The sequence below is a fragment of the Peromyscus eremicus genome, chromosome 4 (assembly GCF_949786415.1).
Source record: "Peromyscus eremicus chromosome 4, PerEre_H2_v1, whole genome shotgun sequence".
Classification (NCBI taxonomy): domain Eukaryota; kingdom Metazoa; phylum Chordata; class Mammalia; order Rodentia; family Cricetidae; genus Peromyscus; species Peromyscus eremicus.
The window spans coordinates 40,280,170-40,424,348 of NC_081419.1; the positions used below are offsets into that span (position 1 = coordinate 40,280,170).

Consider the following 144,179-nt stretch of genomic DNA (forward strand, 5'->3'; position numbering starts at 1 on the left):
ATCATAGAGCCTCAGAGGGCATCTGGAAGTGATAGAGAGACACACTGGAAGTAGTAGGTAGAGATTGTGGGTGGCGCAGCTTTTTTTGTTTGTTTTGGTGGAGCAAAAGGATATGTTTTTCTGGGTGATGCCAGCAAGGAGAGAAGGTTAGCTAATTATTACTCAACTTCTCTGAGCTCACAGGTTTTCACCCCAGCCTTTGAATCTTGAGTCTTGTTTATAAATAGAATGATAGAGATTTAGTTAAAGCTACCTTTAGCAGCAGTGACACCAGAGTTGATACCCTTGGGAACAGAACTCCCAACAGCCTGTGGCCTGAGCAGCCGGGCCATTTCAAGAGAATCAGGCCAGTAACTGTGGAGTCCCAGCTCCTGGCTGAAATAGCAGTAGATTAAGGTGCAGCCACTGTGCCAAAGATAAACAAGCAAGGAACAGTAGGACTCTGGCAATTGGTTTTCCACTTTCCGGGACCTTTGTTGTTTGATTGTTGTCCAGTGTCTTGACTTCTTATTTTATTTATTTCTATTAGAGATGCCCATTTCTTTTGCAATTAGCCGCTAAAATGCAAATGGAAATGATGTGTGTAATCCCTAGATTATGTTTTAATACATCATCTGTGTCCCCTTTTCACATTCTATAGCGTTAGAAGATGAAAGAATTATGTCACCTTGATCCTCACCACCTTGAACTATTTCAGACTTTCATATGTGAAAGATGGAAATGTTAGCCTTTGTTTAAGCCATTACCATTTTGGTCTTTGCTAACACAAAGTGTACTAAAGCAACTCAGGTACAAATCAGTTCAGCCAAGAAAGTAACTTGCTGAAATTCACATGAATTGGCAGTGAAGGAGTCAGTTTATGAAATCTGATCTGTCCACACTCAAAATCATTGTTCAGTATTTCCTAAATTTTGGTTATGTATAGACCATTACCACATTTTCTTTTTAACATTTTTAACTCCCTGTATCATTGCTTACTTTAAAATTAGATGCTTTTAAAACTGAAAAAGCACTGCCTTTGATAATGGCCATGAAATCATGGGTCTGATATGTTATTTACATATTTTTCTAATATATACATAAATAAATATATATACTCAGTATAAATGTGATATTTCTACTAAAATACATATTATTATGTATTAGTAATATATAATAGTATATTAATATTATCTTAGTTAGGGTTTCTATTGTTGTGAAGAGACACCATGACCATGGCAGGTCTTATAAAGGACAACATTTAATGGGGGCCGGCTTATAGTTTCAGAAGTTTAGCTCATTATCATCATGATGGGAAGCATGGAAGTGTGAAGGCAGACATGGTGCTGGAGAAGAAGCTGAGAGTTCTACCTCTTGATCCACAGGCAGCAGGAAGAGAAATTAAGCCACTAGGCCTTGTTTGCGCTTATGAGACCTCAAAACCCGCCTTCCAATGACATACTTCCTCCAATAAGGCCACACCTACCCCAACAATATCACACCTCCTACTAGTGCCACTGCCAATGGGCCTATGGGGGCCATTTTTATTCAAACCACCACAAATATATATAATACTGTAATATATATTACAATCTATCAGTAGGTATATTCATGAGATCTTTTGGTGAGATACAACAAAGGATGCTTAGAATATTCAGAAAAGCTCGTAGTAGCAAGTAATAGAAAGTTACTCAAATATCCATCAACTGAAAAATATGATTGAGCCATAAAGCAATGAAAATTCCTGACAACAGAAACTTGCATGTGTATGATAACTAAGACCCTGCTCCCCAGAGAAACTTTCCATAGAGCCCTGTAGGATGAGAAGAGACAGGGAGAGAGGATGGTAGGGGAAGAAGACCCGTCAACCTCCTTTTTGGAAAAGGCAGAGGAAATAAAGGCCCAGAGAATGTTTGCTTTAATAATTACCTCATGCCAGGTGCCTAATACTGCTTCATATACGTTAAGTGCTATTTTCTGTGTCACTCATAACGTCTTTTTCATTAAAAACTTTTTTATAAACTGGAAAATTGTTTTGTAATATAATCACTACTTTAAAAAAATAATCTTTAGATTATCCTGGGTTCCTCCATGTAAGGCAAGTGAATATAAATCATTTTAGTTACTCTGTCCATTCTGCTTGTTTTCTAGAACACAAGAAATAAAGTTCTAGAGGCTCTTGCAAGCAGAGATATTCTCACCCACTAGTAACTTGAATATATACTGTAGATTCAGAATTGTCCTCTATAGAATGTCTTTTTTTCTTAGAAGATGTTAAGACAATTCTTCATTGAATTATTTGCTCAAACAGTTGAAGGGAACTAAAAAAATTACTTTGAAAGATTAGCTTTAATTGACATCAAGAATACTTATACCACATCATCAAAAAATTATGGCAATATCAGTAAGTGCCTTTTAAATTAAATGACAAATTGGAAGTGTTTAACAACATATGGTCGCTTTTCCTTGACATATATGATTAAGAATATATCTTTTTATCAAAATGTAAAATACCATCTGGCAAAAGTAACAATTATTCTATTGGCTTTATACATTAAATTAATTCACTGTACTTTAAAATGTAAATATTTTCCTATTTTTTTCTTTTCCTTGTGCTGGATCTATATTTATTTATAATACAAACTGCATAACTCAAAAAACTATAATTAGGTATAACAATTAAAACCAATTTTGAATTTTGAACAGAAAGTATTCCTTAAATTATTCCTAAGGATTTCTTAAAAATTAAATGGCAACAGTCCCTTTTTAAACATTCATAATTGTAAAGCTGGGTTAATGAAAAGTTTACTATTATAACTTATTAGGCACACCATCAGACCTTGTATTTGATGGCAGGTTCCTGTCAAGCTCTTTAGAAATAGGAAGGGCTTTTATTATAAAGGCAATGTGTGGGTGCATTTTAAGGCTTTGAATGTGCATGTAGTGATGGTAATAGCTCAGCCTTGCATTCATCCAATAGACAGGCCGAGTTCAGAGAACAGCAAACGGGCAGAAAAGTTCCTCTCCGACAAAACACAGAGTGCATCACACACTTAGTGATGTGAAATTTCGGCAACTTACAAGTTTTAGGAAGCATATTAAATATAATTCTTTATGTGACAGTGTTCTTAAAACCACATTGGGCCTAACCTAAAAGATGTATGTGTTGACCTTAGTGTGTAATATTCCTATCAGATATGTAGCAATATAGGTTTTGTTGTTTACTTTTAAAGAATTTATTATCTCTAGAGGAATTTTTCTTGGTCTTAAGTGTTCTCAGTCTTTTCAAGTCTTCTTTGCAGTAGGATATGCTGTGGATATCTGTGTTCTATGAATGTGTTGCTCTGATTGGTTAATAAATAAAGTGCTGATTGGCCAGTAGCCAGGCAGGAAATATAGGTGGGACAAAGAAAGAGAATTCAGGGAAGAAGAAGGCTGGGTCAGGAGATGCTGCCAGCCGCCGCCGCCGCCACGTGGCAACTTATAGATTAATAGAAATGGGTTAATTTAAGATATAAGAACTAGATAGCAAGAAGCCTGCCACAGCCATACGGTTTATAAGTAATATAAGTCTCTGTGTGTTTACTTGGGGGACGCTAGTGGGAGAGATTTGTCCCGAATGCCAGCAGGTCAGGACACAGGAATACTTCAGCTACATGGATAGAGTAGTCGGATAAATATATTTAGCATTTGATGTTAATTTTAGTAGCTACTGTGTTCAGGGCATCTTTTCTGCTTTTAAAAAACTTTAGATGCAATGTAGATAAGTAAATCAAGGCTTATCAATAGTGTTATGTGTTAGGATTATTCAAGTTGGTATTGACTGATCACTCCCCACTCTTGATATGCAGGATGCAGTGTGAGGGTAGAAATGCAGTGTGAGGGTAGAAATGCAGTGTGAGGGTAGAAATGCAGTGTGAGGGTAGAAATGAGAGGAAGAACAAGAGATAAGAGTTATAAGTTTGAAGATCCTAAAGGCATAAAAAAAAGGATTTAAATTTCAATGTACAGTCCGGTGAATCTTGACAAACCACTACCACAATAAATACATAGAACACTAGTAACAACTCAAAAACAATTCTATTATTTCTACCTAAATTCACTGTGTACCACCAAGGCAACTAATTTTCTGTCAATACAAGTGCACATGTATGTGTGCATGGTTTTTTTTTTTTATGGTTTTTCGAGACAGGGTTTCTCTGTGTAGCTTTGGAACCCCTCTCTTTGTAAACCAGGCTGGCCTCGAACTCACAGAGATTGGCTTGCCTCTGCTGCCTTCCAAGTGCTGGGATTAAAGGCATGCTCTACCATGTCTGGCGTGTATGTGTGGTTTGTTTTAGAGTTTAAAGTGATGTTTTATAGTATGTACTCCTCACTACAATGTTTTAGAAATTTATCCATCTTGTTGCATGTAATTTTCTTTTCACTAGCCTTGAACTCATGATTCTTTTGTCTCTGCCTCCTGAGTACTAGGATTATAGGTATGCTTGCCATCCTGGCAAAGTAATTGTCTTTTAAGTTTATTTTTTTTAATGCTAACACAAGCCAAATGTGATCAATATACTTGCAATCTCAGTGCTCAGGAGCTGAAGCAGGAAGATTCTGAGCTTGAGGCCAGTCTGAACTATACAGCAAGCCTAGACTACATGGTGAGACCCTCTCTAAATAAGAAAAAGAAAGAAATAAAAGAAGGGCTAAAAAAATTATTGTGCCTTTTTTTTTTTTTTTTTTTTTTTTTTTTTTGGTTTTTTTCGAGACAGGGTTTCTCTGTGTAGCTTTGCGCCTTTCCTGGAACTCGCTTTGGAGACCAGGCTGGCCTCGAACTCACAGAGATCCGCCTGGCTCTGCCTCCCGAGTGCTGGGATTAAAGGCGTGCGCCACCACCGCCCGGCTATTGTGCCTTTTAAATTACTGTTTGCTTGACACATTTTCCATCCTTTTTGTCTTTCAATATAAAATTTATCTCTTATGGATGGAATATATTTGGAAATTTTTTTGTTTTTTGTGTTTTATTTATTTATTTATTTTTTCAAGATAGGGTTTCTCCGTGTAGCTTTAGAGCCTGTCCTGGAACTCGCTCTGTAGACCAGGCTGGCCTTGAACTCACAGAAATCCACCTGTCTCTGCCTCCCAAGTGCAGGGATTAAAGGTGCTCACCACTGCTACAGGGCTTCCTTCCTAATTTTTAATAAGCCCTTAATACACACATTTTTGCCAACAGACAAGAAGCTTTAAAGAGAGTTATTAATATTTTTAAAGTTTTAAGTTTTTTTTAATGTGTATACGTGTTTTGACTACATACATGTCTGTGCCCCACATGTATGCTTAGTGCCCAAGGAGGCTAGAAGAGAACATCAGATGATTAGTGACAATCATATGGGTGCTGGGTCCTTTGAAAAGGCAGCCAGTGCTCTTAATCACTGAGCCATTAAAGAGAACATTCTTTAAATATCCCATTATGATTTTTTTGTTGTTGTTTTTCGAGACAAGGTTTCTCTGTGTAGCTTTGTGCCTTTCCTGAATCTCCTCTGTAGCCCAGGCTGGCCTGGAACTCACAGAGATCCGCCTGGCTCTGTCTCCTGAGTGCTGGGATTAAAGGCGTGTGCCAGCACTGCCCGGCTCCCATTATGATTTATGCAACAAATCCAGTGACTAGCTATTGAAAAGTTCTCCCGGCTTGGGTGCTACTTAAAAAGATGATAATGAAGAAGACAGACATGGACTTATTTGTAGTGGGTAGCTGTTTGAGCCACGCCCTGAAGAACCGCCCCTAGTGAGGTAGCAGGTAGCTGTTATACCTGCCTATGACCTTGAGGTACATGCCCCTGGGGCGTGGCCACTGTGGGACCCTTAAGACCTGGGATGCATGGTCCCCCTCCCCTTTGATAAATTCCTTTGATCGTTAAGCAGGCTCCGTGAAGCTTCCCAGTACAAAGAAGACAAGCATCCATCAAACAGCAGAAACCATGGGTGTGGGACTTGGAAAGAGCACAGTAATAAGAGCCATCCTGCTGAACTTTTCAGACTTGAGATTAGCTAAGTGAAAAGTTAGTGGGGCGGGGAGCGGGCGGGGAGGAAACAGCAGAGTGCTCTAGTTAGAGGGAAGAGAATATACCAAAGCTCTAAAGCTGTCATGGGAGTGAGCAAAGGAAGAGCAGTAGCGAAGAGAAGGCAATGACGTAACCAGGGAGAGGGCAGATCCAAAGGGACTTGGAAGCCTAAATAGTATAGACTCCATCCCCAGCCTCCCAAGGGCAGCTGCTTGTTTCATTACGGTCTTTGTTTGTTTCTGTATTCCTTCATTGCTGTTAGCTTTAGTATTATTCCCCTGCCTCTGCTTCTCCCTCTCTACTTTTGAAAAAATATCTTATGCTATAGCCCTGGCTGGTCTAGAACTTGGTATGTAGACTAGGTTGACCACAAAATCATGGCAGTCCTCCAGTCTCCTCTCCACAGTGCTGGGATACACATACCTGTGTATGTGCCTCAGTGATGGTTAATCTTTATTGTGAGCTTGGCATATTTAAAAATCACCATGGAAACACACCTCTGGAAACATACGTGTGTGTGCGCGCGCGCGTGCGCGCGCACGTGTGTGTGTGTGTATATATGGATGACTCCAGAGAAGTTTAACTGGGCAGGGAAGGCCCGTCCTAAATGTGGATGGCATCATTCTATGAGCTGTGATCTGAGACTAAATAAAAAGGAGAAAATGAGGTGAACACCTACATTTCTCTCTCTCTCTCTCTCTCTCTCTCTCTCTCTCTCTCTCTCTCTCTCTCTCTTCTTCCTCATTGTTAATGGAATTGTGGGAAAGTTATGACAGTGGGTGTCTTAGTTAGGGTTTCTATTGCTGTGAAGGAACACCATGACCACAGCAACTCTTATAAAGGAAAACACTTAATTGGGGCTGGCTTACAGTTTCAGTTTAGTCCATTATCATCATAGGGAAACATGGCAGCATGCAGACAGACATGGTGCTAGAGAAGGAGCTGAGAGTTCTACATCTTGATCTGCAGGCAACAGGAAGTGAAATGTGACACTGGACATAGCTTGAGTATAGGAGACCTCAAAGCCCACCCTTACAGTGACACACTTCCTCCAACAAGGCCACACTTCCTCCAACAAGGCCACACCTCCTAATAGTGTCACTCCCTATGAACTTATGGGGGTCAATTACATTCAAACTACCACAGTGGGCGTGGCCAAAACAAACCCTTTCTCCCATATGTTGATTCTTGTCAGGTATTTATTTACAGCAATGATAAAAGCAATAATACATCCACCACACCTTGCCTTAAGTATACATTAATTTAACAATCTTGTCCTTTGATTATAAATACACACACACATATATTTGAGAATTTTCTTTTTTAAAATTTTTATTTATTCATTTAATTAACATATGTGTATACTCGTGTGTGTGTGTGTGTGTGTGTGTGTGTGTGTGTGTGTGTGTGCACTTGCATGTGTGTGCACAGGAGCCAGAAGAGGGTGTCAGGTGTCACTCTCCACCTGTTCCTCTAAGGTAGGGTCTCTTCTTGAACCTGGGGCTTTCCTTTTAGCTAGGCAGAAAGCCTGTAAGCCTTAGCAATCTTCTTATACTCACCCTGCTTGGAGCAGCAGTTGCAGGGGGGTGTAAGGAATGTCTGGTGGGTTGGTAGGCAAATGCTGAGGTCTCCAGTTCTCATGGTCACTGAGCACGCGCTCTTCTCTACTGAGCCATCTTTCTAGCTCCCGATATTTGAGCATTTTCTAAGTGCTTGCTTTGGAAACTGTAATTTAATTTACCTAGTTTGGATAAATCTACTTAAGTTCAATACTGTATGAAAGCCTTGTGTTATATAACTTCATGTCCTTCCTCTTCCTTTGGTTGTGTTGACAAATTTCATCTTTTTATAAAATATTCCTATCCACTATGATTTATAATTGTTTTACTCAGTCCTTTAGATCAAATACAGAAATGAGTTACACACATACACACATATATATATTCTTCTACATTTACTTATGTAATCATCTTTACAGATGTTCATTCCTTCATGTAGTTTTGAGTATCTAGTGCCTTCTTACCTGAAGCTGAAGGACTCTTTTTAGTATTTCTTGTCGAGAAGATTTTCTATTGACAAATCCTGTTTATTTTCTTTAGTACACTCATTTTTGGAATGTATTAACATCTCCTCTGGTTTTGAAGTATGATAATCCTGGATGTAGAATTCTTTTGGTCTTTTTCTGTCAATGATTTCTTTCATTGTCTTCTGTCTTTATGGATTATCAAAAATCTTATTAAGATTATATGAAGATAAATTCTCTTGTTACTTTTGGGGCTGTTTTCCTTTGACTTTTAATATATTGGTTAATATATCAAGGTATGGGCTCCTTTATTCTGGCTCATATTGTTGGGGTTCTTTAATGTGTATATTAATGGGCTTTCTTTAAAATCACATTTAGAGTTTGGGGGTCATTATTTCTTCAAGTAATATGACAGCTCCATTTTCTTTTCTCTCTCCTTCTGAGGCTCCCCTTGTACATATGTTAGAATGCTTGCTTGTGTTCCACAGGTCCTTGAAGATCTGTTCATATTTCTTCATTGTTTTTTCCATCTGTTTGTCAAATCTCAGTGACCCATGCTGAAATTGCTAATTCTTTATTCCACTGCTTAAACCTGATGTTAAGACCCACTATATAGTTTTCACTTTAGTTTTTCTATTTTTAATTCCAGAATTTATGTTTTTAAAATAATTGTTATTTAATATTATTTTTAGGCAGAGTATCATCATGTAGCCCTGGAACTCACTATGTTAACCAGGCTGGCTTGGAACTAATTGAGATCTGCCTGCATCTTCTTCTCAAGTTCTTGGATTAAAGATGTGTGCCATCTTGCTAGTCTCCCTTCCTTCCTTCCTTCCTTCCTTCCTTCCTTCCTTCCTTCCTTCCTTCCTTCCTCCCTCCCTCCCTCCCCCCTCTCTCTCTTTCTTTCTTTCTTTCTTTCTTTCTTTCTTTCTTTCTTTCTTTCTTTCTTCATTCCTTTCTTTCTTTCTTTCTTTTTTATTACCAAGATAGGGTTTCTCTGTGTTAAAGTTCTAGCTGTCCTGGAACTTGCTCTGTAGACCAGCCTGGCCTCAAACTCACAGGGATCCACCTGCCTCTGCCTCCTGAATGCTGGGTTTAAAGGCGTGTGCCACCAAGCCTGGCTAGTTATTTCTTACTAATTTTTGGTGTAACATTTTTCTCTTACTTTCTCCCAGTTATTCAGACACGGTTTCCATTAGCTTTTGAACAAATTTGAAATGCTGTTTTAGGGACTTGAAAAGTGGCTTGGTGGTTAAGAGCACTTGCTGCTCTTCCAAAAGATGCGTTCTGTTCCCAGCACCCATATCAGATGGCTCACAACTGTCTGTAACTCTGGCTGCATGGGATCTGAGGCCTTTTTTGTTCTCTGAGGAACTTGAACAGAGGTGGTATCAATTCACACATACATACTTACATTCACATAAACAAAAATAATAAAAATAAACCTTTAAGATTTTATTCTGCTACTATAGAAGCTTGCTAAAATATTTATAAACATATTTATATTTATAAATATACATATTAATTAAATTTATAAACATACATATATGACGAGAGGTTTAATGACATTACCCTACAATGGAGGGGGGCAGTACCACAACTCGACACTACAGTCGAGTAAATAAAAACCCCAGTACCGGCAATTTGTTACCTCTTTTTGAGTTGTTGGCCAATGGAGTCATGTAGACCAACCCCAAAGCTTACAAGCTATTGTCAATACCCTTGGCTATGCCCCAGAGCTTGACGGTCTGACCCTATTGCTGACTGAAAGAACACAGAAAAACCAAGCTGGTGCTCACCTAGAAGCTCCATCCCTATTGGCTAACTTTCATGGTGCTGGAAGGTGCAGTGCATGCTACCAAAGGAGGAAAATAATCATCAGTGTCACCCAGCTCTGAACCTTGCAAACTCCAAACACAGCTGTCCCAACAACGTATGCCCACTGATGCAATAGCGGCACAGATGTTCGAAGAGTAACCAACACTTGCTGGTTCTATCTAAGGTCTGCTCTATGAGATGGAACCAATACCTAGCACTGTTAATGGGGCCGAGAACTGTGGCTAGACGGGTCATAGGCCTTAAGAAAGAACCCAGCACTGTTATTCTGATAAATGGATACAGTATTAAAATGACTCCTAGTAACATTTCTATACCAAGACATTACAGCGTATCTCAACTCTAATCAGAGAAGCTTCTTATAGCAGATGCCAATTAACACAAAGCCTCTCAGTGGGTCAATGTACAGAGACTACGTGACTGTTGAGTGCTCAGTCCTAAATCATACATTCATATCCCATCCCTTCCTCCAAAGCTCAGGGATCTTTTCAGAAGAGGGAGTGGAGAGATTGTAAGAACCAGAGTGGGTGGATAACATCAAGGAAACAGTGTTTTTTAGACACACAGGACAGTTGTACACACGAACTTATAGTGATGGGACAGCATGAGCAAGATCTAAGCAAGCTCAAGCCACACAAAATCCAGCACAGAGGTGATCGAGAAGGTAGGTACCAAATCCCACTATTAGCTAATGAGCTATTAATAGTTGGGCAACACAAAGTGGGCTAGATTGGGAGGAGAGGTTCCAAGTTGGGTTGGAAGACTGGGAAGGTTTGAGAGGGGGATGAGCTTTATGATTAAATAATATCGTTTAAAATTTTATATGTATGTGCGTCTGTGCATGCCATGTGCACAGTGCTCTTGGGAGGACAGAGAGGTCATTGGATCCTCTGGAGGTGGAGTTACAAGCAGTTGTGTGTGAGAGGCTCTTTGCGGATGCTGGAAAATAAACTAGAGAAGAGCCTCAAGAGCGCTTAGCTGCTGAGCCAGTTCTCCAGCCCCTGAAATATCTTTGTCATTTTTAGACAGGGTCTTTCTATGTGGTTCAGGCAGAACTCATATTCATGCCAATACTCCCTACTCAGCTTCCCGAGTGCAGGACCAGGTCTTAATTTTTTGTTTTTAGATGTATTTTAAATTACGTGTATGTGTGTGTGTGCATGTGGATACGTACCCATGTGTGGTGCACTCAAATGCCAGAGAGGTCAAATCCTTTGGAGCTGGAGTTTCAAGCTGGTATAAGCCGCCTGTCCTGGGTGCTGGAAAACGAACTTGGTTCATCTCCAGCTGTAGTGTGAACTCTTAACCGCTGAGCTTTCTCTCCAGGCCCAGGAACTCTTAACCATATTTTCAGTCTTTCTTCCTTGTGAGTTTCACTGAAGAAGGAGCATGATTCTGTAATCTGTTCTCTTCGTTCATCCAATAGTTCCATTGTGGGTTTTTTTTTTTTTTTTTTTTTTGATTTAGGAATGCCTAGTCTTTTAAGTTTAGAAACGTTTTAAAGATGAATTTTAGCACAGTTGAGAAAGTGGGAGTAATCTGTAAACATGGTGAGTGACTCTATCTAGCCTGGAAACTCTATCTAGCCTCATGGTGTGATAGAAACTTGACAATATTAATTCTTGGGTAACTTTGACTCTTGAAGATCTGACGTAGAGCAAAGATTAAAAAAAAAAAGGTAAAAAGTCGTTTATTGATAATTATGTAGAGAAATAAGTAATTTTGTCAATACTGTGAATAGCTGAACCTAAGAGGCAGGAACACTGGGAAAACGTCACTTTTCCTTGAGATCTATAATCCTTTTTAGGCAGTGAAGGCAAGAAGGGGTAAACGGGGATCCGGAAAATGCTGGTTTATCGCTACCCCCGCCCCCGTTTTTTTTTTTTTTTTTTTTTTGGCCCCGATTTTGCTTCTCGAGTGACCAAGGTAAGTTTAATTCAAGTTTTTATTTTCTGAGGAGGGCCACAATGGCAAAGAACAGAACCAAGGAGATTCTGGGCTCCACAAAGCTAACACTAACTCCAAAATATCCAAAGTTAACTCCAAAATTTCCAAACGGGGGAGAGCTCGGTGAGGTCGGCTGGGCGCCGCGAGTAAAACAGGGGGCGGAGCTGCCCGCCCGACTTCCGCCTCCCGGGGACTGGGGCGAGCGCGGCCTGCGCGTGCGCCGTGCGCTCCTCCCCCAAGCCCGCTCCACTCCCCAGCGGTCTCCAATTGGCGGTGCGGGAAAGGAAGCCGGGGAGAGCCGGGAACCCGGAAGTACTTCTCGGCAGAGGCCTGGGCGACTCTTTTGAATGGAATCGGGCTGATTCATCGCCGGTTCTCGGAGCCAGGTCCTTGTTGAGTGTGAGGCGCTGCTCTCGCCGCCGGGTTGCCACAAGGCCAGGTAAGGTGCAGACCGCGACCTCCCTCCCGACGGCCTCAGCCGAACCCCGAGGCGGGCCCGGGGAGGTCCGGGAGCCGGCCGCGCTAGGCCGCCGCAAGCCCCGGGCTTTCCTGAGTCACGTTGCCCAGCCAGGATGCCCGTGGAGTCCCGGGCCTGATGGGGAGCACCGGGCCCCCTTGGTCCTCTCTTCCTTTATCTCTGCGTCTCTGGCAGAGTCAGGTTGGGATGTCATCTCCTTGCAAACGTTTCTGCTTCACCCTAGCTTGGGAAGCTTTTCCCCATCAACTAGCAGACCCCTGTTTGTGGCCTGTTTGTGTTCGTCTTCAGTTCCCCCTGTGCTGAAAAACTTTCATACAGTCTGAGGAAGCAAAGGAGGGAGGGTGGACTGAATTTCAAGAGGGCGCATGTTTTCTTCATCGTTTGTCCTTTAGGCTTAAAAACCTTCAGAGGGGCATTGCTTTGAATCCTGACTGTTTTCAAAATAAAGTTTAGTCATTCCTGCCGTGCCATTAGTTGCAGTATCGCTCCTGAGTGCTGGTCTGTGGATTGGTTACATTTCCTTTTTTGAGTAGAGACCAACTACTGCGGCTGTGGGTTATTGGAACTCAGTTTCCCTGTAAATTGAACTCAGTGTCTGTCCGAAGAATAACGTCAGCATTTCAAAGGAGTCTTAAGAATTTTGTGACCGTTTGTTTACTTATTACTTTATTTGAAGACTAGGTCTCTGTACGTCTGGTTGGTCTAGAACTAATTATATACACCAGGCTGGCCTTAAACTTCCGCAGTCCTGCCTCAGTTTCCCAAATGTTTACAGGCTTGTAATCCCACTTCAGCACAGAGTGAAAAAAAAATGGAATTAAAAGAAGGATTGTAACTTGTTGGTGAAAACTTTTAATCCCAGCACTCGGGAGGCAGAGGCAAGCTTACCTTTGTGAGTTAAAGGCCAGCCTGGTCTACAACATGAGTTCCAGGTCAGCAGGGCTACACAGTGAGTCCCTGTCTCACAGCAAAATACAAAAACCCAAACACTAATAAAGATTTACCATAAAAGGCTTTAAAATTAGCAGAGACATACAGTTCTAGTGTGAACCCGCCCAGCACTGGGGAGGAAAAGGCGGCGCAATTTCCGGAAGTTTGGAGCAGCCTAGTCTGTGCAAACTGGTTATAGGCCAGCTAAGGACAGACAGAAAGACATTGTTTTCTAACTTCATATATAAGTATATGTGGAATTTTTTTTTTGTAGTGGTGTTTTGTTGTTTGTTTGTTTGTTTTTGAGATAGTGTCTCCCTACACAACCCAGGTGAACCTCTAACTGGTGTGATCCCCCTACCTCAGCCTCCCCAGTGCTAACATGATAGGAATGTGCCTCAACACTCAGCCCAAAAGTTGATTGTACTGCTGCAGACATAATGTAAGTAAAGCAACAAGACAAGCGCTTGCTTAACTATGTTGAAATTGGAAACTATGACAGAGTGTCAGTGACGAGAATTAATGGAATGGAGGTTTTCTTGCCATGTTAGCTCACTAAATGGTTCATTTTTAATGTTTGAATTGTATCTAGACAGACGGCTCAGTGGTTAAGAGTGTGCACAGTAGCGCACATCTTTAATCCCAGCACTCAGGAGGCAGAGGCAGGCAGGTCTCTGTGAGTTAGAGGCCAGTCTGGTCTACAGAGCAAGTTCCAGGACAGCTAGGGTTACACAGAGAAACTGTCTCAAAAAACCAAAAAGAGAGCATGTACTGCTGTTGTAGAGGCCCCAGGTTCTGTTCCCAGCACCCATAGCCTGTGACTCACAATGGATTGTAACCCTGTCTCTGCAGGTGTCTTCAGGTACCTGTACAAATGTGCAGATACCCACCCACCCACACAGACAAATTAAAAATAATACAAATAAATTATTTGACTTAAACAAATTGTATAGGTTATATATGTATAGATATTAAGATATACAGTGGCTCATAATTAACTATAGTTAAGGTATGCTTGGTGAAGAACTGAAAGTTGTCTTGGATTTGCCTTAAACAGAATTATATCTTGCCAAAAGAAGAAAAATTTGATGGCATGATCTTTTATTTAATCTCACCTATTGGGTTTGTGACATCCATCCCAGCCTCCCCCCTTGAGATCTTTGGTAATAATGCATTGCTAGTCCAGTTAAAAAGCTGGAATTTAACTTCAAGACTGGATTCATCATCTTTTTATGCTTGCCATATAAACCTTAGTATAGCACATAGATTTAGAATCATTTGAAAATCAGTAACAAGTAATTGAACCTTTTTGGTTTTCAGTATTACAGCAGTGTTTTGATATTCAGGGTCTACCTGGGAAAGCCTTACTTGAGTAGTGAGTATTCACACCATGTCTGCTTGTGATGAACTTTTCGTAGTCTTGCTGCACTTAGTGGAGAATTCATACTTTGCTTTGTGATAGTCTGTTATCCTCATCTGCCAAATAATGCATTAAGTTGAATGGTCTTTATTAGTTTTGGGAGAACTGTAACAGTGACAGCATTTATTGAGTACCTAGGATATTCCTTCCAGGCTCTATTATAGACACTTTCGATCTATTGTGACAACAGACTTGGCAAGGTTACATATTTTTGTAGAGGAACTTTAGGGTCTAGCGCTAGGAGAAAGTAGCTTGTTCTACATAATGTAGTGGGTACATGGTGAAGTCTAGATTCAAGTCTGAGTTGATTGGTTTTGGAGCCATTCTTAACTCTGTATTACTAATCTTTTCCTGTTGCATACTTAAATTTTGAGTGCACAAGGTAGTACCTTGCAAATATTTTGCTTAAATGTTATAATTAGTGACAGTGCAGTAGATAGCTGTATTTCTTCTAAGACTAAATTCTTAGTCTTCTAAGTGGGAATTGGAGTGGAATCTTGTTTTCTAATTTTTAAAGTATTGGTTCACTGAAACAGAGAGAGAGGGGGAGATAGAGAGACAGACAGACAGATGGGGTTGGAGGAGGGGAGAAAGAGTGGACAGCCTGAAGCAGTCAGTTCACTGTTTCTACCACGTGGTTCTGGGGCTCAGACTAATCATTAGGCTAGGCAGCATGCTCTTTCCTGCTAAGCCACCTTGCTGCTGGCTCCCAATCTTGTTTTTTTTTTTTTTTTTTTTGGTTTTTCGAGACAGGGTTTCTCTGTGTAGCTTTGCGCCTTTCCTGGGACTCACTTGGTAGCCCAGGCTGGCCTCGAACTCACAGAGATCCGCCTGGCTCTGCCTCCCGAGTGCTGGGATTAAAGGCGTGCGCCACCACCGCCCGGCCCCAATCTTGTTTTTAAATGTTTGTAATTCCAGTACTCAAGAAACAGAGGTGGTAGAATTGCTCCAAGTGTGAGACCAGCTTTGCCTATAGCAAGGTCCAGGCCATCCAGGGCCATGTGGTGAGACCCTGTCTTAAAAAAACCTAAAGGTGGAAGAAATTCTATTTAAAGAATTAAATTTTCACTTTTTCTGGTTATGATTCTACTGGAAAAAGGTAAGGAAGAAGTTTTTACCTTCCACAAATCAGAGAATAGAGAATTGAAGAAGTAGAGATGTAGTGAGATCACAAATACGGAGTAGTTTAAAAGGATTTACTATTAGTTTGAGAATATTAATATTTACACAGAAGAATGGGAAGTAAACCAGTGAATTAGGAGATACAATGTTAAACCTGAATGACTAAATACTTTATGATTTTATATGAAGTTTATGCATTTTTGGTATGTTAAGATCACTCGGAAAAGTTTGAAAGGTTGAAAAATCCAAATAATACAACTTTGAAGGATCTGCTTTTTATTGTTTCATATAGTGCCTATAAATATTTGAGAACTGATTTAAAGCTAACATGTACATGTTTTAAAATTATTGCATTGTCAAGATACTGCCCTAAGAGGTTAAGTAGATTCTTGTTTTCTAGTCTTTGCTGTAAGGGTTCTAAATGTTGCTGTGTATGTGATTTTATATTGGGTATGTAAAACACATCGTATTGTGGTAATAAATGTGTTAAGCAAAGTTATCATATCAAGGTGGAGAGAGGGCTCAGTGCTTAACAGCACTTGTTCTTGCAGAGGACTCAGATTCACCACCCACATGGCGGCTAACAACTATTTGTAACTCTAATTCCAGGGGATCTGACACCCTCTTCTGATCTCAGGGGGTACCAGGCATTCATGTGGTGCACATACATGTATGCAGGCAAAACACCCATACACATAAAAATAAATTAAAGAAAATATCAAAGTGAATCTATTATGACTGGGCTCTTATATCCTCAGTTTTTTGATAGGTGTAAGCTTAGTTTTGATCTATGAACCTTTTACATTGCTTCTATTTCTGAGAATTGAAGGTGTTTTCTTTTAGCCAGGTGGTGGTGGCAGTTCACACCTTTAACCCCGACACTCGGGAGGCAGAGACAGTCGGATCTCTGTCTGAGACCAGCCTGGTCTACAGTGTGAGTTCGTGGACAGCCAGGGATACACAGAGAAACCCTGTAAAAGTGTTCTCTTTTATATTATGGTGCACAGTTTAACTTGTGACCCTCTTTGCTGAATTCTGAAAGTGGGTGTCCCTGTCTCCAATGTGATGAGTTTATTTCTGAGACATAGCTGTGTTCTGAGGCCCACTAAGTGGCTCCAAAGTGAGAAGGAAGGGTAGCTCTTGTAGGATGGTGAGTGCTGATGAGGAACCAGCAGGTAGCAGTCCTGTTTGCTTATCATATGCCCGTGATTGTGTTGAATGGCTTTCTGTGTGCATTGACTTCTTTATTCTTCTAAACAGCGATATGAAACAGATGTTCTCTTTTTTTTTTTTTTTTTGGTTTTTCCGAGACAGGGTTTCTCTGTGTAGCTTTGCGCCTTTCCTGGAACTCACTTTGGAGACCAGGCTGGCCTCGAACTCGCAGAGATCCGCCTGGCTCTGCCTCCCGAGTGCTGGGATTAAAGGCGTGCGCCACCACCGCCCGGCTAGATGTTCTCTTTTTTTTCATTTTGTGGATGAGGAGATTGAGGAGGAAAGGTAATTGGTTGAGGAATACACTGCTAGTGAGTATTAGAGCCAGTTTGCATTTCTGGCACTATAGCTGCAGGATGATAGCACTTAACCCTTATATACTAAGAAAAGTGGTTATCATCATTTATCTCATCCCAGTGGACTGTTTTTATTTTTTGCACTTTTAGATTATCTTGCTAATAACTTAAAGATAAGAAAATAAAGGGATGCTGAAAATTATATTTGAGATGTTAATAAGGTGTGATGTAGCAAATTAAGTACTTATTCTGTATTTTTCTGATTTTGAAAGTATAGGTAGCTCAGATTGGCAACATCCTTTGAATGTAACTGGCTGCTCACTATTGTCCGTGCATGAACCTGGCATATATGTTTCTTGTGAAAACGAGTTCAGTAGGAACTGGAGGTATAGTTCAGTGATAGAATGCTTGTTTACCTAGCGTGGAGGAAGCTCTAGGGCTGCCCAAAAATCCTGAAAGTGTAAGCACACTTTAGTAGGACTGTGAGTGTGTGCGTACAAAGTAGACACAGTAAGATTTATCATTTTAACTATTTTTGATGTGTAGTTCTGCGGTGTTTAGTATATTTTCTTTGTTGAATCACTGTATTACTACCAACCACTTCCAGAGCTTTTCATTTTCTCACTTGTAATACTTTTAAAAACATTGACAGCTCATGATTTTGTTGAATGGAGGAGAGCCATCATATTTTCCTCAATTGTAAAACATTTTATTTTTAGATTTATAAATACCAATTAGAATTGACAAATGGAATTACATGAAATTAAAAAGCTTCTGTACAGGAAAAAAAAAGACTTATCAACAGAGTGAACAGACAGCCTGCAGAATGGGAAAAAATCTTTGCCAGTTATACTTCTGACAGGGGTTAATATCTAGAATATATAAAGAACTTCTAAAATTAAACACCAAAACAGTGACTCATACACACAGTGTACACACACCTAGACACATGCATAAATAAAATAAAATAAAATAAATGTTTGTTAAGAAAAAAGTAGCCAGTCGGCCGGGCGGTGGTGGCGCACGCCTTTAATCCCAGCACTCGGGAGGCAGAGCCAGGAGGATCTCTGTGAGTTCGAGGCCAGCCTGGGCTACCAAGTGAGTTCCAGGAAAGGCGCAAAGCTACACAGAGAAACCCTGTCTTGAAAAACCAAAAAAAAAAGAAAAAGAAAAAAGTAGCCAGTCAATAAATGGGCTAATGAGTTGAACAGAGTTCCCAAAAGAAGAAACACAAATGGTCAGTGGCTATTTTAAAAGGTTTTCAGCATTTTAGCCACCAGGGAAACAACAAAGTAAAATTACTCTAAAATTCCATCTTATCTCAAGCTGAATGACTATTAGAACGACAACAAACACTGATGAGAATATTGGGAGAAGGAAACTTATTCGCTCTGGTGACAATAGCAAAGAAATGAAACTGGTCTCACTGTCCACCAACAAATGAATGGACAATGGAAATATGGCCCATACAGTGGAATTTTAGGAAATTGTGAAGTTTGCAAGATGGATGAAACTGGAAAATAGTACATTAAGTGAGGTCACCCAGGCTCATAAAGACAAATATCATGTGTTCCATCTCATATGCTTATCTTCTAATTTTTATAAATATGTATTTATGTGAGATGGAATGGGTAAAGATAAGGAAAGTAGATGGGGACCTATTAGATGGGGAAATAGAGCTTTCAGAAGGGAATGGGGAGGGTAATGGAACAAACATAACATGAAAGTGGGAAGGGAATACTGGAAATGGAATGGTGTACATTGGAAAAGGAGTGATGGGATGGGGTGGGGGAACCAACCAAAGTCAAGTGTGTATGGAAATGCTGTATGTTTCAATTGTCTTCATTTCATCTAATAGACTTATTATATATTTCATATAAGTGGGATCACATGATGTCCCCATTGCTGTGATAAAAACACCCTGATAATAGTACATGAACTGGCTTTTTAGAACCTATTCCCAATGGTGGGACGCCTTGCTCAGCCTTCATCCAGTGGGGGGCGGGGGGCTTGGTCCTGCCCCAGCTTGGTGTGCCAGCCTGTGTTGACTACCCAAGAAAGGCCTTACCCCCATGAGGATTGGATGGGGGATAAGTAGGGAGGAGCGGAGGAAGGTGAGGGAGGGGTTACTATGGTTGGTATATAAAATGAAAAAGGATTTTTTAATAAAATAAAATGTAAAAACAAAACAGAAACAAAAACACTCTGACCAAAAAAAAAAAAAAAACAATTTAGGCGGAACTATTTTTATTTTACAAATTCAGATTGCAGTCCATCATCATTTCCGAGAAATCAGGGTAGGAATTTGGAGCAGGTAGACCCCTCACATCAACAGTTAGTAACAGAAATGAGTGTATGTCTCGTGCTCAGCTAGCTTTCTCTGCTCTTACACAGTCTGGGGCCAAAACCAGGGAATGGTATTGCTCAATTTCTGGCTGTGTCTTTCCATGTAAATTAAAGCAATCAAGACAGTCCCCCACAGACATGCAGTAGGCCAACCTGATCTAATTAATCTTATTGAGACTCTTCTCAACTCAGTGTGATTGTAGGTCATGTCATCCTGGAAGTTAAAACCATCACACATGACATACCACATTTTAAGCCTGGTCGTCCCCCCCCCCCCCCCCTTCCCATTCCTTTCTTGTGCTAGGGATTGAACTCAGAGTTTTTTACACACCAAGACAAGCACTCAGTGGCTGGGCTACATTTCCAGCCCTTCCATGTTTTCAGGTTCAGCCAAGTTGTAAGACATATCGTTACTTTGTTCCTTTTTAGAGCCAAGTAATATATATGTCTTGTATCCTATTGTATGTATGTATGATAGAATTTGTTTATTCATTGTGTGATGGGCATTTGGACTGTTGTCACATTTTGACTATCTTGAATAGTAATGCTGTTCACATGCATGTACATGTCTTATTTTAAAGACCTGTTTTAAATTTTTGTGGCATATATCTAGGAATAGAATTGGTGGGCTGTGTGGTAATTCTGTGTTTAAATTTTTGAACAACTGCCAAGTTGTTTTCAGAACTCCTTGGTTTTGAAAAAAATTACTTAGGATATTGTCATCTCAAGATATATAGCCTCAGATTTTGTTTATAGCAGTGTTTCTCGATTGAGAGTGATTTTTGCCCTTCCAAGGGACATCTAGCAATGTTTGGAGACATTTTTTTATTGTCACATGTTAGTCATTTCTGTTAACATTTAGTGTGTGGAGGTCAAAGCTACTGCTAAACACATTGTAATACATTGGACAGCCCCCCACAGCAAAATTACAGGTTCTGGATGTCAGTAGCACCAAACTTGATATTCTGACTTTTGACCTAGATTTTACTGTCATAGAGACAGGAGTGTCTGCTGATTTGCATTCATCTGGGATTCTGCAATAAGAATGAAACTTTTGCCAGGCGGTTGCGGGGGTGGGGGAGGGTGGGGGTGGCGCACACCTTTTATCCCAGCACTCGGGAGGCAGAGGCAGGTGGATCTCTGAGTTAGAGGCCAGCCTGGTCTACAGAGTGAGTTCATGGACAGCCAGGACTGTTAGATGGAGAAACCTTGTCTCGGAAAAGCAAAAAAAAAAAAAAAAAAAAAAAAAAAAAAAAATTCTCAGTGTTTATCCCTTTTCGATTATGGGTGGAAAATGTAAACTTCTAAGTTCCGAAGTGTGTTCAGAGAGGAAAGGAGGGAAGTAAAGACATAATAGTGTTTCTAGTACATTGTTTTCTTGTGCTTTTTTGTTCGTTTTTTGTTTTTTTTTTTTGAGACAGGGTTTCTCTGTGTAGCTTTGCGCCTTTCCTGGAACTTACTCTGTAGCCCAGGCTGGCCTCGAACTCACAGAGATCCGCCTGCCTCTGCCTCCCAAGTGCTGGGATTAAAGGCGTGCGCCACCACCACCACCACCACCGCCGCCGCCGCCGCCGCCGCCGCCGCCGCCTAAAGGTGTGGTCTCAAGGCAAAGTACTGGGATACTATGCCTGAGCTTCTTGTGGTTTTTGACAGGGTCTTACTGCGGAGCTTGGACTGCTTTCAAACTTGGTCTCCTGCATATTTTTGAAAGATAAGCCAGTGCTTTGGGCAACACAGTAGGAATTAAAGGATGATAGTGTTGTTACAATTTATTTCCCTCTTGCTTTTATACAGTTCTTAGCACTTTGCATTTTCTTATTATTTTCATCATAGTTGTGAATAATTAAAGGATGAACTAATTGCAAGGATCATGGAGGTGAAGTTTTCAAGATAAAAGACAAATAACACTAGTAGGGTCCTCTATGTACAAGTGTCGAAATTTGTATTGAACCTGTATACTGATTATATAATAAAGTGATTCTTATTCTTTTTAAAACCATAAGCAAATATTATTCTTAGAGAGACCCCAAGGGGTACTGAAAGCTATAAAATATCGGCCCTCAAAGTCAGGGGCAAAGGTGAAATACATAAACACAGTGTAACAGAGTAATCTCTATGCCCAATAACCACGTAGGTGCCAAATAAGTCCATGCTCTCAAGAAATCATTATTAAAAATCGGTTTTAGAGCTGGTAATATAAGAGTGTTTGCCTAGCATGGATGAGGCCCCCGGTCCAGTGTCCAGCATTGGGAGAATGTTGACTTTTAGTTCATTTGCAGGACTTTGCTTCTTTTAAAGATTCTTTTGGGGGAAGATATAAAATGTTCTCAATTCTCAATTAAGTACCTTTCTTTTTTAGGAGAGAAAGAGGAAAAAAAAAAAAAGACTACTTGTGAAAAATTATACCTGCCAGAATTAGCAAGAATTGGAGTTAATAAGAAATTTGTCAAATTCAACAAATTGAATCCCAACACCATAAGAGTTATAGTTGCTGACCAGGTAAGGTTTAAGAGTATTTTACCTTTAACTGATGTTTTAAGATCTGATAGATGCTATGTAAATGTATTATTTTATAACAGGCATCAAATTATGAATATGTGTGATAACCAGATTTTAAGAAGTTGTGTGATTTAGAATATTTATCAATATATTTCATTTCCAAATGTTAGTATTTTTATAAAACGTGTTCATCTTAAGAGTTTTAATTTGTTAAATATCTTTTCTTGTTTGCTGAAACATCTAATTTTGTGAAAAACACAAGTTTGACCTGCCAGATTTTCTTCCCCTCTGCTCCCACATCGCTCATGTATATTCACAGCATCTGGAGTCTGTAATATCAGAAGCAGCACAGAGGAAGTAGATAAACCAACACAGCTGGGGTTGACTCTGCCTAGGATGAGGCTGTGTATGTGTTCTGAAGGGGATGTTGCCACCCCCCCCCCCCATGCTTCTTTAGTTTGTGAGCCTGAAGTGGTCCAGAAGAATTTTTCTTTAGAAATACATTTTAGAGAAAATATCTTTAATATTTTAAAATTACAAGATTGCTTAAAAGGGATTGTACTGAATGACTATTTGAGGAACTTGATGGAGGTGTTATTTGTAATTATAATTAGACAGATAAGTATGGTTGTGAAGATTAGATTTTGTCTGAAATATCAAATTTTCTTGCCTTTTCATTTGTACAGACGAATTTATCTGTTGTGAATCTCATAGACCTGTTGTGTGAAAGAAAAAGTCAGACAAAAAAAAAATCTGTGATTCTGTTTTTATACAATTTGAAAATAGCAGAACTATTCTGTACCGTGAGAAGCCAGAATCCCACCTGTCTGGAATGGTAGGGACTGGAAAGGGCTTCCGAGGTATTTCCTGTGGCTTTTTAATGTAGCTGATGGCTTCATCAACCACTGTTCTCACTTTGTGACGTGTCCTCGGCCTCATCATTTGTGTGCCTTTCTGTGTGCAGACTTGAATAAAGTTTGTGGTGTTACGATTATTAAATATTACCGGATTAAGTTGTTACCAACTGGTTCAGCAAACATAATTAGGCAGAATTGTAATGATTTAATTGAGGTTTAGTTTGTAACAGTTCTAATTGGTAAAGTGTGAACAAAAATTCCTAATCTCTTAACGCTTGGTTTATATTATAATTTGTGATGATCTAAGTATACACTTAATAAGAAGATGAACTTTAAGGCACAGTAGTAGTTTTTAAGTAAAAAAAGTTGCTTTGTTTTCATCTTTATATACTTAGTTATACTGCTATTCTTGAATAATTTGATTCCTTATTCTGTATCCAAGGCCATGCAAGTACAACTGCCATTTCTTTTCTGTTTCTTTTGTGAGCTTCTTGTGCTTATGAATATCTTCTTTAGTTATTCCAGATGCTGAAGATAAACTGATATCTCCAAGTTGTAATAATTAACTCTGAAATTGTGATTGAGAATAGCAGCTGTGAAGGGAAGTGTATCTCTACAGCATCTGAAATAAGTGTATCTACGTAGGTTCTAGAACACTATCTTAATGCATTTAATGTGTACTCTATAGTATTTTCTTTTAATATAATGAGTTCATTTTTAAAAAGCCTTTGATGCTAATTCAGAGATCCGTAATCCACTCACAATGTCTTTCACATGTAGTTTTGATGATAACTGACAAGCTGTAAGTTAATTAGCACAGCACTTACTAATGAGGATGTTAAAATTTAATTTAAAAGTGTAGATTTTTATTTGTACACTCTGAGCAAATTGAAGGAAATTCAATCATACATATGATAAGCATTTGGGCACTTCCCCCCAATCCAGGTGCTTTATTAGATAACAATAAGAAAATATAATTAACTTAAGGATAGCAAAGTTTTGAAAGTATGCTAAGATTGCTTGTCTTTAAAACTGGGGATAACCCAAAACCAAAGCAGTGAAATAAGGTCTGTTAATTAGCATGGAAGACAGCTTCTTGAATTAATATGTGGTGTTAATTAACAGGAAGTCTGATGTTGTGTTGTAATTACCACCAATATTTTTGACATACTGAGTGACTGAAGGTGAATTATATAGATAGCAATTGAGTAAACACTTTTGTGCTTAGGAACGTTTTCCTTTGTTTCTGTTTTCTAGAAATATGGACAGACTTCTTAGACTTGGAGGAGGTATGCCTGGACTGGGCCAGGTTAGTATACAGACTGTTTCTTAGTGTGTAAGCAACAAGCTTTTTATGTAGTTATCCCAAGAGAAAGAACCAACAGACCACCTTCTGGTAAGGGGCACACCTTACTGGTAGTGGCTGAATCGCAACATGAGGTAATACTGGAAACATTTTTATCTTTTTCTCCTGGTAATAAGAATTTTTTGTTGTTCAGTTGTTTGGTTTAAAATGTTGGAATATGTGAACTTATAAAGTTGCCTTTTCAAATAAAACAGCAACAGCAGCCGGGCGGTGGTGGTGCACGCCTTTAATCCCAGCACTTGGGAGGCAGAGCCAGGCGGATCTCTGTGAGTTCGAGGCCAGCCTGGGCTACCAAGTGAGTTCAGGAAAGGCGCAAAGCTACACAGAGAAACCCTGTCTCGAAAAACCAAAAAAAAAACAACAGAAAAAAACCCTGAAACTTAAAACATATTATTTTTGAGTTTATCATATTAACTTTTTAACATTACACATGAAAAATATAACATGGCATACTTTTTATGGATCAGAAAATGAATCAGTCTTAACTCTAAACTTCTGCTAGTAATTAGAATACTATCTTTGGTGAATTGATAATAGCTAATTTTTCCTTTAAGTTTGATATTTTTGTGCTTTCTTTTTATACTGTTAATTAAAATGAAGTGCTTTTTCTGTTGTTTTAATATCTGTTTAATATTTATTTTAATAACAAAAATATTTATTTTGTTCAGTGCTACTGGGTAGGTGATTTCTGGATAAGTTTCTGTTAGAAGGTCTGTTTGCCTCTAGCTGAAGAGGTATTTCTCTTTTGTTGTGTTGAGACTCAAGTCCAGGCTCACACGTGCTCTGTCACTGCTCACCACACCCAGGCTTTGCCTCTAAGTTCTGACTATAGTTCTGGTTATCCATTTCCTTAATTAATGAAAGGTTATTAGGTGTCATTCTCTTCCTATAACTCTAGTCTCTTAGTTCCCAGCTTTCCCTCATTTCTATATTACTATTAGTATTTTGTCTTTTTTTGTTCAAATTAAGCTGTATTTAGAGGGAGAAACACAGTTTTGAGACTTAATAAATGTTTTTTTGTGTTTTAAAAGCACCCTATATGATCTCTTAGTCCTGTCATGGTTTGAAACTGATAAAGACTTTTAGAAGATGCCAGCTTTTTGTTATTCTTGATTGTGTGTTGAAGCAGACTTAGTTTTCATTTATTTTTGTTCGTTGGGAGTATTTCTCATGCTTTATCGTGAGCCAGATTCATCATGAGACTTCATTTTCTTTTTTTCTTTTTTTTTGTTTTTTTTTTGTTTTTTTTGAGACAAGGTTTCTCTGTGTAGCTTTGCGCCTTTTCCTGAATCTAGCTCTGTAGACCAGGCTGGCCTCGAACTCACAAAGATCCACCTGCCTCTGCCTTCCGAGTGCTGGGATTAAAGGCATGCGCCACCACCGCCCGGCGGACTTCATTTTCTTTATCTGTGTAATTCACTCTCTGTCATGGAGGTACTATAAATTCATGTGCAAATTATGAGACATTGCCTTAGCGAAATTCTTAACTGAAGGTTGAGTCATATCTCAATACCAAAATAACTTTCCTTAATTATTAGATATGTTATTTATTCATATTATAAATCTTCTCTGAAAAATTGTACATGAAATAGTGGCCACATACTGAGTTACATTGTTTTACAGCCATCTCTGCACACCTTTCTAGACTGGAAAACTCAGTGTTTGCTAAGTGAGCTCTCTTTTGTTTGTGATTTTTATTAGTTAGCCTCAGGCTCCTAGGTTTGTGTGTTTGTTGGAACTTCAGTATGTGTTACTAGAGAACCTCCTATTTCATGTATTTCCTTTCTCCGGTTAGATGGCAAGCTCTCAGAATAATGTGGAGGAGTCCTTTTTGTGCTATCTCTTTTTTCAAATACTAGGTGATCAGTTCTTTCGTTTCTCTCTTAAATTTTACTCTTGCTCACTTCCTGTTGGGAATGTTGCAGAGCAGTTCAAAGTATAACCAGGAGTTAACATCAGACTACAAATTATGGGCTTCGTCCTCAACAAAATCGCTTGACGTTAGAGGCTAGCTATAGTGCAGGTGTTTCCAAGTCACCCATAGTTTGGCCCACTAGTCCTCAGGACCACTCAGCTTTGATAATTTACTAGAAAAACTTACAGACCTGAAGGTACTGTTCTTAGAGTTTTGTTGTCATGGGTAAAGATCAAGAGAATCATCTAAAAGCAGGGCTTCTGTGTCTTACGTAATCAAAATGTGTCACTGTTTTGCAAGTCTGTGAGTACACCAGCTAGGAAGCTCCATATGCTTCAGTGGGCCCTAAGTGAAGGCATTCATTGAAATCTCAGTACCTGTGCTGGTTGATTAAGCCATTGACCAAAACTGAGCCTAATATTCAGCTCCTATCTCTTCCTCAAAATGGGTCACCCTCAAAGATCCCATATTTACATCATATAGTTGATCTTGTTTGGTCTTTGAGGCCATGTAAGAGTCATTAAACAATCAGTTACTACCATAGCAAACACTGTCTTTAGGAAATCCCAAAGACTTTTAGGCTTTGTGCTGAGAACTCAAAGAGCCAATTATATAGCCAAGATTTGTTTTCAATCTTAACCTGATTATTTATATGGGAATAATTCAGTATTTTGTCAGAATGTTTTTTGTGCTCTTATTTAGTGCTAGTTGTTTTTTTTTTTTTTTTTTAAATTGTGGTGTTGGGGATTGAACCCAGGGCCTTTGGTATGACAGGCGTGCTACCACTAAGTTACAGCCCCAGTGCTGATGCTGATTGTTTTCTTTTCTTTTAAGATTTATTTATTTATTACACATACAGTGTTCTGTCTATATGCCAGAAGAAGGAACCAGATCTCATTGTAGATGGTTTTGAGCCACCATGTGGTTGCTGGGGATTGAACTAGGGACCTCTGGAAGAACAGCCAGTGCTCTTAACCTCTGAGCCACCTCTCCAGCCCGCTGATCGTTTTCTTATTCCCTACCAATCCAATATTAGGCTTGGAATCATTCATCACCTCTGGCTCTGTATTAGTTAGGGATTCCATTGCTGTGAAGAGACACCATGACCACGCAGCTCTTATAAAGGAAAACATTTACTTGTGGTGGCTTGCTTACAGTTCAGAGGTTTAGTCCATTATTGTCATGGCAGGAAGTAAGGCAGTGTGTAGGCAGACATGGTGCTAGAGAAGGAACTAAGAGTTCTTACATCTTGATCCCACAGGCAACAGGAAGTGGTCTGTCTCACTAGATGTGGCTTGAACATATATATGAGACCTCAAAGCCTGCCTCCATAGTGACACACTTTCTCCAACAATACCACAGCTATTTTATAAGGCCACACCTCCTAAGAGTGCCACTCCTTTTGGGGGGCCATTTTCTTTCAGACCACCATCGGCTCATTCAGTCTTTCTGAACTCCCCTTCCACATAGCTCCCTGATCCTTGAAGGGAGGGGTGTGATGAAAACATCCTGTTTAGGACTGAATGCTCCCAAACCTCTCATTCTTTGTACATTGTCTAGTTGTAGGTTTCTATGTTAATTCCCATCTTCTGCAAGAAGCTTCTCTGATGTGGCTTGAGTAGTTCATTGATTTATGCGTGTAGCAACATGTCATTAGGAGTCATTTTATTGCTATGTTCCTTTAGCAAAGTAATATTAGGTTTTCCCCTAGGCTCATGACCTATATCTAGTCTCAGGTTCTTGACCACTTTAGCATTGTTAGATATGAATTCTGTCTCATAAGCTGATCCTTAAGTCCAAGCAATAAGTGGTTGGTTACTCCTGTGAGATTTGTGCCAGTATTGCACCAGTATATTTTGCAGGATGGCCATTATTTTAGTCAGCAGGGTTGGTACTTGGGTGATATTGATAATTACCTTTCTCATTCAGTAGCATGCAGACTACCTTCTAGTACCCACTGAATGCTAGTCCGTGGGGGTGAAGCTTTTAGTTAGGCACCAAGTTCTCTGTCTTTAGTGATGTAAGTAAGTATTGTCTTCAGTAGTAGACCTTACCTTCAGGTTGTAGAGAGCAACCAATAGCCTTGACAATAGCTTGTGGTGTTTAGGGGTTTCGGTGACCCCTTTGGCCAGTGACTCAAAATCCAATCCTGGCATTGGAGGTTTTACTTTATTGCATAAGATGTTTATGTGGGACATTATTTATTGCCCCTATTATTTGGTGGCTCCATCCAGATTATCCTCGTATATGTATGTATTAGGAAGCTTCTACAGGTGTTTCAAATGGCCTTTGGTGTTAGTCATCCCTCCCCAAGATCCCCTTTTCTCATATTCCTCTCCCTATGTAATCCTTCTGTTCTAGTTTCCTCTTTGTCTCATCATAACAATATATTATTCTATTTCCCCTTCCTTGGGAGATGCTGTCCTATCCCCTAGTCCTTTACTCTATATCTAACCTCTGTGGTTATCAGGATTGTAATACAAATATTGAAAGCTAACATCCACATATAAGAGAAAAATCCATTTATTAGTTACTGAACGTTGAGGCTGTTTCCAATTTTTGGCTATTATGAACAGAGCAGCAGTGAACATGGATGAGCAAGTGTCTCTTTGATAGGACGTAGAGCCTTTTGGGTGGATGCCCAAGAGTAGTGTAGCTGGATCTTGAAGAAGATGGATCCCTAGCTTCCTGAGGAGCCACCACACTGATTTCCGTATTAGCAGTACAAGTTTGCGCTCCCACCAGCAATGAATAAGTGTTCCCCTTTCCCTGCATTCTCACCACCTTGTGCTGTCATTTATTTTATTGATCTTGGTCATTCTGACTAGGGTTAGATGAAATCTCAAAGTAGTTTTAATTTGCATTTTCCTGATGGCTAAGGATGTTGAACATTTTAAGTGTTTCTCAGCCATTTGTGTTTCATCAGTTGAGAATTTTCTGTTCTGGACTCCATTTTTAATTAAGTTATTTGTTCTCTTGGTGTTCATTTTTCTTTATATATTCTAGATGCTAACCCTCTTTCAGGTATAGAATTGATTAAGATCTTTTTCCATTCTGTAGGCTGCTGCTTTACCTGCATGTTGGTGTCCTTTGCTGTAAAGAAGCTTTTCAGCTTCATGAGGTCCCAGTTATTAATTACTGTTCTTAGTGCCTGTGCTGTTGGTTTCCTCTTTTCCTGTGGCAGTGAGTTCAATACTGTTCCTCACTTTCTGTTCTAAACATAATCAGCTTCAGGGAAACTTGTCTTATATTGAGGACCTTGATCTATTTGGAGTTGAGTTTTGTGCAGGGTGAGAGAGATGTATTATTTTCATTCTTCTGCATAAAGCCATCCAGTTTGACCACCATTTGTTGAAGATGCTGTCCAGAATAGATTTATGTATGTATGAGCACTTGGTTTATAATATAGGTGGTATTACTGGCGAAACAGAGGGCCTAGTCAGTAAAGGCTGTTGAATTAAGTGGCTTTCAGTTTTTGGGGAAATGAAAATTGGATCCTATCCTTAGGTGTGCACAAAGTATTTACTAGGTAGATTGAACCATCTACATAGGAAATCAGACTTTATAGTTGTAGACAGTGTACCTATTGGGTGGCTGTTATTCCAAACCAAACTAAGCATTGTTAAGAATAGGGAATTAGAACATTTGTACCTTGACAGAGAGCATGAAATGGTGTAGCTGTTACAGAAAACAATGTGTAGATCCTCCAGAGATTAAAGATAGAATTTCATTATGATACAGCAGTCCTGTTTCTGAGTATAGGACCAAAGAATTGCTGGCAAGACTACAACGTACTTGAATATCAGTGTTTAAAGCAAATTTATATAGCAGCCAAAAGATGGAAACAACTCAGTGTCCTCCAGCAGTGAGTGAGTAAATGGGATTGGCATATATTTATTTGCACCATGGAATATTATTCAGCCTAAAAGGAATGTACCTCTGGCATATGCTTTAAGATGGGCATACTTAGAACTGGCCTGGAACTTGCTATGTAGACCAGGTGGGCCTCTGATTTACATAAATCCACTTGCCTCTGCCTTCTGAGCACTGGGATTGAAGATTTGTGCCACTATGACTGCTAAACACATTTTTAAATGAAACAAGGCCAGACCTAAAAGGCCATTTTGTTTCTAAAGAAACTTCGATATCCTTACACCCTTAGTATAGGATACAACAACTTAAAGGATTACACATTGACTGTCTCAGGATAGAATTACAGATTTATTTATTTATTTATTTGTTTGTTTGTTTTGAGGCAGGGTTTCTCTTTGTAGCCCTGGCTGCCCTGGAACTCTCTATATAGACCAGGCTGGCCTCAAACTTATAGAGAGCTGCCTGCTTCTGCCTCCTGTGTGCTGGGATTAAAGGCATGCGCCACTAGTACTACAGCCAGCCTTATTACTTAGTAATTCTTGTTGGGAAAGACAGACTTAACATTTAAAAACTAGCAGTAGAGGAAAAAGAAAAAAATTACTGCACATTTAGCAGAATGACAAATCATTAAGACAAAAAAAAAAGAGAAAAAGAACACATTTTGTATTTGTAAGGTTAAGAATGGCCAACAACAATATGGAAAGATACTTAGCATCACTAAGAGAGAGAAATGACAGCCATTAGTTTTGAGGTTTTCTTAAATGCAATAGGTGGCTCAGGTTGGTCTGGAACTCACTATCCTCCTGCTTCTGTGTCTTTGTCCTGGGATTTCAATTGTATATCTTCATCTGTGGTGGTTTGAATGAGAATGGCCTCTATAGGCTCAAAAGTTTGAATGCTTGGTCCCCAGTTCGTGGAACTGCTTGGAGAAATTAGGAGGTGTGGCCTTGTTGGAGGAGGTGTGTCACTGAGGATGGGCTTTGAGGTTTCAAGAGCCCATGCCATTCCCAGTTAGCTCTCTCTCTCGCGCGCGCTCGCTCTCTCTCTCTCTCTCTCTCTCTCTCTCTCTCTCTCTCTCTCTCTCTCTGCCTCCTAGTGGTTGCCTTAATGTATAAGCTCTCAGTTACTGCTCCGTCATTGCCCATGCCTGCTGGCCTGCTTCTATGCATCCAGTCATGATGGTCATGGATTCTAACCCTCTGGAGTCATGAGCCTCCAAATTAAATGTTTTCTTTCATAAATTTTTTGGTCCCAGTGTTTTGTCACAGCTAACTATGATATCCCTAGCAGTTTTGATTTTTTAAAAAAGCCTGTGTGCTAGTGAAAATTTGAGGGAAAAGAATTGTCATAAAAGCTGTTTCCCCTTATTGGGGAAGTGGTGGTTTATGGGTAGGAGTAGTTAGTTAAGGGTTGTAGCTCAGTGCTTAGAACATTAACTAGTAAATATCTGTTAAATGAACACATTGTATATGGACTAAAAATGGTTAAAGTCACTTTGGAGAGCATTTGACAGTATCTAGTAAAGCTGAAAACACCCAAACTTACGTGATTCAGCAATTACAGTTTTTTTACTTTATAGATTCTTACACATGTATATCAAGAAACACTTGGAATATTGATAGACTATCTGGGGCAAACATATGAGGCAATATTATGCAGCAGTGAAAATGAGCGAGAATCTGTATGTATGCCCAGTAGACTGTACAAACATAAAAGCAATAATCCTTTTCAAGGGCGTAGACCCAAGTATGGGAATAGTTGGCTTTACAGTATCCTGCGTGTTAGAAATGTTTGCTCTGTCTGCACTGTCAGTTAAGCACTTAAATGTGATGGGAGGAGCCTAGGAATGACTACATATTCACTTAAAATCTTACATGCCTTTTGAGACCATGATATATCTCGTATTACTGACTTAAAAACTGTGTTTAAATTTATTTTATTTAATTTTAGTGGCTATAGTATTGTATAGTACAACTTAGGTACCCTACGTGAATCATGAGAAGGAAGACAAAAGGTACTTCAGTTTTATATATTAAGTTATTTTAAAATATATATATAAACAATGCTAGGCATGGTGTACACACCTTCAATCCCAGCGCTCCGGGAGGCAGAGGTAGGCAGATTTCTGAGTTCGATGCTAGCCTGGTCTGTAGAGTGAGTTCCAGGACAGCCAAGGACAGCTCAGGTTATACAGAGAACCCCTGTCTCGAGGAAAAAATTGAAAAAACAAAACAAAGCAAAACAAAAAACCCACCCAAAAAAACCTCAGGCAAAATAAATATAACAATACTAAAACATTAAATCACATTAAATGACTTTTTTTTTTTTTTTTTTTTTTTGGTTTTTCGAGACAGGTTTTCTCTGTGTAGTTTTTGCGCCTTTCCTGGAACTCTCTTTGTAGACCAGGCTGGCCTCGAACTCACAGAGATCCGCCTGCCTCTGCCTCCCAAATGCTGGGATTAAAGGCATGCACCACCACCGCCCACCATAAATGACTTCTTTTATTATTACTTTTTTTTTTTTAAACCTTTTGAGGCAGGATCTCATCATGTGACTCTGACTGGCCTGTACTTATTATGTAGACCAGAGTGGCCTCCAATTCAGAGATCCACTTGCCCTTGCCCCTGCCTCCCCATGTAATTATGATGCCTGGCTAGAGTTAGTGTTTTGAAAGAACTCTGAAGATAGAATATAGGTAAGTAAGATTGAAAGCAGAGACAAGCAGATCCTGCAGTGATGCTTTATAGTAATTATAGATAATTATCTTTTGTTTTAACCTTTACCTGCTAGAAAAATTATGCTGTGGCATAATGGCATGAGCCAACATAGTTTCATGTGTAAGGTTAATGTTTGTAGCTGTCACATTTGAAATAAAAGTTTGAATTTTGCTATCAGCACTAGTGTATAGCATCATGAAATGAACAGACTTTTCAAAAGGCTTTTTATGTGTTTCCTTTGTTTATACTGTTTCTACCAATTTATAGTTTTTCATCCAGGTAAGTGCCTCTTATCTGTTTACTTTTTTTGAAAACTTTTCTTTTAGTGTCTGATGTGTTGCCCCATACACTTACAAAGAACTTTATCAGATTAGGTGCATTCAGGATTTTATGGCCAGAGACTAAAAAGAACCTTACTAAACACTATTAGATTAACTTGGCTTTTTTCTTCCTGATAAGTAGAGAAAAGTCGGGCTATTTTAATAGTTTTATTTCTTTGCTTAACTATAAATAATAGTAATTTACTACAGAAACAAAGCAAAACTACATGATATCTTTGCTATTTTCTAAACTAGTTCTTCTAGTTTCTAATCATTTTGTTAATGTGCTTGATCTGATGTAGTATTGAGGGAGAAGAAAGGTCAAGTCAAAGGTAAACTAATGAGAGCATAGTCATTATAGTGTGATTCTGAAAAGACAGCAAACTATGAAAATGTGGTGCTCTTGAGGGTACTCAAAAATAAGTAGAAACAATTCCTGTTGGAGGCATTGTAGTTAATCTGTGCTATTTTATATGAACATTTTAGAAGGGAAACTTGTGGATATTAAATTTCAGTTTTGATATGAAATTATAACAGTCGATTTGTTTGAGTTCTTTGAAATGTAAGAGAAGTGATATATTTTTATTTATACTGAGACTTCTCAAGAATATCAGATTCTGATGAGATAGAATCATAATTATGAGGAACAGTGAAATGATGGATCTGTATATCTGGTTTTCTTTTTATGAGATAGAAGGAAGACCAAGAAGATACTTACGTTTAATACAAAAATCTCAGATAGTGTGGTATAATCTTAATAGTCCACATTGGGGGGTCTTATGATCTTAAACATCCAAGTTGTGTTTTCTTCTTTGTCTTCCACATTGTTTTATGTATGTTTGTTTTTTGTTTGAGGTAGGATCTCGTATAGTCTAGGCTGGTTCAAGATTCTCCACCTAAGCCTTCAAAGTGTTGTGATTACAGGCACCTGCTACCATGTTTTTCTATGTGTTTTTCTGTTGAACCATTTACTGGCACACTTTGGGCTTTCTATCTTAAATTTGCATATTGAATTTATAAGTTTTCATTTCATGTTCTCATTCAGACAGTTCTGTGTCTGAATCATACCCACCTAGAACTTGGGCATGCAGGACTGGAGTTATCCTTCACCTCACACTTTCATGGTTTTGTGGGATGCTGTCCAGGTTGAGTGCTCCAGAAGCATGCCATTGAACAGAGCAGTGCTTTCCATAAGACTGCCTTTCACTATTACATTTTTTATTGCTACCAGTGATTTCACAAGCTTTCCTTTTACAAGGGAGAAGGCTTATGGAAAGAGTGAGCTGAGCAGTTAAGGACAGTAAAGAGTAAATGAATGGTTATGAGAACCTTACTTTTCTCTTATTCTTGTCTTTATATTATAACCAAGAACATTCTTGCGCAGGGTGGTTCCCAGTTAATTAGCTCTTTTTTTTATTTTTTATTTTTTTTTTTTTTTTCGAGACAGGGTTTGTCTGTGTAGCTTTGCGCCTTTCCTGGGACTCACTTGGTAGTCCAGGCTGGCCTCGAACTCACAGAGATCCGCCTGGCTCTGCCTCCCGAGTGCTGGGATTAAAGGCGTGCACCACCACCGCCCGGCAGTTAATTAGCTCTTTATCTCTTTATATTGTGAACATTAGGGCTTGAATAGTTGAAAGAAAAATGCTTATTAAAAAAAATTGGGCAGGGAGGTTGGAGAGAATGTTTGGTGGTAAGAGTTCTTCCTGCTTCCGGAGGACCCCAGTTTTACTAGCATTCATACCAGGTATGAGTCACACGCACACACACATACATACACTCACACACACACACACACACACACACTCAGATAAGGAAAGAAACATAGATGGTAGGGTTGGGGTGTAGCTCAGTGATAGAGCACTTCCCAGATAGAACAGTTCTCTGAGATTGATCACTAGCACTGCCAAAAAGACTAGATAGTGAAGCAACAAAATCCAGCTGTAGATAAGTGCCTCTTTCTATGTGTAGAAGAGCAAGTTCTTGCTTCTGCTCCCTTTATATTATAACTGTCACTCTCCGGAGTTGGTTTTACTGTAGTATGAGCCTCTTCCCTGTTCCTGATCTCTTTCCTGCTTGCAGATTCTGCTCACTATACACATACATGTCCTATTTCCTACTAAAGGGGCCTTTGAATATTTTATTGCTGTTTTGCTGCAGTGCTCTATTTGGAGGCTCTCAGTTTATCTACTGTAACAATTGTAGTTGCATAGGAAGTCTATCAGGTACTCGGAGTATGGAATTTAGAGCAAGTGTGTGGGTCCTGAAAGAGAATCTAATTAAATGTTGAACATTGTGTCAAGATTCCTATCTAGTACTCAATAGAGATGGATCAGGTGAGTACAGGACTGGTAGAACATTACGTGTGCTGATGTGAGATTTTTATGTGTTCAGTCTTCTTACTCATTCGTCATAACAATCTTGCAAAGGTAGGGATAATTATTTCCATACTAAGGTTTAATTCACATACTAATAGGAAGTGTAGCTAGAGGTCTTTCAAATGCCAGAGCCTTTGCTATATCCATAAGTAATGTTTCCTTAGGTAAATAAACTATATTGTTATTACTGCCTATATGTTTCAAAAGTTAACAAAATCAAAGCACTCATAATTTATACTGCAAAATGTAGATGAGTAATATACTCTTTTTTTTAAAACTTTTAGAAAATGTAGAGTTTGAAAGGATTATTCTTGGACTCGGTGGTTAAGAGCACTTACTGCTCTTGTAGATAGCTGAGTTTAGTTCCCCATATCCACATCAGATTGCTCGAAACCACCTATAATTCCAGTTTCGGGGGTTTCTGTTGCCTCTGGCCTTCGTGGGCACCTGGATTTACATGCACATAGCCTCATACATACACATAACTAAAATAATGAACCTAAGTCCTCAGAATGGAAAAGAGAGGGCTGTTTGCCGTTCTGCTATGAAATACTTGATCCATGTGTTAGGGATATTTAAACAATGAGAATATTTTTTATTTTCTGTGATAATGTGTATCTAGGCTTGTTGATAAAGGTTGAAGTTACAAATAGTACAACTTCTAAAAGAAGATTTAGATTTCTGACTTCTAAAAAACCATTTTTCTCACTACTCACAAATGGACTATTGCTCTGAACTAATTGCCAAAATATGTTGTTTTACTAAAAAAATTCTTCTGGGAAAGAAGCCTCTCATGTTAATGCAGTGACCGTTAGGTTATACCTTGACTCGTACAGTGAAAAAGAGGCACAGGGAGCTGCTTTATTTGAATAATAGACTTGCCAATTAGCCATCAAGTGCTTCCATCTGTGAAATTGTTGATCAGATGGGTTAGCTGGGCTGTTTCCAGACTAGGGCATCATAAATGGCACTTGAAAACTGTCACTTTGATGACGAGGTTTCAAGTATTCCACTGCTTGGTGCTGTGGAACCTTTTTTCCTCCTGCAGCACCATGTTTTTTTAGAACACACTGATCCCACTTATGAATTCTGTGGCATCCAGAGAACTTGGGAGACCTGCCACTGATGTAAAGTACTGCTTAATCCGTTGCTCTGGCCTGTGCTGCTTTTAAAGCACAGTGGTAACAGCTTCTCTCATGGCCTTCACAGTCATGTTGGTTGGTGATCTGACTGGCACAGTCAAGCAGTGCTCACTGCCTGTTGGCCATGGAGCTGGCACAATGGCAAGTTTCTTTGTACTTTCCTACCAATAAAAGCTCATTTTCAAATGTCTCCTTTATAGAAGTGTGTAGTAGCCTAAGGCCACATAAGTGTTGAGATTTCTCATGTAGCACTTGTGTGAAGTGACTTTGGCATCTGTTCTTTACATTTTGTAAGGATTTAAATCACTTATTGGTAACTTACATTTTAAAATTTATTCAATAACTTAGAAATATAAATTCTATAAATAAAAAGTCCTTTCTCACTGTTGTATATATTTATGGCTTGGCCTTCTATATTATAGGAAGCTTTCCTTAGGTGTATTCTTTAAATGCCTGTGGAATGTGTTTAGACACTAGAATCTGAGTGACAGTCCTGTGCAAGGCTTGTGCTAGGCTTTTCTTCTTTCCTCATAAGGCCAGATCCCTGTTGAATAAGCTTCCTGGTCTCTAGTTTTTGTAGGAAAGAAATCTGTGACCAACCTCTCTGCTCATACTGGCACAGATGGCCAGAGTCGCTGGTAGAGAGAGTGTATTTATTTGGGGAGTAGTTGATAGGGCTCTGAAGCTAGACAAGATCTAAATAAGGACTGAAATCCATGGTTGAGGCATAGGAAGGGGAATGCAGTGTAAGCTTCTAGGTGATTTGGGTTTAATTTTTTTTTCTCCCAAAGTAGATTTTTTATATATTGGCTCCATCTCCATGCCTTTAACTCCCACATTTAGACAGTTTCAATGAGAGAAAATTATGAACTCTTGTAATTTGGAGCCCTGGGTTGTATTTTCTTTTTGGTTTTGGAAAGTTTGGGTGGTAGTACTTCTCTGTTAAAAAAAAAAAAAAAGCCCAGTACTAAATAGATAAATAACATTAACTAACTAGTAGGTTTCCCTTAGTAGGTGAGGAAATTGAAGCATTGTAACAAGTAACTTTAGTATAACTTTGAAAAAATAGTACATTTGGAAAAAATGGCTTTATAACATAACTGAAAGACTGTTGCTTTTATGTGTACCTCTGTAGTGAATAAATAGAAGTATAAAAACGGGGAAGAGAAATAGATGCAATAGTGTGACCTGTAATTTTCTTTGCCAGATAGGACATTTCCTTGTTCCTTTGAACACTCTAATGCTTTCTAAGCATTTTTCTTCTGATACGGTTTTCTGTTTCTTTCCCTTGAATTCCTCAGAAGTAGGAACTGTGTGGTAGTTTTCATCACATCCCAAGCAATATTTAGAATAAGTGAATGTTTAATGATATGCAGGTAATATTTGACAGTATTTCTAGGAAGTACCAATAAGGTGGTTTTTGTTCCTTAATTTCTGTTATGCCTGAGAACTTCTAATTAGCATAAATCAGGAAGTTTTTGTTGTTGTATGTTTTTATATAAGCAAATAATTACTTTTAAATATACCTATATCAAATATATATAATATATTGCAGAATGCAAAAGTTATTTTGTTGAATTCTGCATGTCCCTACTATCTCTGCTCTTTTTAGAAACAACTGTTACCTGTTTCTTTTAACCTTTCAGAGATACTGCCTAAAAGTTGTGTCTGATGGAATTTTCATTAAGTGTATGAAATGGAAAGGAAGGTAGAAATATATAGGAATAATGTGTTGCAGCTTTTAGCTACATATGGCTATCGTCTTTGAGGTGTAACTGATAATGACTGAAAACTAAATGTTTATTGAACTTTAATTGTTTAAATAGCTTCTTGAGATAATGGTTACTGTATTGGATAGTGTATTATTTATAGTCTGTCCTCAGGATTATTTCATTCCATGTCTGTCTGTCTGTCTGTCTGTCTATCTATCTATCTATCTATCTATCTATCTATCTATCTATCTATCTATTGTTCCCTTACCTGAGTACTGGTGATCAGACTCAGGGCTTTGTGAATGCTAGGCAAGTGCTCTACCATGGAGCTAGATCTTTAGCTCTAAAGCTTGTTTTTTTGTTTTGTTTTGTTTTTGTTTTTTTTTTGTTTTTTTTTTTTTTGGTTTTTCGAGACAGGGTATCTCTGTGTAGCTTTGCGCCTGTCCTGGAACTCACTTGGTAGACCAGGTTGACTTGAACTCACAGAGATCCGCCTGGCTCTGCCTCCCGAGTGCTGGGATTAAAGGCGTGCGCCACCACTGCCCGGCAAGCTTGTTTTTAAGTCATACCTTGCTCTTTTTTTTCTTTTCTTTTCTTTTTTTTTTACTTTTTTATTTTTGAAGTATGATGTGTTTAGCCAGTCTTCTATTGGCAGTCACTTGTTTCCTATCACATTTCAAGTGTTTCCTATGCTTTGATTTACAGACAAATTTGTAATAAGCCCCTCTTTGAGGTACACATATACATCTCCAGAAGCTAAAATTTCTAGAATGGATGGCTGTGTTTAAATCACAGTAGGTTTAGTGTGGTGTGATAGAAACAGCACAGGCTTTGGCTCTGAGTTTAGGCTTTCCGTGAACTTGAACACTCTGAGTCTGAGCGTCTTCATTTATAACAGGTACTGTTGGTTGCTTTTCTGTTGCTGTGATAAAACACTATGACCAAGGCAATTTATAAAAGGAAAGTTTTGTTTGTGCCTATGAGTCTAGAGGGATAAGAAGCTTGATAGCAAGCAGTGCAGCAGACTTGGTAACTGGAGAAGAACATCTCAAACAGGAAGCAGAAAGAGCAAACTGGGGATGGCACCAGGCTTTGCAGCCTCAAAGCCCACCCCTAGTGACCTACCTTCTCCAACATGGCCACACCTCCCAAGCTCCCAAAATACCACCACCAACTGGGTACTAAACATTCAATTGCCCACGGCTGTGGGGGACATCTCATTAAAATCACCACAGATACAGTAGCATCTGCTTTGCAGGTATTAATGTATGTAATGGATCTGTCAAATGGCGCTAGATGTTCAAGTGAGAGGTGGTAATGACAGCATTGCTGTGACTTACTTTATTGATAACAGAAACATAAAACAAGCCCGGGGACTGTGACAATGTTGAATGTGAAACCTTTGGATGGCTTTAGCTAACTCATCAGATTGCAAATATGGCCGGTCACTCCACCCTTTACTTACTTGACCTCCCTGAATTGCATGTGGCCGTGTGTAAACTATGTTCATGTTGCAGAGTTTTTGTATCAACTGGCAAAACTACACCTCATGTTGTTAGTGGTGCTTTGTTTGTCAGCCAGTAGTTAAATTAGGCAGAGTCTGATACAGAATTGAATGTAGTTGAATAGTGTTTGGCTTATCAGTGGAACTCAAGAAAGTAAAAAAGCTACTGGGTGGTGCTGGCTCATACCTTTAATCCCAGCACTCCAGGAGACAGAGGCAGGCCAGTCTATGAGATCAAGGACAGCCAGGACTACATAGTGAGCTCTGTTTTGGGGGGCAGGAAAGGGGAGGAAAGGAAAGTCTCAGGATATTTAGACTAAGCAGTTTTAGGTCCTAAAATTTCTATGAGTTTGGATATAGTTTGTCTCTTTAGTATTTACAGTGATTTTTGCTTATTTGAAACAAATCTCTTAGAATTATATTCAAAAATTTAAAATTTATAACTTGATTCCTTGGTCACAGTGAGCTTATATTAAAAGCTCCTTGTCAACATTTAGCACTGTCATTTGAATGTTTAACATTAGAAACAACTTATTTAGTTTGGCGAGGTGACTCATCAGATAAAGGCATTTGCTGCCGAGTCTGTTGACCCAAGTTTGGTCACTGAGATTCATATGATAGGACCTATTCCCACATGTTGTCCTCTGACCTCTACATGTATGTCATGACATGTGTGCATAAGCATGAAGAAACAAAGAGATAAAACATATTCAAATTACATTTTTTAATGAAGTGTTTGTTTGAAATCAGTAACCTAAAGTTTTCCAAGGATCCATATTAGGAATCAGTTTCAGACATGCTCTGTATTTGTATGAGCAAGAGGGAAATGTGTTCTGTTTGTTTTCCTATCTTTTTTAGTCTCTACCTAAAAAGCATATTTGTGTATTAAACTCAGTACAGGGAAAAACAAAGTATCGAACTTTTATATCTGAATTTAGTACATATTTCTTAAGTGTACATGTTATATTGAAATTAGATTTGCTATTTTTTGGTAGACGCCAGTAATCTTAAGTATTAAAGGTTTATTGTTAGAAGTAGTAGGAGGAATAGCACTTATGTGCCAGGCTCTATACCAAATGTATTCCATATGTTATCTCGTTTAATCCTTACATTAACCAGTACCATGTGGTATGATTAGCACCATTCACAAAAAAAAAAAAAAAAAAAAAGAGTCTTAGTTTTAAGCAATAAAGATGCAACCTTAGATGTAGGCTTTCTGTTTATAAAGTACTTAACACACCATTGATTCCTCATTGATACTTTAGTTTGGGAGGAATTAATCAGATTGTTGCCAGGCGTTGCCATCTTATATACTATACCTGAGTGTTAGGTAGGGTTAGCAGTATAAATTGTCATTCATAGCTGCCACTGCTGTTGACTTTGAACCATAGTCATATGTTTTTCAGAGTGAATAAATGCAGGTGCATTTGCTGGGCATAGTGGGATACACACATTTAGACCCAGCACTTGGGAGGCAGAGGCAGGGAGATCTCTGAGTTTGAGGCCAGCCTGATCTACATAGTATCTCTAGACTTGTAGCTTGTACAAGTTATTTGTTTCCCTATTTTTCCTCATACTTGCATTTGACCTAGTTACAAGGCCAAGAAGTAATATTTCCTATGTTTAAAACAAAAGCTAATCAATACTCTTTAGAGACATGTCTAGGCTCTGGAGAAAATTAATTGAGTCTCTTGAGACTGGATTAGTTGACCATCAAACTTAGTTGTTTTAAAGCCAGCCTAGTACCTAGTACCAGTGACTTTAATGCATATATTCTCCACACATTAGCTTGTTGATGCTCTCAATACACCCTGCCATCATGTCAATGACATTTACTATAAGGTCTTCAAACCAGAACAAATACTGGTGTCATGATCTTAGAGCTCCACAGCTTAAGCCAAATACATCTGTTTTCTTTATAAACCTCCTAACTTCAAGTCTCTTGTTACAGCAAGGGGATGGGGGAGACAAAATATAATCAAACTGAGTGTCCAGCGGTGGATGAACAACTTTAAAAGGATGTGATGCATGTACATAATGTAAGTCCAACAGTAGGAAAAGATGAAACAACAGGGTTGACCTAGAGAACATTGTTATATGAAATAAGCCAGGCACAGAAACACAAATAACACGTGATTTTACATACATGTAGGAGAAAAAAATTGATCTCATAGAATTAGAGAATAGTGGTTCCCAGAATCTGGGCAGTGGAAAGGAGAGGGGGCAGAGAATGATCAATATATGAAATGTTACAGTTCTGGAAGTGTAGCTGGAAGTTTTCCTGTGTCCTGCCTGATCTGCAGCTGCTCAGACCCAAGTAAACACTCAGAGGCTTATATTAATTAAAACTGCTTGGCCATTAGCTTAGGCCTACCACTGGCTAGCTCTTACACTTAAACTCAGCCCATTTCTGTTAATCTCTCTGTCACCACATTTTCCATGGCTTTACCTGTGTGCCATTAAATGCTGCTCCCTGGATGGCGGGCTGGCTTCTCCTGATTCAGCCTTCCTTGTCTGCTTATCCTGCCTATACTTCCTGCCTGGCTACTGGCCAATCAGCGTTTTATTAAACCAGTGTACAAAAGCATTATCCCACAGCATGGAAGAGTAAGGAAGTTCTGGTGTTCCCTTGACTACAGTTAATAATGTGCTATATGATAAATATACTAGAAAGGAGAATGTGCTCAACACACACACACACACACACACACACACACACACACACACACTGCTATATGTTATCACAGTATGATCATTACACATAATACATCTATATATCAAAGCATCATATCTCATAAGTATATATAATTATTATTTTGATAAAAAAAGAGAAATGCATTTAACATATTATCCTGCCAGGCATCAGAGCTTAGTAACAGAGTACAATATAGATTATCCACTGTTTGCCCTCCTGCTTATAGTCATGATGAGGAGGCTGGCTGAGAGCTTTATGTCACTACCAATGACCAGTCCAAAGACTGCTACCATAGCTAACCTAGGGAACCAAAATTTAAAGTGTAAAGTGTGGTTTCTTCTGACTACCCATTATTGTAAATACATATGGTAGGGTTGAGAACATTATCAGTGGAACTACTCTAAGTCAGGGACTGTCTTAAAAGTAATAAAAGCCAAATAAAGGGTATGTGCAATGTGATTCCATTATTAACACCATAGAAAAAGAAAACTAATGTCTAATGACAGCACAGCAGAAAGTTGTCTGTCAGTGAAAGGATCACAAGACTAGATTACTAAGGAGCGTAAGCACATTGAATGATGGATGCTCAGCATCTTGATTGTAGTGATGCTTTCACAAGTGTGTAGTTTTCCTAGATATCCACGAGAGACAAGTTTTAGAATCCCCCGCAGGTCACAGTATTTCCATTAGTATTTATGCATAGACTCCTGTATAATTTAAATCATTTTGAGATTACTTGTGACATCTGCTACAATGAAAATGCTATGAAAGTAGTCATCATACTATATTGTCTAGGGAGGAAAGGTCAGTATAGATACACCTCCCCCAACTAATGGCCCTAGCTTGTGTCAAGTTGAATAAAACTAACTAGCCAGCTCAGTCAAATTGCTTTACAACTATCACCACAGAGCATCTCTGGACCTTTTTTATCTTCTTAAATTGTAACTCTGTACCTATTAAATAAGAATTGCCTTTTTCTGCATTAATTATTTTGCTGGGGACAAAGTACCTGAGCAGAAGCAACTTGGGAAAGAGGAATTATTTTAGCTCACAGTTTCTTGCTTGGGAAGGCAGACAGTGATGGTGGCTCCTGGCTCCTGCCTTGGCGTCAGATGCAAGGACAGAGCTTGTTAAATCTATTGTGATCAGGAAACTTAGTCTTCAGGCTGGAATAAGGACTACCTTTCATCTTCTAGCCCTGCCATATGGCCCTTCTCCTAACCGCTTGGCCCCATGTCCAAAGGGGTCCACAGCTTTCCAAATGGAATGACTAGCTGGAGACAAATGTTCTTATCCATGTGGGAGACATTTTACATTTAAACTGTGTATACCACTCTTCCTCTGCTCACTGCTCACTGTCAGTTTCCATTGTCTTTCCTATTTTTTTTCCTATTTTTTCCTATTCCACTTTTGTGACTGAGGCGTATTTCTTGTGTATGTTGTAAGTTTCAGAATTTTCATTCCCTTTTAGGGCTGAGTAATAATTCATTATATGTTGTCACCACTCTAGAAGTTGTGGAACCTGGGAGAATTGAGCTGATAAACGAGGCAGACTAAAGTCTTGTGCAATAGTCAACTTTATTCAGAGGTTCAGACATTTATACTCTGAGGGTTAAGAAAGGTCACCCAGTAAAGTTCTCGTGAGTTAAGCTGTATACAATCACAAGGACAAACTGCATGTGGCAAAAACATGTTTTTTCATAGAGGCATTAAAGGATAGTTTAAACATGTGATTGAATAACACTAGCAAGCAGTAATGAGTAATCTGAAGTAAACTCACTCCTATCTACTACACCTGGGCATGAAAATACATTCCAAAAACAATTCTGTGTTTTGAAGAAACTAGGGTCACAAAACTCTTGTTTTCTTGGAGTGTTCTCATAAGCCCTCAGAATTCTCCTTGTTCAGCTCCATTCCTGGACTGTGTTCTGACAGTCTGTGTACTACATTCTGATTATCCATTCATCTACTATGGATAGTTGGGCTATCTCCTGCTCTTGGCTAGTGTGAATGTGCTGCTATGATCATTAAAGGCATACTCTTTGAGCCTGTATATTTAGGGTTTTTTTTTTTAATGTAATCAAAAGTGAGTGGCTGATTTTTGAAAAACTACTGTGCTATTTTTCCCAGCAGTCCATTACCTTATGAAAAGGTTTAAGGAAGGAAGAAAATCTGTCCATGTAGTTTTCAATTCCAGTTGCTCTTTCCTTTGTGAAGATCCGTATTTCTCTTGAGCATCATTTTCTTTCTGCCTAAAGGATGTAACATTTTGTGATGCACATATGTTGCCCATCTTAACAATTAGCCAATCCTCCTACCTTTTCTAACAGCTAAGCTTTTGTTTTTACTTTCTGAAAAATTTCACCTTCTTTTTAAAAAGATTTTTTAAAAATAAAACTGTTGAATTTAGAGGTCTTCATTGTAGGTACAACCACCTTACATAATTTCAAGTATTTTCTCCCAATCTGTGACTCTTCTTTTCTCCATCTTGGTGGTGACCTTTGATGAACAAAAGCTTTAATTTTGATGAAGTCCAGTATTATAAATTTTTTTGATTTCTGGTTTTGATATTGTATTAGTTACTTTTCTATTGCTATGATAGAACATTATGGCCAAGGTAACTTGGACAAGAATGTATTTGATTTGACTTACAGCCTCAGAGGGTTTGAGTCCGTGATGGCAGAGTGGAGGCAGAGAGAGAGCATTGGGAATCACAGAGTCTTTTTGAAACTTCAAAGGCTACCCACAATGACACATCTCCAATAAAGCCATGTGTCTTAATTCTTCCCGAATAGGTCCACCAACTGGAGACCAAGTAGTCAAACACATGAGCTCATGGGGCTATTCTCATATAAAACTGCCACAGATATCAACCTCTTAAAAAGAGAATCGCTTAAACCATATTAATATTTACTTGTTGGTGTTCCTTAATAGTGGAATTGTTCTGTTCCCCACCTCACCCCCAGTCCTGGGCATTGAATCTAGGACCTCACACATACTAGGCAGGTATTTGATTACTAGACCACATGCCCAGCTCCAAATTTTTGTTTTAATATTTAGTTCTGTGACCTATTTTTGCTTAAAGCAAGGTGGGAGTCCAAATGTATGCTTTTTCATGGAAATATATTTGGTTGTCTCAGCACAGTTTATAGTAAAGACCATTCTTTCCCCCACTGAATTATCTTGAGCCTTTTGTCAAATAGCTGTGTTAGGATCTGTCACTGAACTTTCTGTTTCAGTTGTGCAGTGACTTTTCTAGGGCTCATTTTTTTCTCCATTGGAGCAGTGCCCTTCCATCTATTTTGTGAATTTCAGTATTATCCCCTGGTATATTAGAGAAAGAACACTTGTTTCCGGTGCTATGGGAGTTTTGCTTTTCTCTCTAATTCATTTGGATGACTCTCTATACTGGTGCTTCTTCATATACATGTGCTGATTGGTACATAACTGAAGTCTCAAAATCTGATGGCCCCTAGACTGTTAAGATGACTCAACTGTTTCAGTCTCCCAGTAATCTTGGCTATCTCTCTTCATCTCATAGAGCCCACTAGATTGCCTGGATTCCCCACCCTGCACTTCACCTGGGAAATGTCTCAGTCAACTAGGAAGGCTGTGGGGAGGGCTCATCCCATTTGGTTCCCAGTTGTTTCTTTGCCTTGTCCAGTTACGTTGTCACTGTCTGTTGTTTCCCATGGTTTTGTCCTTTGCAGGGGAGGATAGAAATCTAAATTCAGGTCTTGGTATTCCTTTTTTTTTTTTTTTTTTTTTTTGGTCTTCTTTTGTTAGAAGATGATGCCACTGAGCAGTTAGTTAGGTGGTTTAGGCTGGCCTTAACAGCTGGTTCTCGTGCCTCAACCTTGAGTGCTGGGATCACTGACAAGTACCACCACCCCTCTCATTTACTTTTTAATGGGAAAAATTGATGTTGGAATAGATGTTCTAAAACAATATTTCTCAATCTCCATAATGCTGCAGCCCTTTAATACAGTTTGTCATGCTGTGGTGACCCCAACCATAAAATTATTTTCGTTGCTACTTCAGAACTTCAATTTTTGCTCCTGTTATGAAATGTAATGTAAATATCTTGTGTTTTCTGATGGTCTTAGGCGACCCTGGTGAAAGGGGCGTTTGACCCCCAAAGGAGTTGTTACCCATAGATTGAGAATTGCTGTTCTAGAAGGAGTCTTCTTTTCTAGTTGAACTTTAGAGAAATGGGTGTTAAAATACTATTAGGAGCCAGAGGCAGGCGGATCTCTGTGAGTTCGAGGCCAGCCTGGTCTACAAAGCGAGTTCCAAGAAAGGTGCAAAGCTACACAGAGAAACCCTTTCTCGAAAAACCAAAATAAAATAAAATAAAATACTATTTAGATTACAAGAGAATGCACTTAAACTAAACAATTAATTGAATCCAGTTGAACAGAAAATGCTGTTTTTCTTAGAGATAGTGAATAAACAAAGTGAGATTGAGGCCTGTATAATTATGTGTGTAATTAAAATTTGATGTACAGAGCAAGATTTTATGTATGATAGTACTAATAGTAGAAACAAATTGATTCATTTACATTGACATTTTGAAACCTATTTTCCTCTGAATAATATTTAGAGTTTCCTTTACTTAGGGTTTGTGGAACACTTAATATGTTGGAGGCATTCTTGTAAGTATTGTGATTATTAAGTCATTGATATGTTTACAACTGTGTAGTTGTGCTGCTGTTATAATCTTCATTTTTCACATGCATGGATGAGAGCCTAGATTAATCAATCCCCAGTATGTTAAAAAAAATGGAAAATTCAGGAGCTGGCCCAGATGGCACACACCTATAATCCTTGTACTCTAGAGAACAGAACAGGAGGCTAGCAAATTTGAAGCATCCCTGGACCGAACAGTGAACTGTGGTGCAGAAGGGGAGAAAAGGAAAAAGAAAGTCAAATAGCTGGTTTGTCCCACAGGTTGTAGTTTGCTGAGCCATTGTTAATCATAGTAAACAAACATAAACACAATGTTTAACCTAGTTGTCTTAGCTCTAGAAGGTATAGTATACATAGTTGTGTTAACAGTAGAATTATTGTAAGGTAGTAACAATGCGTGAATGATCTTCACATATTAGTGTGATTAATTTATACTGACATAATAAAGGAAAAGCAAGGTGAGAAATTACATATTCTAAATGAATGCTTTAGTAAACAATTTAAAAACATTAAAAAATCGTACTGTATCACCTATATACAATAAGGAAGTAGATGATAAAGCCGGATACATTGATGCATGCCTATAATTCCAGCACTTGTGATGTTGAGGCAGGAGGATAAAGAGTTTGAGACCAGCCTGGGCATGTAGCCGATGGTGAAACAAAACAAGAACAACCCCCACAAAAAATTTTGAAGCATACTAATCACCACATTAGAGTAATTGCTGCATCTGGGTGTAGAGTCGGGCTGCGAGAGTAAGGGAGAAGGAAGGATAAGCTGCTCTAGTGCTGTTTTTAATTTGTAAGCTAGATAGTGATTTATTAGAGAAGGAACATTTTTAATTCCTTATATATTTGATAGTAAAGTTTACAAGAACAAAGGAAAGAAGTTGTCTAAAACTGTGTGTGCGTGAGTGTGTTGTTCACAGTGTGGATGAGTGTTGTCACTTCGCTCCTTTTCTGTTTACTGCTGTGTACCTACCCAGCTCACTGGCTGCTTTCCTAGGGCAGCTCTCTACTCGGGCCTAAGAAAGGTCACATCTTCAGTAAATGCCTCTATGCCCAGTCTACTGCCTATTTGGTTTGCTATGTAGTACTTTTCTCTCTAGTTTCTCATTTGTCTTATTTTTTGGATATCTTTTGTTTTTTGTTTTTCCAGACAGGGTTTCTCTGTGTAGTTTTGGTGCCCGTCCTGGATCTTGCTCTTTAGACCAGGCTGGCCTCGGAACTCACAGAGATCTACCTAGCTCTGCCTCTCAAGTGCTGGGATTAAAGGCGCATGCCACGACCGCCCAGCTGACCTAAAGTTCTTTTTTTTTTTCCTTTTTTTTTTGAGACAGGGTTTCTCTGTGTAGCTTTGCGCCTTTCCTGGAACTCACTTGGTAGCCCAGGCTGGCCTCGAACTCACAGAGATCCGCCTGGCTCTGCCTCCCGAGTGCTGGGATTAAAGGCGTGCGCCACCACCACCTGGCTGACCTAAAGTTCTTAATGGAGAACACACAAGCTAAGGATAATTTTTGACATTTTCATGTGTGCCTGGCTCACAGAAGCATTCAAATGTTTGGATGAGATAGTGCATCAAAATAAAAGCTAAAGTGTATTTATTTATAAAGAGATTAAAGAATTATTTACTGAGCATCATTTGAGAGAGAGAGAGAGAGAGAGAGAGAGAGAGAGAGTGTGTGTGTGTGTGTGTGTGTGTGTGTGTGTGTGTGTGTGTCTATATCTATTTAATAATTTTCCTCTAGTGTGGAATTCTCTCAATTTATCTAGCCTTCTTTGAAATTGTTGACTTCTCTATTAAGTCATCCTACCAGATATCAATAGAAGCATGCAAAGCACCTCACTCAGATGCTATGTAAAGTTAAAGATGAGTGAATGTAGAGCTCCAAGTGTTTGGTGTAATGGAGAGTTAACGATGTGGTGTACATTGTAGAAAGAGAAGAAATCTTGAACGGTTAAAGCACACAGTTAGCAAGGCTAGAGTAGGGATCTGAGAGCCCAGCAGGCTATATTGGTGGCATGCTCTGAAATATGAATATTTTCTTGCTTAAAGTAAAAGCTGTATGTTCCAGTTAGTGAATGATATTTTTTTAGTTGTTTGGAGAGATGCTATTTCAATGTAAATACTAATTTATAACAAGAGTGGAAATTTTACCAGTGAAATATAAATTTAGTGTGAATTATGGATGTGAGCTTAAGCTTCGTGAAGGTACTTTAGTGTTAAAGCTGTTACCATTACAAGCTATGGTAATTCGGCTTTGAGTTTTATGTCAGCCTTTAGGGAAATTCAAGGGTCTTAGGTAATTTCAAGTAAGAGTGAACAAAAGGTCATTAAAGTGAGATAAAAATGGGCTTCATGTCTACACGAATATGTTTGTAGTAAATTATTGGAGTGTTCTGTTGCAGATTTGGTAAGTAGTCAGTCAGATTCTTGAGTTTTTGAGATCAGCCTACAGGTATTTCATCCTTCTCTAATAGATTTGCTATTTACCTAACTAATCAAGCCCCACCTGCACCACATCGTACCTCTCCATGTTCTTGTCTCCACATAAGCAGTCCTCCAGTGTGCTCAAACTGTTTTGACTGTGCTTCTTCCTAGTGCTGCCATTGCTAATTCGGAGGGTCATCTGTTACCTGTGTGGTTCTTGTTGCCAGTCTCCCTCAGCAAACCTCCTGCCATCAGAAACGCAAGAACCCTTGCAAACAGTGTGCAGCTGACTTCGCTCCTGTGTTTCAACATTAGTTAAGTTTAGCCCTTGGTTTGTCTTCCCTGTTGTCAGTTGTCTTCAGAGTAAGTCAGACCACCTGGCCAAGATGTAGTGAGTCTCATGCATGGAGAAGGTCAAAGAGAGCCGCTTTCCTTGGGGCAGTGTGACCAGAGTCCTTTGGGGTTGAATAAAATGATGAGCAGTGGAGAGCCCCTGGGAAGCCAAGTGGTCTCTTCCCTTACCTACGCATGCTGCGATGGAAAGACGGTTTTTGGTTTTTACTTCCTTCCTTGATTCAGGAGCTTTTGCAGTTGGAGCTCCTGTTGCAGTGCCTTCTGTTTTAAAGGAGCCATTTTGCCCTGCACTGGCTTAATTGCCTTACTGTCCCATGCTGTTTGGTCATCTCATATAGGACTGTGAGATACTCTCAAGGTTCTTTTTTTTTTTTTTTTTAGCTTTCATTATTAATATTTGCTACTTATTTTCCTTCTAGTCTTTTTAAGTAGTCTTCTTTCTCTTCCCCCAGAAGTTATTGTTTCAGTGTGTCAGGTTGTGATTTACAAACATCTAAATGTTAACGGTTCAGCATGACAAAGTTTTCTTTTCAGCCACACTGTGTGTGATGATTCAGCTGGGTTCTCTGTTCTGATACCATCATTATTCTAGGCTGCCAGATAACAGCGTTATCACTCCTTGAAAGTTTTCATTGCACACAGTACAATTCAGGTCATTTCTGCTTTGCTTTAACTTAGAGCCAGTAACTTGTTCACATCTAACTTTAAGAGGTCAGAGGGAGTGTGATTACTTTTATGTGCCCAAGAGAACTTGGGAGTATTTTATACATAGCAAGAATTGCCACATGTAATGTCTCTATACCTGACTAATCTCATCCTACTTTGTACTTCTGTGATAGTTTGTAAACTATGAATTAAAATTATAGTAAATCTGCAACAATATAGAATTTGATAGGTTTGGAAATTGGCTCTAAACCTCTGAAATTTCAAGACAGCTTCCTGGGCAAACTTGCCCTAATGATTTTATTAACCTGATAGTAGTGTAGTCCTTTGCTTTATAAGTTTAGGTCAGTGGTCTTACCAGGAATCACTTGGGGTCTAAAAAAAAAAAAACTTGCTGGGTATGGTGTGGTGGTACAAGCCTTTAAACCCAGCATTTGCATTTAAACTCAGCACTTGCAAAACAGAGGCAGATAGATCTCTGTGTATTCTAGGTTGGTCAGATCTGCTTAGTGAGTTCCAGGCCAGCCAGGGCTACACAGTGATACCCTGTCTCAGAAAAAAGAAAATAAAAAAATGTCTGAACCTCACCCCAGGGCAGTCATATCAGAGTCTCAGGCTGGGCCCAGGCATCAGAATTGTTTTAAGTGACAAGCAGTTTTGAAATATAACCAGGACTAAGAACCGCTGACATGTTCATGGCTCGTTTTCTGGAGCGGCTCTTTGAACACCAGCTCTTGCTTTGCTTTTATTATTCCTAAAGCTTACCATCATTCCTGTCATTTCGGCCCCAGACCTGTGTTAGATATTCATTTTGTATTGGTGTGCAAATATAATATGTAGTTTTGGAGACAGTACATTTTAAGAATTAGCACTACATCTAATTAGTTTATCATATACGTATCTAGTGCTTGTCATACTGTCTGTCACACATGTTTTCTAAGTCTGTGTGTGCCCACATTTACTTGTTTCTTACATGTTGTCCTTTCTTTTTTCTTTCTTTCATTAGATGAGATAAATAACATTTAAAAAAGAAAGAAACATGATGATAACATTTTAAAAATACAAAGCAAAAACTGCACACTGGCAGACAAGGTTATCATTGTTCATTTAAACACCTCCAGGGCCTGGCTCTTGTGGCTGCTGTTTCTAACAGCTGATCACAGTAGCATCCCCTTAACCTTCTTTGGTCAGGGATGCAACTAATCCAGTCTTGTACTCTGCCTCCCTTTCCAGTGGTGCCCATTGCTTGGATGTTTGATAATCAGTTTCTTAGAGTATGTACTGAAAGAATATTACATTCTGGGGATAGCATCTTAAAGGGAAACCCAGATTTGAGACAAGACAGATGTAGTTTTTAAACACATTCCATAAGCTAGAAGGGTACTTGGATTTCACAATAATGAAATCAGTCCCATTGTATTCTTTTTTTTTTTTTTTTTTTTTTTTCAAGACAGGGTTTCTCTGTGTAGCTTTGCGCCTTTTCCTGGAACTCACTTGGTAGCCCAGGCTGGCCTCGAACTCACAGAGATCTGCCTGGCTCTGCCTCCCGAGTGCTGGGATTAAAGGCGTGTGCCACCACCGCCCGGCAATCCCATTGTATTCTAAGACATAGTTTTTATTTGGGAAAACATGATTATCTTATCCTTTGAGTAAGAAACCCTCTTTCTTTCATGTGTGTTAACCAATTTTACATTATTTGATTTATATTAAGAAATAAACTTTTCTCATAAATGCAAAGTACAAGTAAGTTTACCTTAATGTCTACCTTTTTATTTGTGTGTGTGTGTGTGTGTGTGTGTGTGTGTGTGTGTGTGTGCACGCACCTGTACCATGGCACATTTGTGGAGATCAGAGAACAATTTCCTGGAGTTGGTTCTTTTTTCTCCATGTGGCTTCCTGGGACTAAGCGCAGGTACTTCCTAAGCCATCTCTCCAGCCCAGAAGGTCTACCTGTGTGGCGTGCGTGTATGAGTGGAGGTAAGGGGGTAACCTTGGCTGTGATTCTCAGAAATGCTGTCCGCCTCCTTTGGCCTGGAGCTCACCAATTAGGCCACATGGACTGGCCTGTGAGCCCCAGGGATCCTCTGTCTCTGCCTCCTGGGTGCTGGGAATCAAATTTGGGTTCTTGTTCACAGAGCAAGCACTGTATTGACTGAGCCATACTGCCAGCCCCAAAGGGTCTCCCCTCTTAAAGTCCTTGTTTGAATGGAAAAGCATTCATTCAGGTTGAAGCAGAATTAAATAGGTTTGACATCTACGTTTCTAGAGTTTATTTAGTCAGCCCTGTTGTTTGGAAGTGTCTGAACAGTAATGCATAGGCCGGTCACTGCATGTGTCTGTGCCTGTCAGTGTGTTGCTTTCTTTTGCTCTGCTCCCTTCTGTACCTTTCCCGTTTGGGGAGGGCTTGTGAGTCCCCTGTTCTTAGCACAAGGGCTGGTGTATCAAATGGTTATTATGATTCACCTGCTCTCTTTTCTTTTTGTCTCTGTGCTGCTGTGTTGCAGTGTTAAGTTTATTGTTTCTTGGGTGCCTTCCACTTTGTAAACTTTGTAAAGGTGGAGAATTGCCTACCTTTTTGTAGCCACACATGACAGAGGGCCTCCTAAGCCTGTGATAGTGAATGACTAATAAAATCATGTATTCTCTATATCCATGTATGTATGAGTGAGAAAATTGCCTAGAGTAACTAGGAGGTGAGCTAATGAGTTTTAAATGCTTCACAAAATGATCATTTGTAACTGATTCTGTTTACATTTTGTAATTTAAACATTTAAAATAAGCAGGTGAACAGTATTTTTTAAATGGGGCCCAGCCAACAAAATGGCTCAGCTGATAAAAGTGACTAAACTTGACAATGAATTTGATCCCCAAAGCCCGTGATGGAGGGAGAGAACTGACTACTGAAAGTTGTCCTCCTCCCCGAGTTCTGTTTGTACAGGCTTGCTCATGTGTGCACACGCACAAATAAATCAATCTACAAGAAGAATGTAAACGTGTGTGTGTGTGTGTGTGTGTGTGTGTGTGTGTGTGTGTGTGTGTGTGTAGACCTCTGCTAACTACTTGCAGTGCCCGTTATAGAACTGTGTGTGTGTGTGTGTGTGTGTGTGTGTGTGTGTGTGTGTGTAGACCTCTGCTAACTACTTGCAGTGCCCGTTATAGAACTGTTTTGATGCCTCGGGATTCTGTTGTAGGGAATTCAAGATTCTGCCTTTCCTCCTCCTCTGTTTGAGTTATAAAAGACAGCGTAATTTGCTGCTCTCAAATGTTTATAGTTCTTTGGGGTTCTAAAGTTTGAACTCCTTTTAAAGGTAGTCAAGCATTGTACTTTACTTGGTTCCTTCCTGTCATGTGGATGATAGGAGTAGTCACACAGAACAGAGGGCATGTAGTCTGTTCTAGTAAAGACAGAGTTTGTAGATGTCTGCTGTGACTGATATTCATGACGTATTTTACACATATACACACACACATTTTTAAGTAGGTGAAAATTGTTTCAAAGTGGCTGTCAAAGGGTGGTCTTAGCGGGAAAGCAATGTCAGAGTTGTGCACCAGACACTGGGCCACCAGTTCTTAACGCTGCTTTGACCGGATCTCTTTATGACGAGGTGATGGTGTTGTCCCCCATCTCGTGCTAGCACTTTCACCCCATTGCCTGTTCCCCACTGAACTTTTTCTATTCTTAAATTAGTGGCTCTTAAGGAACCACTTAGTGTGTTATGTTGGAGAAGTTCAGTAGGCTTAGGGTGGGAAAGTTCTCAAAAAGGAACTGAGTTTGTCAGATAATTAGAGGGCTTGACAGGAGGTGCAAAGGAGAAAAAGAATATTGTATAGGGGTATGTTGTATTCCCCAGTTTTTGCATCCTTGAACCATTGCATTTTCTATCATTTTAAACTTCTAATGAATAAGCACATTTTTAGTTATAGTTACTCAGGATTCCAGAGGTATTTCAACAGTGAGTAAAATTTTATCTCTGTCATCATATTGATAATTTTTTATTGATTTCTCACAAATATTTAGTGTCAGAGATAAGGTATAAGTTTTCAAATGTTTACTTCTCAGTCTGATATTGTTTTCATTAAAGTCAGTACTTTCAAGACTATTCAGATTCAAGATATAGCGTGTATACATTAGTCTTTATAATATTTAGTATCTTGCCTATATAGTTTTTTAATTCCTAAAATAAAAATATAGGGAATATTAGTATTTATAAATGTGACATTTGAAAAGCAATGCATCATTATTTTGACATTTCCATTCTTATTTTCTACCCTTTTTTGTCTTTCTCTCTTTTTAAAGAATTAATGTGCCATCTGGAAACCTGAGATCATGCCATAAAAGGAATTTTGGCTTTTTTTTGGCAACCAGTCATCAGGAAATGCTGTGACTGCACCTTATCAGAATAATGAAACATAATTAGAAAGGTGTATTAACTCATATGCTTCGAAGCATTTTTATATTGAGGATTTTATATGCACACTAAAAATTTAAAAAAATGACTGGCAATTTATCTCACTGTTAAGGTGATTAATTGTATAGTTGTTGGATTCTCAAGCCCGAATGTAAATGAAATTTCTTAGGACTAAAATGGTTCTGAGCTATTTCTAAACACTGTATGCTAGGTTTTTGTTCTGGTGTTAAAATAAGCAAATACAATTAGTTTATATGTTTATCTGAGGAGAGAGTTGCAGTATTACATTGCAATTAACTTGCTGTGTTCTTTTCTGAATAATGCAGTCACTGGAACTGTCAGCCAAAGGACTCCTCCCCCTTCTTTTGGAACAATTTTAACTCTAAAAAGTAACAAGTTTTTTAAAAATTAATTGAGAGAAAACAGCTGAAATCATGTAGTGAAAGGGTTAAGTCCACATGAAAGAATTCATTTCCACTTTAATGACCTAGCCTTGCTGGGTTAGGACGGTGGGGAGCATGCTTCTGACTTGCTCTCCTCTTGCCAATTAACACCTCCTAGAACAGGTTGCTTCAGCTAGTCATTGAAGCTGGGCAGCAGAGAGAGTTTACATGCAGCTTGTTTTTCACACTAGTTGTTTAATACTCAAAAATTAAAGTATTAAAAGGTTCTTTTTTACCTTGCTGGGTAAGAGATGAACAATACAGTGGTAGTTAATTGTATATGTTTGGATTCATGTATTACTTTTATGTTTTTATTTTTAAGTAGTTTTTAATTGATGTAACTGATGGTGGTAATTTCATTAAATTTATGAATTTTAAAATAGAATTGAGGCCTATAAAATTTAAAAGTATTTTCTGTCAACTGCTTAGCATACTGTAGTTTAGGTTTTGTTTTGTATTAAAAATATAATCACCTTCATTTGTTAATAAAGTCTCCTTTCTCTTTTTTAAAAAAACATATATTTTAACAGACTTTTAAAGATAATTCTAAAATTCAAGACCAAGTATACACCTTAAATGGTTATAATAAAAAAATAAGTCTTTATAACATTTTAATACTAAAATAAAAATTTTGAAATGTTTTGTGTCATTTCCCAAAGTAAGTTTATATTCTTAGATATTTGGGACATGCTTCAATTCACTGATAGTATTTATTTTACATTTCTTTTGTGTGACACTTTGGTTCATGATTAATCAGCAGGTATTTTAACAACATAATAAAATTGGCTAAATAATTGATACCAGTTCACACTAAGAGAAAGGTGGAGTAATAGAACTAATAGTGTTAACAAATTGGTTCAAAGGCCTGAGTAGGGAACACTTTGAGGATATGGTTTTATGCTGTTTTAATGGCAAATGCCTTTTTTTTTTTTTTTTTTAGCACTTAGTCAACAAGGGCTGCCCAAGTAAAAGTCACAGCTTTTTTATGCTAGATCAGATTTGTAACCTTCTAAATGAGGAGAAAACAAAACAAAACAGAAAACCTATGTTTCATTTAATTTAGCTATATTTAATATTTGTAGACATGTGTGGCAATTTCTGTGTTATTCATCATCCAAAGGTAGGCTTTGTGCTGTTGTAGAATGCATTGTTTTACATCATTGGTGGGTAGGTGTTCATGTCTGAATAAAGGCTAGTTATGTTGCCTGTGGATCAGTTATTTACCCTACAGTTATTTAGGTAGTGACTATTTCTTCAGCTTACAGATGTAGATCCATTGCCCCCACTTTTAAAACAAACTTTAAAAAGTCAGACTTAAGTAATTTCAAAGTGGCCAGTAGAAATTGAGTACTACAGATTTAATAACAAAAGTTTTTCAGTTTCTGATCTTTGTGAGGGATACATTTAATTCCTGGATTTACAGAACTATATAACTAAATCAAGTTCTAATTTATATTTTTTGTTTGTTTAAGACATGGTCTTGCTAGGTATCCCATGCTGCCTGTGCCCTCACTGTGTAGCCAGGTTGGCCTCAACTGTGCAGTAGTCCTCCTGCCTCAGCTTCCTGAGTTCTGGGATTACAAGTGTGCTACCATGCCTGGCAGATTCTGTTTTTAGATGGAAGCATTCCTTTAAGTTTTAACATTTAGCCTTAGAAAACATTCAAGTGCTCCTTACTTTATGGAACTGCTAGATATGTGTGTTTATTCTGAGTGGAATCGTATGAACTATAGACTGGCTTTCTTTTTTTTTTTTTTTTTTTTTTTTTGGTTTTTCGAGACAGGGTTTCTCTGTGTAGCTTTGCGCCTCTCCTGGAACTCATTTGGTAGCCCAGGCTGGCCTCGAACTCACAGAGATCCGCCTGGCTCTGCCTCCCAAGTGCTGGGATTAAAGGCGTGCGCCACCATCGCCCGGCCTTAGACTGGCTTTCTTTAGCTCTGGATGTTTGGTTTTTTTTTTTTTTTTTTTTTTTTTTTTTTTCCTTGCTTAGATTACCTCTCTATGAAATTCTAGTGCTTTCAATTCTTGCAGAAGTTATTAAAGAACCTTGAACTTTAACCTCTTTAAAAACGTGCTTTGCATTCTTAATGTGCTGGTAAATAGTTGTCATAGGGTCAGTAGAGTGCACATGAAGAGTTGGCACAACGTAGAGCTGATAATTTTACAGCTGTGTTGTTGATTAAGCACCAGAAAGAGGATACCTGTTTTTCATTACTGTACACTGTTGAGTGTACATTTACCTTAACAATAGTTAGAGAGCTTACTTTACTGTTTGATCTAATCAGCCATCAGATGTTTAATCCGAACAGTCATACTTGATTAACTGTAGTTATAGGGAATCCATTTTAATTTTCTATGTATCTTGGGCTATCACAAGATTTTTCTCATAGTGAATCCCAGTCTACTAGCTTGGATAATTTTTTCCATTGGCTTATAGTTCTGTACACAATGTAGTCTAAAGTCAATGGTCCTCAAGTTTCATCAGGACTTAGAGTCACTGGAGGGCCTCTTTAGAACCCTGATTTCTGGGCTGAGCCCATCATTTCTGATTAAGTAAGAATGTGTATTGCTGACAAGTTTCCAAGTGATACAAGTGGGACTAGTTCAGAGTTTGTGCTTTGAGAATTTTGTTTGCTATTAGTCTAACAGTTGTATTCTGCCAGTTTTTTTTTAAGGTAATTAAAAGTTTTCTTTACCAGACATCCTCATGGTTTTCTTAATATTTCATATGTGTCATGATTTTTGTCATGCTCCTGTCTTGTGTAGCTCTAGATTCTGAGAGTAAAGGATTCTTTAAAAGTGGAATCTCTTACTTAAAAGTCAAGAACTGGCCAAAAATCTGCATCCTTGAGTGCTTAAAAATACTTTGCACTAGTAAAACACTTAAGCCTACCTGTTTGCTTTATGGATTGATGACTACTTTCCTTCCATCACAGCCCTGGAGAATCTACCTTCATGCCAGTGTGTTTGGTGGCTACACTCCTTGTAGCTTTCATTTTTGTTCCCTCAACTTTATTGAGTTATAGTTGACAAAATTGTATGGTCTTAAGTTCTACATATGTGTGATGATTTGATATGTATATATTTTGTGGAATGATTCTCTAAGTCATGGTAGTTTCATATGCATTACCCTTTTTCCCTGTGGCCAGTCCTCCCGTCCCCCCCTCCCCTCTCCTCTCCTACTCTTTCTTTTCCTCCCTTTTTTTCTCCCTCCCATCCCCTCTCCTTTAAGCGAGACTTCTTTCAAGATTAAAATTAAAGTATCTCCTATAGCTGGACTTGATGGCGACTTCTTTCAAGATTAAAATTAAAGTATCTCCTATAGCTGGACTTGATGGCACACTCCTTTAAGCCCCAGCACTCAAGAGGCAGAGGCAGGGGGATCTCTGTGAGTTTGAGGCCAGCCTGGTCCCATGTAGTGAGTTCCCAAGACAGGTAGAGCTACATAGAGAAACCTGTTCCTATAGCAACAGCTTAAGATACTTGCTTTAAGCGTGTGCTTATTGCTTTTTAAGATGACTAAAGGCATCAGAGGATGACGCTTTCTGCTATGTTCTTTAATTGTAGGTTAAGTTCTTGGGTTTATTTGCATTATTTAAAGACAGTTATGAACATTCAAGTTCCTGAAAACATCTTTATTTACTCAAATAATTTCTAGAAGTGAAAAACTAGGTCACAAAGTTTGTACAACCCTAATGTTGTTGCTATACATTGTTCAGCTGCCTTTGATGGATTATACCAGTGGATATCACCACCAGTGCTGCTCAGTGTTTCCTTCATTACCCTTCCCAAAGTGGACACTGTAAAACTTGTCTTCATGTGTTAATTGGTATTTCTTTAATTAAAGAAGGTCAGCTAGGGAGGCTGGGCACTTTTCATGTTTATATCATTTTGTATTTCTTTTATAATTAGCCTCTATATTCTTTGCTTGTGTTTCTGCTGAGGGCTTAGTAATTTTTAAACTTTGTTGGTGTAATGACCTTTTTTGACATAACTAGTATGAGGCAACTAATTTCCAGACTATTTTCCTTTTTTTTGTTTTTGTTTTTCAAGACAGGATTTCTCTATGTAGCCTTAGGTTATGTTTTTTAATTGTATATTATTTTATTGATTGTTTTGTACTTGTCAAATGTGTTCCTGCTCACATAGACATTCATTATTAGAAAAGTTTTTGCCATGTTTTGGTTTTCTTTTTTAATGTAACTCTTAATCCTCTTGGTTAATACTATAGCATAATATAGAGACCAAATTTAGTTTTAAGTGCTTCTACTATTAAGCAAGATAAAAAGAAAAGATAGATTATGTTCAGTTCTATGGTGGCAACTTGGAAAGCTAATGAAGTGAAATGTCCAAAATAGCATAGAAGTCTAGATAGGTTCAAGATGGAGAAACCTGAATTTATCCATATACTGATTGAAAAGTTAGAGCAGCTGGCTCTAAAAGTTGCTCTACAGCCAGATGTTTTAATAGTGAACTCTCTCAATTTGAAATGCTAGGTAATTCTAATGTATACACAGAACAGGATATAAAAATGGAAAGCTTTGTAACTGGAGAACTTGTAGACATTTCCAGATTATTTTATAAATCCTCCATAATGATATCAAAACCTAATAAAGTTAACAAAGAGGAATGGGCCAATGCTACTTTTGATCTGAAAAACAAAATGTAAATACAACTGTTAAATTGATTTTGGAAAGTACAAAGATGATTTAATACTGTATAGTATTGTTCTATTTCAGTGAAGAAGCACAAGCAAGTGAGCCATAGTAGCCACTGTGGCTTTTACAGAAACCTGCAGGCTTAATTAAGGTGTACATTCCAGACCCAATATTCAGAATGTTTTGAAGTCACAAATAGTAAAGCATCCCCCTCCCCCACCCCAACCCCCACCCCAAAAAATGAGGTTTGTAGCAATTTGGATTTTTGGATTCTGGGTGCTTAATTGGTTTAGACTGTAGATGTTCTGAAATCTGAACATGCCTGCCTCTAAATCGTTCAGCTAAGTTCAGTTTTTTGTTGACTAATTTTCTTAGTCTTTGTGTCATTACCTTTAAGCAACATATACAAGAATTTCTACTTTAAGTCAACTTGGAGGTACATGTACTTTTGAAACACAGGATATTGTTCATCATTGTATTGGTTTAAAAGCAGTTTATTTCATCTTATATCATTTAGTATTTTTAAAATTTTTCTTGGTTTTTGATTGTGTGTGTGTGTGTGTGTGTGTGTTTTAAAGACTTGAAATTGGGTGGTTGTAGGTGAAACTTTTTTACTGTCCAGTATACTTACTCTTGTAGTGCACTAAACAAACCTGTTTCTAAAGACAGAAAAAGCAGGTTTCCCCATGATGTGCTGGCTGTCCTTGAACCCCCAGGCTTCCCCTGGCAGCCTTCAGCAAAGCTGGAGTGCACCTTAGCACCAGGCTTCTTCCATTGCTCTACAGTCAGTCTTGTGTTTCCTTCCTTTTTCCCCACTGACTTGGTAAGGTGTACATACACAGTGGTTTAATTTTTAAGCAGTTAAAGGTCAAACATCTTTCACATCTGTGTTTCTAGAATAGTCACCACTGAGCTCTATCCCTCTTCGTTTGTAAACGATAATATTGTATTCTATGTCATTGTATGGAACCTACAATAATGTTATTTTGTCCCTGTTTCTTCTTGGGTAACTTCAGTTCTTACTTTTTAAATCTTGTCTTTCCTCCAATACTTTATTACAAAGAAAAATCATATTTTATTGACAGAGGTTTTCTACAGTGTTTGCTATTCCAATTTTCAGTGACTTTTTGAATTATTGGTATGCTGGTCTACAGAACTATTTACCAAAAGACACTAGTTGTAGATTGTCTGTAATTCCACATTTTTTCCCCTCTTGAGGGCTAAGTCTTTGTTGTTTAGCTGTTGAAGTCTTTACATTCCTCTCTGAACTCAGTTTGCAGGGTCTTTAATGAGGTCTCTTTATTGCCTCATTGAGTTTTATTCAGAACAGGTGAGTGTGTAGAAATACTGTAGCCTAGATGAGATGCTCACTGCTCTCACAGTCTTCATATTTATCCCACTTTCTCCTCCCTCTCCTTTTTTCTGTCTCACTGTTCATTTAACTGCTACCAAACCCCACTTCTTGCCAGTGCCCCACCCCCCATGCCAAGGAATTTTATTCTCTGGCTAACATGATCAAGAGATAAAATAGGTGGCCCACACCTGAGAGGTCAGGAGACTGAAGACTTTGAAACCAACCTGGATCAGTTAGCAGGACTTTGCAGGAAGGGAGAGAAAGGGAAGGGTGGCAGAGACCCTGTTGGGGGTGGGGAGGAGTTCAGGAGAGGTAGGGAGAGGAGAGATCAAAACAGTAAATATCACTGACTGTTGTCCTACAGACAATACCCAACAAAAAGGGTTAACTTTCTGTACCGTCTTTATTGATTCATTTGTTTTTCAGCAGGTATTGCTGAGTTCTTGCTATGTGCTAGATACTTTACTAAGTACTGATTATATATATAACACATAACAAAGGCAGTTTTCCATTGATGACTGGAATAGTTTTTGGATTCTATCAGTGATATATTTAGGTAAAAATGTGGTCTCTTTTTTTTTTTAATAATTATTTTCTGGCAAATTGAAAAAGGTTATTTCAATATCTACAGACAACACACACAATTTTTAAAGTTGTTCTATGTCCAAGAAATAACTTGAATGCGGTGTTTTATTATCTTAAGGCTAAAGTATAACTTCCACAAATGTATCATCACATCTGACTTGATGGTCTTCAACTTTTTCTTAATCTGTCTTTAAAATTTTTATTAAATATTTATATTTTATATATAGAAGTGTTTACCTTCATGTATGTGTGTGCACCACATATGTGCAGGGCCTGTAGAGGATAGAGGGGATGTGATATCCTCAGAAACTTAAGTTACGAACAGTTGTGAGCCATCATGTGGGTGCTGGAATTGAAGCCTGGGTCCTCTGAAAGAGCAGCCAGTATTCTTTACCACTGAGACATCTCTCCAGCCCCATATCTTAATCTTTCCTAAGTTTCTTTACTAAGTGAATGAAATTAGATTATTAAAACTTTTATAATTTAAACAAAAAGTATTTTGGCTTATCAATTAGTTTTCATTTTGAAAGTCTATTTGAAAGAAACAACAAAGCTGCATTCAGTAATGATAAATGAAGAGTCTGCACTTGGAACCATCTATGCTTAATACTTGCAGTAAATATTGGGAGATTTTTAAATGCTCCAAATGTGACAGAATTTGGTATATACATAGAAATATATGTAGACTGTTAGTGGAGTATGAGTAAAGCAGTTATTTAATTTCAACAAGTAAAAGCATAAAAGCAAGAGGGAATGAGTGGTTAGCATATTTGACATGGTATAGAAAAGTAAAAAGGGTCATAACAGTTAGAAACTCTGTTCTACACGTCTCATTATTAAAGAAAGAAAGACAAACTTTTTAAATGATGTTTACTACTTGGCATGGAATTGTGTTTACTGGCTGCTGGGGTGAAGTTACCTTGAGGGTAAAGACCACAAGTTGCTCTGTGAGGCTCATTGTGACAGTCAATAGAGATTTGTTTCTTTTTGTGAATAAGTAGGATCTTTTTGGAGAAACTTAGTTGGTTCATTAGCCTGTTACAGTATGAAAGGCAAGTGGTCAGTTATTGGAAGTATTTTGTGCCACCTACCTGACCTTATCTAGTTTGTTCGCTCCTGAGGTGGTGGCTGTAAATTTGTTGTGTGTGGAGAAGAGAACAACTTCATTAGGAAGTGCAGAGTATGCTGTTCATTCACAGCTCTTTCACCTAGGGATTAGAACTCTTCTGCCACCTTCCCTCCCACTGTCTATGAATCTGCAGAGTGGTCCATCCCATAGCCCTAATCTGCATGCTGTCTGTAGTAAAGCTGAAGAAGCTCAGAAGATCCTTGAGTTTATCAAGCTAGTCCAATAGAATTTGGCCTTCAGATTATATCATATTGTAACATAGTAGTAACAAATGTTACAGTAATTGACAATAATTATTTTGTAGCCAAGGTAGATGAGCGCTGTGGAAGTAAACTTTATGCCCATTGGAAAGTTGTCAGGGTACTGAGTTTTGACTCTTGCCTTTATGCTTAATAATTGTAAATGTTTTCATGATTATTTGTATTGTAATTGAATAAAAAGATAACTTGATTTTTTTTCTAGAATGTTTTTAAAAGAGTCAAGTTTATTTCACATGTAACTTTAATTCTGCCTCCTATATTCTGTGTGTTATAGTAATTGATGAACTTGTTTCTAGGGTCCACCTACAGATGCTCCTGCCGTGGACACAGCAGAACAAGTCTATATCTCTTCCTTGGCATTGCTGAAGGTAAGTGAGGAGTAGAGTTACTGGCTTAGAGCGCCTTTGCAGTCGCTCTTTTACTTCGGCACATTTATCGCCTTCATTCCCTCAGGCGTAAGCATTATTTCAGGTACATCTGCAAAATAGGCTTTGATTTCCACAGAAGCAAAACAGGTTATTTGGCAGCATGGGTATGTGTGTGTCAAGATTTCAAATCACTGGGCTTTGTGTCTGTATATCTTCCTCTCTGCAGATGTTGAAGCATGGCCGTGCTGGAGTTCCTATGGAAGTTATGGGTCTCATGCTTGGCGAATTTGTTGATGATTACACCGTCAGAGTGATTGATGTGTTTGCTATGCCACAGTCAGGAACTGTGAGTACTTCTTTATGTTGGCTGCTGCTTGTCTTTCGTTTTCTTCTCCTTTCGTAATTAAAAATAACTCTTATTTCTTTATGTTTTTCATTTTGCAGTAGGAAGCAGCAATTGTAACACTGATAGTATGAATTTTATCTTGTATTGAATTAAATCAGTCCTTTAACTACACCACAGACTCTTATAAACTGAATGGTGCTAGTACTAAATCCCTTATTCTTTCCTTTAGTGAGCCAGACAAGCTGGATTTAAAAGTTAGTTGCTATCAAAGTAGGGTACTATATTAATTACTCTGAATATTTGATCAAAGTTTTTAGAAACTGTATAAAATTTGAATTCATGTAAATGAATCCTCCTGTGAGGTTTCCATTGTTTTGAAGTCTATGATTTTTTTTTAATATGTTATGTAGGGAGGTGAATGACTTTCACCTGTTAAGTAAGTAGTAAAATGTAGATTTTTGAAAGCACTCTACACTGTTTAAAATGTCTTCTTTTTAGAGGTAATTTTGCTTTGCCTTTTATTTACTGAAGGAGATTTTTATAGAAAGTCATCATTTAGGCTGTTTTGTTCCTTTGTTTGAGATGGGGATCTCACCATATAGTCCTTGCTGGCCTGGAATTTTCTATGTAGTGTAGGCCACCTTTGAATTGACAGAGATCTTCCTGACTCTGCATTGGAGTGCTGAGATTAAAGGTTTGTGCCACTGTGCCCTGCTGGACTTAAAAAAAAATGTGGGAAAAACAAACAAACAAACAAAAACCCAAACCCAGTGAGAGAAGGCAGTGCAGTGGCTTAAGTCTTGAGGACCCACCCGCACTGGAGAGGTGGGGGAAGGAGGTGAGGAATTGAAGGTCTTCCTTGTGTTGGATATTCATTTTGAAGCCATCCTCCCATCGAGACACTTGTCTCAAAACAGAATGTACCATTCTCACTTGTGTGTTTTCTGTGTGTCTCTGCTGTGGCCTTGCTCTTGTTAAGGCCGACAAGGCTTATAAGGTGAAGCTGCTTGCTCTGTTTGAGAATCCTTACATACTAAGGAACAGATTACATGCATTTAAATTATGCCATGCATACACACACACATGAAACAAGTATTTTCTGTAGACTAGATGCTATAGTATGCAACAGATTTGAAAATAATACAAAACAATGGGAAAATCTGTAATACATCTTGGGTTTTTTGTTGTTGTTATTTTTGTTGTTGTTGGGTTTGTTTGCTTTGCCTTTTTTGGTAAATTGATTTGGAATTCTTTTGTCTTTCTGGATATCCATTATACTTTTTGTTTATGGATATAGAAGCACTATATTATCTACAATTTATATTTAGATTTAAATCTTGGTTTGCTATTATATCTCCTTTTTCTGTCAAAACATATAAAATATATAGAAATGAACTTATTTCTGTTATAGGTAGTCCCTATATAGATAGATGATCAGGATAATAAATGATTCTGATGTGTTATTACCCCCTTCCCTGTAATGTTCGTCTGACGGTATAAGATAGGCTGTTTTGATGCTTATGTTCACTCTGTGTAGTAGAATCTAGTCAGTAGACTCTTCTGTAAAGGCTTATGTCTGCATATTCATCCCCCTTTCTTCTTCCTTATCTCCCCTCCTCCCTGGATCCTACCCTTCCTCTCCTCTTCATTCTCTCTCTTCATCTTCTCTTTAAAATAATGAAAACAAAACTCCGAAAAGATAGTCTTAGCTCAGCATTAGAGTGCATATTTTTGTTTTCCATAGGTGCCTCTTTATTGGAATTCAGTGTGCTGTTTGTTTGGTTGGAGGAAGTGCTTATGTTAAACTGGCTTATTTACCTGGATTAGATTTACATTCCTGATGCTGAAATAGTATTAGGAAGTATGCTTGCCATAGATAGTTGTAACTAAAAAAAATCAGTTTGCCAGCTGTTTGGTACTTTTGATGATGTATATAATCAGAAATAGATATAGATATAGCAACAGCTATAAACTTTGATACCCTGAATGTTGTCTCAGTCATTAGTTAACAGCAATTTGGTGCTTGACAGTTTTAGAAATTTTGTGGGTATAAGTTTTAGAGTTCAATGACTTGAGTAGCTATCAAATACGTGTATCAAAACCTATAAAATTTTAATACAAAATTGGGGGTAGACTTTTGTTGTTGTTCATTTATATGTTGTTTCCTTTCCCCCAAGGTTTCCCAGACAAAGTCTTTTTTTTCTCTCCCCGTAATCTAGGGTGTCAGTGTCGAAGCAGTTGATCCAGTATTCCAAGCCAAAATGTTGGATATGCTGAAACAAACAGGAAGGTAGGTGTTATACACATTATTTTTTATGAATGAGCAATAGTTTTGGAAATTTAACTTAAAGTTTATGAACATCATTCCAAGGGGAAGAATCAGTGTAGTTGACCTGCCTATGTGGTGCCTGTTGACATCATGAATGAAAATCTACCAAGCAGAAAACTGCCTTGTATTAAGATTCTCAGCTGTCATGTCATAGGCTTGGGCTATAATGCCCCCCTGTTTAGCATCTAGAATTACTTTCTTTTCACTTGTAATTGAAAAACCTGGTATGTTCTGTGTGTTTGAGAATTTCAGCCAAATGCCGTTCTAATAAATGTTTGTAGACATGAGTTTTGAAGACTGTATAATCCAAGTATTTGTCCCTCAGACTAAGTCTCCCAATAGTTGTCGTTCTCTTGCTCAGATTCTTCTACTGTGGAAAAAACTTCAAAATTCCTGTTAGCAAAAGGCTCAGCAGCTGAGCAGAGCAGTGCAAATTGGTTTTTGACTGAGTTCCTAGTTCTACTGCTGGTTTAATTGATATTTAATCCTTTCACAACAGTGGATCCTGGTGTCCATTGTTAACAAATGGACTCTGTGCCTGAAAAACCCAGCTCCCAGAGCTAAGGAGTTAAAGAGGAGATATTTACTTGAATGCTGAAAGGCTAAAAACTGGCTCTGAGGAAGTGTGGTAACAAGGTGAAAAACTGAAAGCCTTATCTACCACTGCTAATGTGCCTCTCTTAATGATAGCACTCCTTTGTCACACTTACTCATTTCCATGTTTTCTGGAGAGTATGGTGTCCGATTTCAGAGTTCCTAATGGTGCTTTTTCACACCTGTATGTTTTTCATCTTTTCTTAATTTATACCCTGTTAGTGTGTTGTTTCTCTTCATATCATCAGTGTATTACTTGTTGTGTTCTGAGTGTCTGGATGCCCTCTTTGTTTCAGGCCTGAGATGGTTGTTGGTTGGTATCACAGTCACCCTGGCTTTGGCTGTTGGCTGTCTGGTGTGGATATCAACACTCAGCAGAGCTTTGAAGCCTTGTCGGAGAGAGCTGTGGCAGTGGTTGTGGATCCCATTCAGAGTGTAAAGGGAAAGGTAGAGTCAATTCTAACTTGCTTGCCATATACTGCCACTTTTTATACACATACATGTAAAAAAAACCCATTTGTATTTGAAAGAATTCTTAATAAAACACACATACACAAATGCTTTTTATTTAAATCATACAAGTCCATGAATATATGGCATGCTATTAGCAATTTAACAAATTTTGTAGGGTTTTATTTTTAGTTTACTATTATCATGAATGAATGTTTATCCTTAATTTAAAAAAAAATTCATGAATTTGAATGTTAAACCATACTAAAAGCTTTGTATATCCCATTTCCATGTTTCATACATGTATAAAATCCTATGTATACATTATACATATAGGATTGCTGTATATAAAAAACAATATATATTTGTTGCTTTATACATTATTAATATTTTAATAAATAGCACATTTTAAAAATGTTTATTTAAAGTGCTCTGTTTTTCAGACATTATGCAAGATGTATTCCAGAGTTGTATTTTCCAAATATTTTAGACAATGAAAACTTGCCCAAAGATTTGGTAATCAACCATTCATGTATTTGTAGTAAGGACACAGATGAATGATTAAATATGCTGACTGATTCTGAAAAGAGGTTTAACTTGCAGAGCACATTGCGTTATATTATTCTTTGTTGAAATCTCTTTTGTTCTTGTTTAGTTCTCTCTCTCTCTTTTTGTTCGTTCTTTCATTCTTTCTTTCCCCTTAGTTCTTTCTTTCTAGCCCCATATGCCATTTTCCTATTTCCTGCCTCATGACAGCAGGGTGCAGCTCTATTATCACCTTCACAGAGCTGTCTGCAAATGTGAGAGGCAATTCGATTTTGCTCAACCACAGGGAGAGTGGATTAGAAAAACTACAGAACATACAGAAATTGGCTAGGTGGTTACTGCTCTAAAATACTGCTGAGGTGTCTTGTTTGAGCATGTACTTCCATTGTTAAAGGAAAATCATAATACACTCACGGAATCCTTTTTATGCAGCTTTTACGAATAATTTTTAAAGCACTTAGAAATAAATATTAGCTTGATATCTATTAGACCTAGAGTTTGATAGTGGTGTGGATTACATTTACATCTACTCAGCAGCTGAAACAAACTAAGTGTGATTGTTAAAACACAGATTCTTTGTGTTACAAATTTGAAATTGAATGTTTTTTGATACCATATTATTACAATGTATAAAAATTGAGGTCTTTAAAGCATGATCCTATGAAATGTAATGTAGCTTTTCAAAGGCAAAAACTGTCCCCCAAAACAATAACACTGACAGACTAACAATTTAAGATAACTTCTAATGTTTGCTGTATCCCTGTATCTGAATTTATTCGCCTTCTCTTTTACTAAGTATGTTGTGACTTAATACTGATGAAGGAATTAAAAATCCTTATTGTTTACTAGCTTTATGATTTAAACTACAGAATAATTTTCTCATGTTTAAGGTGCCTTTTCAGTAACATAATTTAATAATCATTATTTTTCTAGAAATACAGAATTAAAACTTGTAAAGTTCCCAACACAGTAATTTACAAGCAATAATTAGGGCTTATCTCTCAAGTATAATTCTAAATAGCAGTTTTAGCTTTAAAACTTGCATTCAAGTGTTGTGTAATACTGAATTCTCACTAGTTCTAGTTAGCTGCAATTCATATTACAATGAAAATTACAGTTAAAACTATACTTATAGCATAGGTTTTGACAATGTTGTCTACTTTTTCAAAATACATAAAATGACTATGTTAGCTGAAATGATGAGGTTTTTGTCAGGATATTGTCCATCTCTGTGACATCTGAGTTTGGTTGTGACTTATTACTCTTACCTGTCAAGAGCTTTTGACCTTTTGTCAGTATAAATCAAACTAAACACTAGTAAATCCATGATGGACTGTTTTAGTTTAATCATGATACTTAAGAATATAAATTTATAAAGAATGAATAATAGCATTGTACTTTCTCTTCCTGGTATGTGAATTATCAAAACTGTCAAAATATTTAGTAAAACAGTGATTAGATCAAGAGTTAAAATGACAGTTTGTATGTAAATAACTAAAGTTGGAACTCTTGTTCATACTTTTAAAACCTTTCCTGTATATTTTCTTTTTCTTTTTCTTTTTTTTTTTGTTTTTTTGAGACAGGGTTTCTCTGTGTAGCTTTGCGCTTTTCCTGGATCTCGCTCTGTAGACCAGGCTGGCCTCGAACTCACAGAGATCCGCCTGCCTCTGCCTCCCGAGTGCTGGGATTAAAGTCGTGCGCCACCACCGCCCAGCTATATTTTCATTTTTATAAATTGCAATATTACCTATGTTTTTGAACGGTTTAGATAATTATGGATTTCATTCTTTGTCATCTTAGTTCATTCCCAGTAAGCTTAGTTTTCATTTAGTGTGACTTGAGTATAGTATAATTTATTGAATAATATCTATATTAGAGTAATAACTTAATCCTAGACTTAATCCTAGAGATAGACTTTACTTCTGTTACTGTTGTTATTTTTATTACTGGTAAAAGTAAACATAGAAATCCAACTCTAAAAATTATGTAGCACTTAAGCTTTTTTATTTGCTCTTCAATATTAAATTTTATGGGTTATTTATAATCAGAGTAACTTAGGAGTTTAAAGTGAGCACCAGAGGTCATTGCACAGCCTTTTAAGTTAGTGTGACAAAGTTATCACTCCTTCAGATTCCTGTAGCCTAAGTCATGGGAGAGAACTTCAGTGTTTCTCTAAATTCTAAGCAGTACTTCATATCATTTATAGTAGGTACTATGTATGAATTGATTTTTTTCCCCATGTGGTAAGTGTTCTATTAATTTTATGTTTAGATAGGTTTATTCCCTTGGACCTTTGGTGACATCCCTAGGACCAAACAGTAAGATCACCATACGTAATAAAATACACTATATGATGAATCTGTATCACTCATTCAGTGCATTATATAATACCAATGTTTTTAAGTGATACAAGAGAAAATCTTTGCTGTTTGAATTCATAATGTAAGTGGAGAGTAAACTCATAGAGATTACCAGTGAGCTCTTGAATTCAACTATTTAGTGAAATAGTTTCAAGATCCTGGTTTTTAGTTTTCAGTTTATTTGTAAAGTATACATACCCAAATATTTTATACTCAGAGCTTTAAATGGCACAGTAGTGGCCTCTTGCCTATCTTACTGTGTAGTCCGCCTGCAGTGGAGCTTGATCCAGACCAGTAGCTTTAGAAGTGGATTCAGCTGTCACACTGCTACACTTCTTTCATGTGTCTATTGTAGGGTTACTTTGAGCAACATCTGAAAACTGCTGTGTAACTCATTTATACACTTACATGTTATTTCTTTAAAATATTATTGATTTAGAGAGTTAACTTTCTTTGACTAGGTCGCTGTTAATGAATATATAGATGCTGCAGTGTAGTGCCTGTGTTCTGCTGCAAACTAAATAATGACCATTTAGTCTAAGCAGTGGCTCGGTTTTCTTGAAACATGTTTATTAATCTAATGAGAAACATTCAATAAACTTTTAAAAATGGAATATTGATCAAATTGCAGATCAGAATCCCATATTTGCCAATATCTAAAAGTATACTTTGATAGCATACATGGTGAGTGCAGAGTAGACTAGAAAACAGTCTGCACTAAGCAAAGCAGGTTAAGCTGGGCTAAGCATTGAAGGCTGGGTCATGAAGACATCACCAAGAGAAGAAGCACTTGTGCCATGTGGGAAGACTGAGAAGGATGCTGTACTAGGTGGCGTGGGTCTATTTTCATCCTTTCACAGATACTAGAATTTAAAACAGGGAATCTTTTACTAAACGTGGAGCTCTGGAAAATAAATACAAACAGGAAAAATGAATTAGAGAATGATTATTCTAAGGGCTTTACCGCGCCCTTCCCCCCCATGTTTAGGGATTGGGAAAATGTAATTTTCACAATATTTCTTACTAATTTTAAAATGGTGGTAGTTTCGAATTAATTAATAGTTCTACTTTTTCTCATTTAAAAACAAGTATGTAAAGAGAAAAACTCATAGCCTTTATGCAGATGATACGATTATAAATTTCCAACAAGATTTTAATGGCATGTAAGGGAATAAATACTATATAGAAGTAGCATTTATTTTAAGCTAAAGCTTTTGTGTTAATAATGCAATCACTGAGCTAATTGATTTTGCTTTAGTATTTGCTATTCATTTACAGCGCTGTGATTATGTTTTAAATTATTTTGAATGCAGATGTATTAGTTTAGGAAAAAAAGAGTTTAAGACAATGAATGTCCCATTACCTATGAGAATATCATTGACTTTTGGCTTATTGAGTGCTTTTACTTCCCTAATCATCTAATTATCTCCAGCCATTCACACTGTGTACCCGGCATGTACTAGAGACATAGAAAAGAGAAAGCTTCGTCTCTTACCCTTAGTATAAGTTTTGTGTGGGTAAACTGTGGCTTTAGTAAGAAATCTTTCCTGCAATATCACATTAATTTTTAAGATGGTAGCTATTGTAGGTGGTTTGATGTTAGCTCTTCTGTCAGGTTTAGGGGGCTTTTCTGAACCTAGGCCTTAGTTTTGAGAGGTTTAATGTTTAATGTGTTACTTAATTTCCTAAGAAGAATTGATTATAGAGGTAAATTTTCTTCAAAAACATGGGGCATTCCTCAGTTATTGTTAGGCTGTTAGTTAGGAGAGTAATAGATGTTTAATGCCATGTTTTACATTCCAAATAGACTTATTGTATAGTTTTTATTCTAAATGAAACAGTATTCTGTGAGACTTTCAGTTTGGTCTGCTCTGGAAGTGCTGCATGCACTGAAACTAAACAGTAGCAAGGAAAAGAGAGTATGTATTGTCAAACCTAATGATGAGGGTTTTTAAATAGATAATTGATAGCTTTTTCACACATAAAATAGTACACAAAAATACTTTCTTGGAGTTCTTCATTTTGTTATGTATTTATTTTATGCACTTTGGTGCTCTTTATTATGAAGTAGATACACAATATTGAATCCTTAAACCCTGCTTTTGTGTAAGTGAAATTTAGTCTTTTCTAGTTTTTGTGTTAGTATAGTTATTATATCAAATAACTTACTAATGACTAGTGTACTGGCTTTAGTGTCCATATAGGTAGGTATAAATCACAGTTCTATCTCTTGTAACTGTAACATCTTATTTAATTTACTTGAGTTGTGTAAACCTTAGTTTCCTTATTTATAAACTGAGGTTATTTTGGTTATTATCTGTTACAATTTACTTTTTGATTATTGAGATGGTTTGGAAAGACAATTTCTACCTATAGTAAGCAAAATTTAAAATGGTTAAGTTATATGTAGGAATTTAGTTGATGTTTTTCATGCTAAATACATTTATTTTTTGAGAAATACTAATTTGAAGGCCATGATTTGATTTTCTTTAAAGATGATAGTATAGTACAAGAAATGTACATAGATACTTTACCTGCCCATTGCCATGTTAACACTTTTAAACTTTAGTCTTTTAGTGCCTAGGGACTTTTCATTCTTTACTTTATATGGACTAATCAATAGGAACATATTACCACGGTTTGTATACTAGAAGAGGATCTAAAATCACTTGTTCATTTTGTGTAGGCTGACTATAGCTACCAGAGTGAGTTGGTATCAGACCAGCAACATATAGGTGATAGGCTCTTGAAGCTCATTAGAAGTCCCCTAAGGAGCTCCGTATTAAGTGTGCTGTTTGTCACCTGTGAGTTGAGAAACGTCTATTATGCATGAGTAAAGTTTCTAGACAATTTTCATTATACACATACCTACGTATGTGTGTGTATGTAACAACAATCAAAGGAAAAGGCCATTCATTTGAAAGGAAGCAAAAGGTGGAGGGTGTTCATGGGAGGTCTTGGTAAGAGGAAAGGGAAGGGGGAAAATGTAATGTAATTATAATCGCAAAAATATTTTTTAAAGATAGCATTGTTTAATCATGTTCTTTTTTTTTTTTTCTATTGAAGATTTTTTTTTTCTGGAAAAAAATCTTAAAATTTATCTAAATTTCTCATTTTTTTTCCATATACCAAGTGTCTTAGGATAGCAAATTTATAGTTATGATTTGATTTTTAGGGAAACTTTTCACATTGTTTACTCTTGCAGTACTATTCTTTTGTTAGCTGTGTCAGGTTAGATGCTGCAGGGATCATATGCCAAAATGAAATTAGACGTGTGACAGATTTATTTGGAGAAACACTTGTAATGAATAAAGGCATGGACCTTCAGACAGATGTTAAATTTGACCTTGGGTTGGGAAGTAGGAAACTGGCCTAGGGTAGGAAAAGCCTGACCGTAGGCTGATGGAGAGTTGTTGAGTCATAGTTTTCAGAGGTGTCTTTGTTTTGGCAGAGATGGCTAGATCCTTGTATTATGGTTGTGTTTAGTCACTGGCTGGGAGCAGCCCAGGGGATGTATTGCCTGGTGTGACTATCCCGTGGATTAGAAAGAAGGTACAGCAGCTGGAGTTAGAAGTCAGCTGTGCTGTCCACAGCAGGTTCTATTAAACAGAGAGAGATCTGACAGGAACAGCTCTCTGAGTACCACAGTTCACAAGAACTGTAATGATAAGCACACATGTATTATTTAATCTTATCACCAACTCTGTGAAGTATCATTCGTAAGTAAACAAGGAGATTGAGACATTAAGTAACTTGTCTTAGGTAACTTGCTTAGCAGGTGATAGACTAGAATTTTAACTTTGAGGGGAGTCTGGCTCACACGTAGACACTCATACTCCTATACTATGCCGACTCTATGCATACACTGAAAAGTTCCTTTTATGACTTAAGTATATTCTTTTCACAATGTTTCATGATCTAGAAATGTCTAATTACCTTTGCCATGCTAGTTTCTAAAAATAGATTTGTTTTCATTAAGGGATATATGTTTGAAACTTGTGGATTTAACTCTTTGAATTTTGATGCATGTCTTCACTTGTCAGAAAAGTACATTATGCTAGTTCTGCCCCATCCCTATTCTCCCCTAGTATATTGAAATTGTAGTACAGATCTGTAGCTACAGTAAGCAATTCTCTGAGGATGAAGAAAGAACTGTACATTCACATAGGAATTTCTTTTCCAGAGCTAAAATTGACATTTTATAAATAATTTCCATGTTGCAAACTTGAGACGAAGAAATCACAGCAATTCAGTGATATGCATTTGGCATGAGTCAGTTTTAGTTCTTAGTGCTTTTCATTGGAAATGGCATAAAAAGTAAGATATCTCTGAATTTTTTATGCTGTGGGCTTACAAGAGACAGAAAAGGTTTTTATCTTATAGACGCATGGCAGTGCATAGCAGCAGAAGTAACAAAATGGTCACAGACCTCCACAGTATTTCCCAGGTCACATCATTCGTTCTTAATTTTTAAAGAATCTAGAAACAAACTAAGCAGTCGATAACAGGCTGTCTCCAGGCAGCAGTGTTTGGTGTGGTGCTGCCCTTCTCCTCATGCTTCTGTCTTCATAGTGATTAGACATGGGTCTCTATGCCACTAGTGTTACATGCTTTAAATATGTAACCCTGCTGCTCACTGTGCTGTCTTTCTTCCTTTTTCTTTCATTTTTTTTTTTAAGTATTTAACATTGATTTTGGTCTTAAGTTTTTATTTATTCATTTAGTCTTAGGCTGACCTGTATAGTTATGGAAGATCCTGATTATTTACATCTCCTAACTCTTTAAGCTCAAGAAAGTGAATGCATTATAGATGTTTTAATATCAGTTCTTTCTTTCGCTGTGTGTTTCTGAAACACTTCCATTGGTCGTTGACTTCAGTGTAAGTGCAGTTGGAAATGCCACTGGAAGCTCCAGTGAGAGGAGGTGGAGGAGAGGCATTGGCAGAAACCACTGACAGAGTATATCTGCAGTAAAATACTTTTCCTTAAATTATGTGGAGTGTTGCTTAAAGAAAAAAGAGCTTCCTTTGAATGTAAAAATTGGGATTGTAGTTTGATGCTTTAGAAATTTAGTCTGCTCTTTTAGTGACCTAGGGAAACATGGGTTAAAAAATAGCATGTTGAATGAACTGTGGTATACTCATGGAAGAAGTAAAAAAAATATGGATTAAAATGAATTTGAAAATAATTGGAACTTAAATCCTAAGCCAGATTCATCATTAAAATGAAATGATAGGTCCTTGACCCTTGGGTGTGCTTGGAATAAACATGGAACTCAGTATTGTTTTTAAAACTATTTTGCTTTTGTAAGCTAAGACAGATGTACAAGAAAGATGCAGTTTTTATTTTGTATTGGCAGCTTCCAAATATTTAGTATCTATTTCCAAGAGTTGCAATTAGTAAAGCAACCATGGTACTGAAGTCTGCACATCCCACAGCTAATTATATTTGCAAGGTCAGAGTGAATACATATTTTCAGAAAAATAAAGGGTTATATAAATATGTGTCTTCTACTTGGCTGTTATATCACAGTTTGTTGATCTGGAGTATAATGTGTACAATTCACAAATTTGTCTGATAACAGAAAGTGGTGTGTGATTGTGTTTATTTTACTAACCAGTATATTCACAGCAATCACTTCCAAATATCTCTCCAGTAAAGATGTGTTAATTACAAAACAGACAAGGTCTTCTATTATATTAAAGCTACTAACAAGAAGACAGCAGGAATCACACATGTAAATAGCATCATCAACCCCTATTTTAGTCCTCTGTTTTGATCTGTGAGTTGCGCATAGACCAAAGGTGCTATTAAAGACTGAGTGTATGAAATAGGCAGCATTATATGAACAAAATTTATTCAACAAGAAAACAGACCTTTAACATGAATTTAACAAGCCTGAGAAATTATAAACTATCATATGCTGCAGATTCATGCAGTGATAATAAACAAAAAAAGGAAAGTAAGAGGTTTCCCTAAGCTAGCCAAACTGCTAATGGTTTTGTTATAAGCTGTCTACTGTTGCGCTGACCTCTGAAAAGTCTCAAGGCACTTGTACCAGAAAAAATTAACTGGTCAGGCTGGGAAATAGAGATTCAGTGGGCTTGCAGGGCTTCAACATGGACAGGAATTTTTTATTTTTCATCCTTCAGTGTAGAGGTTATTGTTACTATGAGGAGGTGATTTTGATGCAGTCTTTGTTTCTTTTTTAAAATTTTGAGGTGCACAAGACAAACTGGTTTTATGTATACATATTCAAAGTGAGCCATGAAAACAGCAGAATGCTTTAAGAATGGATTACTCTTTCTTCCCTGCCTCCCTTCTGTGCCTTCATTCTTGGAGGTTCTTTGTTTAGTATGTTGCATGTTGGATTTATTTTCCTAACTGTGGAGTGACCACTTTGCTGTCATTCTGTTGCATCATTCTGTAAATACACAAACATGGGGAAACGCCCTGAGCTTAAACACACCTCCAAGTTCTCACTAGGGCTTTTTTTTGAATCTTACTGTGGCATAATTAACACCTTCTTCACCCGTTGCTCATTAGTGTACTGGACATTAATGAGTCTATTTTGATAGGTTGTTCTAAAGGCAAAATCCACTTATTCTCACAGCAGAAAAGGCAATTATAAAATTGTACAGAAATTAAAATGTGGAATATATTGCCATATTTATTTTTTTATTGCATGCTAAATCTAATTTTGGTCTGCAGGTTTTTGAACATGTTAGTTTCCTCAAGACAGTTGCTATAGCAATGGCAGAAAATTCCTTTAATCTTAGTGTAATCATTTCTATTGTTGCTCAGGAACTGCCAATCTGAACATGTCATTTCATATGGGTCATAATTGACTAGTTGAACAACATTAAATTCTTAAAGCATTGTTGTAATCTCACTTTAAAAAAAAATTCAGGGTTAAAAATAGATCATGGTACCTACCTAATTATGACCTAACTGGCATTTACATTTTCTTTTATGATATTTCACACCTGCTTTTATAATATTCCATAGAAATGACACATTTTTGCATGAAAATTGCTGTCTAATGTTTTAGTTTGAAAGCAGTTGGTATAAAAATGTATGTAAGCCTTTCATTGGGATATAATATGAAATTTCCATAGTTTGTGAAATTTTTTCCTAGAAATGATTTTTACTGAACTCTAAGAATGGAATCATAAAGCAGTTGAAACAAAACTGATGATTTGCTGTCTTACATTTACCATTAATAGTTAAAAACAGTTGTGTATGGTTATGATTAAATACTTGGCTTTGAAGCAAAAAGAATGAATTTTGGGAACAATTCAGACCACAAGAATTGAAAGCAACATTAAAACTTATTATCATTGTTAGGACAGCTGAAGTATACAGAGACCTTAGACTATCTTGTTTAATGTGTTGGTGTCATGTTATGTTTGCTGTGACTGTAACGTTTAGACTTGTCACAGTGGGTAGAAACACTTCTTTGTGTGAGGCAGGGTCTTACCATGTAACTCCGGCTTCAACCTCATAGAGATCTGCCTGCCTCTGCCTCCTCCACAATGCTGGGATTAAAGGCGTGTACTCCGGACAGGTGGTGGTGGCGCACGCCTTTAATCCTAGCACTTGAGAGGGGGAGGCAAGTGAATTTCTGTGAGTTCAAGGCCAGCCTGATCTACAGAGTGAGTTCCAGGACAGGCTCCAAAGCTAAACAGAGAAATCCTGTCTCAAACCACCCCCCCCCCCAAAAAAAAGGGTGTGTGTGTGTGTGTGTGTGTGCGCGCGCGCGCACTACCAGGCTTGGTTAAGAAGCCTTTAAGATAGCTTTTTATACCTCATTATGTTGCAGTTGGTTTAACTTGAAAATAATAGTTTTTAATAATTCAGTGTACTGAAACAAGTTGTATAACTGAAAACAAATCCAGATAACAGTGACTTTTATAAAACACTGATAGTCTTGGTTGTTAATACTTTTAAAAGTAAATGAAGAAATACTATATTTTCAAGTCTTGTTTCAAGATTGTCTTGGAAAGAGGCAGTCTGCCTTAGTATCACATGGTTTTACCTAAAACTTCACATTCTTTTAAGTTCTTTCAAATTTAACGATTACTGTAAGCCTGTCAGCAATATGGTAGTAAGAAATAGCTGATTCTTGCTTAATCTCTTGATGTAATAGCTAATTAACATGATACTGGGTTATGAAAGAATATGTCTTTACAATTTCTTTTCTGTGAACTTACAGCCATGTTATATTGTTTCTGTCTGAAAGCGTGGGTGACCTTGGTTTTTTTATATTGTGCCTCCTAGGCTTGGCAGTGGATTGGATGTTTAAAGCCATCAGACAAGATATAAAGTATTTCAGAGTCAGAAGAAGTAAAGGGTATCTGACTAGTAGAGAACACATGGGCAAGTGACGTGCTGGCTGCAATTTTGTTGTCATTTCAAGTACTGTGATGGCGTAATTGATGTGACAGGGCTGGGTCTTAGATGTAGTCCCTTAGCTTGTGCTCACTTTCAGTTTTCCTTTCCCTGTCATTCATTTTGACTAGGAAAATTTTAGGAAACAAGTAAGCACAACAAGGAAGGTTATTTGATGTATGCTTAGTAATGACGTGTTTTTAATAATAAAGACGCTAAGTTAATATTTTGCTGCTTCATGGAAATCACAATAATTGGTGTCACCTTACGTTACAAGATAGAGGGTGGTATACTGATGGCACTATCAGCAGGAGGTTCTTTTTATTAATATTATAATTAAATGATTTTCTGGAAATAGGCCAGAAACAGATGCAAGTTGATCTTGCCTTGTCCACTGTTGCTTGGCACCATGACTTGTTTTTAAAAAGAATTGACTTGACACCTTGTTTTACAGGTTGTTATTGATGCCTTCAGACTGATCAATGCTAATATGATGGTCTTAGGACATGAACCAAGACAAACAACTTCAAATCTGGGTCACTTAAACAAGCCATCTATCCAGGTAACAACTGTATTGGTAATAGGTTAAAACTATTTTATGTTTAAATATGCTGTCATCATTGGAAGATCTAATTCTTAATCATTTAATTTTCTTATAAGCAGTCTTTTATTGCTACTATTTTAAAAGAGAATCCCAGGTTCTTTTGAGGCTACAAGTGTGAATTTAGCCTGTGCAACAGGACAAAACTCATAAGTATATATATAATTTTTTTTCTTGATATAGCACTCAGGAGTCAGAGGCAGGTGGATCTCTGTGAGTTTGAGGCCAGCCTGGTCTACATTTGTATCTAGTTAGTATCGAAGAGTGTGTGTGTTGGGGGCAGTAGAAGTCTCAGGTGGGAACAGTTAGCTAACCTATATTGGTTTCTAAACAGTCTTCAGAGCAAAAAAAAAAAAAAAAAAGTAGAGAAAAAACAGGCAATGTATTTTAAGAGGTCACAAGAAACAATTCTTAGGTAGTGCTTAAGTCTTTCTACCTTTTTTTTTTTTTGCTTTATCCTCATCTTTGGTTAAAATTCTATAAAACACATACAATCATTACTTTTGGTAAGTTTATATTTTATTTGTGTAGTGCTGTCAACCACTGTTATAGTAGTTGTTTGGTGTTCAAACACTTAATATCCATTTGAGTGATTCTTGTTTTCTTTGTTCCGTTCACATGCTTCATTGTTTAAATACAAGCCTTTATTGTCTGTAAGAAATTATGTTAAATGTGTTTTTAAATGCACAGTCTGTGTCTGTGTAGGTAATTATTTCTCTAAAGATTAATTAATAGGACAAAAATACCATGTTTGATTGCATAGGAAACTCAGGACAAAGACATTATAGTAGCTACTGCTATTCCCCCTCCGAAACCTTGTTTTGCCTCAAGGTCGTCTTTGGGGAGTTGTGGCGTTAACAGTTCACCATGGTCTAGCCTTGGTTATCATTGGTAACTTTGTGTTTCTGAATACTTTTGCTGTTGTCATTCACTTGAACTCTTCATCATAGTGAAACATTTTGTCTCAAAGAACTGAGGTATGTTGTTTTTGGAAAAAAATTTTTTTTAACGAGTTGGGGGAACTACAGAGAATAATGAGTATGAAATAAGCTACCAGTGATTTTGATTGGGCACAGACAAGCCCATACTTGCATGTTCCAAGAGAATATATTATTGGGTCTGTTTAGCCCATGATAATGACCTTTCTCATACACCCCCATAGCATCATCCTGCTTCATTATTTTCTACAAAAGGTTAAATCGAATCTCACAATCTAGAATCATTGTGATTACTACATGGTATATTTCTGCCAGAAGTTTTTACTAATTGCAAGTCTCCAGCTACCTGTTGCATATTTCCTTTTTTAAATTAAGTTAAAACGCTGCCTTTTAACTTAAAAGACAGAATTAATATTGAAATCTATTTCTTCCATACTAATCCACTTGGTAGTGTTTAATCCTGCCTTCTATCTGGAATTAAAATGGACCTTTTGAAACAGTTCCCAAGCCTTAGTTAAAAAGTGGCATTTTCCTATCATTTTAAATTTGTCTTGCATCTCAATTAGAATCTGTAAATATATTTATTTTACAGTTTATGTAGTGCCCATCAGAATGGCATCTATGTGGGTGCTTTACAGTTTTAAGACAATTTCAACACTAAGGCTCTCAAATGGGCATTAAGCCAAAAAGGGACTCACCTTAAAATAATTTAATTTTGTAAGACAAGCTAGGTAGAAAGTCCATAATAGAATTTGAATGTCTGTATGTCACATATTTTAAGTTGGTAATAGAAACCTTTCAGAAATCCCATGCCTTTATCTTGAAGGGAAAGTTAGCTGTGTTAAGAGGGAACTTGTTTCCAAGACAACTTAGAAGTAAGTGGTCGGAGCCTGACAGCAGTCACTGGTGTACACTCCGGAAGTCATTGATGGTTCGCTAGTGCTGGTGTGCCTATTGTACTTAAAGATGTAGGAGACATTGTGATCACATTGTCAACGATGTAACAGTTACAGGATATACAAGTTCTCTGTTTAGTAAGTCCATGGTTTAGAACTTGTACCTATGTGTTTATACCAAGATGTTGGATATGATTATCTCTACATAGTAAAATAATGGAATTTTCCTTTGTTTTCCTTATCTATATATTTTTTTAAAACTTTCTACAGTAAAATAATATTTTATATGTGTTTTATGTATTTTATGTGTAAGTGTTTTGCCTGCATGTATGTTTGTGTACCACATGTGTGCTTGGTGCCCACGAAGGTTGGAAGAGGGCATCAGATCCCTTGGAACTGTAGTTTTGTATGGTTGTGAACCACCATATGAATGCTGGGAACTGAGCCTGGTACTCGGCAAAAACAACAGGTACTCTTAACCTCTGAGCCATCTCTTCAGCCTCAAGAAAATAGTTTTTAAGTGCTCATGGCAATATTGAAGTAGTTAATGGTCAACTTTATTTTCACTGTCAGAAAAGCCATTGCTCTAAGGGAGTACAAAGTGTAATACTTAAAACCGTGCTATTGGCTTCTATACTAATACAAGAAACTACATTCGTTTTTACCTGGAACACTTGACTATTATTGTCAGTTTAGAAATGGCAGTATTTATTTTAACAATTAAATTTTTTAAGTATCCCATTAAAAACTTGTTGGCTTTTTGGTGCTTTAGATCCGTAAGTGTCACACTAGATTTTGGAGTTGTCGTCCTTTTGGATAGTTAGTAAACATTGGCGCCCCATCCGTGCACTGGGCTTTCAGTCTCTGAAGTGTAGCCCTCAGCGTGCTTACGTTTTGCAATAAAGTATTTGAAAACATTATTTTCACTAATTATGAAACACAGTTGTGAAACAACAGCAGTGAAACTATTATAACGGCCCTGGAATATTTTCTAGATGAGGCAGCTGAAGCCCAGAAAACTGAGCTGCTTAAGTTAATTTATGCAAGAACTGCTAGGTTTTCTCATTCTTTTATATTATAGTTGGGAATCTAATTAAATAAATTTTGGCACAATTCATATGTTGCCTGTGTGATGTTTTGTTTTGTTTTGAGACGGTCTCATTATGTATCCAGGCTGACCTGGCTCCAGGTAGCCCAGGGTAGCCTCAAATCCAGAATTCTGCTTTAACCTCTTGAGTGCTAGGATTACAAGCATGTGCTGTAATGCCCAGCAAACTGATTGATAAAACACCTGCTATGTCTACAGCAGATGATGTATGGAGGTTAACCATAAATACACTGGATCAATACCTGTGCTTCTCATCCTGTAGGTTACCACTCCTCTGCGGGGTCAAACGACCCTTTCATGGGGGTCACCTAAGACCATCCAAAACCACAGATATTTACATTACAATTCATAACAGTAGCAAAATTACAGTTATCAAGTAGCAAAGTATTTTTATGGTTGGGGGTCACCACAACGTGAGGAACAGGATTAAAGGTCCAGCATTAGGAAGGTTGAAATCCACTGCTATGTACAGTCTTTCTTCTGTTTGAGTTTGCGATCTGGGATGAATACCCTGGGGGTGTGAAGTAGATGAGTTAGTAAAGTTGGAAGATTGTTAGCTGTATTTGTTTTATCATGCACTTGCTCATCTTTCATGGTGCTTGTGGTAAATTTTACTATGTTTATCTAATAAAATCAAAAACCAAATCGTGCCACCAAACTCCATGTTGTTTATTTCATTGGCACTGGTGATTAATCTTTAAAATGTAGGCCTGTCTGTGAATTCAGTGATTGGCCTCTGGGTTTATTGGTCAGAGCCATTGTTAGTTTTGGCACCGTGTAGATTAGTTAGTGCAGTTAGTGTATTGCACAAAGATCCTTGGATGATGAACAGTGAAACACAAGTTCCACTCCCCAGTCAGACTGTATTTGCGTAGAGAACTTTCCATATTTGAATCTCCACCCAGAAGGTAGACCTCCTGATGCGTGCAAGGGTAAGTTCAGGTTTAGGGAATCCCTGATTAGTTCCACTTTCTGATCTGTACAGTACAGCATTTTTATTCAGTGAAAGGTGATCTACTACTTCTGGTAATTATTGAAAGTGGATAAGGATTTAATAGGTTCTCTTAGTGGCTAAATTTCATATACCAACTATTTGAAATTTACTACTGCTTCCTATTGTCTTCATAGGTTACTTTTATAGAAGATTAGTAATGTGAGATTGATTATCCCAGGAAATATCAAGTGTTTTAATACTTAATTTTAAATTTAATACTTTAATTTTTATGGAGTGATTTTTTTTTTTGCCAGTAAATCTTTAAAATAAGACTATTCTTAAAATATGTAGCCTTAATCTTACCAGAGCTTGTGTTGTAGCACAGTACATCAGAATGGACATGGGATATGGTGATCTGGCCTCAAATCCTCAGTGCTCTCTTTTATTAGCTATTAATTAGGATAGATTAGGAGTTCATGTCCTTGTTTTTACTCATCTGTCATGTACACATGGACTGTTGCATTAGAATGTGTGGGTGCAGAGCACATGTAAGGCAATCTTCAGATAGTCACTTTCCTACCCTGCCCCTCTGTCTCAGCACTTTTAAGACTCAGACCGTAAAAACCCTAATTAGAAAGTGCTGGTTATTTGGTTAGCTCTGTCTTTATTTCCCTACAGTTAACCCCAAATCCTTTTGATTTTTTTTTTTTACAGTTGTTTAAAAATTATAAATTATAATTCTATGCCTTTGTATCTTAGGAGGCCAGTGGTGGGTTTTTTGTAGGTTTCTTGAATATTGTTGTGAACCACAGTTGAACTTATGTTGCTAGAGAGTTAGATACTTATGCAGTATATAACATAGTTATTTTCACTTTTTTAATTGAAAATAATTATTTTTTCCTACGGTATATTCTAATCACTGTTTCTCCTCTTCCATCTGCTTCCAGATCCTCCCCACCCACCCAGCTCCAAGCCCTCTTTAGAAAACTGGCAAAAAATAAAGAAAATAAAAAAAAAAGAGAGAAAAGAAAAAGCTAATAAACACACATTCACACAAACAAAGCACATAATTGGGAACCATAATATACAAGCAAAAGACCTGTAAGATTAAAAAAGAAAAATTCCCAAACAAAGCAATCTGAGACAAATAACAGTCTACAAAATTGGTTATGTATTGCTGAGCATGGGGCCTGCCCTGATTTATGTGTGATTTGTATGCCCAGTGAGCTTTCACTGGAGAAAACTAATTGTTCCTTTGCAAGTGATTGTCAGGTGGAGATAGCTTCTTGGTTAGGATGGGAGCCTGTGCACACTTTCCCCTCTTAGCACTGGGACCCTGCCTCTCTTGGGTCTGTGCATCCCTTGTACGTACTGCCTCAGTCTTGAGTTAATATGTGTGTCAGTCCTGTGGTGTCTGGAAGACACTGCTTCCTTGGTGTCTTCCATCCCCTCTGGCTCTTACAATCCTTCTGCCACCTTGTACACGTTGTTCCCTGAGCCCTGATGAGTGGAGTTTGATGAAGATAGCTCATTTAGGACTGAGTGTTCCAAGGTCTCTCACTCTGCACATTGTCCATTTGTCCAGGTGTTGGTATTAGTTCCCATCCTCTGCAAGACAAAGCTTCTCTGATGATAGCTGAAAGAGACACTGACCTTGGGTATAACAGAAAGTTGTTGGGAATTATTTGGTTGTACATTCCTTAGCAGAGCAATACTATTTGTTTTCCCCCTATAAATAGCTTAAGTTTTTGTTGTGATTGCCCTATTTATCTTCAAGATTCAGTACAGTGAAAATAAATTCTGATAAGTGAGATTTTGATTTCTTGTCACTGAATTGAGAATGTGAGTAAGGTGGATAAGGAGTAAAGAAAAGCTTCTGGATCTTAACAGGTGGCTCAGTTGGTGAGTGTGTGCTGTGGACACTTGACAGAAATGAGGTAAAGTAAAAAGCCAAGCAGTGTGCATCTGTAACCCCAGCACTGAGCTAGGGCAGGCAGATCCCAGAAGAGTACGTTCGACAGCCAGCAGAGCACAATCTATAAGCTCCAAGTTTAGTAACTGAAGCTTGTCTTAATAATTACGGTGGACAACAGTCAAGGAAGACTCCTGAAGTTGGCCTTAGGTCTCTACATGCAAGGCACACAAATACATGAGCACGCATGTGAATTAGTACACACATAGACACCTACCTATTTTCCTCATTGCTAATTTGGAGACTTGCCTGGACACAAGTCTTTGAATTAGTAAAAATTGAGTTAACAGAAAAGGAAACCCAAGATTAATGTGGTTGGAGAAACATGTACCATTACAGAGTTTTAGACTTTTCTTCTGAAGTAGCAAACTCCCTCCTAAACACCACAAGATTAAGACTATAAATTATGGGTAATTGGTTTGTAACAGGTTATGTTGAGTTCAAACTTTTTTTTTGCTCTGGCCTCTGTGCAAGGCAGTGGAAAGTTGATTTGTGAAGTACCTATAATGCTTTGAAGAATTTGTCACTAGTCCTTTAAACTTTTATCTTAAACTTGTAGCAGAGAAAATATTTTAATTTAATCTGTATTTATAATAAGATCCCTTTTAACTTTATTTAAAAATGGATTACATTTTACTTATTTTGTGTTGTGGGGTGGGGACTTCATGTGTCAGTTTTCTCCTTGTTCCATGTGGTCCTAGAGACTGAACTCAAGTTGTCAGGCTTGGTAGCAAGGACTTTTACCAACTAAGCTGGGCATGGTGGTCATTCAGACTCTAATCCCAGGTCTCCAAGGCAGAGGCAGGCAGATCTCTGTGAGTTCAAGATCAGCCCAGTGTACATAGTGAGTTTCAGGCCAGACAGAGCTACATAGTGAGACTTTGTCTTTAAATAAATAAAGATGGTGTGAAAGATATGTCAACAGTTTCAAACATTTATATTTGATTAGGTGAAAGATTAATTTGTCATTTAAAAATTGTTCCTATAGGCATTAATTCATGGATTAAACAGACATTATTACTCCATCACTATTAATTATCGAAAAAATGAACTGGAACAGAAGGTAAGTCAATGAAAAATCCTTTTCTTTTTAAAGAAAATTAGTTTTTATGATTATGTCTATGAGTGTTTGCTTGCGTGTATATTTATGTGCCAGTTGCATGCCTGGTGCCTTCAGAGGTCAGAAGAGGCTGTTGGATCTTTTGCAACTGGAGTCATCTGTGGTTGTAAGCCTCCAGATGTGTGTGCTGGGAACTGAACTTGAGTCCTCAGCAACAGGAGCATGTGCTCTTCACTGCAGAACCATCTCTCCACTCCCTTCTATTCATATTATTTTTTAGTTTCATCTGTTCTCAGAACAAAAGCCCCACCGTTGCCCTTTTCCAGCTAACCTGGATGTTGAACATCAAGCCTTTTCTGAGGGTTCCAGTGGAATCCCTGTCCAGGCATGGTAGGGATAGCCTGGCACTTGCAGTGACTTTGTTGGTAAAATCCCATTCTCATCATTCCGTTATGGGCTGGTGTAGAGTACGGGTGATTGCAACCTTTGGTGCGATCAACTGGGATGTAGGGAAGATGGAAAGTAGGCGAAGAAATTGGAATTACCTGGCATAATATTCTGAGGTTGGTTTTGTTTGTGTGTTTTGTTCTGGTTTTGTTTTTGTTTTCTGTTTAACATATTCTGTTCTTGCCCCTGAGACCGAAGGAAGGGGATGAGGGAACTTTTATCTTAAGAAGCCTTATAGTGATTTTGACACTTGACTTACTTTCTAGCAGAAAATAGACTCTGCATGTCTATCTGAAGTAGCTGCAAACCTCTAAGCAGTCTAATTGAAAAACAAAAGAGCAAACCAAATAATTCCAGAAGTTAGATACTGAGATTTTTGTGATTGAGCAATTTAAAGTACACTGTGGGGTCTTTTGTTTATGTGTTGGGGGTGTCTGCCTGTCTGTTGTCCGGATTAAAGGCAGGGCCTTGTGCGTGCTAGACAAGTCCTCTACTACTGGAATATAATCCTGACCCCTTAACATGGACTACTGTGGTTATAGTGGCACAAGAGCATCAAGCGTTGCTGTGATGTTTTCCTCACATTTCATAATGTATTCAATTATCAAAAAAAAAGTAACTTTAATTCAGTGGTGGTACTTAATTGAAGGCAAATTCTTGAGTATAACTTTGAAGAAAATTATCTTAAAATTGTAAAACTGTGCCTAGAGAGATGGCTCAATGGTGCTGCCCTTAGAGAGGACCAGAGTTTGGTTCCCAGCAGCCACATCAGGCTGCTACAACTGCTTGTAACTCTAGCTCCCTCTCCAGGCACATGCACATAATTACATATAAATAGATTTTTAACAACGTAGTAAGTCTTATGAAAAATTATAGGAGGATAGTCAGGGAAACACACACACACACACACACACACACACACACACACACAAAAAAAAAAAAAAAAAATGAACTTAGGCAGGTGCGATGGCCCAGCAGGCATAGGTGCTTCATTCCAAACATGGTGACCAGAGTTCAGTACCTGGGACCCATGTGGTAGAGGGGTAGGGCTGACTCCTTCAAGTTTTTCTCTGACCTTCACGTGTATGCTGTGGCATGTGTGCTCACCCAAAAAATAAATAGACATAGGAAAAGAAAATTGTAAATCTGTAAGGCAGCTGAGGGGTCCTCACCTTTGGGGTGACTGAATCAAATCAGGAAGCTTGTGAGTTTGAAGCCAGCCTGGACTACATAGTGTGAGTATCCCCCCCCACCCCAAATATGCATGTGCACACAAATACATTCTTTACATGTGTGAACTTGAGCCCAATTTGGGAACTAAGTTGTTTAGATTCTTAGCTGGTAGCCAAGTCCAGTTTACGGGTGTGTTTGAAAATTGAGCATGTCTGTGATGTTTTTCCTAGTTTTGTTTTTTCAATCCTGTCAACAAGTCAATATTAAGTTTTTATAGCGAACCTGTGTGTAATACAAGAAAGAGTTCAATGAATCCTTTGATTCATTCTTTTCTTCTCTTTTTTTCCTGCTGTGGTTCAATATTTTAGAATCTAGCTAGACCCAGGGGATCATAAATATAACCAGATAAAGTAAAGAAAAAAATGTTCATAGACACAATAAAAGCAACATAGCAGGACAAGGGAAGAAAGATCTTGTTAAAACTGTGAGATGGTTTTTTCAGTCAGTGTAGTTAGGAAGGGTACCTGTCTCTAGTAGAGAGGACAAGTGAGTGTAAGTCACACAAAGATGAAAATAGACGGGGTCAATACCAGGGGCAAAGAGCATGGATCTGGAGTACCTGGGTATTAATATATTAATATAAATTTAGGATATCTCCAATTGGTGCTTATTTGAATGAATAAAATTAAATTTAAATTCATTAATTTTTGTGAAGTTTTTTTCTCAAGACAGGGAAAGGAAATATTTTTAGGACAACAAAATAATTTCCTTTTCCTTATGTTTTTAGATGCTGTTAAATTTGCATAAGAAGAGTTGGATGGAAGGATTGACACTTGAAGACTACAGTGAACATTGTAAACACAATGAATCAGTGGTAAAAGAGATGTTGGAACTAGCCAAGAATTATAATAAGGTAAAAATCATATTTTTCCTTCATAACTTTAAAATGCATATAATTAGGTACCAAGTAGTTATATAAAATAAATAATTAAGAATAGACCTGTTTTGTAGGTTAGAAAATAAATACTTGATGTATAGGCAGTCTAGTCTCTTTCTAAAGCCTACCACCATTATGCAAATGCAGCCATAGAAAATATGTAAACAAGGCAACTGGATTCTTTTCACATAGGCTGCTGAGGAGCTAGCAAGATGTTTTAGTAGTTAAGAGACCTTGCTGTTCTTAGAACCTGAGTGCTTCCCAGCACCCATGTTACTCCAGCTCCAGAGGATTTGGCATGTGGCATACACATGTAAATACACATACATATAAATAAAAAATAAGCCAGGCATGGTGGTATACACCTTTAATCCCAGCACTGAGGAGGCAGAGGCAGGCAGATCTTTGAGTTTGAGGCCAGCCTGGTCTACAAAGCGAGTTCCAGGACAGCCAAGGCTAAACAGAGAAACCCTGTCTCCAAAAATTTAAAAAAAAAAAAAATTTTTTTTTCTTTGCTACATATAATTCATTTAATGAACTTTTACATTTTTCATTTAATCAGTACTTACTGAAAACCTACTATGTGCAAGGCACTGGGACATGCTAAAAAGTTAGACATTAAAAGTCCCTCCTGCCCAGAGAGCTTACTTTCTGTAAGAGAGCATAAACAAAGACAGCATAGTCCTTATAGTTAGAGCTATGGAAAAAGAGCAGTGACTAGGGGAGGCTGACTTTATATGGGGCCATTAAAAAATTGTGTTGTAAAAAAATTCATTATGCACAATCCCCTCAAAATATTTATATGGTACAATGTACGTGGTTATTGGGTTGGGGATATGGCTCAGTCTGTAAAGGCCTGAGTTGCACCCTACCCCATGAAAGGAAGCTTTGTGTGATGCTGCATAGGTAGAGACAGGCTTGCTGACCAATATTCGTAATTGCCAAGACACAGAGTCACCTAGTGTCCAGCAACAAATGAATATATGGTCTGTGTGTATGTGTCTGTGTGTGTGTGTTCACAACATAGTACTGTTCAGTCTTTAAAAAGAAAGAAATCTGTCGTTGCAACACAGTGAGCCTGGAAGATATGGTTAAATGGATAAACTAATAAAGATAATTCCTCACAAGTATGTGAAGTCTAAAAAGCCCAAACTCAGGAGTAGAAAGTATGAAATCATGGCTTTCAGAGTCTTGAAGCTGGTGGTAGGAGAGGCTGGGAAAAAGAAAAGGCATAGGATATATTTAGGAAACGGTATATGTGGCTAGAGTGTGTATGAGGAGTAAGAGGAAGTTACAGAGTTAGTTTTGATCAGAGGCATGGCGTACCTAGAGCCTGACCTTAGAAACAGTAAGAGGAGATTTGATTGGGAGTCACACTACATAACTGTGTTGTGTAGTGCAGTGGGAATGGAGGGAGGCATTACTGGTTGGATTCTGTGAAAAGAGGAGAATTGATGAATTTAACATTTCCTGCCTACGTGATTAAGAAGTATGTTGGTAGCAGTAACCTTTTCAGTGTAGATAGAAAAAGGAATGAAGAAAGTGTATTTTGTAAAAGCTGGACATTGAAAATGACAGGTCTCCTTGTGGTATTTTACCCATAGTTGGTTTTGGTGGACTCTCCCCATCCTGTACCCGAGCCTCCTGTGCCCTGCCGCTGCAGTGTTCCCTCTGTCCACTCGGATGTCACGTGTGCTCGTGCCCCTCCCTGTCCACTGCCTGCTGTGTTCCCTCTCACAGCTCCCTGTTAGTGGCCTATACCCAACCTCTGCTCTTGCAAAGATACACATGTGTAAAAATCCAAAGCTACAGTTTTTAAACAGTTTGAAATGTGGAATTAAAAATTAATAATGCTGAGCAGTAGTGGTGCCTGCCTTTAATCCCAGCACTGGGGAGGCAGAGGCATATGGATCTCTGAGTTTGAGGCTAGCCTGGTCTACAGAGCAAGTTCCAGGACAGCCAGGGCTACACAGGGAAACCCTATCTTGAAAAACAAACAAACAAAAAGAAAAGAAAATTAATGGTGAAGTCTGGAATTCAAGATTGAGGAGTCATAGTTAAGACTGATTATTGTAAGCCGGTCAGTGGTGGTGCACACCTTTAATCCCCAGCACTCAGGAGGCTGAAGCAGGTGGATCTCCCTGAGTTCCAGGACAGTCAAGGCTACACATAGAAACCCTGTCTCAAAAAACTAAAAACAAAACAAAAGACTGATGATTGTTATACCAGGAAGTAATATTTCTGTTTTTAAGTACTATAGCATATAAAAAAATACTATATAAGAGATAGTGTGTAAGCTTCACCAAATGTAAACAGCAAGTCATTTGAAAGAACTAAGCTTTGAAATAAAGGTAATGGGGTCTTCAAAACTTAATTCTAGCACTTAGGTTAGGTTTTGGCAAGCATACTCTAGAGTATAACATTTCAGCCGGAACCCCCGGTAAACAGTTTTTTTTTCCTCCTAGTGTTGCTTTCATGCTATGGGGATGATACAGAGAGAAAGAAGTAGTTTATCATTTAAGATAGTTAACCTTTTATTGTTTTTTTAAAAAAAGTTAGAATAAGTTGTTATTCAGCAGACTGTAGGAATGGTTTTTTTCTCTGTAACATTACATTTAAGTAAATTCATATTTCCTTCTGCCAGGAAATAACCTATTTATGGTTACTGCTGCCCATCCATAGAAGTTTTTTTTCCTATATTACAGTTTAAAAAATCTCTGTAGCACTAAAAATCTTGTAAGGTTTAGTTAAAAAATGAAAACAGTGTGTAAGCTGTGATATGATGAGTCCAATTTGGGAATGTAATTCCCTCTATGATTGAAAGAAAACGGTGAGGTTTTTATAGTAACACTTAAAATACACAAGGAAAGGCCCGTGCTACCACAGTTCTTCATGGCATTCTTTTTAATTGGTTGGTTTTTTAAACTAAGGTAATTATTGTTAGATGCCAGTCAGGTCCTAAAGTAAAAAGAGTTTGAAGATAATTAAATTCTTACGGTCTGAATTCCACATGGGAGTTCTGCTTGATTATTACTCATTTGTTTTTTCTAATTACTGAGCTGTAGCACCCGCATCATTGTGTTCCAAACCCCTCATCTATGGAGACTAAAATGCTGCTGCTAGATTTTAAAACTGCTAATGTTTCATTACATATTTGTAAATGAACCTATAGGTGAAAAAATGTATTGTAAAAATCATTTTAAGAATAACAGAAGCCAGGTGTGGTGGTGCACACTTTTAATCCCAGCACTCAAGAAGAAGAGGCAGGCAGATCTTGGTGAGTTCGAGGCCAGCCTGGTCTACAGAGCGAATTCCAGTATAGCCAGGGCTGTTACACAGAGAAACCTTGTCTGGAGAGAAACAAAACAAAACAAGACCCTGAAACAAAAATCTTGCCTTTTAAAGCATGTAGCTCTATAAATTCTAAGACCTGACAGTTTACTCTTTAGATGGGTTATTTTTATATTAATTCATATAAACTAAATATATTTGGTTTGCTACAGTATATTTATTAAGTAGAAAATTTTTGTGCTCATATAATTAGATAAGAAAAACAAGAAAACATCATTCAGTATTGAGGAAAATGAGTCAACTCATCATAATTTGAATGTAATATGATAAATTATTTGCAATCAAACAGAAACCCAGGAGAATAAAGAGATAACTTTAAGAACGGTTATGTCAAGAATGTTATAGGTGGTTGCAATGCTTTTTAAAGCAAATAGTCAAAAGAACTAGGAAAAATTGGTATTTAGCATGAAAAAGTTTCCACCTTATTAAAGAACAAAACCTAACATTAGATATAACTTTCAGTATTAAAAGTTTATGAAACATACTACCAGTGGGAGTAGTCTATAATATTTTACAGGTTGTATTTTATGTGTATGAGTATGTGTGTATATGCATAATGTGCATTACATATATGCGTGTTTACCATGTGCATGCCCAAGAAGGCCAGAAGAGGGCATTAGATCCCGTGGATCTGGAGGTACAGAAGGTTGTGAACTGTGTGTGTGCTGGGAACTGAAAATCCTCTGGAAGACTAGAAGGGCTTTTAACAGCTGAGTCATCTCTTCAGTCCCTTGGAAGTGATGTTCATTTTAGATATATGTATTATGTCAACATTGTTTTAGTAACATTGTCATCTTTAAGATAGGAAATAGGAAATTCTGTACTTAATATAACTCCTGATTTTTTTTAACTTCTAATGTCATGTTAACTCAAAATTGCAATTGCTTAAATGAAGTTCTGTCTCTTACACTTTAAGGCCAGTTTGAGACTTGAGAGTCAGATTGTGATTCCTTCTGTCTTTCTGCTCTACTTTCATTTTATTGGCATCCATCTCTTAAGTCATCTTAAGGTACAGTGCAGCTGCTAAACCTAAGTTTGATCCAGCTGGAGAAAAGGAAAACCAAAGGGATGAATCCTAACAGGAGCCTTTGTGTAGTCTAGCCAGCAAGTCTGAGTATCTCTTGTTGGCAGAACATGGCCCAGTGAGCACACCTGGCAGCAAGAAAGCTATGTAATGTAGTCTTGTGGCTGAGATCATTGATGCCTGTAGGAAAATCAGTTATGTTATAAAAGAAAGGAAAATGGATATTGGCAATAAGCAGAAACTACCAGAAACTTTCCCTCCCTCCCTCCCTCCCTCCCTCCCTCCCTCCCTCCCTCCCTCCCTCCCTCCCTCCCTTTCTTCCTTCCTTCCTTTTCTTCTGTTTTTTGGGCAAAGTCTCTCAACAGAGCCCTGCCTGGGACTTACTATCTAGAGGAAGCTGGCCTTGAACTCTCAGAGGTCCTCCTGCCTCTGCCTTCTAAATGCTAGGATCAAAGATGTGCGTCCACCATCCTAGGCTTACCAGAACCCCTTATATCTTTCAAAAAGCTGAATTGCAAGTTGCTGTTACACATGCCAATGTTTACATACTCATGTGATCTTTATTTTATATCCCTTATTTGATCTTATTATGCTTTAAAATTGGATTCCCTGTTAAGATTTTTTTTTTTCCAAAGGATCTATCTCTATTTGTGGTTGTCTGGTAAATCATGTATTTGCCTTTATTACTATTAGTGATATACCATCTAAAGAAATGAGTTTCCCTAGTTACAAATGTTGCTATGAGGTTGGGCAGTGCTGGCGCAAGCCGTTAATCCCATCATTTGGGAGGCAGAGGGAGGTGGATCTCTGTGAATTTGAGGCCAGCTTGGTCTGTCTATATAGTGAGTTCCAGGACAGCCAGAGCTACTTAGTGAGACACATATATATATACATACATACATACATACATACATACATACATACATATGCTGCAATTTAGTGGTGGTAGTAGTCAAAAGTTTTATTGTCCTTTATATTCAAGTCTCTTCTATCTTAGGAAGTTTTACAAATTGCTTTTGTTCATTTTGCTTTCCAAAATATATTTTGTAAAAATCATTTATTTAGACTTCCTACCTCTGTAATCCGTAGTGTTGTTTTAGTTGTATTCACTATGAAAAGTAAATTTAAAAATCACGAAAGAAATAAACACTTAGCAGTTACACAGAGGTTGTTTACTGGTGAAAACATAGTGTATACCATTCTAGCAGCTTTTTTGTCTTTTGTTACATTAAAAATAAATTGCTCTATTGATGTTGTTTGAACGCATGTACTTAAATGAAATTTTAGCATGTTCTAGAGTGAAGAATGTCAGTAAAGAAAAAAGAGTTATTCAGAGGTATATATGGAATAAGATATGTTAAAAACAGTGGTTAAGGGACGGTAGAGAAAACAGGTGTTGGAGTAATTAATTGTACAGGTGTTCAGAAAACTGGAGTTGTTCTGTGGGTATCTGTCAAAGAATGCTAGTGACATGCCAAAGGTCCAGGTCCAGTCTATATTAAAAGATAAGTAATGATGGAATTTGAGATGTTGTTCATTTGAAAATTTTGATCATTAGTAGAAAAAAAGAGAACAATGTTAATGGGTTTAGTAAAAGTCTCTTTAAGATAGAGGGTACATTTGAGGGGATTACGATCACATAACAGACCAAATTCCAAGAAATTCTTAGAACTGTGCAGACCGTGCATGATGGGATAGCCATCTGGGGGTCTTTGTTGATAAACTGTTAAAAACGTTTCTAGTGTGAATAGCCACAAACATTTTCAGTGCTTTTTTGTTGGTTGAGTAAACCGAAGAGCACGAATGCAAAAGCAAATTTTGAAGCCAAATCACAGAAGTTGCCATAAACACAGAAGTTCCCTAGTGAGGACACTGCCTGTGCCTGAATTTCATTTGTTTCTGCTGCTACCATTTCTTAATTTTTCCTGGGGACTAGCCAGATTAGAACTGTGAGTGAAGACAGACTGGGCTTGCCCAGATGGTAGATGAGATCTAGGTAACTTAGGTAGGGAGACAATCCTGAGGACTTGGATGGCATGACCTGGTCTGTCTTATACTGGAAGGGATGTGCTTACATCTCCTGTCGTGGGGGTTTGCAACCTTAGTGTATGCCTGAATCTGCAGCTGCTCCTCCTCTCCCAGATGGCACCCATGGCTGGGAGTACTTTTTACCATCTGCACTTCTCAAAGAGTTTGTGAACTCTCTTTAATTATTGGGGATGGAAAAACTAATTGGTAAAGTGGTTAAATGTTGTACAAGATTTTAAAATTTTTATCAGTGCTTTTTATATCCTATTTGTCCTTTCAAATAATATTAAAAAGCTTTAAGTGCTTTTGACTTTCATCTTTGTATATTTGCCATCTTTGATACTTGCATTAATTCAAGATATTCTCTAATGATTATTTATATGTGGATTGGTATTTTGAGCCAAATTCCAAAACTCTTGCCTCCTTCTAGTACTGTAGTAAGTACGGTTGTTGCCATGTGTGTAGAACAGTTAGCATTGAATGGGGATGGAGTACACACTTAGGAAAATTGTTCCATTCAGCTAACATGCTTTCAAGTCAGCAAGTACAGTGTCACAATTGTGAAAGTAATCTAGGAAGATAAACTATATTGCCTTTCAGTGCTATTTTTGTAAGACTTTGAAAAGTAGGAAAAGCAATTTCCTAGTTAGAAATACTTTCATAACTAGCGGAGACTAATAGAGTGACATCTGACTTCGAAAATGAACATATTCTCTGTCTGGGGAATTGTAGTTGGAATGTTGTGACTTTTATCTTTTCCTGCTTTCAGATTTGAGTGTAATTCCTAATATGTTACAAATAAGCACCCTCCAGTAACCAGCAGACACAAGAGATAGTCACCGTCTTTCCTCTTCAGGCAGGTTCTAGTGGCGAAAATTCTCTAGATAGTTTGTCCATTTATAAATTAGACACTTGCCATCTTTGCTCATTTTCAAGTTCTCTGTTTACAAAACTATTAAGAAGGTGTGAAATACAGCCAAACTTCCCAGTTTATGGGAAATGTCTGATGATTGCATTTCCTACATGTTCATTGTTCACACATGAAGAAATTTGGCAGCTGTGAGATTATTAAGTTTAGAGTGTCCAAATCTAATCCTCGCTGGGATTTTGGTTTTCTGTTTTCTGACATTACTGTTTCACCCCTTTTGTGGCAAATGCTGTGGTAGCATTTTTGGAGGTGGATGATCATGAAGTGTCTTCATCTTCTGTTTATCAGATGCCATGAATAAATTATAGACCACAAGTTCACCAAGGGCAGGTTCTGTCTTTAGGCTCTAATATACCCTCACTCTCTAAACGCAGACTTCTTCAGGTTGGAATGCTCTGTGAAGAGGTTTGTGGGATGCTGTTATTGAGATGGCAAGGTTGCAATTCTAGCCTGAATGTTCTAATTATTGTGAGGTTTTTTTGTTTTTTTACTAGAAAGCTTATGATAAGTCACAAAGAGTTCGTAGTTAACTCTATAGAAAATGATTTTCATGTGCTGTTCATTTGGCTTTTGATTTCTGTTATTAATTTTATGTTAAAAAACTTGAAATTATTTCTTTATGGTTACTTCATATGGAATTGTGAGGTTTTTTTCCTAATGTATATTGTAGAGATTTAAAGATGTATAGAGATTAATTTATGATGGCATGTATTAGATCAAAACTTAACAGATCTTTTGATCCTTAATGATATTAAATAGGTACTAGACACACACACAGGCTAGATTGGCAAAAGAAATAAAGGAGAAATGGGAACTTGAAGGGGGAAGCTATTGTGGGCCGGTGGGAGAGAAAAGGGGGAATTTAGTAGCAAAGAGGCTACCCCAGGCTCCTGTCTCTCCACCTCTTCAATGCCATTTAGTGATCCAGTGTGATATTGTCGGTATTGTTTATTTCTTACGTGTTTCTAAATGATGGTGGTAATAGTTTCGTAACCCTGAAGATTGTTCTGGATTAACAAAAGTGGATTTAAAAAAAAAAAATGTTTGAATTAAAAGTTTCCTCTGAATGAAAATTAGAATCACCTTTGCTTTGGTGGTTGTTCTTCCATGGGAAAAGCAGATAGAGAATTTGAAGTCTGTCCTTTGTGTTCCTTCACAGGCTGTGGAAGAAGAAGATAAGATGACACCTGAACAGCTGGCAATAAAGAATGTTGGCAAGCAGGTAAGGAGACTGTGATAGGTTAGACAGTGGCATGCCAGCCTGCTCTTGGAGCACTCAAACTATTGTAGGGATGAGAATTTTTTTCTTGTCTGTTTATACTACATCTTTTTTCTTTCATTTAAACATAGTAAAATTTAAAGGCCACTATATTTATTAGATATCAAATTCTCTTTGCTGTCTGTAGAGAGTAAATCGTAAATCTCTACCTATTACCTACTCTCCTTAGTGAAAATAGTATACTAAAAATAGAGGACACTTGAGTCCTGAGATAATTTTACTGTAGATGAGGTAAAATAAAAAGGATGGTAGGTTTATTTAACTAATAACCATTTTCTTAATGATACATTTATCAATAAGTAGGTAGTATTCCTGTAGATTTACTCCATATGTAACCATTTTTAAAGATCCGTTTTGTTACTGCATAGCTGATACCCTGAGAAAGTTTAGGATTCTATTGACTACACTGTGAGAGGGGTTTAAATAGTGATTCTTTTGCTTTTCTAAGATGAAATATATATTTAAACCTGGTTATCAGAGGATGAGGGAACACACCCAGCAATTAAAAGAATCTACAGATTAATTAGACTGTTTTTCTAAAGAATGTTGATTACATTTTTCCCCATTTCATGGAACATGGTTATCATATTGCTGATGTTGGCAGAATCTTGATATTTCAGATGCAAGACACTAAGCTGTCTTTGCTTTCAGCCATCCTACCATATGCTCTGATCCCATCACATCTCACAAGCTATGTAGGTTTGGGCCAGGACCATTCTTGGATGGGAAATCTCTAAGAATCACCCAGCTGCCACAAGGAATGTAGATAACTGATAAATGAGTTACCGATTCACTGTAAAACCAATTAATCCAGCAGAGTAGTAGGGGCAAAGGTCTGACTTTATCATAAATTATAAAGGAGGAACACAAATATGAGTACATTCTAATTATTACAGTTTAAAATTGAGTACCCTCAAACCAAACTAAAATAAAGTTCATCTTCATTTTCCGTTTGTATGGTATCAGCCTCGTTTTCATTTTCTACTGCTTATTTTCACCTAATATGTTAGATTACCATTTGGGAGCATTACCCTTTCTAGAACTCACTAAATAAATTACTTTCTGAGGCTATCGTTTTTATATATTTTCTTTAATGGCCCACAGGAAACTGAAAGGACTAAGTTAAAAGTGAAACTGGAAAACATGTAATTGATGAGGTTTAGAAAACATCAGGATCACCAGGTTGTGGTGGTGCACACCTTTAATCCCAGCATTTGGGAGGCCCAGGCAGCTGGATTTCTGTGAGTTTGAGGCCAGCCTGGTCTACAGAGAGAGAGCAAAAAAGAAAAAAGAAAAAGATGAAGAAAAAAAAAAAAAAAAAGAAATCATCATCAGAATCATGGTTTTTGTTTTGTTTGTTTTGTTTTAGACAGGGTCTCACTCTGTAGCACTGGTGCCCTAGAACTCACTATGTGGATCAGGCTGGCATCAAAGTTGCAGAGATTTCCTGCCTCTGCTTCCCCAGGTGCTGGGATTATAGGCCTGAGCAAGGTACCATGTTTTAAATGTGGTAACTAGGTCGTAGGCTTTCTTTTCTTCTGCTGGTCTTTCCTAGTGCCTTTACCTGGAATGTGTTCAGGGTTAACCCCTAAATAATAGTATTATAGTCTAGTCATTTGGATTCCTTGTTGGATTGTTCTCTCAGTTGTAAGAAATTGGTGTTGTGTGGAAATTATGGATAAGAAAAGCAGAGCTAAGAGTTACACAAGCCAGGGAAGAAGACTTGTGTAAAGTTATGAATCTTGGGTATTTTAAAACACATGTAAGAAAATAATACTTTAAAATCATTTATTGCATGTAATATTTATCTTCTTTTAAACTTTCAAATTTAGCTGAAATAACTTGTTTGTCCTTAAACATAAGTAAACATTTAATTTTTTAATTATAGTGCAATTTTGTTTCATTTTTAACCTGACTTATTTTAAAATGGATCTGATTAGGTTTAATAGTCATGCCTGTTTAAGTTCCAGTGATACAGTTTCTCAGAATCACTGGATGAAGCATTCTTAACATTTTAGAATTAGTCCAAATTAAATTTAAATTTTTCAGTTACTGTGCCTTTTGATCCAAGAATATTTCTGAATCATTTTCTGAAAATACTAAGATTTTACAGAATTCATGATGCTTTATTTAAGCATCATCAGACATTAAAATACGTTAATGACAGAGTGCACATACTACTCGGGCACATACACATGCATAAATGGACCTTTTTAAAATCAGGTGATTGTGAGTTTTACAAACTGTTAGCCTTTATGAAAATCTGGTACATATCTGTAACTAGCATTGATTGTACAAATCAGTCTTTTGTTGGGTAATTTTTTAGTTTCTTTTTAACAAATTTAGAAACCTCAAGAACGTAACAATGTATTGGAAAAGCTGAATGACAAAATATGTGTAAATTTAGGCATCATTACTAATTTAATCTGCTCTTGAAAAAAAGTTTACTGGTAATACAGCTATCTTTTTCTTCTTTTACTTTTTTTTTTCTTTTAGGATCCCAAACGTCATTTGGAAGAACATGTGGATGTGCTTATGACTTCAAATATTGTCCAGTGTTTGGCAGCAATGTTGGATACTGTTGTGTTTAAATAAAGCAACGTAGAGAGCTGTCAGTGACACTCTCAATGTATTTTCCTTCATTGTTCTAGTGCTCACAGTCACGGGCGCTCTGCAGGTGATGTGGTGGCCTGCCAGTCACCTGAGCCACCTTCCATCTCAGTTCTGCAGCGGCTTCTGCTTATTTAGTCAGGGTTCTGCAGACTCCAAAGTTGTTCAGGAATACATCAAAGTGGACACATTTTGTTAAGATCCCATTTACTATTTGAAAAAATCAGTAGCACAAATATATTTTGATTGTTGCTTACAAAATAAACTACATTTACAATCCATGTCTCCCGAGGTCTTTTTGGCACTGGGTGGAAGTGACAGAAGAGCATTTGACAGTGCTTTGGGAATCTCACACAAAGCTATGTTTCTCTTTGCGTTTTGAAATCTTCTAACACGTAAAACATCACTGTGATAACAGAACTTCACAAATTAATGATTGCCATTAGTGAGTAACCCAGATAAAATACTGAGTTTTTTTTTTAAAACCTTTCTTTCAAGCCAACATTATATATTCATATCTTAACATATTACACTTTCAGGATTTCAGAAAAGTACATTTAAAAGGTGGGCAATTTTATTTTAAACTATCACAATTTGAAGAGTATATTCTATGAACACTTTTGAAACTCTAGAAATTGGCTGCTGGAAACACCATGAGATTTTCATGTAACCCATCATAGAAAGTTTAAAAAAAATCCTAGTGTGAATTGAATATCATGAGTTTATAAATAATAGTTTTGTTTTCTTTCCTGAATTAACTTCAAAGTACTCAGTATTTGATATAATAGTATTGATTATTGGCAGTTCTCATAGCTTCTCACTTAAAGAAATAGTCATACCCCCTTTGTTAATACTTACTAAAAAACAATTTACTGAATACCCCAAGTAGTAGCTAACAGTATGGAGACAAAGATTTAATTCTACGTTGTATCCTTGTGAAAATACGGTGCAAGTGTTTCCAAGTCTTTGTGAAAGGAGGGTTCTATTGGGTAACTTTAGACTTCACCTACCTGGGGTGTCATGAATGCCATGCGTGGTATATCCAAATACTGTCCTAATTAAGCAGTTCTATCTGTGCACTTACCATCTGTTGAAATGATCAGAATCTGAAGGTAGGAGTGTCTTAAATTTTCCAGTACCTACCTACCTTACCTTCCTTCTTTCCTACCTACCTACCTTCCTGGTGGAATGATAAGTACTGGTTACTTTCCGCTTGTCCTATAGTTTTTTTCTTTTGGATGTAGTGATAGTATATTGTTAACTGCAACATTAAGTTATTGGGATTGCATCTAATCATTTAAAATAAAAATAAATGGAGGGTAGAATTTTCCCTTTTGACTAATTCACACTTACGGCATGTTTTTTTGTTTTATGTTTTTAGATACAGGGTTTTCACTCTTTATAATTAAGTTCAATGACAGTTTTCACATATCATTGGAGAACTAGTTGTGTGTGTTTGTGTGTGTGTGTTTTAAATAGTGTGCCCTCAAAAAAAAAAAAAAGCTTCAGTATTTCTAGGGCTGGACTCAGCATTCAGGTTGAGTTTCCCTGATTTTCACTTAGTTTCCTGTAAACACCCTAAGTTAAATGCTGTGACTAGGAAGGCTCACACTGCCCTGTCTTGCTCTTTGATCTTGGGGACTTTGATTTGGAATAGCCAATACCACTTCCTCCTGCCTGCTTCCTGTGGGAAACAGTATTCGTTTCAGAACTTTGGCACAATCCCTCTTACCAAAAATCATCTTTTCTTTTTTTAATATTTTTAAGTTGATCAAAATCAACGAATACCTTTGTCTAGTAATATATAACCATTTTACCAGCAGCCTGATACCCTAGGTATAGTTAGGCGTTGAAACAACTTGTTTAACATAAGCTAGATACCCCCCCCCCACACACACACACACAACACAAGTAGTGAGGAGCTAAAGCTTATCTAGTAACAACCCCTCTTGTTATTAGTGTAGAGATGTAACTCCACACTATTGAAACTGATTTGCCTGGACCAGTGTTAGGGAAGCTCATATATACAGTACAAGTCCCACCCTAGACTTCGGTTGAGAGCCCTCGTTTTCCTTGTGAATGTACACAGACTTCAGAGCAAAGCCTATATGTGAGGAACCACTGAATTTTGGGCTGATTATTGAAAGTGGGTCACAGTGCCTGTTCACCTCCAAATTCAGTTCCTTAAAAACCAGGGAATGCGAATATCTTTTCTACCCCCTTCACTCTTCGATGGTCACTTTGGCATTCCTTATGTTTTTGAGAGCCAGTATTTTTTGGAGGTGTCCAGGATGGCAAAAAGCTTCCAAAAACAAGTACGTACGAAAGTCTTCCTTTCATACATACTTGAGGCTCTGTGTCATGCTCGGGGGGGGGGGCGGGGGGGGCGGCAAGATGAGGTGAGAATCAGGAGGGAGAGGAGAGGCACTTGGTGACAGAAGCTAAAGATGCAAAGAACGCACAAGCAGCTTAAATGGGGCAAAAGTAGCAGCAAAGATTAAGGCAGGAAGACATCAGATACCATCACAGCTCTTCCTCACCACCACCAACCCCGTGCTCCAATGCCCAACAGCTAAAATCCTGCCTGTTCATGAAGCTTCCTGGCCAGGAGCTGAGGGTTGCTTTCAAAGGGAAACCGGGTCCGGCATTATTTTTCTCCCAGAAAATTGCTTCTACTTGATTGTGAGACATCTGATCATCAACCTGTCCGGCCTATGGCCACCAATGCTGGGCCTTGCCCCCGCGCCCTTCAGAGGCCGAAGCTGGTACCCTCTTGCAGCCACAGTGCCAGCTTCGGAGAAGTGGTACCGCACAGGCTCAGCACTAGCCGCTCACTGCACACTGAACGCCACCACATTCCCAATCTGTTAACTCTTCTCTGACCATACCCCAGTCCCACCCCACCTTCCCACCGCTGAACTCTGCTGCTCTGGCCGGGGGTATTCGGGAGGCTGGACTGAAGGCAGAGGCCCCCACCTGTGTGGCACGGGTGGCGTGTGAGCCTCTGGGATCCGAGCCTGGCATCGTCGCCTGGCCCTCTCTTAGTCTCCCGGAGACCGCTGCCTCTTGACCACCTTGCTGCCCCGAGCTGAGCGAAGCCCAGGGTTGACTCCGAATTCCTGCGCCTATCGCCTTCAGGGAGGAAAGCTACAGAGCAGGTTGGCTATGCGAGGCACACGCAGCAGCTCTGGGCTTGTAGATCTCAGGTGCTCTGGGCTTGAGGCCCGCGGCTGGCCTCCTGTGGAGCAGGTACTAGATCTTTTTCCCCTACACCCCTGAGTTGGTTGGGGCCTCGTGTTATTTGTGCCAAAATCTCTTTAAACCGGTTCTTTTCTCTAATCCTTTCAAATTTACTGGCATGGATTCTTTTCCTCTCCCTCTGGATTATGTAAACATTACACACACACACACACACACACACACACACACACACACACACACACACACAGAGTTCAGTAAGATCACTGCATTGACACCACTTCCACTCTGTCTCCCCAGATCAACGCTTCTAGCGAACCCATTTGCACTGGGGATTCAGCCCTCTCTTTTTCCTGGCGAGGCTTATGAACCTGTCACCAAGCCAGTGCCTCCGAAAGGAGGAAGTGCGGTGGGACTCAAAGGATACATGGCGCCCGCCCCCAGCTAGCTGCTCTTCAGATGATCTGCAACCAAGTTGGCTGATAAAATATTTAGTAACGACCCAGTAAACATGACTGCAAATACATTATAAAGCACTTCAGCGCGACGGCTTATGATTATTTCAAAACTTAAAAAGGAGATCATAGATTGTCACTGTTTCTGTACCCCAGCCGGAAACCGAACCTTTCGGAGGTGGGTTGATGGGTGGGTGAGCTGCTTCGCCTCCACTCTCCTCTCTCCAGCATAACGCTGAGGCTTTCAGCGGCGGCCGTTTGTTTATTTATTTATTTAGTCGTGTAGTTTAAAGGTGGGGGAGGGGGCGTCAAGGACACGCAGTACCTACTCACAAAGCACAGGCTCAGGTGTGTGTGCTTCTGTGTATTAACTGGAAAAGACAGACTTTGGAAGTTTTACAGGGCGAGAAGAGGCCACCGGCTCGCGCTTTGTATACTTTGCACTTGAAATCGTTACATTCAACTGAATATTTGGCTCATTCAGATTCGAAAAGTCTCCTAACATCATCGAATTCCCTCCTCCGCCCCTCCTCTCTTTAGAGAGGAGGAGGGGGGGTTAGGAAATGTTTAGTAAATTGCACATCTTTGAATCTTCCTAAAGCAGTGGTCACAAAGCTTAAAGGTGACATAACAGAGCTCACGTAAACCAACACACTTCCCCCCACCCCCCAAGCCAACAATAAAATCATCCCCTTCAATTTGCCATGATCGTCGCGACCAGGAGCCAGGTGATTATCCTAATTAATGTCTATCTAATTAAATTACTGTCAGCAGCTAACCAATGGCAGGAGCCGTTTCATCGGCTGCATAAGCAGCGAGATCAAAAGTGAGCCTTTTCTGATTGCTGCATAGTGTCAATTGGCCAATCTCTTCTCCCAGGGAAAAAAAAAAGTAAATCAAACCTTTGAGAAGCATTTGCTGGTTGAAGTGCTTTCTGTCTAGTGAGGGGTCTGTGGATTCCTAGTTTATGATAAACAGGACTTTAAAAACCAGGGACGGGAGGGCGAGCATTCAGGTTCTAGAGCTATGCAGCTGGAGCACTGCCTCTCTCCTTCTATCATGCTCTCCAAGAAATTTCTCAATGTGAGCAGCAGCTACCCACATTCGGGCGGATCTGAGCTTGTCTTGCACGATCATCCCATTATCTCGACCACTGACAACCTGGAGAGAAGTTCACCTTTGAAAAAAATTACCAGGGGGATGACGAATCAGTCAGATACAGACAATTTTCCTGACTCCAAGGACTCACCAGGGGACGTCCAGAGAAGTAAACTCTCTCCTGTCTTGGACGGGGTCTCTGAGCTTCGTCACAGTTTCGATGGCTCTGCTGCAGATCGTTACCTCCTCTCTCAGTCCAGCCAGCCACAGTCTGCGGCCACTGCTCCCAGTGCCATGTTTCCGTACCCGGGCCAGCACGGACCGGCGCATCCCGCCTTCTCCATCGGCAGCCCCAGTCGCTACATGGCCCACCACCCGGTTATCACCAACGGAGCTTACAACAGCCTGCTGTCCAACTCCTCGCCGCAAGGCTACCCCACGGCCGGCTACCCCTACCCACAGCAGTACGGCCACTCCTACCAAGGAGCTCCGTTCTACCAGTTCTCCTCCACCCAGCCCGGGTTGGTGCCGGGCAAGGCGCAGGTATACCTGTGCAACAGGCCACTTTGGCTGAAATTTCATCGGCATCAAACGGAGATGATCATCACTAAACAGGGAAGGTAATGCTACTTTCTTGGCGGCCGCTGTTCCAGGCGTGACCCTGGGCGGGAGCACCCAAGTTGTGACCGCCGGGCAGCGACGATGTGGGGTCGGGGAACGGAGTGGAAAGGCGCTCGGGTGCGCCCTGGAGTTGGCAGGTTTTGGAAAAGGGGAAAGTGGCAGGGATAATAACCACCGTGGTGATGTTGGTGGCGGGGAGCCTGCTGTACCAGTGCGGTCGGAGAGCCAGTCAGTGGCTGGAGCAAGACAGGAGCCGCGGCCGCTGCCAGGCGTTAGAGCAACTCGTCAAGGCTGGCCTGTGCCGACAGGTGGAGAAGCAGGTCGCCAACCCCGCTCTTCACCCCAGCACTGATACCTGCAGAGCATCCGCTGCTCTCTCCCCGACTTCGGCCTTGCGTCTTCCTGTCTCCTACTAACCCTTTTCTAGATCAGCAAATATTCGTTCAGACACACTGAGAGGACAAGTTTTGCTGGGCTATCTGGCGCCCCGCTTCTTGCATTTAATCTCTAACATTTATTTTCTTTTTTTTTTCTTTGTTTTATCTCCCTTCTTAATTTAAACAGGCGCATGTTTCCCTTTTTGAGTTTTAACATTTCTGGTCTCGATCCCACCGCTCATTACAATATTTTTGTGGATGTGATTTTGGCGGATCCCAATCACTGGAGGTTTCAAGGAGGCAAATGGGTTCCTTGTGGCAAAGCGGACACCAATGTGCAAGGCAAGTCCTTCCAATTAACACGTTTTCTTGACACTTATTTAGGTGAGAATGATTAATTAAAGCCTTTGTGGACTGGCTCGAGCGACTTTTAAAACGATCGGCCAATGACTTCCTAAAGAAGAGAGGGACAGGGGGACAGACTGAACAGCAAGAAAGGGGAGGATTATGCAAAAGCTATTTTAATCATTCCCACTTAATGGGAAGAAATCGCGGCTTAAAAAAAAAAGCCCAGCTAATGGTCCTCACAGTGAAGGTGTGTGTGTGTGTGTGTGTGTGTGTGTGTGTGTGTGTGTGTGTGTTATGTGGTACAGAGTTGGGACTGGACAGTAAACCTATTTTTATAATCCCCAGTTAATAGGAGAAAGTATGTCCCCCCCAAAGAAACAGCTAATGGGCTTCACTTTGTAGTAAGGGGTGTGCGTGGCGTGTGTGTGTGTGTGTGTGTGTGTGTGTGTGTGTGTGTGTGTGTGTGTGTTTCATGTGCTAAGGAGTTGGGACTGGGCAGTGCCCAGAGCATATGTAAACAAGCTATTTTTTTTTAATCAAGGAAACCGGGTCTATATGCATCCGGATTCCCCCAACACTGGGGCTCATTGGATGCGGCAAGAAATCTCTTTTGGAAAATTAAAACTAACCAACAACAAGGGAGCATCCAACAACAATGGGCAGGTCAGTCTCTCTCTCTCTCTCTCTCTCTCTCTCTCTCTCTCTCTCTCTCTCTCACACACACACACACACACACACACACACACACACACACACACACCCTTCTTTAGTTTACAGCAACACGAAAAACTGGGTAGGATTTGTTTCCATCAGTGAAGACTTCGAAAATAATTTCTACCTCCCAAAATTATATTTAATCCATTAAGTTGCTTTCTTTGCCTTCCGCCCGACCTCGTTCTGGAATTCGCCTTTCCAAACACAAATACTGATTCATTTTGAAAAAATAAACGAACAAGATTTGAGATTTGTAGGTTATGAAAAAATCTTTGTTCCTCTTCTAAGGAGGACTAGGGGAAGGGACTGGTGGTTGGCATTCTGGCTTCCCCAGTGCCCAGAGGATCTTGGCTCTCAGAGGTTCGGGCGGTGTGTGCTGGCCACCCAGTCACCGGGAGGCGAGTCCCATAAACCAGTCTGGGGCAGCGGGCTCCAGCTGGTCCAGCCCGGCGCAGAGCGAGCCCTGGGGCTGGTGCGAACAGGCAGGCGTTCAAAAGAGCTCTCCTTTCTCTTCCCCGGACAGATGGTGGTTTTACAGTCCCTTCACAAGTACCAGCCCCGTCTGCACGTGGTAGAAGTGAACGAGGACGGTACCGAGGACACCAGCCAGCCTGGCCGTGTCCAGACGTTCACTTTCCCGGAGACTCAGTTCATCGCTGTCACCGCCTACCAGAACACCGATGTAAGGAGGCTCGGGGCTGGGCTCGGGCAAGTGGCACCCCTTACCCTCCAGTCTTTCATCACTCTGCAGACTAGCCTTGGCCACAGCTGGCCGTACAGCATCATTTAGAATAGTGCTAGAGGCCGGCCAGGCCCTTCCCCCAAACAGCTAGCGGGTGGGGAAGCTCTGCCTGTGAGCTTGCAGCCCGGCTACCCTCCCACCTCCACCCCCCAGCGGTGGCCATGATTTCTAGGACCGATCCTTTTGGAGCTTTAGTTTGGTCCTTAAACTAGAACGATAAAACGTGCGCTTTCTTCCTTTCAAAAATCTCCCTTTCAGGAGATAGGCAGATCTACCCCGTGCATTTTATTAGCAAGCTATGAAATCTAAAATAAAATGTTTCTAAAATCTCAGAACTGGTGGCTAAAAGAAGAAGATTATTACTGTTCTGAGAGTTCCAAACAGGAAGGAGAGTACGTACATATTCGTAGATATGCAATGAGAAAACGCCAATTAAATCAAATTACAGGGACTAATGGAGTCTGCTAGCACAAACTAGAACTTTCGAAGTATTTACATGTTTGCAAAAACTGATTTTAGTAGCTGATGTGACTCTAGGAGTATAGAAGTTGTGTGTTTGGTCATGTAAGTAAAACTATCAGAAGTGAAATAATTATTTCAAATCAACCCAACTTTAAGATGCAGTTTACAGGGCTTTCTTTCTTTCTTTCTTTTTTTAATTGAGAGTCAGAATTGGCTCATTTAAAAAATATATACCTGTGTTTTAAACTCTTGAAAACACTGAAGAGTTAAAGATATTAAGCACTTTTGTAGTAGTAGTGCATTGCATGTAATCAGTATTTTTTCAATGACTATTTGAACCAACTTCTAGCACACAGGAGAGCTAACCGAAGTGCTAGTCGGCGTTACCCATTTTAAGCCGGTTCTCGGAACTTTCCCAATACTTCTTGCTTTTCCTCTCCTGCTAGTCTCTCAAAGTTTTGCTAAAGTACCTTGGCTCATTGATGACTCAGTAGACCCAAGCCCCTGTCAAGGACAGGTAACATAGTCTCAAACACGCAACCTTCCCATGCAGAAGGGGAGAGAGACCACAATCACTGTTTCTTCTCTTTTCTCAGATTACACAACTAAAAATAGACCACAACCCCTTTGCAAAAGGATTTCGAGATAATTATGACACGTAAGTAGTTTTCCATGTTCCTTCTCAGATAGCTGTTGAACTGGCCACTAGCTTAAGGGTCGATTGCTGTGTTGAAGGATTTTCAAAGTCAAGTGTGTGAGAAAATGGTTGGAGATTTCCCCTTCCTCTATCATATTGGTTCCTTCTCTGGTGACCTTGTGGTTTGCTATTTGTGTGATTTTGGTCAAAAGTTTTCTTTACTTATTTTTAGCTTTCTTTCAAATTCCAAAGTTACTGGCCGCCCCTGGGGTTGGCTGGCTGGTGGTGGCAGCGGCGGCGGCAGCTGCCCTGGTTCTCCTCAGTGCATGCTGTGTATGTGTGTGGCTGCAGACGCTCACCTCAGATAGGCTGTGTCTGAACCGGGGCAATTCTGACTGAAAGTGTGTGTGGCTCTGGCAGTCGTTACAGTCTCCTTGGCATGTGTGACTTTTATTTACTCATTTCCAAGTTTTGTGTGAGAGCATTTCCTGTGAAGTTTACTATGGACTGAATGAAAATGTGCATTCGCCAGGCGAGTTTATGAGCGGAACTTAACTTGCAGTCATTACAGGCTCTGGGTAGCACTGAGATGTGGTTGCATCTTATTTATAAGCTGCAGAAGAAAAATGTCTCCTCTTACTTTGGGCATCTATGGTTTAATTGAATGTGCTGGTTCCCTTTCTTCAGGCTCCCCTTACCTATCTCTAGGCCTTTCTCAGAGCAAGGCTGTCGTCTGGGGCAGCAGTAGGCACAGACTGAATTCTTTCTACATTTGTTCTGGAATTCTCACTCAGGGACTATAGCACCTAAGAGTTTTCAGACAGTGTTATATAGCAAAATGTAAAGTGGGATTGGGTGATTCGCCTACTTTTCCCCCTGACTCTAAAAGATAAAGGGAAATATGCACTTTAATCTCCTGGCTTTGGGATAGAGCTAGAGTGTTGTCTTTGACTGGGAACAGATCAAATGTGTGGAGGAAGAGACAGGAGCTCCTTTGCCCCAACCTCCAGACATCATCTCTCCTTTCAATGTTTTTATAACAAGTGGGAAAGTCATTGATATCTACTGGCTCTAACTTTCTTATGTGTCCCCCAAAAGCAATTCAAAGCAGTCCCCCAAAATTGTGAATATGATTCTCTAGAATAAAACTGCTTCAGGTCTCAAGAAATGAAAAAAGTTGGGCCCAATACAGTGGAAAGAATGTGGCCCAAGAGACTAGGGATGTTGGAAGAGAGTTGTATAGATTTTTGAGCTTTTAATTCTGTTAACATCTGTTCATAAGCATTTATTTTGCACAAATCAATTCAGTAATCCCAAGTGTTTGAGACCTGGATGGGCATCTAAACTGTATCTTTTTCAGATTGCTTTTTTTTTCTTTTAAAGAATATTGTGGTGGCAAACAGAAGACATTTGTACCTTGCTAATTATGTCCCCTTCCTGCCTCCCTCCACTTAAAAAAAAAAAATGAAGCTGGAATTAAATTTCAGGAGGGGATTATTTATTTATTTATTTAGTAAACAGAATGCACCGGAGCAGCCATAGTAACTCATCAGCCTGTGCTCTGGCTGCCTTCTGTCGGACAAGGCCTCCCTTTCTGAAACTGCAAGTGTGTTGTAGAAATCTTATCCGTTATAAAAAGTAATCCCTGGGTTTCTGGGGGATGAGAGGGAGTTGAGTAGATTTAACACTCTCCTCTTTAAGGTTAGTAATCTGGGCCTGGTTTGATTAGAGAGCAACGGGGTGGGGTGGGGTATGAGAGTTCAAAGGATCCTAGAAGGTTGCTTGGCCACACCCGGAGGAGTTTTCTCCCCATAGGATTAAGATCTGACAATACTGAGGCACCCCTTCAAAAACAGTGTGTCGACTAAAGATGCAAACACTTATGTGTGAGCTAAATACACAGTGAGGTATGTTTGTATGTGTATGAAGAAACACACCATCATCCAACTTCAGTTCTAATGAGATCACCTAGGCCTAGGGCCTAGAGTTAATCTTTATTTTATCTAACACAATTCCCGCACACACAATCTCTCTTGATTATTGGGCAAGTTCTCTAACTTTCCTTTGCCTCGGTTTCCTCATCGGGAAGGTGGAGTAATAGTTCCCAAGAGAATTGGTGTGGGCTAAAGAAATCTACCTGTGCTTATGTAAATAATTCCCATGTGCCCGGCCAAGCACATCTAAGCTCTGGAAGGCAGGGTTAGTTGCTTGGAGGAAGGTGTTAACTGTAAGTTTCCCCCAAAGGGTCTTTCTCCTCCTCTTTTGCTTTTTAGTAATGGACTAAAAGCTGGGTAGAGAAGACTAAAGTACACCTTTTTTTTTCCTAAAGAATTTTATTGATGAATGAGTGTTGCTTCCAAATAGTAATTTCTATTTTTTTTCCCTTGCATTGGTAGAATTTCGAGTTAAAAAGGGCGTACATAGGGGGAGGCAGCAGACAAAAGTACCTTAGAGGATTCCAGTGGCAAATCCTCTGGGGCGCTGAGGTGGGTGAAAGTCAGCCTTAGACGTTATTACCTGGACATGTCCGTCCCCACTCTCCCTACGCGGTTTTCCCCTCTGGAGATTTCTTAAGCTGCCTAGAAAAAGAAAAGGAATCGTCTGAACAACTCAATGGACACAGGAGGTCTTAAAAGGGTGGAGAGAGTAGGCCACTTGTTTAGAAATTTCACTCAGAAATTCACCAGAGAGGAAAGGCCCAACGGGCAAATAGCACCTCGGTGCCTGGATAACTGTCATACTGTGAGCACAACGCTGGATCAGTGGGTTGAGGCCCCCTCTTGGTCCCCGTGCACTTAGCGGGAAGATGGAAGACCCTCACTCTGCTTTGTGTCCGGCTCAGGTTCCAGCAGGGCAACTGTGACGGTTCCATCGTGGGGTAGGGAGGGTGCGGGTCTGTGATCTTCCGCTGTCTGCACCCTGTGTGTCAAGCGCAACTTCCAGACGGACGGTGTGCCGTGTGCGGGGTGGGCAAGACTAGAGGTGGCTTTCCCTCCAGGACCCTACTTTAGGGACCTCCGCGCCACCCCTCGGTTCTCCTCTCTTTCTCCCTTCCCCTCAGGATCTACACGGGCTGCGACATGGACCGCCTGACCCCCTCGCCCAACGACTCTCCGCGCTCGCAGATCGTGCCCGGCGCCCGCTACGCCATGGCCGGCTCTTTCCTGCAGGACCAGTTCGTGAGCAACTACGCCAAGGCCCGCTTCCACCCGGGCGCCGGCGCGGGCCCGGGCCCGGGGACGGACCGCAGCGTGCCGCACACCAACGGGCTGCTGTCCCCGCAGCAGGCCGAGGACCCGGGCGCGCCGTCGCCGCAGCGCTGGTTCGTGACGCCGGCCAACAACCGGCTGGACTTCGCCGCCTCGGCCTACGACACGGCCACGGACTTCGCGGGCAACGCGGCCACGCTGCTGTCGTACGCGGCGGCCGGCGTCAAGGCGCTGCCGCTGCAGGCCGCGGGCTGCACGGGCCGCCCGCTCGGCTACTACGCCGACCCCTCGGGCTGGGGCGCGCGCAGCCCCCCGCAGTACTGCGGCGCCAAGTCCGGCTCCGTGCTGCCCTGCTGGCCCAACAGCGCCGCGGCCGCCGCGCGCATGGCCGGCGCCAACCCCTACCTGGGCGAGGAGGCCGAGGGCCTGGCGGCCGAGCGCTCGCCCCTGGCGCCCGCCGCCGCCGCCGCCAACGCCGAGGACGCCAAGCCCAAGGACCTGTCCGACTCCAGCTGGATCGAGACGCCCTCCTCCATCAAGTCCATCGACTCGAGCGACTCGGGCATTTACGAGCAGGCCAAGCGGAGGCGGATCTCGCCCGCCGACACGCCGGTGTCCGAGAGCTCGTCCCCGCTCAAGAGCGAGGTGCTGGCCCAGCGGGACTGCGAGAAGAACTGCGCCAAGGACATAGGCGGCTACTACGGCTTCTACTCGCACAGCTAGGCCGCCCGGCCCGCGCCCCGCGCCCCCCTAGCCCTCCCCACGCCCCCCCAAGGCCCCTCTGCTCTGCCCCCCACGTCCTCCTCCCCAGGCCCGCTCTTGCGCACTCGCTCTTTCACCTGACCCTCGATGACCGTCTGCGAGGGGAAAAGTGCAGGTCTCCCGTGATGATTTTTTTTTTAACTCTGCTCTTTTCTTTTCTGCCACAGCCAGCTCTGCAGTTAGCGCACCGACCTTGAACCTGGGCTGTGAAACTTGTGGTTTTCCAACTTTTCTTCTGGGAAGTTATGATCCTCCCCGTCTTTTTTTTTTTTCCTTTTCTTTTTTTCTGTCCCCCCCCCCCACCCCTCACCTTCTCCTTTCTCTTGGAATGAAACTCTTCAACTTTAGGAGACCTGGGCAGTCCTGTCAGGCCGCAGCGATCCCGACCCGCCTTGTCTTGGCCTCCCTATTAACCATAGGATGTTGACTCTAGAACCTGCACCCACCCAGCGCGTCCTTTCTTATACCCGAGTGGATGATGGATGGATGGATGGATGGATGGATGGATGGATGGTAGGGATGTTCATAATTTTAGTAGAACAAAGCCTGTGAAATGACTGTACATAGTGTTAATTTATTGTAACGAATGGCTAGTTTTTATTCTCATTGTCAAGGCACAAAACCAGTTCATGCTTAACTTTTTATTCCTCTTTTTTTTCTCCTTCCATTCTTTCTTTCTCTCCCCACCCCCCTCTTTGTTTTCTTGTGAGATATTAAAGATAGTCTAAGAGGCTCTGGAAACACGAGGCACTCCATAATGATGGCTCTCTCACTTCTCAGTTCATTGCATGCTATAACCACTGTGTGCCCCGGTGCACACAGCACAGCTAAGGAGAACCCACCTGACACCTGTAAAAGCCAGTTGTCCGCTCCTAGGCAAGTCAAGTGGCATGATACCTGCCTGCGAAGCAGGGTTAACTGGAGTTGTCTGTCCCCCCCCCCCTTCTAAATGGAATAGCTCCACATCAGCAATATTATTTTGCCTTATTTGTTTTTCCCCAAAGTGCCAAATCCATTACTGGTCTGTGCAGGTGCCAAATATGCTGACAAACTGTTTCTGAATATCTTTTCAGTCCCCACTCCACCTTTCTATGCTGTAAATCTTTGTAATGAATAATCTAATGATATAGATGACTGACTTGTTGGTAACTATAGTGTAGTCTAGTGAAGATGAACCGTGTGAGTTGTATATTTTACTGCATTTTAGTTTTGAAAGCGATTCCCCCCACCACTTAGAGACAGCTGAAATTGGACTTTCTTGGGAAAACACTAGCATTATTGCAAGTAAGACTGATCCCCCCAAGTCTTGTTATATTTGATAAGGAGCATTAATCCCCCTGGAAATAGATTAGTAGGATTTCTAATGTTGTGTAGCAAACTTATACTTTTTTGTACTTTAAAATCCATGTGAAATATGCATCATACACAATATTCAATCTAGATTCCAGTCCATGGGGGATTTTTCCTAATAGGAATTCAGGGTCTAAACGTGTGTATACTTTGGCTCTTCTGTAAATCAAATGTTGTGATTTTTATATTTGTTTTGTTTTGTCTGTGAATTGAATAATTTATACAAGTACACACTCCACTGAGAATCGTTTTGTTTTCTGCTCGTTTGTATCGTCTGTGTATAACAAGTAAAATAAACCTGGTAAAACGCTAACTATGGTGTTTGAGAGCAGTTTACAGTTTGCAAAAACTTATTCTAGGTTATGGCTTTGAAGGGTTAAGCAAGACTAGCCCCCTTCTCTCTGCTCTGGGAGTTTAATAGTAGCCACCCCCTACATCCCCTTAATCTTGTTTGGTAGCACCACTAAGGGCTGTTTTTTCTTATTTACAATTATTTAATTCTCTGAGTGTAGTTTTCTTTACTGCTGTATTTTTTTTTTCTAGGAAAATATGCGCACCTTCTTTCTCCTAGCTCTGCTTCTCTCCGAAGTTGAAGTGACAGGAAAAGGAGGGTCTTTAGATGAGTTAAGAATCCCTTTAAATTTCACACAGCAGCCTGTGAGGCATTAGGTGAGAGCTGGGCGCAATTTAAAGCAAGTCAAGACAAACTGTTGAGTGCGGCGCCGCCGAGAAAGTTGGCTTTACAAAGAGACCTTGGAGGTGATTGGCGAATCTTTATAAACGCCAACACCCGAAGGGCCTGCAGTTCTAGAGAGAGTGGCTTCAGGTATTCTTCCCGGTGGGGTGGCAAAAGACCCGCAGAACCAACTCGTGGAAGGGTGGATTTTAAGGACTGAGTTAAAAACTTGCTTTGGAGAGGGCCTAGGTAGTGAGGGGTCTTGCCTGGGGGCGTCTACTCTCTCTTCTATAGTGGAATCCTCGCCGCAGTTTTCCCCAGGCCAGGTCCCCACCCTTGAGAACAAATGGCGACGAGGAATTTCATGTGCAAGTTTGCCAGTCCGTCTTTACCTCATAGAGGCGACTTCTACACTTTTGTCTCCAAGGACAGGTGACTCCGGAAAGGGGCAGGCGCATGGTTCAACCTTCTCCTTTGGTCTGAGTTGGCCTGGGGTGGCAGAAGTAAATTTATCAGCACCTAGAGTTTGTCCCGTGTCCCCTTGGTGGTGTGACAGATGCAAAGAGGCTTCAAAAGTCCAATTAAAAAGAAAAGTCGAGGGGGAGATTGCACTGATTTCCCTTCCCTGGATAATCCCGCCGCTAGACGGCGTTCCGTGGAGTCTTGCGTGCCACGGAGAGGGAGAGAGAGAGAGAGGGGAAAAAAAAACAACAAACAAACAAGAAAAAAAACGATGACTGATTGTCCTTTGTTTTTCCTTTCCCCTCTCCTCACCTACGAAGTAAAGGCGACGACCCCGAGTACCAAACCCGGTGTGTGTGTTGGGAGAGGAGTGGAGCAGTGTGTTCCCGCGGCCATGCACCCACCCGGGGCTGCGCTCTGAGCCCGGCCCGCCTGCCCCGGCCCAGCCGCAGCACGTGCAGCCCCGGGCCGCGTGGACGCAGCGCCCGCCCGCTCGCCCGCTCCCGGGGTTGGGGGGCCAGGGCTCCGGGGCGCGAGGCCGCGGGCTGTGCGAGCACACTCGGACCCGAGGCCCGCTCGCGGGAGCGCGCCGCCCGCCCGCCCGCCTCCTCCCAGGCCCGGGTCCCGGGTCGGAGGCCCCGGGAAGTGGTGTCAAGTGCGTCCGTCAGCGAAGCCTTTAGAACCCGGGGAGAGCTTTCGCAGGAACGGAGCGCCTCGTGCCCAAAGCCGCGCTTTCGCTGCTCTTAGCAAGCTTCAAAAAAACACTGGGGAGGTCGTTTCCCTCGCAGCTCCGCCATCTGCTGTGTGGACTGAGTCAGCGTGAGGTAAAATCTGCAGCCACGCGCTCCTCCTCTCGGCGCTCCTCGCGGCGGCGGCGGCGGCGGCTGTGTGCTTTCTGGTCCCCTGGCAGCCCGAGCCGGGCTGGGCGGAGCGGAGGCCAGTTTGGCCCCGGGAGGTCCTGCCGGGGCCTCCACGTGCCCGCCCGCCCGCCCCAGGCCGCTCTCCCGGAGGACGCAGAGGCCTGGCGACCCCTCCCTGCCCTCGCAGCCCCCCCCCCCCAGGGCAGAGCGCGCCACCCTGGGCTCCCTTCGCCCGCTTCCCGCCCCTGGCCACCCGCGCCCGCCGTCCTGCGGGGCTCCAGCCTCTGGGCCCCCCTGCACAGGCCGTCGAGGGCCGGCTGCTGCTGCTGCTGCTGCTGCTGCTGCTGCTGCTGCTGCTGCTGCTGCTGCTGCTGCTGCTGGGCCCTGCAGGCGCCGCCGTCCGGAGGCCTAACCTGCCCGCCTCAGCCCGATGCCTTCCCGCGCCTGGCCTGCGGGAGCGGCGGGACCCAGGCTCGGCCTGCCCCCGGCTGGCTCGCACGGAGCCCAGGCCTAAGTGAGGCCTGGTGCGAGCCGCTCGGCCTGGGCCTCCACGTGCAGGCCAGTGGGCTGAGGGCAGACAGGGAGCGCAGGCCTTCGGAGTCAGGCTCCGGCCTCAGGCTTTCCTGCCCCCTGCCGCAAAGCCAGGCCTCAGCACTCAGTAAATAGCCTTCAGGGCCGCTCGCAGCAGCATTTTGTTAATTAATTAATTTATTTTTTAAGTATCAGCGGGAGCTCCCAGACCCATTTATTTCACCAATCGTATTATATTGTTCCCGATTTTTAAAACTGAAATGACGGGAGCTGTTAGCAATGAGGAAGTTAGGGCCTATGGAGAACTTAATAGCCTTATATCCTGAAGTTGTATTTTCTTACAGATCCAACTGTTCATAGTTCTTTGGTGACTACTCAGCTGTTTTGGGGGTTGATGCTATTTATCCTTTTAGCACTGAAGTTTTAGAGGATATTTTATTTTCCGTTTAGAATACCGGCTAGGAACAAAGCTTTACTAAAGGGAGGCCATATACATTCTTAAAAAAGTTTAAAACAAGTAATAGTCAGACAAGGTATGTTCATAAGCAGTTTTATAAAAACATTCATCTTGGTCTCAAGGGTTGTGTCTGAGTAGTCAGTCACAGTCATTTTGGACAAGGGGCAGAAAAAAAAAGTAGGACCTATGTTAAAACAAACGTCTAGATTCCCTCGAAAGAAACAGCAACAGTAGATAAGCTTAGGTATGAAGAGCACTCAATTCAGTTTTTAAAATATTTGATTTAGTATGGCAGCGAGTGTGTGGCTAATTTTAATATTTGAATGAGTACTATTGTAGCCTAATATGAAATGAGCACTTTTAAAGGTAGTTGAGACCTTTTAAGCCCTTCAAATCTTCTGTGTCACTGAAGTTAGATTTTCTTTTCCCAGATCAAGAGGATGTGAGTCTCTCTGAGAAGACAAACAGGCAAGAGTTCAGCAATTGCATTATACATAGTTTAGACCAACAGTTCTGAGAGTTGTGTGTCTTTCTGTTTTCCTTCTTTGCCTTGTGTATTAGGCTGTCACACTTGAAAGAAACCCCCACTGCGTTCACAATGAAGTAAACTTGATGGTGTACAAGTCACCGGTCTCATCTGAGCTGATTATATCTGCCTTGCGTGTATTTTACACCCACAGTATGGTTTACAGTGGTGTTCAAGGCTTGGCGTGAAAAATTTGATTTGAATAGTTCCATTAATCCAATGGGGGGGGGGTGGAAAGCATAGCTTAATAGACCTTCTACTGATAGCTCCCCTTCTTACTATGCTAACTCTGAAATAAATATATAATCTAGTATTAGGAACATGGCATTTAAAAGACCCTTGCTGGTAATATTTAATTTAATAAATAACTGTGACATTATTAGTCCAATGAGGCTGTGCCACAAGCTGATTCTTCCCGGTTGTTTGGCCTATTACTTGTCACTAGAATCCTTCTAAACATATCCTGCAATTTCTGCTTCAGTTTTTGTTTTAAAATTGTTTTGGCTTTCAAGTCTTCAAAATTATCTGCATGGTAGAGCTTTCATTGTGTGTACAGAGAGGCATTTGTACTTTGTATCATGGTACCCTTTCTTAGGAGGAGGCTGATGGAGAGCAGGATGGAAAGGCTTCTCTGAAGAGATGCTTCTGACTGTTGTAGCCAGTATAGTTAATGTCATTAGGGGGAAAAGTACAGGATTAAGTTTCAGGGTAACAGTTGGATCTGGATTTTGATGGTTAGATACTAAGTTTCAAGAAATGGTAAATTAATTAAACTTTCTGGTTGGAAAATAAATCTTGCTTATATCAGATTTATTATTTATATTATCAGTTTAGGCTTAGTATACTCCTTCTGCTAGAAAAAGTGTACTGTATGGGTGGAAGAGCTGTTTCAGTCCAGTCTTGACACTCAGGTGTCTGAAAAAAGGAAAAAGCCAACCATGCTGTTCTGAAACTACAGGGCCTTCCTAACGCACATCTGAACTTTCAGGATGTGCTTGTCATTTATTTTGCCCTTCCTACCACGAAAGAAAGGCATTTTCAATCTTAGAAAAATTCAGAAGCAATTTTTTGGTTCTCAGTTAATTCAGTTTCATCTTAAAAGTTCAAATTTAGCAAAGCACATGTTCCCTTGTTCCTGCCAAGTGTGATAAAAACTAGTCGGAAAATAAAACCATCGCAAACAAGTAGAGCGCTGCACTGCGCTGCACACTGCACTGCGCTGCACGCTGCATAGGGCACGTCATTGTGGGCACATGCAAATCTGCCTCGGGAAGTTTATAGGAACCCCACTATCTCAGGTAGATTTGAGTTGTGCTTTTTAAATAGCTTCTTTCACTATGATAAGCATACGCATGAACATTCAGACATTTGCAATCTTCTATCAACAAAAGTTATTCTTTCTAGAGTTCCAGAATTTCTTGCTCTGCACAGGAGATAATATTTTCTTGATTGCATCTGCAGTATGAATTAGTAAAGTCACCTGTCCCTCTTTGTAATACTGTTAGTTATGGACTACTTTATGAAATTCCAAATTTCATTTCTCTGTTTATAATATGAGTCTACCATATATACAGTAGCTTAATATTCGTGAACTTCAATGAATAAAATATACATGGGCCTTATGTAGATTAAGTTTAGGCCATCTGTAATTAGCACAATCGTTTTTTTGAGAATGTTCAGTTATCATGTATATTTCTGTTATTTCAAATGTCTTGCTCGATTGGGAATTTATGGAAGACAAAGCAGTATTTCTAATTAAAGTGTTTCCAAAGTGGCTTGTGTTTTTATAACTTCTTGTGGTTTTGAATAAAAAATTATAAGTTTGGATATAGTTTTGCCAAATAATAGCAATGTTTACTACTCAGAACCTTTCTTTTGAGAAAACAAAAACTATGAGAATTTATCCTTTCATGGTTTACTTAACATGGAATGCAACATATTTTATTCAAATAAAATCTTTTTCTACCTCTGTCTTAATTTGCTATTTCTTAAAATGACTGCATTGTTAATAATTGTTACAGCTCATTCACCTTTGGCATTCATTCTCTTAATTTATGCTCACATTCTGCTTTGTTCCTGTGGAGAAAGTCAAAGAAACATTCTGACTTCTTCCTCAGCAGACGTGTCCCTCCCCCCTCACCTCTGCTCTCTCTGACACTGGTTGGCCCTTGCTGCAGCTCTTGCCAACAGCTCTTTCTGGATCCTACTCTTTTTTTCTTTTGCTACCACCCTCAACCTGAGTCTTTATAAACTCTGTCCTGACTCATCAGTTTGCTTATTTAAGGTTAGAACTTTTACACTTTCCCCCAAAGCAATTTTAAGGTATGGGGACAAATATTAGATGGTTTATGTCCTTTTATTTAACCCCTCCTATTCTTAAAAAATATGCTTTTTCCTCTATATACTTGTATATTCATTTCATCAGTATATTCACTTTTCTATGTTCTGGTTTCTCTTTGTATTCGTGAAAGTACTATCTAATGTTTTTGTCTGTTACTGGTTTGGATTCTTTTTATATAGAACCTCTTTAGCTATGTGAGCCACTGCATTTATCCCTGATCTCTTTTGTACTTAGGATTCATCTGTCAATGCTTTCTTTGATCTTTTTCAGTTCAGCTTCCTCATTTGTGTGGACACTACTACAATCTTTCTTACGTGTTCACCAGTGCACTCGTAATTAAAGGCAAAGGCCTCGTTACCGTATAGTCTTATTCTCCTAGCTATTTTAAGTCATAATTAGCCCTTTTGTGACTTGATATCATAGATTTTGTAACTCCTTTACTTTCTCTTGCTAGCTTTTCTTTTCTGGCTTTCTTCGCTCTGCTTACTTGACCATTCATTCATCCATTTGTTAAAAAAAGTTTCTAAAGTTTTCTTTTCAGTGTGTATGGCCTCATATATGTCTCCCAGAAGGAAATTTACTAGTCATGTCCTGAGTGATATGGAAGCATAACAGTAAAGAAGAATATCTGGCAGTACTCTTCTTGTTTTATTTAAATAAATTTATTTATTTATTTATTTATTTTATTTATTTATTTTACGGCTCTGTTGAGGACAGTTGGATTGGCTGGTGGTGGTGGGCCTCAGGAGGTCTCAGGAAAGGGCGATTTAAAATCTTACACAGTACTCTTTAACCCCATCCTTGTTGATCCTGTCCTTCCTTGGTTTCCAAGTGGTGACAAATGACTATAATTTTTAAAGTGTTATTCTTCATGTGCTTTTTCAACTCATTGTCTTCACCTACTTGATGATTTTTCTTTTGGTCTGATATTTTAATTTATAGTCTACATTTTTCCTATTTGGCCTCCTTTGAAACTTCTGATTATAAAGGTCACATTTTCTTTATTCTTAATGAGGATTAAAATGGATTTTTAAAATTAATTTTTCTTTGTGCTAATTTAGCCCCTCTAAGGCAGCAATATGAAGTAGATCTCTTCCAAAAGGAAGAGATTTCATGACTATACAATTTTACATACTTATATATACATACATATATATCTTTTAAAATAAGAACATCATTATTAGTCCTTTTTCTATATAGTCATAAAAAGGGATGTATACACACACACACACACACACACACACACACACACGCATGATAACAAAAAAGGTCATGAAAAGTGAGTGAGGATTTTGGTACTACATGCATTTTATTTATTTATTTATTTTTTGCCTTAGAAATTACTATGCCCTCCTACCAGAGCCTACAATACCCTTTAACAATCAACAACTCTTATTTATGAAAATAATTACTCCTCCAAATTAGGATCAGAAGCCTTTACATTTATTATTGCTTAATTTGTACACAGTTTAATCTCCATTTGAGTAAGAAGCTGGTGAAAATTTACCATGTTAAGGAAATATTCATATAATACAACTGAAAATTTATAGTCTATGCCATGGAAATTTAGAATATAAGTTACTTATATTAAATTGGTTTCAAAATATAGAGTTCAAGGAAATTTGTTTCTTAGTGAGCTGTAGAAACAGTGAACACAAAGTAAGACATTGTATTGTTATTGTTGATTGTTGTTTTGAGATAGTATCTCACTATATAGCTCTGAATGGCCTGGAATTCACTGTGTAGATCAGGCTGGTCTTGAACTCACAGAGATGTGCCTCCCTTTACTTCCCAGGTTCTTGGGTTAGAGGTGTGCACCACCATGCCTGGCTGCAAAAAAGACACTTTATGATGATCTACACTATTTTCATTTGTAAAAGGAAATCTTTCAAATGCATTTCGGCTGTAATGAATTGGTCTATTTGTGGATTTCTGAGTTTTTTTTCTCCGAGACAAGGTTTCTCTGCATAGTCGTGGCTGTCCTGGAACTCACTCTCTAGACCAGGCTGCCCTTGAACTCAGAGATCCGCCTGCATCTGCCTCCTGAGTGCTGGGATTAAAGGCGTGTGTCACCACTGCCCGGAAATCTCTGACTTCTTAATGGAGTTCAAATTCAAATGTTATGAGCTAGGATAGAGTTACTACTAGAGAGTGGCTTCCAAAGTTTTAAAAACTGAAACACACAGGCAAAGTTTCAAAAAATATTATTTATCTTTACTACATAATTTACCTTAATATTTTAAAGTTACTTTCAATTTTATTGAAAAGAAAATTTTAGATATGACCTAGAAAATATATTTCATGATTCTCTTGGACAGTGGCTTTACATTTGAAAAACAAAGCAATACTGTTAATTTAACCAGCCAAGCATGTTCCCACTTTTCTTGTATCTTTTTATATAATTTTTTTTTCTAGAATGGTGGACTGTGTAAGAAAAATTGAGTGAATGACTTATTTAACAGTCTACTTGAGTACATGAAGACATAAAGGGTGATAGTATGTAATGATAGATTGTCCTTTTTTATCTTTTCTGTCATTAGAATCTTTAACCTTTTTTTATGTTTCTTAAGGGTTTTTGTTTTGAGACAGGGGCCTAGGCTGGCCTGGGACTCACAGAGCTCTGCCTGCCTCTGTTCCTGGGTGCTGGGGTTAAACTGTGCCCTACATGCCCCAGGCCCCACCTAGTCTTTATAGTCAGAAGAAGGGTTGATGGCTTGGTTCTAACTTGTCAGGTGGCAAATGGGATCTGTCCATTACAATCTCATAACTAAGGACTAGTATAATAGTAATTAGAAAGTAAAAATAATCTGATTGAAGAATGATCATTTACTTCAAACCTTTTCTTTCCATGTGGTGTGACTATTGAATCCAGAGCCTCTCAGATGCTAGCCAAGTGCTCTGTCACAGAGATATGTTCCCCAGCCCTTAAAAGTAACTATTTTCGTTTTTTTAAATGACATTTTTTACATTTACTTTGATTTTATGTGCATGACTATTTGCCTGCATGTATGTACATCATGTTAGTGCCTAGTGCCCTTGGAGTTCAGGAGTGGGAGGTTGAGGCCCTGGGATTGTACTTCGAGAGGATCACGAAGCACTATGTGGATGCTGGGCATCAAACCCAAGTCCCAGGGCGGGGGGTTGGGGGGGAGGTGGGGAGCAACAAGGGCTTTTCCACTGACCCAGCTCTCCAGCCCTAAATAACTATTTTCAAGTAATTTTGTCTTTTTTCTTTTTGTTTTAAAATCATGTATCATTATGGACATTTTTTAGAAGAAGCAGTTTATCTTCTTGAGAAAAGTGATCTAAAGTACAGTGTCTTCTCACTTTCTGCGTAGAAATCTTTGTCCTCCTTTAACTCTGTCTGAGAAAACAGAGTGACAAGTGGAGACTCTACAATTAGCTGTACAGCACCTTTTCTCTGGAAAAAAATGAAATCAGAGAGTGTTCTGGAAGTATTTTCTATTTGGTATCTGAGGTCATCCTCTAAATAACAGACACCGCATATCCAGAACAGTCCCACTGTATGGAGCAATGCAGAATCTAAGAGTGGGAATTCCGTTTAGGCAATATCTGGTATAGACCAGATTTTAATTCAGTTATAGAGGGAGCACCTCTTCATATGTCAGGGAGAACATTTCTTCTCATCAGTACAGGGCAGATGCAAGCTGCTTACTTACTCAGATGGCCTCATAGTTCACGGCATGTTCCCAAGTCATTTACTTTTAATGGTCACATCCATTTGAGACCATCACCCAGTGAAAAGAGCCAATAACTTACATATTTGAGAAGTTTATTCAAAATATTATTGTACAAATACCATAGAAACCTGCCTTTTTTATTTGTTCAGATTTAGAATGCCCTAAAAAATGAGGGATATTTGATATTATTTTTCCTAGTAAAAAGTTTATATTATGTGTGTCTGTATTTTGTATACTATTTGTATATGGGAGAGTTATAATTATAGGATGAAATAAGACATGTTTATTTGTTAAGAATATAATGTAGATTATGAAGCTTTACCAGCTTTAGGACTTAAAATGCCTAAATGCAACTCTAAAAGAAAAGGCTTAAGTATGAAAGAGAGAGAGAGAGAGAGAGAGAGAGAGAGAGAGAGAGAGAGAGAGAGAGAGATAGATTTCCCCCCAAGGTCATGCTCTGTAGCCCAAGGTGGTCTTGAGCTCTGTTCATCTGCTTCTGGTTGACAAGGACTAGGGTTACAGGAGTGCATCACTGTACCCGGCTTGATTTTTGTCATGCTCAACTAAGCTTCTGCAGTGTTCACAGATCTGCAGCTTCTAGGATTTAAAATTAAGAGAAGGAGCAGGAAGAAAAATTAAAACTATTGATCCTTATTTCTTAGATTCTTATTTCTACTACTCGCTTTTCTCAAATGCAGTATGTCATCTGTGCTGGAATTAAGTATTTATTAATGCTCAAGAAACTAGGCAGTCATGTGACCATGGCTTATTATAGCTCACTCCTAAATTTAGAAGTGTTCCCAGATTGAAAAATGGTAAAAGGATTAGAGAACAAATGCACAGTTTTCAGTTTATTCCTTATTTTGGGTTTAATTTTTAAAGCTAGATTTCATCATTCTAATCATATTATATCAATCCTTTAAAATAATGTGTTAGAATTTGAGACCCTTAGACTTTGTCTAAATTATACTTCTTTTGTTTGTTCACTTAGTATTATTCCTAGAAATTATATAAAGTCAAGTTTTTTATTACTGAGGCATTTCCTGTTTTTGAATTATCTGTATACATTGCTTCTCACTTCTTTCCATCTGCCAATCTTTTGATTATTTTATTTCTTAGTTTCACTTGTTAATAAAAAAGGGAAATTATGGTAAAAATGAAATCTGTTTATTAGTGAATGCAATTTGGCAAGAGAGAAGATACAAATATTTCTAAAATAAAATCTTTGGACTAATGGGTTTTATTTATGCTTGCTCTTTTTGCAGTTTAAACTATAATTAAATGAAAAGGTTTTAGTTTCTTTTTGGCAAACCAAAAGCAACACTGTGATAGTTTCCTTCGATGAGTATGTCTTTTCCTTCCTAATGAGTATGTCTTACCAAGGTGGACTGTTTAATATGCAAACACCTGAAGCAAACCTCAGAATTTCTCTGCTGTTATACAAAGGCTTTCCTGGCTAGACTTCAAACTAAGTGCCCCCCCCCCAGCCTCCTTCCCCCTTATGGGTTACTCATGGAGGGAGGAGTAATAGTAGACAGCATTACACCCGCTGGTTTGTTTTTTTTTTTTTTTTGCTTTCGTTCAGGTAATGGTGGTAGTGTGGTGCTCTAGTGAGGTTTATTATAGGTGAGATGAACTTTCTTCCTCTCCTTGTACTGCTTGTGTTTCCACAACTTAGAGAAACAAAATGTAGCTTCTCTTTACAGAATGATAAAAAACAGGAGATTTCCCCATTCAGTACAAACCAAAACAGCAAGAACTTCTCATGTAGGTTGGCTTACTATTTAATTTAGTGAGCCTTTGCAGATTGCTATGACGGAGACATGGATAAGACACCATGGAGACTTGAGGATGGAATGAATGCATTCTTCTCTGGTTTCTGAAAACATTGTTCAACACGATGGAAAATGGTAAAGTGATGAGTTCTGGAAGCACATGTGAGAAAACCCTTGGGAGTATAAGACCTTTATGACTGTGTCCAAATGAGGGAATCATGGAGACTTTGGATAGAGAAAAAGTCCTAAGGGAGGTGTGGAAGACGGAGAAGACAAAGTCTATTGAAGAATTCAGCAGTGAAAGGCTAGAGAGATGGCTCAGCAGTTAAAAGTACTGACTGCTCTTCAGGAGGACCTGGATTCAGTTCCCAACACCCACTTTGTGACTCACAACCACTTTGACTCCTGTTCCAAGGGATCAGACGCTCCCCCTGGCCTCCATGGGCACAGCACATACCCCTACATATAAACTTATATTTAAGAATAAAAGAAGAAAAAGAAATGTTGATGCTTGGAAAACAGAATGTGTCAGGAGACAAAAAACAGGGTAAGATTAGAAAGGCTTGGAAACTTCCATACTCTCACTTCCAATTAACAAGGTCCTGAGCTCTAATCTAATACTAAAAAAATAGGACTCTGGAGCCGGGCAGTGGTGGTGTATGCCCTTAATCCCAGCACTCAGGAGGCAGAGGCAGGCAGATTTCTGTGAGTTCGAGGCCAGCCTGGACTACAGAGTGAGTTCCAGGAAAGGCGCAAAGCTACACAGAGAAACCCTGTCTCAAAAAACAAACAAACAAACACAAAAAAAAACTCTGATCAATAACTGTGACTAAGATAGTCACAGAGATAACTGTGACTAAGCTGAAATGACTTTCAGTATATCCTCTTAGAAATGGTGTGTTTTCCTATACAACTTACATTTTCTACTTAATATACTTAGGCTCTATTTCCAGCCAGTACACACTATTTCATTCTTTTTAATATCTTTACCATTACGCTGTATGGACAAATCATACCTACCATAACTAGTTCTTTATGTACTTGTAGTTATTGTTAGGGTTTTGCTACTGTGAAAACAATACTTTGTCTATTTATCCACATTTTCTTGTATTAGCTATCAATAGGACAAGTTTCTGAAAGTGTAATTTCTGGTCTGTAAGCTGCACACATTTGCAGTTACTCTGTAAGTACATGAAGACTTGCTTCTACATTTTCTTACCAGCTCCAGTTATGTCAGTCTTGACATAATTAAAATCTTTATAGTATTGATAAATTTAGAAATTGGCATCTAAAATTGGGAGGTATCTACTAACTAGGGAACATATAACTGGGAATTTGTAATCCTGGGATGGGCTAACATAAGGAAAAACATGAAGGAATAATGTGAAATGCCTTTCTAGACTGTTAATTTTTCTGAAGAGTTTGGGAGGAATGGGGCCGGAGAGATGACTCAGCAGTTAAAAGTACCTGTTGCTCTTTCTTGTAGAGGACCCAGGTTCAGTCCCCAGTAGCCACATGGCAGCTCACAACTGTCTGTAACTCCAGTTCCAGGGGATCCGATGACCTCTTCTATCTTCTGTACTTACCAGGCATGCTTCCATATACATTAAAAAAAAGAATCTGGAAGAGTGCATATTATTTTCAGTTTAAAACAAACTAAAATTTGAAGGTAGAATATAGGAGCAATGTAATTTTTATTAATAACTGAGCATTTATTATATTAGAATGGTTTGTGTATGAAAACATTTTGCATATTAGAACTTAATATACAAATGCTTAACTAGGCATGGTGGTGCACGCCCTTAATCCCCGCACTCCAGAGGCAGAGGCAGGTGGATCTCTGTGAATTTGAGGCCAGCCTGGTCTACAGAGTGAGTTCCAGGACAAACAACTACAGAGTAAGACCCTGTCTCAAAACCAAAACCAAAACCAAACCAAAACCAAAAATCCCAAATGCTGTTATTATATTATCTAACAACCTGTTAGAAATATAAAAATCTCTTTCCACTGTTTAGTCATGCTACCAGTGTATAAGAAAAAGGAATGGAAAATCATTTATTCAGATTTTTTGATAGGATTATAATAAACTAAACTAATCAAAAGGCATCATTGTAGTTGGAAGTTTTCCTGTGACCCAGCGAGTCCACAACCACTCACACCCAAGTAAACACACAGAGGCTTATATTAATTAAAACTGCTCAGCCATTAGCTCAGGCTTACTACTGACTAGCTCTTACACTTAAACTCAGCCCATTTCATTTCTGTTAATCTATATGTCACCACGTGTTCTTTACCTGTGTGCTGTTACATGCTGCTCCCTGCTTATTATTATTCTCATTATCTGCTTATCCCACCTATACTTCCTGCCTGGCTTCTGGCCAATCAGTGTTCTATTTATCAACCAATCAGAGCAACACATATTCACAGCATACAGAACATCCCACAGCACATCATATAGTTGACTCATCTCTGTTCTTTCAGTTTGTAAGCAATCTGTTACATTGTCATAAATAATATAATTATAACTTATTAATTACATATTTTGTTTTAATTTTTTGTTTTGTGGGACAGTTTTTTTTCCTGCATAGCCCAGGCTAGCCTTGATTTTAGAGTTCTCTTGCCTTGGCCTTTTGAATGCTAGGTTTATAGGCTTGCATCTCTATACTCCCTCACATTTTGCTTTTAATAAAAATGTTACTTTTTAACCTTTAAGATAGCAGTTATTTTCTGTTACTACATACTGTATTATTTCCTAAGTGGCTGATGAACAGAGATGAATTCATTTCAAAGATACATTAAACAGGAAAGAGGCACTAGTAAACTGATCATGAATTTTTTGTTTGTCATTCCCAGTAAAGACAGGATTCTTCAGACTTGGGAAATTTTTGATAGTATTACTATTTCAGAATGCACTGGTATGCAGCTATGAAACAAGTATGAACCTACTCTTTGGAAGCCAGGGTAAGACCCTGGTTTTCTGTTCACTGAATTTCTCCCTCTGTTTTCACAATGACTCCTTATATTGGTCCACCTACATGTGTACTATGGGGAATACAGTACCGAAACATATTCTTCAGGTGCCTGCCTTAGAAGATACCAGGTCTGTTTCTGTACTGCCTAATCCATCAGTCCATGTTCTGTTTTATTCTAGGAAGGTAGTAAGGTCTGGATTTAATGTACACAATTCAAAAGATGCAAGGCTTTACTTTCCAGGCTGTTTGCTGAAGAGTACAGAACTTCACTTTCAGTTGTCTGTTTACATATATCTATTGCTTTATATGAGCTGGGTGAGCATAATAGTAAATTCAGCTACCTCTGTGGCTTGTGAAAAATCCACTTGTGATTCATGAATGCTTTGTCTATGAAAAAAATTGGAGATAGGGTCTTAAGTGGCCCACCTTGGCCTTAAGCTTGGTATGTAGCCAAAGCTGGCCTGATCTCCTGATCCTTCTGCCTCTACCTCCCAAGTGCTGGGATTATGAGTATGTGTCATCATGCCTGGCTTCTATGGATGAAAAAAATGTGGCTTTGAAGAAATTTTACACTTGCTAGAAGCTTTGGGGTTTTTCCTGAACCAAGATATTCATTCTGATAGAAGAGATAAATAGTAATTCTAAGATGTTTTGTTTTAAATAGTCAGTTTTTATAATCATGCTGTTGTTTAGATCTGTCCATTGAGGATGACATGTGACAAATGACTAGAGCCACTAATGCTAGTTTTATTTATTAAATATTACTTTTGAGGGGCTGCAGAGATGGCTCAGTGGTTAGGCGTTTTGGCTGTTCTTCCAGAGAAATGGAGCCCTCCTTAGCAACCAAATCACATAACTCATAAACACTTGTAAACGCTTGTGACTCCAGCTCCAGGGACACCTTCCTCTGGCTTTTATAGGCATCTACATATGTGGCAGGCATGTGCATGCGTGAACACACACAGCATGTGTGTATGCACACACACACAAACAAATTTTTGATGCTCAAATCTTTGAAGTATAAGCCTAGATACAAAAGATAGAAACTTAACAGAGATTTAATATTCTTATTTTTGTTGATATTTATTACTTCAAATTATTGTAGTATTTGTTAACACTAGGGCTCTCTATAACCTTGAATGTTCTGGGTAATCTTCAATGTAAGTCTGTGTTTCATTAAGCTGATAGCTTTCTTCTTTCTTTTTTCTTTTTCTTTTTTTCTTTTTCTTTTTTTTTTTGAGACAGGGTTTCTCCATGTAGCCTTGGCTGGCCTAGAACTCAGAGATTGTGCCTGCCTCTGTATCCCCAGTGCTAGGATTAAAGGCTGGCCACCATGCTGTGCTCTAATTAGCTTTATAATTTGGAATCTCACAAATCTCTTATGGATCTATTTTATTTTATTTTCAATGTTCTTTTGTATTTAACTAATTAAACAAAAAGATTGATTATTTTTTATTTTTTAGGGATTTTTGCAACTTAATATGGCTCTGATTAGCAGCATATGAATTCTCTGACCATTTAAATAATATTTTTCTTAAAGAAAATATTTATGAGATGCTAATAAACTATTAAGTGAACAAGTAATACAATATGTGACAATTTTTACACCCTTCCTGCGGTGTGTAAAATTTTAATACAAACTTGGTGTATACATGATAACAATTTACATGTTTATTTTACCATCTGGTAAAATGTGTAAATGATATTTTGAGAAGCACATTTCATATTCACTTTGACAACTTATTCTTGACAATATGTGCCTTATCTTACATATCCACCGGAAAGAACTTGGAAATTTTTGAAAAGAAAAATCCTGGAAAAAAGATTCATGTGCTAGTTTGTTTGTTTAAAAAATATTAGGACAATTAAGATTTAGTTTTTAGTACCAAGCTGAGGAATTGTTTGATGACTTTTATCAGACATCTTGCTATATAGGATAGAATAATCAGAGCATTTCCAAATATTATAACATGTACATCAAACAAAATTTAGTACTAATGCTATAGGCCACAAAGATAGCAATAATAAAATAAATTAGTGTGTTGTATAATGGTATCACATCTTTTCCAGAGTGTTTAGCTTGCTATCACTTGTGTCTAAATATGGGAGGATCATGTTTTTCCAGTGTGTTGCAATGAACCTCAAGTGGATAGTTTTTATTGAATACTTTAACAGCATTTATGACACTGTGGCCTTCTGCCTTTTTAATTTCATTCTTTTTGCTTACTGGTCTCACTGGAATAAATCTCAGGGATTTACACAAAATAAGCAAACAGATAATTTCTTATTTAATTTTGTCATAATGTATTCTTTCTTAGTTGGTAATAATAAGAGAACTTTGGTGAAATTTTATGGACTACCTGTATATACTAATTACCATCTGCCCATCTGTAATGAAGGGGTTGGATAAGAAAATTGTAAATGTTGGCTTTAAGAAATTAATTCTTCATCACAAAATCTACAATGAAAGCAAAATACAACTCAAAACTGTATTTTTATGTAGTAAATTTAGAGATCAGAATCCAAGAGTATCAAGAATATTTTTAAGTGAATTATTCATCCATTATTTTCAAATTCCAAATAGCTATTCAAACTCCTCAGTTTAGTTTTCCCTATCATTTTTCTCCTCATTCAATTTCTGCCTCAATGCTGTGATCATGTGACATAATTCTGAGACATATTATCTGTGCATATCTCTCTCTACAGCTATGATTTGAGTTACATTGTTACTGATGCTTTATAAAGCTTACAGATTTGAGTTACATTGTTACTGATGCTTTATAAAGCTTACAACCTACTTTTCTGTAACAACCATGCGTGATGAGCAGCAGCTGCATTTCCCAGCTGAGGTACAAAAGTTCAAACTGAGCAAACTTTCCTATAGTTAAACAGCTGGCGAGTGAAAGCAAGAATTTTACTCCAGATCTGCATTTCCTGATACCACACTCTTTTCACTACACTGTCTCTAAACTTTAGTACGGAGGGAGAAGTCGCTGGGTGTGTATCTAGAAATGGTCTTGCCACATAGATCAGGCTGGCCTTGAATCATGATCCTTCTGTCTCAGTCATTTGAATGGTGGAATTAGAGGCTTGCATCACTGTGCCCACCTGGAATCTGCTCTGATTAAAGTGTTTTAAAGTTCAGTAAAGAGTTATTTTGTCTCAGAAGGATAAAGCTGCCAGATATAGGCATATGCTGGGGTAGAGAGGGAAGAAACAGAGATGACCTTTTAGAATTTGTATAGCACTTTGAATTTTCTAAAATCTGACTCTTTTTGAACCATTTTATACATTCAAATCTTACCGTTTTATACATTCAAATCTTACCTTAAGCCAATTCATTTAGGTTTATTTGTTAAGAAATGGATTTGAAGCCAGGTGTGGTGGCATATGCCTTTAATTCCAGCACCTGGGAGGCAGAGGCAGGCGGATCTCTGTGAGTTTGAGGCCAGTCTGGTCTACAGAGCCAGTTCCAGGATAGCTAGGGCTGTTACACAAAGAAATCCTGTCTTGAAAAACCAAAAAACCATACCAAACCTGTAGCTAGAGTTTTCCTGCCTGGCCCACAGTCAGGACAAATCTCTCTCACCCACCAGTTGCATAGCCGCTCAGACCCGACCAAGTAAACACAGAGACTTATATTGGTTACAAACTGTATGGCCATGGCAGGCTTCTTGCTAACTGTTCTTATATCTTAAATTAATCCATTTCTATAAATCTATACCTTGCCACATGGCTCGTGGCTTACTGGCATCTTCACATGCAGCTTGTCATCATGGCGGCTGGCAGTGTCTCTCTGACTCAGCCTTCCACTTCCCATCTTTATTCTCCTCCTTGTCCCGCCTACACTTTCTGCCTAGCCAATGGCCAATCAGTGTTTTATTTATTGACTAATTAGCAACACATTTGCCATACAGAACATCCCACAGCACTTCCGCCTTTTTTTTTTTTTCAAAAAGGAAGGTTTTAACCTTAACAAAGTAAAATTACATATAATTTGGGAATTTGGGCGTAGCTTCTCTTACTACTTCCTGCTGGAGGGGGTCGCTGTATCTTATGGGGATACAAAGAAAATTTTAGAATTATGGAATAGTCCATGAGGCTGTATTGTCTGAGCCAGTTGCCTTTAAACGGTTCTGGATGTTGGATCATCTGGGCCATGGTGTCATTGGAGACCTTTCAGGGGGTCTTGGCTGGTCAAACCTGATGTATCTTAATCTGGAACAAATCCATAGCCTCTTGCTTTCTGTGGAAACAAAAGCAGAGTCTCCTTTCCAAAGCAACATATCCTTATATCCAAATTTTGAAGTCATATCTTTAAAATATACATATTGGTTTAACTCAACATCTTTTATGATCAAATGTTTTTCTGCAGTTAAAAATACCAAAGACAACACAATCCAGATTCTCTGTGTAATATTCATCTTCATGTGGCTTATTTTTTATATTAATTTTACTGTCTCTTTAAAGACTTTACTTTTTAAAACTATGTATTTGTTTCTATAACTCTATATATCACCTTTTTTGTCTCTTTCAAGCCTATGTATCTTTTACACACATTGTAAACTATTACATCTGAATCTGTCTTATTGTGAATCTATTGCTTTAACCTGCAGCAGCTGTGGCTGCTGGCTCTGCCCACCTCAGCTTCCCAACATGGCGGTAGTACGTTTTCCACCAGCTCTGGGAGCTATCGTGGGTCTATGCTTTTATCCAAGCAGTGTGTAGTCCAGAAACTTTTTTTTTTTTTTTTTTGAGACAGGGTTTCTCTGTGTAGCTTTGCGCCTTTCCTGGAACTCACTTGGTAGCCCAGGCTGGCCTCGAACTCACAGAGATCCGCCTGGCTCTGCCTCCCGAGTGCTGGAATTAAAGGCGTGCACCACCACCGCCCGGCTAGCTCAGTCGGTAGAGCATGAGACTCTTAATCTCAGGGTCGTGGGTTCGTGACCCACGTTGGGCGCCATTTGTAGCTAGAGTTTTTACAGAACATCCCACAGCACAAACCAAACCAAACCAAAAACAAAAAAGTGTATTTGAAATTCAAATCAAGTAAATATAAACCAACTAATATGCATTTAAAAATAAGCAAAAATAGTATCAAAGAAACTATGGAGGTTTTGGAAATCAGCTGAGTTTTTTTTTTTTTTTTTAAAACTAAAAGTATTATGGTGATAATATAACAAATACTCATTGAATGCTTTTGTATGACACTGGTCTAATTGCTTAAGCATATATCAACTAATTTGATTATCAGCAATCTTGTGAGGTCCATGTTATTGTTATTTTTATTGGTAGTTGAAGGAACTGAGGCACAGGGATAAGCAACTTTCCTAAAGAAACAGTAAACAGTAGATGGGCCCGGGTTTGAGTTTAGGAAGTCTGCTTTTAAAATGATGACTATTAGTAGCAGTTATGCAAACATAAATGATACAAGGACTGGAGAGAGGGCTCAAAAAACACTCACCACTCTTCCAGAAGCCTAAGGTTTTATCCCCAGCACTCACGTAGTGGCTTACAACCATTTGTAACTCCTGATTCAGAGTATCTGGCACCCTCCTCTGGCCTCCATGGGTACCGGACATACATGTGGTGTACAGACATACATGCAGGCAAAACACTACTCCATTTTTTCCTTCATTCTGATCTCTTTGGATTATAATTGCAAAGATCAGAATGAAGGGAAAAAATGGAGTCAAATTGGAATTAAGAACTCCAGGGAAAAGCAAATCCCCAGTAGGTCTTCAGTGTGTAGGTTTAATTCTTTTAGTGGTGTAAAGTTTTTTTTTTTTTAAAAAGGATTCTTTGCTTTTAACTCTAAATCACCGCTAAGATGGCGAAGCAAGCGGCCAAGAGGGCGAATATTCGCCTCCCACCTGAAGTAAATCCGATTTTGTATATAAGGAACTTGCCACACAAAATCACAGTGAAAGATGTGTGATATATTTGGGAAATATGGGTCTATTCGTCAAATCAGAGTAGGGAATACACCTGAGACCAGAGGAACAGCCGATGTGGTCTACGAAGACATCTTTGATGCTAAGAATGCATGCGACCATCTATCCGGGTTCAACGTGTGTAACAGATACCTCATGGTGTATTATAATGCTAACCGGGCATTTCAGAAGATGGACACCAAGAAGAAGGAGGAGCAGCTGAAGTTCTCAAGGAGAAGTATGGCATCAACACAGAACACCCCCCCCCCCCAAATGAGCTCGGGGACTTCACTCTGAAGACGTCCATGCAGGGTCCCCAGTCACCATTTTCTTCTTAGTTAAAATTGAATGTTGTGAATTCTTGTTTGAGCCCTAGAATGACTTATTTAAAACATTTCTAAGCATTAGAATATATTGTGTTAACAAACCTGTAGCTTTTGTAAATAAATAAATAAATAAATAAATAAAATTGGAACGATACAGAGGAAAAAAAAAAAAGAAAGAAACAGTTTCCCTGGGTGCTGCTGTGCTTGCCCCTGATGCCAGTACTGGGAAGCAGAGCCGGGCAAATCTCTGTGATTTTGAGGCCTGTCTGGTCTGCATAGAGAGTTCCAGGCCTGGCAGGGTACATAATAAGATGCTGTCTAAAAAATTTTATTTCAGGTGTGTAATGTTCATTATTTTTCCAAATGGAAAAATAGGAAAAACATTTTGTTTGTAGATCTGCCAGTGTTTCCTTCATATTAGTCTCTCGTGGCGCTGTGTCATTTCAGTAGGTGGAACTGTTTCAGCACTAGAAGCCATTGAAGCCGTGTTTATTTGTAGTAACAAACTGAGTGGTTCCACCTTGTGTTCAGGGTTATCAGTATCAATATTTTTTATAAGGTTTTTTTTATGTATAACAGAAAAAACTATATCTGATAAAATAGTTATTTTAAATGAGAAATGTCATTTTTACCAATATCACAGCACATTTTAAAGAAAGAACAGTATCTGTAGAATTAGTCAAAGTTTGCTAAACCATCTATGAGACTGCTAAAATGAACATATTTTATTGTTTTCTGGTGTCTTATTTATATATAAAATAATGAAAATGTTTACAGAGAATATCTGGTAGACCTAGTCACTGGGTGTGTAAACTCAGAGGTCTAGTGAGTGTGCATGAGGCAGGGAGGGCAGGAGGTCACTGGGTGTGTAAACTCAGAGGTCTAGTGAGTGTGCATGAGGCAGGGAGGGCAGGAGGTCACTGGATGTGTAAACTCAGAGGTCTAGTGAGTGTGCATGAGGCAGGGAGGGCAGGAGGTAGGTGGTTTTATTTAAAATTGAACCTCTACTTTAGGTGCTTTATCTTATTATCAGACATAAAGTGAAAGTCTGCTCTTCATTTTCTTAAGGAGCAGAAAAATAAATAGGACCTGTAAAAAGAATAGTAGAATTATTTCCTTGTGGATTTATTTGTATAGTTTCAATTCAGTACATATAAACACACATTGAAATAACTCCCTCCAATAGTTTAAAAATGTTGGTTTTGGGATTAGGGTATAATTCAGGAGTAGAACTCTTTCCCAGTGTGCAGTGTTTCAACTAGTGTATTCAGTCCCCAGCACTACAGAAATTAACAACAACAGCATAATGAAATTAGTAATAAAAGTAAATAAAAATGTACTTTTGTGTTTTTATGAATGGACCTTTTATTTTGTTGTCTCAGTTTGCAAATAAGAAGAATATAAAAGGGAACTAATGCTTTTCTGTGTCAATAATTATTTTATTGCATTAAAAATAAAATTCTTTATTATTATATTTTATGTATATGGATATTTTGCTTATATGTATGTCTGTGCACCGTGTGTGTGTCTGGTGCCTGTTGTGACTAGAAGAGGGTGTCAGATCCTCTGTAACTGTCACTACAGCCCATCGTTAGCTACCATGTGAGTGCTGGGAATTGAACCCTGGTCTCCTGGAAGAACAGCCTGTGATCTTAACCACTAAGCCATCTCTCTAGCCCTTAATAATTATTTTAGAGAATTTATTTTATACCATATTGTGGAAAACTTCACTGAGCCTATTTGTGAGATAAAATATTTAGGACTTACCACTGTTGGTGATGGTAAAATGAAATTTTCCCCTAGAAGTGCTGCTCCCTTTCCTTCTAGTGTCAGCATCTGTTTGGGTAAGCTGTGCTTTGCAGTCCACTGGAGGCCCAGTGGGAACTCTTTGCTGAACTCTTTCACAAACTATGCCTTTAGTTTCTAAATGGCGTCTTGTCTCTGTTCCTTTCTGAGTAACCAAAAGTCAGTCCATCAACTAAACAATAACCATCACCACCATCAAAACAGACACCAAGACTAAACTAGTAATCGTTGGAAAGGAAGGTACAGCATTAATGATATTTGAGAGTACCCTCAGATAATTCTAACCATTAGCCAGTGTTGGGGTAGGAAGAAGAGATTTGGGGCTTGGAGCCATCTGGTACCTCTAAACTCATATTGCATAGATAGTTTATTCATAGGGCTAGGATTGCTAGTAACCCATCAAGAAGAGGCTACCAAAATGTATCTACCAAAAGACCGTAGGATTTGTTTCATTCTCATTTATAATATTCTAGTAGCTGCCATTAAGGAAACAGTATACCAGATTTATATGTCTTCTCTCCCAAGAACCGGCATTACTAGGTCTCTCAACATTTGTTATTTAAAATGCCCTTAATTAGTCTATTTCTACTTAGTGTTCACAAAAGTTTTGGTATATCTTGCAATTGGAATTGATGCTGATTTTAATAACAGCTTGTCTATTATTGAAGTACCAGTATAGAAAATGAAAACCACCTTTTCTCCTGTTAGTTAAATCAATAATTAATAGCCAGAGCTTGATAAAATCCAGTCACAAGCTCTGGCATTTAGATTAGGTGTTATCTGAAACTTGCACTGACTAATCGATTCTTTTAAAGATCTTACACTGAATTGCACCATAGTGGATCAAATACTTTTAATTAACTCAAATGAAAGCAGTATCCAGCACCTACCTCTGGCTTCAGAAATTGTTTTGCTGTTTGGTTGAACTAAAATCCTGCAGATGATTTGATAGAAGCTGTTCAAACTGGTTTTTAAGAAATTAGGATGATTTGAGGAGTTCTAAAGCCTATATTACTTTGGATTAAGTGAGATTTCTATAAAAAATAATTTTGTTTTGGAGAAAACAAAATGTGGCACTGATAGTAACTTTTTGGCTTTGTAAATAATTCAGTTTAGTTCTATCAACAATTTTAGTATAATGATTCATGCTGTGTACTTATCATAGTGGGATTTGGGGAAGGAAGACCCTACTATACATGAAATATTACCGAGTCTTTAGTAATTTTTGTTGAAGTATTTTATTTTTTAAATTGTATGCTGGCGTTTTATCTGCATGCATGTCTGTGTACTACCCATGTACTGAGTGCCCACAGAGGCCAGAGGAGGGCATCGGAATCTCTGGAACTGGAGTTATAGATTGTTGTGAGCTGCCCTTTGGGTACTGGGAATTAAACCCAGGCTCTCTGGAAGAGCCAATAAAGCTCTTAGCCATTGAGCCAGCTCTCCAGCTTCTTGTTGAAGGATTTTAATAAAATGTGTTTTAAAGATGATGAATTAGGAAATTAAAAATTGTTAATATAAGAATCCATCTCTGAGAAAAGGTGTCATGTGCCCCGCAAAGTTTTGTGTGCTGCTCTTTCTCTATCATGTATCAGACGGAACCTTTTTTTTTTTTTTTTTGGCGGGGAGTGGTTCTGAGACAGGGTTTTTCTGTGTAGCCCTGGCTGTCCTCGAAATCACTCTGTAGATCAGGCTGGCCTTGAATCCAGAAATCTTTCTGCCTCTTCCTCCTGAGTACTGGCGTTAGAGGTGTGTGCCACTACTGCCCAGCCGGACTGTGTCTTAATGATTTGATCATGTCTATTTCTCCTACTAGAATTTATTCATTTCTAGAGCAGGAAACTATTTGTCTTTATATAGACTTTAGTATGTATTTCTTGGCACATGATAAATTCAATAACTATTTACTCAACAGCTTTTGTTTTTCTTTATTCTTGAGAATTTCATGCATGTATACAATGAAGTATGTTCATATATACCCATTGTTTCACTTCAGGGAAGGCCCACAAAGGTTTCCTAGTGAGATCTGAGCTGCTTTACCCAGCAGAGCTGCATTAGAGGATTGCTTGACCATGTGCATGGTTTCTAGGTGATTGGAAGGGTCTACACTTGGCTGAGCTAGGGAGAGATCTTTTGTTCCACCCCTTGGCATTCTCATAAATAGCCCTTTAGAAGAGACATAAGGGGCCAGTGGATAAGGATCCAGGCCCTCCCAAGGCTATCCTGTGTTTCTCTCTGTTTCTCTCTCCTCTATCTTTCTACCTAAATCTTTTATCCCTCACTCCTCAAGAGAACCCTGGGGTAAAATGTGGGAGCTGGTCCCCCAGCTGGGCTTCCACACACCTCTTCATCTTCCCCCATATCTCCCAACATATCCTCCTCTTAACTTCCTGTCTCTTTTTTAACCCACTAAGTCCAGTTAGTGTTGCTCATTTGTGGATGGGTTTGGGTCCGTCCAGGGTAGCATGGAAATCCTATCTGTGGTCACATCCCCAAAAAGAATGATTCTCCTTTCCCCCTAAACTCAGCTGCCACTAGCTCCCCATTAAGGAGTAAGATCTGGAGATCATTGATCTCATCTGTGCCTGAATTTTGACTGACTTGGTCTCATGCAGCCCTTGTGCTGGCAGCCATAACTGTGAGTTCATGAGTATGATAGCCATGTCTTGTCCAGATGACATTTCACAGCACTCTTCTCCATCCTCTGGCTCTTACATTTTCCTTTTGCCTACTCTTCCATCGTGTTCTCTGAACCGTGGTGGTGGTGGGGAGTGTTGATATAGGTGTCTTGTTTAGGGCTGAGCATTCAGTGTCTTATTCCCAGACCGGTTAGGCATCTCTCCATTGACTGCTGTTCAGTGCAAAGAGGAGCTTCTCTGACCAAGGAATAGAGCGGCCTGGGTCTATGGGTATAAACCTGGGTTTTAGATGGCAGCTTGACAGCACGACTACTTAGTGAAATAGATCTTCAAACCAACACAGACTATTGCCATTGTCCTTGAATACCCATAGTGACTCAGTGGATGTTCTTTATTATCTTGAATAAAAATATTTAATTGTTTTACAAACTCATTCTATTACTTTTTTCTTTTTTTTTGGAAAGTATACTATTTGGAAACATATTTCTGTGTCTGAAAATTTGCAAATTTAAGTTTATTAAGTTCAGTGTTTATGAAATGTGTACTGGATTGAGATATGAAGTATATTGTTAAAATTATCCAATAGAGGATCAAGGTTGCTATTTCATAGTAGGCAGTTTGATGCCCAGGAAAGATCATGGGGCTTTGAGGTTAGATGGATCTCGATTTGAATTTGTCACTTTCAAGCTTAGTGGTTCAGAGGAGTATTTTTTAATCTTTAGTTATAATGTACTTATCTGTGAAATAGGGAAAATACTTCACACTAATTGTCATTATTAAGTAGAATGTTAGAAAGCATCTGCTATACTGTCTGGGTACAATAATGGCTATGATTAAATAAGTTAGCAAAAGGATTATTTTCAGGTGGTAAATGAATTAAAAATGAGTCTCTGTTTTCCAAAACAATCTCTTCAATTGAATTAGAACCTGTGATTTTTTTTACTTTAATTTTCTGAAAATTAATTTTTGAACTGTTCAAAATGAATATCGTGAAAACCTGAGTAGATATACTTTATTATTTGCTGATACAGGATCTTGTACTGTCTTTTACTTTAAGATGAAGCAAAATTGGTGGTTTTCATCCTGGACCCTGTTAGTCCCTATCACAAACTACCACATAATTTGGAGCATTTGCCAGTGTTGGCTCAAGAGAGGCCAATCGAGACACTAATAGATGCATTTTCTCCATGAGTACACCCTTGGATCACACATGGAATTCCTATTAACAGCAATGAGAGTTAAACTTGTAAATCCCTTATGCATTGATGGGAGAATAGACCTTTTAGTTTACTTAGGCATCTTCCAGTTATTTGGCACTTTCCCCATCCCTTGTGAGTTCTCCAACATTTTCATTAAAGGCTTTTCTATTTTCTATTCTGCTTCATTCCGTTTGGGTTGTAATTCATGTTGGCCTGATGCCTTGGCAGCAATGAATGATTCTAATTGCCTCACTATCTATCTAGTCTGGCCTACTCATAAAGCCTTTCAACTTTCCATTCAAGCTTCTGCAGTATCAACTTCATGGGTCATAAACTTCCCACTCCTATCTTCTTACTGCCTCTTAACTGCTTACTTCTTATGTATTTAAGAAACTTGGGAGATTTCATCATTATTTCATTCCTTTTCTGTTACACCACTTACCCTTTTTGTAAAATAAAATAGTACTGCAGACACCCAAGGATAAAGGATGACTTTTGTCCAGACATTGTATCAGAAGATCTGGATACCTTTGTTTGTACTGAGTTAGCTATAATAAAGGATAAGAAACGAGAAAGAACATTTTAAATGTTATTCTTATTTATTCTGATTCTGATTCTGCTATAGTTTAAAATACACATTTTCTTTCTTTCTTTTTTTTTTGGTCCTGGCAATAGACCTAGCATGAGGATTATAATAATAACCTGAAAACAAAGAACCTGTTTGAACCTGATTTTCTGGCAGATGGGAGGATACTCCAGCACTCTATATAGTACTGGTGTTATGCTGATTCTGTGTGGTAAGCTTTTTGTTTTAAAGATTTTATGGGAGCCTTTCTTATATGCTAAAAATTGTGAACAGGGGCTGTGGAGATGGCTTAGTGGGTAAAGTGATGGCTGTACAGCATGGGGATGTGACTTTGGATTCTCGGCACCCACAGAAAGGCCAGTGCTTCAGCATGAATCTGAAACCACAGCATTGGGGGTGGGGACAGCTACAAAAAGATCTCATGTGCGCCTCAGCCAACCAGCCCAGCTAAAAGGAAATGGCGAGCTCCAGGTTTAGTGAGACCCTGTCTCACTAAATAAGATGGAGAATATCAAAGACAACTGGAAAAAAAAATAAAGATCCTTGACATATACCCTCCGCCATATGCATACTCACAGCTTAAAAGGATTAAAAGATCATGAATTATTAAGAAATTTTGTTACCCTTTGCTATATTCCTTCTTCTTTTAAAAGCAGGTTTACTTTTATTTTGTATGTATGGGTGTTTTGTCTGCATATGTGTAAGTGTGCCGTGTGTGGAGAGGCCTCAGAGGTCAGAAGAGGGGTATTGGATCCCCTGGAACTGGAGTTGCAGATGGTTGTAAGCTGTCATGTGGGTGCTGGGAACCAAACCTTGGTCTTCTGCAAGAGCAGTAAGTGCTTTTAATCCTGAGCCATCTCTCTAACTGCTGCTTTTCCTTTTTGAGAAAGGATCTCACAAGTTCCTGGCTGGCAAGGAACTTGCTATGTAGATCATGACAGTCTTGAACATGCAGAGATCCACCTGCCTCAGCCTCCTATGCGCTGACATTAAGGTGTGTGCCACCACACCAGACTCTTCTTCCTTTTAAAAAATCATCTCTTCTGTCTTTCTCCTCCCTCACATCTCTCTTTCTTTCTTCATAAGGTCTTGTAGCCTGTACTGGCCTGGAGCTCATGGAAATCCTCCTGCCTCGCCAGGGCTGGGACTGCAGGTGTGAGCCGTCATGCTCCGACTATTCCCCATTTTTATTTAAATTTAAAATATTCTCATTTTAAGAAATTTCATATACTACATAAAACTGTTGTAACACCCCCACATATCTACCCACTAAAAGATTTAGGGCATTTCTTAGAATCAGGTTAGATTCTTGTGACAAGACAACTTTTTAGGGGCTGAGCATGGTGGCACACACCTCAGTACTCAGGAGGCAGAGACTGGTGAATCTCTGAGTGTTGGAGACCAACTAGATCAACATAGTAATTTCTGGCCAGTCAGTGCTACAGAGTCAGACCTTGTCTGGAAAAAAAAAGAGGACCCTAATTTTTCAGTGATAGTATCTGCTCCTATAATATTTGATTCTCTGTCTCTGTCAGTGAAAGGAGATGTTTGTATTGTCTCTTTTACTGTCAAGAGAAGTTCATTTGATTTTTCAAAATGAGATCTAAAAAATGATACCAATGTTTCATTTATTAACTAAAACAATTATAAAAGGTATCTCATTATTTGGTTACAACAAGATGAATCAATCAATCAACTAATCCTTCCCCTTTATTTGCCAGTTTAAAATAATGAAGTGAACAATGGTGTATTTTCTTCTGCCTAGACTTAGACATATTTGATGTATTTCAGTCTATTAGAGTTATTAAAGTATTTCAGCTTTGGTCCATGATGACTGTAATTCATTGTAAATCTTGATGTTATTATGGAGGATTGAACCCAAGACCTCACAAGTTGTAGGCAAACATTCTGCCACTGAGCTGTTCTCCAGCCCCAAACCCAGATTTCTTTTGATGCAAATGTCACCGGGCTTTGATAACATTTTTTCTTCCTTATATAACAAGATATTTTAGTTGCATCTTGAATTCTGAATGGGGGTCTAAATCACATTTCCCATCCAGCACATATTTTCTAATGAGCCAAACTTCATTGGAAATTAGAAACTACAATCTAGATTCTAAAAGTTATTGCTACTGGACCAGTCCTTTCAGGGACCTTGCCAAGGAATTTTGCACACATAAACATAAATACATGCATATACATATGTAATGAGATTATAAAGTAAAATGCATCACAAAATTGTACTGATATTTCTAACTCTAATACAGGATTCTATAGTTTTTATTTAACTATCTTCAGTTTAAAATTTGTATCATTTCTGTCATCCTGGAAACCTGTTTCCTGTCTCAGCAAGAGGATTACTTAGTTCATTTTCTCATCAATGTACTTAAAAGCCTTAAATACCCACACTTCCAGAATATGTCCACTTAAAACAGCTCACCATCTCCGTACAGTTCCTTTGAATTCTAGGAGTCTATTAAGTTCATGCAGAAAACCTGCTGTGATTTAAGACATCATGAAGTCGTTTTCTGTTTGCAGCTGTGCCACTGACTGGTGCTGTAACGTTATGATGGCTTCCTTAAACAGTCCATGGTTTAGGAGCCCAGGAGTGTATTATCTCTTTTTTTTTGGTTTTTCGAGACAGGGTTTCTCTGTGTAGCTTTGCGCCTTTCCTGGAACTCACTTGGTAGCCCAGGCTGGCCTCGAAATCACAGAGATCCGCCTGGCTCTGCCTCCCGAGTGCTGGGATTAAAGGCGTGCGCCACCACCGCCCGGCTTGTGTATTATCTTATATGGCAAAAGAAACTGAAAAGAAAAAGGGGGAGGGCTAAAGGAAAGACTTGCATGGGGAAACTTCCTTGCGTTATGTAGGTGGCTTCAGTGTCATCCCAAGGATCCTTAGGGATTCAAGTAAGAAAAAGAATTAGAGATAGCAGTAATATGATATGAGAACTTGGCCTACCTTTGCTGGCTTTGGAGATAGAAGTGGGGTGTCAGCAATACGTGGCACTATCTTAAGGTTTTGTTAGAATTATATTTCTTCTTGAGACTGTCTATTGGAAATTCTATTTCTTTGCCTTTCTATCCTCTAGAAGCTGTCTGTATCCTTGACTGAACACCCTTTCCTCCAAGCCTTTTCATAGCCACTGGGCAACATTT

General features: G+C 38.9%; 2 protein-coding genes, 1 long non-coding RNA gene, 1 other non-coding gene and 1 pseudogene across 5 annotated transcripts; 4 read left to right on the forward strand and 1 right to left on the reverse strand.

The window, feature by feature from the left end:
• Positions 1 to 12,079: 12,079 nt before the first annotated feature.
• Psmd14 (proteasome 26S subunit, non-ATPase 14) lies at positions 12,080 to 100,538 on the forward strand. The gene is made up of 12 exons (XM_059260550.1): positions 12,080 to 12,274; positions 21,999 to 22,138; positions 24,253 to 24,304; positions 63,885 to 63,956; positions 64,183 to 64,302; positions 66,522 to 66,592; positions 67,522 to 67,672; positions 79,426 to 79,533; positions 86,409 to 86,483; positions 88,888 to 89,013; positions 97,528 to 97,590; positions 100,144 to 100,538. The coding sequence occupies exons 3-12, from the start codon at positions 24,257 to 24,259 to the stop codon at positions 100,240 to 100,242; spliced, it is 933 nt and encodes a 310-aa protein (XP_059116533.1). The 5' UTR covers positions 12,080 to 12,274; positions 21,999 to 22,138; positions 24,253 to 24,256; the 3' UTR covers positions 100,243 to 100,538.
• Positions 86,061 to 104,170, reverse strand: LOC131909175 (uncharacterized). The gene is made up of 3 exons (XR_009378793.1): positions 104,080 to 104,170; positions 97,452 to 97,528; positions 86,061 to 86,233 (listed from the first exon to the last, which is right to left on the reverse strand). It is a non-coding gene; the product is annotated as an uncharacterized LOC131909175 (long non-coding RNA).
• A 406-nt stretch (positions 104,171 to 104,576) lies between these two features.
• On the forward strand, positions 104,577 to 112,904 carry Tbr1 (T-box brain transcription factor 1). 2 transcript variants are annotated; one of them, XM_059260552.1, is made up of 6 exons: positions 104,577 to 104,638; positions 106,194 to 106,348; positions 106,896 to 107,017; positions 107,592 to 107,750; positions 108,869 to 108,930; positions 111,971 to 112,904. In XM_059260552.1, the coding sequence occupies exons 2-6, from the start codon at positions 106,198 to 106,200 to the stop codon at positions 112,839 to 112,841; spliced, it is 1,365 nt and encodes a 454-aa protein (XP_059116535.1). In that variant the 5' UTR covers positions 104,577 to 104,638; positions 106,194 to 106,197; the 3' UTR covers positions 112,842 to 112,904. The 2 variants fall into 2 exon arrangements, with proteins under 2 accessions (XP_059116535.1, XP_059116534.1); XM_059260551.1 differs by having other exon boundaries at positions 104,583 to 105,628.
• Positions 112,905 to 133,418: 20,514 nt separating this feature from the next.
• Trnak-cuu (transfer RNA lysine (anticodon CUU)) lies at positions 133,419 to 133,491 on the forward strand. Its single transcript has one exon. It is a non-coding gene; the product is annotated as a tRNA-Lys (tRNA).
• Positions 133,492 to 134,361: 870 nt separating this feature from the next.
• Positions 134,362 to 134,802, forward strand: LOC131907732 (splicing factor 3B subunit 6-like; annotated as a pseudogene).
• Positions 134,803 to 144,179: the final 9,377 nt, after the last annotated feature.

Coding starts and splice junctions, on each gene's coding strand:
- Psmd14 (XM_059260550.1), top strand. CDS start 24,257: ATGGACAGACTTCTTAGACTTGGAGGAGGTATGCCTGGACTGGGCCAG. Junction 86,484..88,887: donor AAAATGAACTGGAACAGAAG/GTAAGTCAATGA, acceptor TTATGTTTTTAG/ATGCTGTTAAATTTGCATAA. Junction 89,014..97,527: donor TAGCCAAGAATTATAATAAG/GTAAAAATCATA, acceptor GTTCCTTCACAG/GCTGTGGAAGAAGAAGATAA.
- Tbr1 (XM_059260551.1), top strand. CDS start 104,937: ATGCAGCTGGAGCACTGCCTCTCTCCTTCTATCATGCTCTCCAAGAAA. Junction 107,751..108,868: donor CCGCCTACCAGAACACCGAT/GTAAGGAGGCTC, acceptor CTCTTTTCTCAG/ATTACACAACTAAAAATAGA. Junction 108,931..111,970: donor TTTCGAGATAATTATGACAC/GTAAGTAGTTTT, acceptor CCTTCCCCTCAG/GATCTACACGGGCTGCGACA.